Here is a 144179-nt window from a genome sequence, read left to right on the forward strand (position 1 = left end):
TATGCAAATAATTATTCTGCTTAATCAAATATTTACAATGCTCCAGTTTCCTAAATGTACATCCATCCGGATGGCATTTCATACCTGCCTATGTCACTCATCTGCCCCCACTTCTAATGCCCACCCCCCCCATTTTCAGCAAGCTTTCACTTCTTTCACAACCTATCCCAAAATGTAATGGCTTAAAATGACTACCATTTATTTTGGTCACAGTTCTATGCGTTACAGTTTGAACAGGGCTCAGCTGGGCTATTCTACTGGTCTTGACTGGGCTTGCATGTGAATCTATGGGCAGCTACAGAGAGCTGGATTGCCATGTCTCTGGCAGTGCCGGCTGTTGACTGGGATGTTGGAGAGGACTGGGCCACATGTTTCTCAGCATCACCTGGCTAGAGCAGGCTTGTTCACATGGTGACAGAAATGTGCCAAGTACCGTCAGCCCTCCGTATCCATGCGTTCCACATCTCTGGTTTCAACCAACTGCAGATAGAAAATACTCAGGAAAAAAACTGAGTCTGTACTGAACCCGTATACATTTTTTTCTTATCATTATTCCCAAACAATTTTATATAACAACTATTTACATAGCATTTACATTGCATTAGGTAACATAACCAATCTAGAAATGATTTAAAGGATGCAAAAGGATGTGCATAGGTTATATGGAAACACTGCAGCATTTTATATAAGAGAACAGAGAGTCCACTGACTTTGGGAGGTCCTGGAACCAATCGCCCATGGATACGGAGGGATGACTGCACACCCTTGGAGTCAGCCCAGATGTGCAAGCCCTTTGGATGCTTCTACCTGAATCACAGTTGCTACTCTGGCCATCCCACTGGTCACAGAGAGTTGCATAACCAAGTCCAGAGTCAGAGTGAGACAGGATTGCCTAAGGGCATGGATGCTGGGAGCAGGAAGCATTTGTGGCTGCTTTTGCAATCAGACTATTTGAGTTGAAATTGGCCTTAAAGGCCTATCAGGCTTCTTTTTATCGCCACCCTATTCCTCCTACACTTTCCTCATCCTGGAACCCCTTTTCTACCTCTCTCTGGACAGAGCCCTGGTCTACTTTTTTTTTTTTTTTTTTTTTTTTGAGACAGGGTCCTTCTTTTGCCCAGGCTCTGGAGTGCAGCGGCGCGATCATGGCTCACTGCAGCCTTGAACTCCTGGGCTAGTGATCCTCCCACCTCAGCCTCCAGAGTAGCTGGGACTACAGGGATGTGCCACCACGCTTGGCTAATCTTTTATTTTTTGTAGAGATGGTCTTTCACTATGTTGCCCAGGCTGATCTTGAACTCCTGGTGATTCTCCTGCCTCAGCCTCGCAAAGTGGTGGGATTACAAGTGTGAGCCGCCACGCCTGGCCACTATTATTTATTTATTTATGCTAGTTACTTTATATATTTTTAATTCCATGTCAGGTGGGTTTTCTTACTGACTCCTTACAGATGAGGAAAATGAAGCACAGAAAGGTGAAGTAACTTGTCCAAGATCACACAGCTAGGAAGCTGCATAGCCAAGATTTGAACTCATATTTCTTGAACTCAACAGGCCGGCCTTTTCAAGTAGTCTTATAATTGAAAACAAATGGTTACAAATGACCCACATGCAGACAATGAAGAATTGGCCAGAGAGTGTGTGCTTGCCCACTTGTTGGGACAGCAAATCAGGCTTTAGGGGTAGAAGAAGATCTCAGGGTTCATGGGTTTCTGGGTCTACGACTAGATTTGGACTCAGATCTTTAGGGTCACAAATTTTTCTCAGTTCTCTTAGAGATAATCAGGCTCTGTTGAACGGAATCATTGTAATCAGTCTCACAAGAGGCTAAAAAAAGAGAGACTAGAATGCTAATTTATTACCGTCTATGGATTTAGAGAAGTAACAACCACAGCAGCACAGATGTCAGATGGTCAGAATGACCAACAGGGAAACTAAGTTGAGATGAGAAGGTTGCAGAGTGAGTTTATTTCCTGCCTCCTTGCAAAAAGGATTTAAGTCCAATGCAACGGGAGCTGCTATTTTTAAGGAATACAGTCACCACTGAGGCATGGTGAGTCACTCTCAATTAAAAGGCTGTATCTGCCAAACTGGCAGGAAGACTCATTGAGTCATCAATGCCCTATCTCTCTTGGACAATGCTGGAGAAAGTATTTTCTCTCAACTCTTCATTTTCAATATTCCATTAAAACATCAGTATCAGGTTTCACTTTATTGGCTTGAGATGGTGAAGTTGCTCTATTGACTCTAATTATTCCCTGCCCAGCATTACAGTTGCAGTTGGTGCAGCTATCACCAGGGAATGGCAATGCCTCAGGTTTAATTATGTAGGAATGGGGTAATTGGTCAGTCTTTCCGTTGATGTAAATAATTCAGGAAAAGTAACACAACCAAGTGAAGTGAATGATGCTTTTTCTAGAAAAAAATATTCTCACTTATAAAAAAAAATGTGGTATACAGTGGATTGTGAAGGAAAAAAATGCGAAAATCTGGAGTAAGAGTCAAGATTGAGGGCAGGAGAAAGAAATGCCTCAAGATGTCTTAACTTCCAAGGGATTTAATTCAGGGAATGGGCTGTTTACAAAATCACTGGAAGGTCTAAGGGTATGGGCTTTAGACTAGGTTTCTAGAAATGACTCCCAGAAAAAAGCAGAACTGACCCACCAGAAGAGCTACTACCTCTGAGGCCACCACTAGGGCTACTGATTTCAACTGTGAGACTGTGTTCCTGTATCAGGAAGCCACACTAAACAAGCAGCCTGGCTTCAAAATGGGTTTCAAGATGTAACCTTGAAGCAAACCGTAGAAGCCTTTTCCCTTAGCCTTCAAAAAAATAAACTCCACATCCTTCTCTTTCTCACTGCATACACTCCCTCCACATTTCGATAACGGTAGGCTAGTATCTAATTATGTGCCTTCTTAGAAGTTCCTCGGGCTAATCTTGAGATGGGCAGGCCAAGCCTGGAGACCCAGCTGCAAAATTCCAGAGATTATCTCAAGGTGGCTAGTGAACCACCCAGCCATTGTGGAGATGATGTCAGCCCACGCTCCAGGTAGAATGAGACCCAAGATGGCCGCTGGAATGAGACACGCGGACACCGTATTCAGCACAATTCTTGCATGCCTTCCATATCAAGTTTCCCCTTTTTAATCCCTTGTCTTTCCCCACACATTCGAATTGGTCGCTTTGGATGGGAATCCAGCCACTTCCCCATTACTAGTTTTGGTTAATAAAGTCACTTTCTTTCCACTAGACCTCACTCTTGTTGAACTCTGCAGGCAACAAGCAACCGGATCTGCATTTGGTTACAGCGCTGCTCCTCATGCTTCCTCTAGACATGCAGATGACTGGAGAATGGATGCAGAACGGTTGAAAAGCCTCATGTTCCTACTACCTCGTTTGCCAATGACAACAAAGGCTTGTCATGGAACAGGAAGTTGGCCTCCACCAGATCCACCTTCCAAATCTCAGTTAAGTATAATCTTTTTTTTTTTTTTTTTGAGACGGAGTCTCGCTCTGTCGCCCAGGCTGGAGTGCAGTGGCCGGATCTCAGCTCACTGCAAGCTCCGCCTCCAGGGTTTACGCCATTCTCCTGCCTCAGCCTCCCGAGTAGCTGGGACTACAGGCGCCCACCACCTTGCCCGGCTAGTTTTTTGTATTTTTTAGTAGAGATGGGGTTTCACCATGTTAGCCAGAATGGTCTCGATCTCCTAACCTCGTGATCCGCCCGTCTCGGCCTCCCAAAGTGCTGGGATTACAGGCTTGAGCCACCGCGCCCGGCCTCAGTTGAGTATAATCTAATGGTCAAACTTGATTTGTTTCTGGAATGCTAGTTGGGAGGGAGCCTGGATAATATAATTTGTCGTTTTGTAGCCCCTGGTATAGTCGGTTGGAATGAGTTGGAGGGAGCCAGTCCACACTCTCCACACATCTAGGATCAAGTGGCTTATTCGCCACCATGGCTACGACTAGCTGTCTCAGTTGTGATCACGAGCCCTCACATTTGACCCTCCCTACCACGTGGTCATTGCCTTCCCTCTTTATTATTAACCCCTTTCATAGAAGAATCAGCTGAAGGCTAGAGGCGTGGGATATTTTGCACAAACCTATGCTGGAGGAAGAAGGGGAGCCAGGCTTGGAACTCCATCTGTCTGATTCCAGAGACTGCACTCCCCACCAGTACTTGATCCTCCCCACAGCTGCTATCTCTCCAAGTCAAAGGCCCATGAAGCTCTCCCTCACTCTGTTTCAAGTGGCAGCAAGCTCCAGGCTCCAGCCCTGTTCACGGACTCCCAACGGATCTCCTGCAGCTTTTCTCTTGCTCCTGCTTTTACTGGAAATTATAACTATTTCAGCAGTTTTAGTGCTTGGAGGAAGCTTTCTCTACCTACCTCTCCTCCCTCTGGGGACAGGATGCTTTACTCATCCCAGGGAAGGCCTTAAATTACCTTCTGCTACATCCACAGATTTTATTTCATCTCTCTCCATTAGAAATAAAGACGAAGGCAAGACCATGGTTTCTGAGTTCTCTTAGTCTCCACAGAATATAATTACTACATTTTTTTTTCTTTTTCTAATCACAGGAGACTTCTCTCAGCAACCTAGTTACTGATTCTATTACTCCCTCACTCTCCACTTCCAACTGCTCTTTGAAGCGGCTTTGGTAGGGAAGTTATTTCGCTTCAAGTTGTTTAAGAGGCCTCATTAATGAGGTTGATGACAGTCAGATCCTGCCATGCCTCTTAAGAGACTTGTCATTTCCTCTACCCTAAACATTGTAAAACAAACGCAGGTGGAATGGTAAAGCAATGTGGTCATTATTTGTCTATTTGCATCCACCATTGGAAAACATCTCCTTTTCAATTTAAAATACTCTCAAAATACGAGATGTTGCCTATTTGTTGCTGGTCCCTGCTCTCTCTCTCTCCTGTCTCCACATCTGAGTTCATTTAGTAACCATCAAAAGAAAAGCAACCCTTGGGATCCATTATTATCATTTATCCATCCAAATCTGTGAATGCTTACTATGTGCCAGGCACTGTGCTAAGTGCTCAGAAGAGTAGGTGAATAGGGTTCCTGTCTTCCAGACGCTTCCAATCCAGACATTACACAAGCGATCAACTCATAAAATAATTTAAAGTGGGTGCCGGGTGCGGTGGCTCACGCTTGTAATCCCAGCATTCTGGGAGGTCGAAGCGGGAGGATCGCCAGAAGTAGGAGTTCAAAACCAGCCTGACCAACATGGTGAAACCCCTCTACTAAGTACACAAAAATTAGCCTGGCGTGGTGGAGGGCACCTATAATCCCAGCTACTCGGGAGGCCGAGGCAGAAGAATCGCTTAAACCCAGGAGACAGAGGTTGCAGTGAGCTGAGATTGCACCACTGCAGTCCAGCCTGGGTGCCAGGGTGAGACTATGTCTCAAAAAAAACAAAACAAAACAAAACAAAAAAACAAAAAATTAAAGTGAATATATAGGGCATTTCCTCAAAACTTGGTTCCTACTTAGACGAAGTAGAAAGGGAAGGCTTCTCAGAGAAGGTGACGTTTACACTGAAGGAAAAGGAGAAAGCTGCCATGCAAAATGAAGAGAACATTTGGGACAGAAGGCACAGCATATATGAAGGTGGGAAAAGAAAACATTGGTGTATTGCAGGTCTGCAAGGAGGCGCTCAGGATGGAAGCCCATTGGCCAGAGGGAGGCTGATCCTCGAGATCAGTGGGGCCAGACCTTGCAGGGCTTTATAGGTCAAGGAAAGGAGTTACGATCGTATGCTTAGTGTGATGGGAACCGTTGGAGAAGGGAGGAAGATGTCTACTCAAGGAATTCTCACGACTGAGTGAGGAGTGGACTGGAATGAGGGGATGATGGCAAAGAGGATGCAGAGGGCATTGCACTTGTCCAAGAGGAGCAGACAGAAGCCTGGACTAGGTGGTGGGGAGTGGAGAGGGGGAGGTGGGGGACATGAGATTTGCTGATAGCTGAGATGTGAGTGGTAGTGAAGCGGAGGAGTTAATGACGCCCTCTGCTTTTTCAGATGCTGTTTGGGGCTCAGCAGTGAGGAATCCTAGCACCAAGAAGGCAGGGGTGGGGGTTAACCACCATAGGGGGGTTAATGGGCCTTATGACTTAATAATATGCCTCTTGGCAACCTACCTTTTCTCCCCTGTGGCTATATTCTTGTAATGCCATCCACTCCTAGTAGATAGAGGCTGCATATTTACCTGCCTCAAGTCTAGAACATGAAATGCCTCTTGAATCTGACAGTATCGAGGAGTGGTTAAGCACAGTCTCTGGAGCCAGGCAGCCTCATCCGAATCCTATTTCTCTTGACTATAGGTATAAATCTCACCTGGCTTCTCTGAGGCTTGGCTTCTTCAGTTGTAAATTAGTGTGATGATAATAGTACCTACCTTGTGGGATTGCTGGGAGGATTGTATGAACTCCTGCAAGGGAAGTCCTCGTAGCAGTGCCTGGCACACGAGCTCAGTGTTAGCTCATATTAGAGTAAATCACAGGGGACCAGGTACTTTTGAGCTGCCTTTATTTCACTCTACACCCACCCTTATAACAGGATTTAATGCTTTAAGGCCTGCTCCAAATAGATCCAACCCCAGACTGGATTCACAAGACAAGTCTGCCGTACTAAGTATTTCTTTTTTTTTTGAGATGGAGTCTTGCTCTGTCCCCCAGGCTTGGAGTGCAGTGGCGTGATCTCCACTCACTGCAAGCTCCGCTTCCCAGGTTCACGCCATTCTCCTGCCTCAGTCTCCCGTGTAGCTGGGACTACAGGTGCCCGCCACCGCGCCCGGCTCATTTTTTTTAATGTATTTTCAGTAGAGACGGGGTTTCACCGTGTTAGCCAGGATGGTCTGGATCTCCTGACCTCGTGATCTGCCCGTCTTGGCCTCCCAAAGTGCTGGTATTACAGGTGTGAGCCACCGCGCCCGGCCTTACTAAGTATTTCATAGGGAGCTGGAAGTGGGGGTTTCCTCTAGCTGCAAAGTGTTTCATTTCAAAATCCCTAATGAAAATCTGGCAGCCAGGCATGGTGGCTCATGCCTGTAAACCTAGAACTTTGGGAGGCTGAGGTGGGAGGAACGCTTGAGGCCAGGAGTTCAAGAAGAGCCTAGGCAACATGGTGAAACCCCATCTCTACAAAAAAATGCAAAAATTAGCCGGGCATGGTGGTGCATGCTGGTAGTCCTAGCTACTGGAGAGGTTGAGGTGGGAGGATCACCTGAGCCTGGGAGGCAGAGGTTGCATTGAACCAAAGATCTTACCACTGCACTCCAGCCTAGGTGACAGTGCCAGAAAATCTGGCCCCTTCTCCCTCTCTATTCACTTGCAACTGTATGCAACTCTCCCCACATTTTCCTCTTCCAGTTTTTCTGGCCCCCAGGATTATACCCCGCTTCCCACCTCACCCTTAGTCTCTTCACAGAACCCAGCTTTACTAATTCTCTCCTTGTTTTCTGCTATGGTCTGAATATGTCTCTCCCAAACTCGTATGTGAAATCCTAACCTCCAAAGTGATGGTATTAGGAGGTGGAGTCTTTGAGAAGTGAGCAGGTCAGAGGGGCTGACCTCTCATGAATGGGATTAGTGCCCTTAGAAAAGAGATCCCAGAGAGATTCCTCTCCCTTTCTGCCATGTGAGGATACAGAGAGAAGATGACCCTTTATGAACCAGGAAGTGGCCTTCATCAGACACGGAATCTGCCAGGGACTTGATCTTGGACTTCTGAGCCTCAGTAACAGTGAGAAATACATTTCTGTTATTCATCAGCCACTCAGTTTATGATATATTGCCACAGCAGCCTCTAACAGACTGAGACATTTTCTATTTCCTAATTTCTGATCTTATCTTTATTATTTGTTTTATTTAATTTCCTCTGGGTTTATTTTCCATTCTTTTTAAAACTTCCCAGTGTATATTTTCCATTATTTTACCAACTCTTGAGATGAAAATCTTAACTCATAAATGTTTAGCTTTTTTTTTTTTCTTTTCTGTTACATGCTTTTAAAATTATGTTTCCCACAAGCATGATTTTGGCTGCCTCTCATAAGTCTTGATGTGTGGTATTTTCATTATCATTCAGTTGAAAATACTTTATAATTTTTATTGTAACATTTTCTTTGACCTATGGATTATGTAGAATATTGCTTAATTTCTAAATAAGCCTTGCCTGTGTTACTGATTTCTAGCTTAGGTGCATTGTGTCAGAGGATGTACTTTATGTGATTTCACTGCTTTGAAATTTGTTGTGACTTGTTTTATGTTATGAAACAGCATATAGTTAATTCTGGTACATATTCCCGGTGAGCTTGAAAAGAATATTCACTCTGCAGTTATTGGGTACAATGTTCTAGGAATGTACATTAGGTCAAGTTTGCTAAACATGGTATTTCTATATCTTTACTAATTTTGTCCGTTAACATATTCTATCAGTTTCTAAAAGGTGCCTTATAAAATTCCACTATGATTGCAGATTTGTCTATTCTTCCTTTTAGACTTTTCATTTTTTGCTTTATGTATTTTGGAACTATATTACTAAGTGTATACAAATTTAGAATTATTGTATCTTCTCATACAATAGTTGATAATGGTAAATTAAACCTTTCGTCATTATGTAGTATTATTTTTCATGGTTAGTAATGTCATTTATCTTAAAGTCTACTTTGCCTAAAATTAATAATTTATGTTAGTTTTTTTTTTTTTTTTTTTTTTGAGATAGAGTCTTGCTCTGTTGCCCAGGCTGGAGTGCAGTGGCGCAATCTCGGCTCACTGCAACCTCCACCCCTCCAGGTTTAAGCAGTTCTCTGCCTCAGCCTCCGGAGTAGCTGGGATTACAGGCGCATGCCACCACGCCCGGCTAATTTTTTTTTTTTTTTTTTGTATTTTAGTGGAGACGGGGTTTCACCATCTTGGCCAGGCTCGTCTTGAACTCCTGACCTCGTGATCCACCCGCCTCGGCCTCCCAAAGTGCTGGGATTACAGGCGTAAGCCACCGCGCCTGGCTGTGTTAGCTTTCTTTTTGCTAGTATTTGCATGTTACATCTTTTTCCATTATTTTACTTTCAACTTTCAATATTTCTGTAGCCTTTTGTTTTAGTTACATTCCTGGTTAAACAATATGTAATAAAAATGTTTTTCCCATAGTTTTATTGAAGACTTGTTTTTATTTGTTTGTTTGTTTTTTGAGACGGAGTCTTGCCCTTGTCCCCCAGGCTGGAGTGCAATGGCTTGATCTCGGCTCACTGCAACCTCTGCCTCCCAGGGTTCAAATGATTCTCCTGTCCCAGCCTCCCGAGTAGCTGGGATTATAGGCGCCCACCACCACGCCCAGCTAATTTTTTGTATTTTTGGTAGAGACGGGGTTTCACTATGTTGGCCAGGATGGTCTCGAACTCCGGACCTCAGGTGATCCACCTGCCTCAGCCTCCCAAAGTGCTGGGATTACAGGCGTGAGCCACCACACCGGGACATTTTAAAGAATATAAGTAATTTGCCAGATTGGTAACATCCTGGGATTTCTATGTTACTTTGTAGAAGATCTTAATAGAACAACCCGCTGCTCTTCAGGTTATTAATAACCTAGTCTTAATGTTTCTTAGCCTTAGCATATGTGAAAAACTATAAATTGTAAATTGCTATACACATTTACATCATCTTGTATATGTAATTGTTTTTGTCTTAAAAAATCTAGTTGGATAATCATTGTCTTCTAATATGAATATTTTGCTTACTTATATTTAATTTGGTTTCTATGTATTCAATCTGTTCTGTTTCTTTTTCTTTCTTTCCTTGCTTTATTTTCAGCTGATCATTTTTTACTTTTTCAGTCTCCCCCTGTGTCTGAAAATTATGCAATCTTTTAGCATTCCTTGAGTGGTTACCATAGAGATTACAAAATAAATTCTAGATATGCAAAAATCTAGTATCAATTAGTTCTTTTACTCCCTTTTCAGATAATACACACATTTTGGGAACAATACTTCCCAAACCTTAATATGCATATGAATCACAGAGGATTTTGTTAAAACAGAAATTCTGATTCAGTGATAGTTCTGAGATGCTGCCTTCTAATAAGCTCCATGAGCCACTCTATGATTAGAAAGCCTTTAGAACACTTTACTCTCTTTAGCTCCTCTCTACTTAAATACCAATAATGTCCTTTCTCTATATTTTAAACCCTAAAACACATTACTGTAATTTTTTATATAGGTAATATTAATCTAGATTCGCCCACTTATTTATTTATTTAATGCATATTTTTTGAAATGGAGTCTTGCTCTGTCACCCAGACTGGAGTGCAGTGGCACCATCTCAGCTCACTGCAACCTCCACCTCCCAGGTTCAAGCAATTCTCCTGCCTCAGCCTTCCAAGTAGCTGGGACCACAGGTGCCCAGCACCACACCCAGCTAATTTTTTTATTTTTAGTAGAGATGGAGTTTCACCATGTTGGTCAGGCTGGTCTGGAACTCCTGACCTCAAGTGATCTGCCCACCTTGGCCGCCTAAAGTGCTGGGATTACAGGTATGAGCCACTGCACCCAGCCTCACCCACATACTTACCATTTTTATTGTTCTTCATCCCATCCTGCATTGTTGATATTTTGGGTTTTTGTTGTTGTTGTTGTTGTTGTTTTTTGCTTTTTGGGTTTTTTGTTTGTTTGTTTTGAGACAGGTCTCACTTTGTCATCCAGGCTGGAGTGCAATGGCATGATCATGGCTCACTGCAGCCTCGACCTCCTGGGCTCAAGCAATCCTCCCACCTCAACCTCCCAAGTAGCTGGGACCACAGAAGTGCACCACCATGCCTGACTAATTTTTGTATTTTTGGTAGAGATGGGTTTTTGCCATGTTGCCCAGGCTGGTCTTGAACTCCTGGGCTCAAATGATCCACCCACCTTGGCCTCCCAAAGTGCTGGGATTACAGGCATGGGCCACAGTGGCCAGCCTTTGATATTTTGGTATTTCACATGGAACCATTTTTCTTTTGGCTTAAGAATACCTTTTGGTATTTCTTTAGTGGAGTTCTGCTGGTGAAAATTCTGTTTTTGCCTGAAAATGTTTCTAAACTTTTAATTTTGAAATATTTTTTGATTTACAGAGACAGAGCAGAGGATTCCTATATATCCTTTACTCATTTATTTTCTAATGTTAACATCGTATTTACTGTAATACATTTGTGAAAACTAAGAACTCAACATAGTTACACACTCTTGAACATACTTCAGATTTTATTTGTATTTCTCCACTCATATTTTCTTTCTGCTTCAGGATCCAATCCAGGATACTGCATTACATTTAGTTATTATGTCTCATTAGTTTCCTTTGGTCTGTAATAATTTCTCAGTCTTTTCTTGTTTTCCATGACTATGACAGTTTTGAGACATACTAGTCAGGTATAAATAGCCAGGTATTTTCTAGAGCATTTTTTTTTAAAGGGGCTCTTCGGCATAAACTGGAAAGCCTACTAGACAAATTCTGAAAGAGCTGTAACACCCTATAACATTTTTCAATTGGAGTTTGTCTGTGTATTAATTTGCTAGGGCTGCCTAACAAGACTGGATGGCTTAAACAATAGAAATTCATTTCTTCATAGTTCTAGAGATTAGTCTGAAATCAAGGTATCAGCAGGTTTGACTTCTTCTGAGGCCTCTTTCCTTGGCTTGTATATGGCTGTCTTCTCTTTCTGTCTTCGTGGTCTTTCCTTTGTGTGTGTCTGTGTCTAATCTCCTCTTATAAAGATACCAGTTATATTGGATTAGGAACCCACGCTTAGGACCTCGTTTTACCGTAATTACCTCTTTAAAGGCTGTATCTCTATATACAGTCACATTCTAAGGTACTGATGGTTAAGAGTTCAACATATAAATTTTGGGGTGACACCAACATTCAGACCATATCATACACCTTTCCATGCTTTGAAAGCATGCTTTTTTTTTTTTTTTTCCATTTGTGCAAGATATGTCCCAGCATAGTGAATTCTAAATTGGCAGTTATTTATTTCAGCACTTTTCTTAGTTCATTGCCTTCTGGCTTCCATTGTTTCATCTGTGTTCCATATGTTTTTTATTCTCTTACACTCTCTTCTATATTTCCATCTTCATTTTTAACTGCTATGCTTTATTCTGGATAGTTTCTTCTGGCTATCTTTCGATTCAGATTTGAGGGTACAGTAGAGTATTTGTTGAGACTAAGTAGCCTGAGTGACCGGAGGACATCCACGGGGGGTTGGGAGGATAAGCTCAGGTGAAAATTCAGGGCTTACAGAAAAAATCTAGATTCTTCAGACTGGCAAGGGAAGCCTTTTGACATAAGGCTCTAGTTTTACTTTGTAGCTTTCCCCCCTATGATTTAAGGCCAACCAGTTAGACTCATATCTTTGTGAAATACATCTTTATTTCTGATTCCAAACTGAAGTCATTTCCTCCTTTGAAGTGCTGATTTCCCCTTGTCTCTACTGAGCTAATCCTCAAAGTTTTGGCTTACGTGCCCCTTATTCAATGAAACCACTTTTGATCATTTTAGACCAGTAGCACAGGGACTCCTGCAGGCTACTTAATGTATGTTAGCTTATAGTGTTAGTTATCTTGTAATGTTTATGCCTTGTTTTTCAAATAAATAATAATACTTGAAGGAAAGGTATGTCTTGTACCTTTCAGCACCTAACACCTTAGCCTCAGTACTTAAACCCGTGTTTGGCGCATATTATGTTAATAAATTTATATTGATTGATTTTGTTTTCCTTTGTCACTCTCAATGTACTAGAGAGAGATCCTCTAGCTACATACACAATGCATTTTAGCTTTCGGTCACTTTTTTTTCTTTTGCCCAGGCTGGAGTGTGGTGGCAAGATTTTGGCTCACTGCAACCTCCGCCTCCCAGGTTCAAGTGATCCTCCTGCCCCAGCCTCCCAAGTAGCTGGGACCACAAATACAGGCCATCATGCCCAGCTAATTTTTGTATTTTTGGGAGAGATGGGCTTTCACCATGTTGCCTAGGCTGGTCTTGAACTCCTAAGCTCAAGCGATCTGCCTACCTCGGCCTCCCAAAGTGCTGGAATTTACAGGTGTGAGCCACTGTGGCCACCCTTGGTTACTTTTAATTTTATGGAAGGTGCAGAAATAAATGAAGACCATGCAAATGAGAGCAGCTAGAGGCTATTTATTCAGAACTTGCTATAGCAGGGGATCAGTCATTTTCATTTATATTTGGCAGAAGCTCAAAGACAATGAGGACAAGGGGAGTGGAGAAACTTTATGATAGAAAAAAGGAAAGGGTTAGGTATGTGCCATATGGAGGCTGTCGGCACCAAGAAGCTGGAGGCAGGTTAACTAGAAATGGGGCATCCTATGCAATTGGTTTGGGGAGCACATTTGGCTTTCTTTGGTTGGTGCTGAGTTGGAAGTGGAGGCGAAATAAAGAAAGCTGGTGGTTACAGGCCAAGTCCTAATTGTTTGGGGATGATCACTGCAGAGTATGGTTTGGCTTCCTGCTGGTTGCTGCAGAGGTTATGGGTCAGAGTTTTATTGTCATATCTCCTGGCTATTGTTCACCTGTATATTCAGTCCCTCAGTCTCCGTTTTGGCCACTGTCTTACTTGGAAGAGTGTGACCAGTTGAAGGAAGGCTAGTGATCCAGATCTCCAGATCTTGGGGATTGTTTAGTCGCCTCCACAATCAATCTTATTGTGAGATCTTTTGGACTTTTTTGTGTTTTACCATTATGGTGATAATCTGGTAAGAGGGTGCCTGTGCAGAAGAATTTAAGACTCTGGATAGAATGCAAAGGGTCTCAGGTTGAAGCATCTTTTTAGATTAACATTTCGATTGTATAGAATTCTAAATTGCTTCTTTAGTTGTGAAATGTGAACCCAGGGATTGACTTCCTGGAGTTTAATTGTTGTGTTTGCTATTAACTCTGCTAGATAAGGCTACTTTCGATGAGGTTCAAGAACAGTTTCTTTCTGTTATCACTTCCAAATACATAAAATTTCCTGTTGAAGATCATGAAGAGGCTGTTTAGGAAGATGTTGTGGGGATACTGGCATAATGATCTTGGTGATAGAACTGGGTATGGTACATGAGTTCCTTGAAATATTTTGTCATTTTTGTGTGCAGTAGGACAGAGTCTATTATCTAAAGTGAAATATCTCAATGCATGGGTCTTCTAGTTACCAGTTCTCAGGGGAATATATTCCCAAGGGAATAATGAACCATGTAACCATAAAGGCTAGTGAAAGTGGGAGTAGCTTTGGTGAAGGGAGCTCGAAGATTTCTCAAAGTTCTGCTAATTTAAATTTAAGAATGCCATTGGTTTTTTTTAACCTGTCCAGAAGATTGTGGGTGGCAAGGATAGTGTAGTTTGGAGTAAGGCGTAGTTATTTTATAATAGTTCCCATAAAGTGTTTGCTTTAGTCATTTGATATAAAAGTTGTCATGCCCCAGGTTGGAAACATAAAACCATGCAGCTTTTTTAGAGACTGTAAGGACCGTAGCTTTTTGGCAGAAAAATGCTGCAGTCTACTCTGAAAATAGACATACAATAAAAACATTTTAAAAATCCATTTGAAGGTGTGCAAAAGGGTGTTGAGGCCTTGGTTCTTGGCCATGTCTCACCTTTACAGATTATTCAGGATTATGTGTTGACAGGTGACACATGACTCCAAAATAACCTCAGCTGACTTTTTCAAGTTTCCCAACTAATGTCCATATAAGGGAGTAGGCAATTTGTCTGTGCCATGATGAGCAGTTTTCATGGCGAAATTAAGCTAACTTCCATTTGAAGTCATCTGATGTCACCAAACCACTGTCTTAGGAATTCCAGCGATGACGCAAACAGATATTTTTCATTCTTCCTTTTCAAAGATTTGGCCTAAACATTGATATTTTATTTTATTTTGAGATGGAGTTTTACTCTTTCGCCCAGGCTGGAGTGCAGCGGCGTGATCTCAGCTCACTGCAACCTCCGCCTCCCTGGTTCAAGTGATTCTCCTGCCCCAGTCTCCTGAGTAGCTGGGATTACAGGTGCCTGCCACCACACCTGGCTAATTTTTGTATTTTCAGTAGAGACAGGGTTTCGCCAGGCTGGTCTGGAACTCCTGACCTCAGGTGATCCACCCACTCCCAAAGTGCTAGGATTATAGGCATGAGTCACTGCACCTGCCAACATTGATATTTTATAATTGTCTCTTTGGATACCTCCAGAAATTTATCCTCTGAGGGCTGAGATAGGATCATATACTGGTTAAATCTGCTTGTTTGTCACAATGAGCTGCTAGAGCATTTCCTTTAAGTTTCATATTTTCTCTTTTTGCATGAGCATTTACATTATAATGACCACCACTCAAAGGAACAGGAGTGCATCGAAAAGTACATTACCTTGTTGTCTATTTTTCTGGGAGTTTTGATAGAGATGAGAAACTCCCCACTTTTTTTTTCTCAAAGAATCTCAAAGTCATGTACTATTCCAAAAGCATATTTGCTTTCTGTACATTTGTTTACTCTTTGGTCTTCAACTCATTGACAAAGTGTAATACATGCATTATGTTCTGGCATTTGTGCTGACTTTTACCCAGGTAGAGAACACTATATTCTAAAGAGAAATTAGTCATACCATAACCTGCTTGATAACCTCCAGTATCAGTTTTTGTTTTTGAGATGGGATCTTGCCCTGTCACTCAGGCTGGAGTGCAGTGGCATGATCATGGCTCACTGCAGCCTTGACCTCCTAGAGTCAAGAGATCCTCCTGCCTCAGCCTTGTGAGTAGTTGAAACTATAAACATGTACCACCTTACATGGCTAATTTTTTCTTTTTGTAGAGACAAGATTTCACTCTGTTGCTCAGGCTGGTCTTGAACTTCTGGGCTCAAGCAATCCTCCCACCTCGGCCAGTTTCAGTTTTGAGGTATGATCCATTAACAAATAGTATTAGGTCAGGGTTCTCAGTGGGAGTCCCTGATAAATATGAATACAGAAAATTTCCTAGCTAAGGTGAGACTATTGTGAGGCTCCCTTTCTGGTTAGGGGCAGAAAGAGTGGCAGGATTCAGGGTGCTGCAGTAGTGAATGGTAATGTGAGAGGGAGAGTAGCAATATCCTAGGAAGTTAATCAGCTGGCTGAAAAGTGTTGTGTGTTTTCAGTCAGTAGTAATGTCAGTACTATATGAGGGACCATGAGATCAAGTAGGGAAACTAGAACTATTTCAGCAGAAGTATGGATAAGTAATTTTTGTTTTTTTCTTAATTGCAGCTTTCAACACAGATGAGAGGAAAGCCTTTACAACCAGATCAAAGGTAAGGCTATATATAGTAAGTCATGAGTTTTGATGGTTCCCATCAAGTTGAGTTAAAACTCCAAGGGCTTATCCATATAGCTTATGCATAAATAGACCAAAGGGATTTTTGTAGTTAAAGATACCCAGTGAAAGAAGCTGTTGAAGAACTTTCTTCAGGCTGCAGAAAGCCTATTCCAAGTTTGGGTTTCCAGAAGAAAAAGTCTCTTCCTGAGGTCTGAATCAAGTCATAAAGGGATATTACGATCTCAGAAAATGTGTATGCAATATCTAGTTAAACCTAGAAGTCCTATCAACTGTCATTTAGTGAGAGGTCTAAAATAAGTTTGGATAATCTTTTGCCTAATGAGAGAATGTTTTTCCCTCTTTAGACACACCATGTTCTAAATAATGGATTGTACTTTGGAAAAGTTGAAATGTATCTGTTGAAACTTTGTTCCTTCTCTGTTAATGCTGAGAGCGAGTAAATGGAACCCTTTTACAAGTTTTCTTGTTCTATGAATAAAGTAGATCATCTACATATGATATCAGAACTAAATCACAAGAGAAATTCAGATCTTTTAAGAATTGTTTGAGGAATTGGGAAAAACAGGAGGGGGCTTCAATAAAACCCTAGGACATAATTGTTCAGGTATATTGTTATCTTCTCCAGGTGAAAGCTAAAAGGTATTGACTGCCCTAGAAGTGGTCTAGAGGCACATCCAATAAATAAATAAATAAATAAATAAATAAATAAATAAATAGGTAGAGCAAAAATACACTACAGTGAAACAAGTGGCTTCAGGTAGAATTGATGCCAAGATGGTATCTGAATTAGGTATTACTGGGAAGCAAGGAACAAAAATTTTGTTGATTATCCTGAGGTCTTGAAAAATGGATATTCTCACTTATTTGGTTTCTTTACTGGCAAGACTAGAGTGTTACAATCGCTAGTGCAGGGTATGAAAAGACCATTAGATATAAGGCCTTCAAATACAGCTTTGAAATCTTCCTTTGCTCTGTCTTCAAGGGATATTGGGGATGATTGGGTAACAGTTTGGTACAACCTATCTTCTCTTCGGTTTCTACTACAGTTATTTTTTTCTATGTCCGTAGACTTTTAAGGCCACAGAATGTCAGGTACAGTGTCAAGACCTTCATGCGGGGGTATGCATCAAAGATAATGCAGGAGGCAAAGGTATATCCACAGTAGGCACAACTTGATTATGAATAGAGGAGTCTTCTGGAACTTTAAGAAACAATTCCTCTCTTGCACATTTAATATTATGATTCCATTTGCAAAGAGGAGGCTATTAAATTTGCAGGGGTAGTTTCACAGACCAGGAAGGGATATTTTCACTCAAGGGCCCAGGGGTTACAATTAAGGGCTGGGAGATAGAAAAAATCTGTGAGTTATTTGAGAGACCTACCATTTGTGTGTATGTTTACTCTGAGGAGGAAGCTCAGCAAAGGTGGTGAAGTTTAATGCAGAAAGAGCAGCGCACGTACCTACCAGGAATTGATGAGATTGACCATCTGTCTTCTTTCATTTATGCTACTGTGACAGAATACTGGGTAATTTATATAGAACAGAAATGTATTTCTCATGGTTCTGGAGGCTGGGAAGTCCAAGATCAAGGCGCTGGTAGTTTGTTGGGGGCCTTCTTCCTATGGTACTCACATGGCAGAAGGTGGAAGGGCAAGTGGGGGCAAATGTGTCCTCACATGGCAGAAGAGAAAAAAGAATGAACTTACTCTGTGAGTTCTTTTTATAGTTGCATTCATTCATTCCTGAAGTAGAACCCTCATGACCTAAATATCTCCCATTAGTCCCCATCCCCCAACACATTTGCCTTGGGGATTAAGTTTCTAACATATAGATTCTGGGGAACACATTCAGACTATACCATCATCTATACAGTTAATTCACTTGAGTGTTTAAGAGCAAAGCAGGATACTGGGAGCATTTTTCTTCTTCTGAGAGCACTCTCATTGATTGGAATTGAGGGATTTTTTTTTGTCTTGGTTTTTCTTTTATAAGATAGGACAATATTTTTTTCTGGTTTACAATATCTGTAAGTGTCCTTGTCAAAATGGCTGATGAGAAGAGGGCCACTTACCTGTTTGATCTGTAAGACCATAGTTTATTTTGGGCCTTGTGTCGTTTTTATTCTAAAGCCCTTTCAAAATGTTCTAAGAGGTGTTTAGTTCAGGTAAAGAGCTATTTTCCATTCTAATTTCTACTTTTGAATTAGCCTTCTAGTTTTGGATTTAACTCCATTGACAAAATAAGACGAAAGGGCTGCTGTTACACTGGCACTGTTGTTAACTCCTGAATATTGTCAGGAGGTATGTTATAGTCTATCCTGAAAATCTCCTATAGTTTCATCTTGTCTCTGTTTGCATTACTGAATTATGATACAAAATATTTTTATAGAAAACGTTTGGGATATTGCTTTTAGGAGGCTTTGTTCTACTTTTCAGGGCATTGTTTTGTTTTCTGTTTTTTGTTTTTTTTCATACTCTAAGTTTATTGGGGAAAGAGCGATCCTTGTAGATCCCTTCTCATGTCAGTCCAATCAGCTTTTCTTTAAATCCAAGATTTAACACCTGAGGATCTGGCCCATATATGTATACATTGATATATTTAGGTTAGGTAACCCTGAATCATATGCATTCAAATGAATCCTAAATTCTTTTATAAATAGTTGCTGGTCTTATCCCAGCACTCTGGGAGGCCGAGACGGGCGGATCACGAGGTCAGGAGATCGAGACCATCCTGGCTAACACGGTGAAACCCCGTCTCTACTAAAAAATACAAAAAACTAGCCGGGCGAGGTGGCGGGCTCCTGTAGTCCCAGCTACTCGGGAGGCTAAGGCAGGAGAATGGCGTAAACTCGGGAGGCAGAGCTTGCAGTGAGCTGAGATCCTGCCACTGCACTCCAGCCTGGGCGACAGAGCGAGACTCTGTCTCAAAAAAAAAAAAAAAAAAAAAAAAAAAGTTGCTGATCTTGTTTGGAAGTAGGGAAATCCTTATTATTGCTCTTAATTCATCTTGGGTGCAAAGTTTAAATTCTGCAGTTGCCTGCATACCTGGCTTTTGAGGGGAAATGGATCTTTAGAAGCAATTAACATTTTCGAGTTTTAGGAGAGTTGTTGGGAAAATGCAGGAGGCCTGGACAAGAGGAAGAGAAGGGGTTTGTTGATGGAAGTGAAGAAAGAGAGATATCAGAAGGCTAAGGGATAAAAGGGACATCTGGATATAGGGAGCCAACCCAAAGGGGAAGATTTACTAGGAAATGAGTCTAGTTTGTTGTTGCTTAAGTTGTCAAATTGCTTGTTTGCTTTAGCCAAAGCATCTTTTAGTGGAATAATTCTTGAATCAGAATTTCCTTTGGAGGCCTCTGTGTACCACTCAAAACCTGTTGCCCATCAGACCTAAGAAATCTTAATTTCCTTTCTTTTCTAAGTTGCCCATCAAATAAAAAATTTTGTCAAGTCAAGTGTTTCCCAGAGTGGCCATTGAAGGCCCAACTCCGCATTGACAAAGTTATCCCACTTAGAGAGATAGTCACAGGCATTAGGATTGTAATGAGAGTATGTATAAGCAAGAGCAGTTTTTCCTGGTAGAGAGGATTTAGATTTGGAGCACCCCATGCATGCTGGCTATGGTGTTGAAAGTTATGCTCGTGCTTATCCTGTCTCAGCCCCCGGTCTGATTTTTGCCCCTTTTGAACACAGACCGGATAATCTGTGCCCCCTGGCAGGCAGAATATCAGAATGACCTCTTTCTTTGGATCAAAAGCAAGCCCTCAGAACAAAAAATCAAGATGAAGGGAGAACTTCCTCCAGTTTTATTGGTGACCCACAACAAAATTTGTCCAAACGGATGTAGTCTGGTGAGAACTGCAAACTCATCGGTCTGTGAAACTGGCTTAAACAACAGGGTTGTAGGGCCCATGGCCATGTTCTACCATATGATTCTCCTTCTTATGGAAAACAACACTTTTAGATAGCACAATACAAAATAGAAGTACAAAGGACAGCGCCAAGGATGAAAAGGAATTGCCTGATTCCACTAAGGATGCAAATAGGAACCAGTAACAAAATCTGAGTACCAGACTTCAAATGAATAGCTTAGGAACTCAAGGCAAACAGGGAGGAGTTCCAGGCCAGCACTGACTTACCAAGTTGGCATGGACTTGCCAAGCCATAGGCAACAAGGCACAAGGAGCCCCTGTGGGCATCACAAGTGGCCTAAGGCTGAGGTCCACCGCCAGGGACAGCACAGACCATGTTTCAGTGAAGTCTCCGGGAAAACTGGAAATTCAGAGCTTGCTAGAGAAAGGAGTCAGTCACCATCATTTGCATTTGTCAGTCTCAAAGGCAGGCAGGAGAGTGGGAAAGCTTTATAGTGAAAGATTCAGGTACAGGGAAGAATTCAGGTGTGCCGATTGGAGGTGTTGGCAAGGAGAAGCTAGAGGTTGGCTAAGTAGAAACAGGGCATCTTATGTAATTTGTTTAAGGAGGATATTTGGCTTTCTTTGGTTGGTCTTAAGTTAGAAACGAGTAATAAAAGAGAAGCTGGCAGTCATTGTCCAAGTCTTAACCATTCTTGCCTGATTGCTGCAGAGGTGGTGGTTTGGAAGGTTAGTTGCTACAGAGGTTGTGGGTGAGAGTTCTGTTATCATATATGATCTGGCCATTGTCCATTTGTATAGTCAGTCTATCAAGAGGAAGATGTCATTGAGCAATTACCTCTCATTTAATCATCGTAACTGTCTCTTCCATATCCCTATTTTACAGATGAGGAAAGCAAAGCTCAGGAAGTTTGAGTAATGTATTTAAGGTTATACAATTAGTGACACTAGCAGAATTTAAACCTGTGTGTTCTGGACCTATTTTAAATGATGCTTCATCTTGTAAAGACCATGAGGTTATTTTGATGTTGCCCTATCTATTAAAAATAGTAATCACATACTATTATTAAAAATAGTAATTACATACTATTTGAAAGGGTAGTTACAAACTATTTACTATTTTAAAATAGTAATTACATACTATTATTAAAAATAGTGATTACATACTATTTTAAATAGTAGTTACAAACTATTTACTATTTTAAAATAGTAATTACATACTATTTTTAATAGATAGGCAACATCAGAATAACATGGTCTTTACAAGATGAAGCATCATTTAAAATAGGTCGAGAACACACAGGTTTAAATTCTGCTAGTGTCACTAGTTGTATAACCTTAAATACATTACTCAAACTTCCTGAGCTTTGCTTTCCTCATCTGTAAAATGGGGATATGGATAAATACTTGTTGGATGAGTGAATGGATGAAAGTAATTTTAGAATACTTCTCTTGAAATTGCTTCCAAAGCTGGTATCTTTTGAATACCTTTAATGAATGCATATCTTGACAATGATTAACTTTTGGAAACAGACAAACATTTTCCTGAAGATGGTGAATAAGGTGAGAGAACAAGCTGGCTCAAAAACCTCGTGTGTCCATTCAGTAATGGATTAATTTTGGGATTTTTGCACATTTTGCATGTGATTGACAAAGCAGCTTTGAAGGCTTTTCCAAAGACAAAGTTGCAAAAATAGTTGCATTTTGAGAATAAGAACTCAAGTTTCCAAAAGTTTGAAAGATAATACTCATTTTAGAAAGAAAACTAAATTCTTGTTGTTTTGTGGTTTACCTGTCTGTTTAGTTTTAAGTAGTTAAATAGTCTATGTCATTCAACAAATATTTATCAAACACCTATTATGTATTTAGTGCTGTGCTTTGAACACAGATATCAATATAGCCCTTGTCAACCAGGGGCTCACAGTCTAGTTGAGACAGAAAATTAACAATTGAAATGCAATTCAACAAATACCATAAATACACTGATATATATTAATAGCTGGATGCCCTGGGAACATGCAGTAGAAACAGTGATGAGCTCGTGTATGTTGAACGACTGACTTCTAGGGGAGTGGGTTGGAGGGTAAGGGCCTGATTTGCAGTGTTTACTGATTTCCATGGCGTAAATGCTTCCACCTTGGCCAACGTGACATCATCAAAAGGGGAGTTGGAAGATGTGCAGTAGTATAACATTATATTGAATTTCTACCATATAGATAAAATGCAGGTAAATAACCTGAAGAGCATAGATAATAGTAAAATGTAAAATAATTAGGAAGTGATGAATTTTGAGTATTTTTACTTTGGCTTTTAATACAATATTTGAGTGGCTGTATTTAAAAACTGGCTCACAAAATTCCTGAACATTTAACAAGCAGCTCTTGCAGGTGGGTGTGAATCAGTGCAAGTGGGCATACCACCAGGTGAAAGCAATGTCAGGAGTTACTGTAGGCTCACATAAGATGAAGATTGTAAAGAAACTGAAGGCAGGGATCTCCAGCAGTGAACCTCTAGGTTGTTGAATTGTTACAGGACTGCCAGGTTCCTATGTCAGTCGTGCAGGAACAGACCAATACTCCGACAGCAGGCTTGCAGCAGAGAAAGAGTTTTAATAATCACAAGTTACAAGCCAGGAAACAGGAAGAGTTCTCAAGCTTCAATTCGTTTCATCGAGGGGTTCTAGGCTAAGGTGTTTAAGGGGATTTGTGGAGGGTGAGGGGCTGGAAAATTTGGGGTTATCGATTTGTTGGGGTAAGGGAGATGAAATCATCAGGATGTGACAATTGCATTCCTCCATGAATCAGTTTTTTATTGGGCCTTCCAGACAAGCTGGCATCCTTAGTTTTGTTGGTATGCAGGACCTAAAGAAGCAATGCAAACGAAAGCTTCTCTTCTCACAATGTCTTAGATTTTATCTATAGAGCAGAAAAAGAATGAAATATCTTGTGATAGGCGCCACATTCTCCTGGGGGTAGTAAGTAGCAACCAGATACAATTAAGTCGGCCATACTGCAAACTGGCTTAATAACAGCAGCTGTAAGCCTAGTTGGATTTTTTTCCTCCCTTAATCAATTTTACAAAATGTTCTTGGGGATAGTTTCCGAATGGTCAAACTAATTCATTAATTCAATATCAATTTCTTTTTTTAGGCCCTACTTTATGCTGGGCACTGTTTTAGGTGCCCGGGGGAGGGGGGCACCGCAGCAAAAACCGAGGCCCTGCCGTTAGGTTAGAGAGTTTACATTCATGGGTGCGTGTGTGTGTGTGTGTGTGTGTGTGTGTGTGTGTGAGTATAAACAAACGTCTGGCATGTCATGTGGTGAGTGGTAAGTGCTATGGCTAAACATTCAGTAGTACAAAGGGGAAAAGGAGTAGGGCACTGCTATTTCCTATGGGGTTGTGTGGCAGTAATAAGTGTGGAAATGTATCAAAGTAAAGATTGAAGGTTCTGGCATCTGACAAACAGTTTGAATAAGGCGGAAGCACAGACCCTGCACAGATCTCAACCATCCAACAGGACTGGAACACAGAACTTAGAAAACCCCACGTACCTAGTTTTCACTCTGCTCGCCCGGTCTGCACAAGTGCAAAATCCTTTCCTGAAGTTCCTATTAGGAACACCAGGGTTTAACCAGACCAATCAGCTGCAGCAGGGCGGGGCTCATTTCAGTACCTCCTTTGCCTGAAGTCACCTAAAAGCGCGGACTCCCTCGCGCATGCTCAAACACGCCAACTCCCTCCTGGAGCGCCGAGACGGTCTGCGCATGTGCAGAATCGATAAGTGTTCTTTTTTTTTTTTTTTTTTTTTTTTTTTTTTTTTTTTTTTTTGTCCCAAGGCGTTGCCGTACAGTGCAGGAGGCGAGTTGCATTCTGGTTCCATCGTGAGTCTGGCGTGTGGAGCTGGTGCTCCCGCTTATTCGCCACTGTCGCCACCGCTGTCATGAACCGCGAGAGCTTCGCGGCGGGCGAGCGGCTGGTGTCACCGGCTTACGTGCGGCAGGGCTGTGAGGCCCGCCGCTCGCATGAGCACCTCATACGGCTGCTTCTGGAGAAGGTACCGAGCTGTCGGTCCCCTCCCCAGCCGCCGCGACCCCGGGGCTCTGGCTCCGCCCGCCGTTCCCGCTGGTGCTGCCCCACCGGCAGCTCTTTGCTGCTTGAGACTAGTCCCAAGTCTGTCTTAGCTTGGCTTGCCCTAGCTGACCGACTGCGGTCTGTGCCGTCTCAGCCTTGCCAAAGCCAGTGAAAGCCAAAGGGTGTTCTTAGGAGGGGGCGTTGGGGTCGGGGTTTTGAGTCCCTCTTTCTAACTTCGGGATGCGGAAGTGAGGGAAAGTCCCAGTGTACTTTTTTATTCGCGGAAAGGGCAAAGTTCGCATCTCCATCTTTCACCACGCTCAATGACTCAGAGCATATGTGGCGTTTGTAGACCACTGTATGCTAACTCGAACCACGAGGTTTCTGCCGAACCTCACAGGTCTGCCTCCTGCCAGCGTTCCTGAATTTTAATTTCATTATAAGTTTTGTTGTGTTTTGTTTTTTGAGTCTCGCTCTTTCGCCCAGGCTGGAGTGCAGTGGCGCGATCTCGGCTCACTGCAACCTCCGCCTCCCGGGTTCACGCCATTCTCCTGTCTCAGCCTCCCGAGTAGCTGGGACTACAGGCGCCCGCCACCACGCCTGGCTAATGTTTGCATTTTTAGTAGAGACGGAGTTTCACCATTTTGGCCAGGCTGGTCTCAAAGTCCTGACTTCAAGTGATCCGCCCTTCTCGGCCTTCCAAAGTGCTTACAGGCGTGAGCTACCGAGCCTGGCCAATATTTCATTGAAGTTTGACAACTACCGCCCTTCTCCACGTCCCCCCGCCCCAATCGTAAAGCCCTGGTTTGAAGCATCTTCATTGGGGATGTGGTGTATTGGTGTTCAATTAGTTTAGCTTACGGAAATTTAAGTATCTGAGTAGATCTCATTGTATACATTTATCATCACTTCTCGAAATCTATAAATAGTTGTAATCAAATGTATAAACTTTTTGTCTCCTTGCTGTCTCTATATAGTGCTCAATTTATGCCTGAATTTTAGAAAACAAGGAGCATGGCAAAATACACATTAAAAAGTGAAAATGTATTCCTGTAGTGTTCTAGAGAACGATAGTTTTATTAAATATAATCATAAGTTTTTTTTTTTTTTTTTTTTTAAGGGCAAGTGTCCAGAGAATGGCTGGGATGAAAGTACACTTGAACTCTTTTTACATGAACTTGCAATCATGGACAGCAACAATTTCTTAGGCAATTGTGGTGTGGGAGAAAGGGAAGGGAGAGTGGCATCTGCATTAGTTGCTCGTCGTCATTACAGGTATCTTTTTTTAAGTAGTATGGGAGACATCGTTTATTTATTTTTGGTTCAAAATAATGGCAGCAGTTTTCATTGTTAGATTATCAAATGTCTGTAAACCACTTTTTCCCTGCTCAAATGGATATGTAAACCAAATGCAACAGGGAGATGGAAACAATTTTATCTCAGCAGGTGCTTTTCAAAGACAATAGAGTAAAAATATGTGGGGGTTACCCCGTCAGGTTCTGGGTGACTAACACAGGCTATACATTTTCTGAGGAATGGTAACCCTAATAAACATATCTGGTTGTAAGAGTTTAAAAATTCGTTAAGGTTGTTTATAGTTTTCCATGTTTGTTTTCTAACATTGGCAGTGTTTTGTTTTGTTCTGTTTTTTGAGAATGGTTTGCAGTTAGAACTTTAAACTTTGTTTTAAACTGAATCCCATTTTATAAATACCTCTCTGTTGCAATAGATACAGGGAAAGGTGTATTAGATTATTGAGTGATTTTTTTCTTTTGCATTATTGGAGAAAGCTTTTCATCAATTCTGATAATGATTTAATTGGTAGTTCCAAATATGATCACTCATTGCTCTGTCCACCAACCTTTCTGTGAAGTGTAAACTCTTTTAAATAAAACTCCTCTCTTCCATGCTTTTACATTATAATGAAAATTTCCTGGGCATAGTAGAATTTGTATTTCAGTAAAAATCACTGCAGTCAAAACTGATGATAATGCCTAACTTGGATGAAAATTTCAGTTAACAGTTTGCTGATAACATGGTGGATAATATATGTAAGAAATGTTTTGTAAATGAGATTTCAGTGGTGAGGAAGTACAACATTAGTATTCTTCAATAATCTGCCTATACAGAATTTCTGATATATTTGACTGTCAATTAGAAATTACTCAGGTTACAAAAGGGTTTTTTATTTTAAAGAGTATTGAGAAATATCTTTAAACAATGTATAATATCGTCTAATTTAAAATGAGTAAGATTTGCACACTGATTTTCTAGGAGCACATAGTTCTTTTAAAATTAAGGCAATATTTGAACCATCATTGGAACTTAGCCCACTGTGTGATTAGGGGAAAAGGAAAGAAAAAAGATAATTTGGCTGGGCGCTTTGGCTCACGCCTGTAATCCCAGAATTTTGGGAGGCCAAGGCGGGTGCATCACGAGGTCAGGAGATCCAGAGCATCCTAGCTAACAAGGTGAGACCCGTCTCTACTAAAAATACAAAAAAATTAGTCCAGCGTGGTGGCGGGCGCCTGTATTCCCAGCTACTCTGGAGGCTGAGGCAGGAGAGTGGCGGGAACCTGGGAGGCAGAGCTTGCAGTGAGCTGAGGTCGGGCCAATGCACTCCAGCCTGGGCGACAGAGCAAGACTCCGTCTCAAAAAGAAAAAAAAAAAGATAATTTATTGTTTCATATATTTCAGTTTTCTATTGCTACAGAACAAACCACCCTAAAATTAAGTGGCTAAAAACAATTACTTATTATTACCTCTCATAGTTTTTTGGATTAACTGGGCTTAGCAGGGTGAGTATTGCTTTGGGTCTCTCATGTAGTTGCAGTGAGATACTAGCTGAGAGTTTAGTCATCTGAAGGTTTGCCTAGCATGAAAATTTCACACAGTCACTTCTGCTAGATTCTTCCTGGCCAAGCAAGTCACTAAGTTCAGCCCAGATGCAAGTGGAGAGGAAGTAGACTCCATCTCTTGGTGTGGGAGTAGGATGTGGGCACAGGGAGAAAAATAATTGATGGGGGCCGTCATTGAAAACTAGCTATCACAGCATAATTGATGAAGTTGTTTCAGTTTAAGTAGGAGAGTTCCACATCATTAATAGTTTGTGACATATATCTGTAACAGCCAAATATTGCTCCTGTGTTTTTTGGGTTATTATATTTGCATATTTGTACATTGTATTACTTAGAATGCTGAATGTATTTGTCCAGTTTTTGGCCCATTTTTTGCTTAGGTTCATTCATGGCATTGGACGATCGGGTGATATTTCTGCTGTGCAACCAAAAGCTGCAGGCTCTAGCCTTTTGAACAAAATTACCAATTCTTTGGTCCTGGACATTATAAAGCTGGCTGGTATGTACGGTCTTAATCATAATACTTTTGGCTGACTGGACACACACACACCCACCCCATTGACTATTTCCTTTATTATTGCCCCTTTCCAGAAAGAGTATGAGTGGCTTTTGAAAAGACTTTTTCTAAAAATAAAAAGTCTTTAGAACAAGATAGAAAATCAGAGCCATAAGCTCAGAAGTTGAATTTGGCATTGAGCTTCCCAAGAGTGAGTACAGAAACAGAAGCACTAGGGCTACGACTCTTACTATTTTTTAGATGAAATATATTATTTCCTCAAGAAGGATGCTGGGTGCTTAGCGGGATAACAGATTTCTGTTTTGCTGCTTATTTGTAGGTGTCCATACAGTAGCCAACTGCTTTGTAGTTCCTATGGCAACTGGCATGAGTCTAACTCTGTGTTTCTTAACATTACGACACAAAAGACCAAAGGCAAAGTATATTATATGGCCACGAATAGACCAGAAGTCCTGCTTTAAATCCATGATCACTGCAGGTAAGAGAAGAAAAGTGTTGTGTATAATGTTTTAAACATCACAATTAGAAAATTCAAATTTCTTATATAAAGATAAATGAAAAATTAACTCTGTTCCCTATTGCTTTTTTAAAAGAAAAAATTGTGGTAAAATAAATGTGACAAAATTTAATGTTTGTATTGCTTTATACAACTTTTAAGTTTATGGATACCTAAATATATATGGTTCCATAATTATTATTTGTTGCCGGGCCTTTGTTTATATACTAATTAAGTGTGCTGTTTTAATAGAAAAATGTGAAAACACTTTTTATCTTTAAATTATGCAAAATTTACTGTATACATTTTGTTTTCATAGGAGGCTTTTGTAGGCTATGCGATGGATCAGTGATCCTTAGGCTGCTGAAATTTATTACGTTTTTCTTTAGAGGTAAAACATTGAGTAGATGATTGTGATTTGTTTCAGCAAGTGAATTGTATTATTATTAATGTCCATCTCTGAAATAAAGTGAACTTTAAAATAAAACAGAAATATTGCCAGAGAATGAGTGGACTGACTTTTCTGTGGATTGAAATTGAACTGGATTAAAGTGATCCTTTTTGTCATCAGTGTCCATGTTATTACTTCTCTAGATATCCAACATTTGTTTTCCTTACTTTCTAGATTTCATTCTTGTCGTATCCTAGTGTTAAATAGACTTATGGTCCTAAAATTGTGTAGTCGTCCTTCACATTATTTTGACCTGCCTTTGACTAATACCAGTACTGAGCTGTGTATTTATTACCAGAGGAAGGTTAATCTACCAAAATAAATATTAAGAGTTCTTGGGTAGAATAGCATGCTTCCTAGAGTTTCAGGATCTTCCCTTATTTTAGTTCGCACTAACATTTTTTTTTCTGATTGGTTTGGTTAGGTTTTGAGCCTGTGGTGATAGAAAATGTTCTGGAAGGTGACGAGCTGCGTACAGACCTGAAAGCAGTGGAGGCTAAAGTCCAGGAACTTGGGCCTGATTACATTCTGTGTATTCATTCTACTACATCATGTTTTGCTCCAAGGGTGCCTGATAGGTAAATTATTTGTGAATATTGTCCTTAAGTTATCAGTCTTTTAAATAAAATATGATATACTAATTCTCAAATATGCTTAAATAACACTTCGTAATAAATAAGTGAATGATCTGTTCTAAGAGAATAGATTGACCTTGTGAAGAAATAGCGTAATGGCTTGGGAAAACAACCATTTGAAATAGAACAAGGGAAAACAACCAGTACAGGGCGGGGAGCTCCCTTTATCAATTGAGTAGATACAGACTGTCTCTGTTTTCTTGCTCTTTGTCCTGTTTCTGATCTCTTAGCATGTTTTTTCTTATTATTTAATAGAAGTTTCTCTTCTAAGCTAAATGTTGAATTTACTTCTTTTCATTGCTATCCGTATTAATAAATTAAAAATTTAGGATTGTTTATTTTCAAATTGCTGTAGTTGGAAGATTAACTCAGATGTATACTTATGTGTGCTTAGTGGTTGTCATTGTCTGCATTTTGAGAATAATACAAATATTTAAGAAAATAAAAGCAAAAAGGAAAGAAAAAGCAAAGGTTTACTCTTCTAAAGGATAGCCACACATTTTTCTTCTGAAAATGTAATAGGCTCAGGTCTAGTAATATAGATTTCTGTTTTTGACTACAATTTTTTTTTGTTTGTTTCATTTTAACATTTTGAATGGAAGAGGTAATAATTCATAGGAACTATATTGACTTTGGGCTTTTCTTGTAGCATCGAGTTATACCTTGGTTTTAATTCATGGAAGTACATTATTTGGCAGTAATGAATGCCATGTTGGCTTTTGTTATCTTACAGGCAAATTGTAAGAGACAATTTTTTAACTATGCTCTTAAAAATTTACCTTACTACATTCATGAGCCTGTGAACTCTATTTTAAGATTACTTTGCATATGCTGCTGTGGTTTATTCATTACTTACCAGATTTCAAATTTATATTGAAATATTAAATAAACATCATTCTTTATTGGTGGTTTTGATATATATATATTTTTTAATGTGATAGAAATCACATTTTGAAAAACAGCTAATGGATATTTGTATTAATTGGATTATTTATCCTTGTGAATACTTTGCTTTTGTTTCATTTTGACTAATGTCTTTCGGATGTTTACAGTATGCCTGGCACAGTGTTAAGTGTTTTACCCGTATTATCTCCTTTAGAAAAAATTTAATAAAGCTTTTTATCAGTCAGAAAAATTCTTGTTTGTCACTGTTGTGTAATGAATATTTCTGAATAAGAGTGAAGTTTAGGAAGAGGGTGGTGCACAGTAATGTTTGAATTTCTGACTTTATTAAATTTTAAAACTACATTTTGATTTTTTTTACATCAAGCTTCATTCCTTTATAGTCTTAATTTTTTGGGTACAGTATACATTTTGTTTTTGTTGGTTAATTAGACAAAAAGTAGAGGAAATTCATTTAAGGGAAATGTTGCAAAAAAGAAGGGTATTATTTCTTCTAAGTGATAAACACATTAAATTGGCTTCTAAGTTAGAAAACAATTTGATATATATGAAAAATATTTTTTCTGCTTCTCCTTTCATTTAATACGTTTGTTTTTTAAACACACCCTAACCATTAACAGATTTAGGTAATTCAGATTATTTAAAAGTACTCTCAAGTTTTTTTTTTTTTTTTCTTTTAAAAATAGAGCTTAATGTTATGGAGCTTTATTTTCAAAGTTTTTTATTAAGGAATATTTTCATTAGAACACACACATATGAAAGTACCTTTTATTTTATGAAGAAAATACTTGTGTGTATCCTGGAAGGTCTATTTTGTTAAAAACGTCATCTGATTAGTTTGAAGTAACAAAAAGAATTTCTATATCAATTTGTAGGGTTTGTGAAAATGAATGATAAAATGAGTTTTTAATTCATGAGACTTCAAGCAAGCAAATTGATAACTTGTTTTTGGTCTGAGGCAAACTGGATTAAAAAAAGAAAACTTGTAACAGATGAACATAATGGTATTCCTGCTTACAGTTAAAAATATATTAATGACATCTACTAGAAATAGTACATGTATTATGCATAAATCGGTAATTCAAACTGTATATTTGAAATATATCCTGTCAAAAAGGACTTTACTTGTATAAAAATGCTTTCAAATTCTTTATACTTTAGAAAGAAAACTTTATAGTTTTACTAAAACATAGGATTTAGTTTTAGTTTCATAGCATGAAGACATTTCTATTAAAGATGAGCTCAGTCACAAGAAGTATTTGGCTTTGTGAAAGAACATCTATTTATTATGCTGCCACTGAAATTTGTTACCTTACTTTGCATAAAGTTAGACTCTCAGATTAATATGAGAGGTGTAAAATGAAAAAGTAAGAGTAGATAAGGGTGGATTAAAAACCAGGAGCTATTTAAAAGATTCCTCAGTATCCAAGTTGTTGGAAAATGTTAGTTATTTTGGTAATGACACATTTTAATGTTCTGTATTTTTTAATACATTAAAGTCTATTTGAGTATGCATTTTTTATTTTATGAGATGTTTAATGTAAGATTTCTTAAGATTCCATTATGCTAATTATTTTGCAGATACTAGCTTCAGTATGGTAAGCAAACAAAAGTGAAAAAAAAGAGCATACCACCTTGTGAGGGGTCATTATACATAAATCTTCTGGCTTTCTATTTAGGGAATTTTTAATTTTAAAATGATTTACCATCTACATAAATTTTTGTTTTTTTTTCATATATTGATAACATTAATTTAAAAGCCTTTTAAGGTTTATTCAAAAGCGCTTGCTCTGTATTTCCAAGCTGCTGTATTACATGTCAAAATACTGCAATAGAAATTTCAGTATTTGTCGTTTTTTTCCCTTGATGTACATTAAGGATAACTAGTAAATTTTTTAAAAAGTTTCTGCACTAGCATTTATAAAGCACAGTGTGAGTATGTCTTTCTATTGAATATTTACGTTTATAGATTAGAAGAACTGGCTGTGATTTGTGCTAATTATGGCATTCCACATATAGTCAATAATGCTTATGGAGTGCAGTCTTCAAAGTGTATGCACCTCATTCAGCAGGTAAGAGAGTTTAAAATATATATGTCAAGGAAAAATTCAGTTTAACATATTATAGGATTATTACTTTTTCTTACAATCTGATATCGTAAAAACAGTTATTTATGACCATCTGCTTCAGGTTGTGTTAGGAACTTGCATCTGATAATCTCAATAAAAGTAATTATTCTTTGGTACTATGGTGGTAATTGGACTGAAAGCTTTGGTAGGCTAGAATCAACATGGAAATACTTTAGTAGTTTAGCTTTTAACTTTCTGAGACTGTTTCATTACCAGGATTCTCATTTTTCTAATATACTGGATTATATCATTTAAAAAAATATGTGATTTATTCTATATTTAAGGAATTATTGTACCTTATTATCTTAGACTAGAAGTGACTTCATTTATAAACATTCTAGTATATACCTGTGGAACTGGCAGGTTTTTGTTTTTTTTTTTTTAAGCATCAGCTAGATCCTGGTCATTTATTTGAGGTTCTACTTTTGAAAATATGTCTTTGTTTCCCATGTCACTTGTAAGAACTATGGCCTACAGGCTTTGTGTATTCAGGCCTTTGCTGATTTGCTGATTTCATTTTCTGCTTTCCTTTTGCTTGCTGTGCTCCAACCACCCTTGCTGCCTTACTTTTTTTCCATTTTGTCACATGCCTGCACTTCCAGGCCTTTGCTCTTGCTCATCACACTCACTGGATTGCTCTTCTAGAGAGTCGCGTAGTTTTCTTTTCATCAGTGAGACTTCTTCAGAAACTCTATCAATTTTTGTCATTATTGACAATCAATAACCGGTTACTGGACAAAGTGAATGAATAAATGAAATATTGTATTTATTTATGCATGTATGATACAGGCTATATAGTTTGTGTGCATAATTATGTTAATATACATACTCAGTTTTGGCAAACATGTCAAATCCTATCTAACATCTCCCCCTTCCTCACTAGCGTTTTCTACTTTTTTATTTTTTTGAGATAGGGGTTCACTCTCTTGTCCAGGTTGGAGTGCAGTGGTGCAGCCACAGTTCACTGCAGCCTCAACCTCCCATGCTCAAGTCATCCTCCTACATTAGCCTCCCGGGTAGCTGGGACCACAGGTGTGCGCTATCACGCTCAGCCAACTTGTTGTATTTTTTTCTAGAAACGGGATTTTGTCATGCAGCCCAGGCTGGTCTCAAACTCCTGGGCTCAAGCCAGCCTCCCACCTCTGCCCCCCAAAGTACTGGGAATACAGGTGTGAGCCACTGTGCCCAGCCCTTGCTAGCATTTTCTATCCCTCTTTTTGCTTTTTTACCATGTTCATTGATTTTAAGATGCAGTGTTCTATATTTTGACATCTGAAATTGTGATGTCTTATAATCAGTGGTGTCTTACAATGTTAATAGGCAATTTTTTTTAATGTAGTGATATATAAAATAATGATGTTTCTTATAATTAATGGCTCCTTGCTATTTTTCTCCAGAACACTTATCACCGTTTGATATAATGTTTGTTATTGACAGTAATTATAATTAAGGTTCTGTTGGGGTAGAACTTTATTTTGTTCACTGCTGTGCCCTCAATACTTAAGACAGTATCTGGTACATAATGGACAATCAATAACTGGTTACTGAACAAAGTCAGTGAATAAATGAATTATTGTATTTATGCATGTATGATATGGACTACATAGTTTGTGTGCATAATGATGTTAATATACGCATTCAGTTTTGATATACATGTGATTTGTGTTATGTGGGCATAAGTTATTTGCAGATTGCCTGTGGCCTGCTCCGATATGGTAAATGCTCTGAAGCACAACAGATACTATCTAGTACATTTTTTTGTCTTCTATATTATTTTTCGTATACTAGTATCATCTTTTACATAAATGTGGTTTATATGAAATAGTAATTGCAGATTTGCTTAATTTCTTTACTCACCTTTGTATCAGTTAGGATGTCATTGGCAGCAAGTAACAGAAACCCAACTCAAGTTGGCTTAAACCAATAAGGAAATGGATTAATTTATGTAGCAAGTCCAGAGGTGGAGTGGGTTGTAGGCATGGTGTGTCGGGATTTCTTAAAACCTTTAGAGAAAGACTGTTTGCCACTTCCTTGGTATTTCTTTTCGTTATTCTTTAACTTTTTAAGGCTTCTTCACTTATTCTGGACTAGGTTATATCTAATTTGTATGGTCATAGAGGAAGGGTGTACTATTTTCTACACTGGAAATCTTGAAAAACATTTTATTTCAGTGATTGATTTTTATTCCTCCTTTCCCTTTCCCCCTTGCTCCTCTTCTCTGTAATTTTTAGCAGCTTCTCTTCTTTTAAAAGTCAAATACCATCAGCATTACTAAAAGTTTAGGAAAATGAGGAAGGAGTAGAAGATCACTCATAACGCTATTACCCTAACAAATATCCTTAACAATTTATGTATTTACTTTTTCTCTTTTTGTATGCATATTGTTTTTACATAGTTATATTCATTGTGTACATTTAATTTTTTTAGTGTTATATTTCTGTACCCTTCAGATGCCTATAAAGTTTTCGTAATGATCATTTTAATGATACAACATATTTTTAAATACTAGAAAATTTGGTGGTGCACTTGAAGAGGTTAAAACTAAAAGAGGCTGGGTGTGGTGGCTCATCTCTGTAATTCCAGCACTTTGGAAGGTTGAAGCTTGTGGATCACTTGAAGCCAGAAGTTTGAGACCTCCCTGGGCAACAAAGCGAGACTCCATCTCTACAAAACTAAAATTAAAAAAAACATTGGGTGATGTGGTGGTTTGTACTTGTAGTCCCAGCTATTTGGGAGGCTGAGGCAGGCGAATGGGATGAACCCAGGAGGCAGAGCTTGCAGTGAGCCGAGATAGCGCCACTGCACCCAGCCTGTGTGACAGAGCGAGACTCCGCCTGAAAAAAAAAAGAGCTCCAGAATACAATAAGAAAGGTGCCCTTGGAGTTGCACATCCCTAATACTCTGCTTTGTCATTACCTCTCTGCATTTGGGAGGTGGTTTTACTAAAATTTTAACCAAAAAATAAAACTATAAGATGGGTGAATAAACTTTTAAATGCAGATACTGTTGCAGATAATGTATTACCTTCTAAAGTTGACATTTCTTTAAAAAAATTTCTTTGATACATAATATTTAGATATATTTATGGAGTGCATATGGTATTTTGATACATGTACAGATTGTGGGATGATTAAGTCAGAGTATTTAGGCTATCCATTACCTGGCATTTATTACATCCTTTTGTGTTGGGAACATTTCACATCCTCTCTTCTAGGTATTTTGAAATATACAATACATTGTTGTTAACTATAGTCACTGTACTGTGCTATTGAGCATTAGAACTTACTAAAATGGATATTTCTTTAAAACCAAAAAGCAAATATATAAAGATTCTATTTTTCCCAAATTGGCCTTCACCAAAAGATGTTGTGGCACTATTGATTTAAATCAAATGAATACTTGAGTCTTGTTAAGTGCAGGTTGCTGTTTCATGACATTCTAAAAAATTAAAGTTAGCTTTAATTCATCTCAATAGTCCTTATTGTTGATATATACCATTTACTACACACTTTCATGTGTCAGCCATCCTACTAGGCTTTTAAAGTTATTAACTGAATCCTGACAATTTAAGTGTACTTCTTATTCCCATTCTGCACATGGAGAAATAAAATAAGTGAGATTAAGTGACTTACCCAAGGTCCTATAGCTACAAAATAGCCCATCTAGTTCAGTGTGACTCCAAAGTCCCATTTTTCTGTTAAAAAACAAAATACTAAAGTACTAATACTCTAAGTCTCTTCTTGAGAAAATAATATTGCAATAATCAATCAATGAAGGAAAACTATAAATGTTTTTAAATTTTTATTGTTTTAACATTATGTTTTTAACTTTTTTATTTTTAAGGTGAGACCCTAGAATGCCTTAATGCTGAGCCTGTAGAGTATTCTGTATGCTCATGTAGCCCCCCTAGGGAAATTAGTTTTGAATAACCTATATTTCTGTTTATATTTACTAAAATGAATTTAAGAGATTCATGGATTATGGATGTTAGGATAGATTAATGGAGAGGGATATAGTAGAGTCCCAAAAACATGTGTATAAGACTAATTATTTTGAGTCAGAATAGATTGTAAAGCTCCAAAAGTGTGGGAAGCGGCAACTTTGCCTATTAAGAATTTGGGAGAAGTAGGTGTTACTACTGTTTATTCACAAACCTAATTTCCTCTTCATTCAACAAATACTTTCTGGGTTCCTACTTGTGTACCAGGCACCAGGGTAGGAACTAGAGATGAAATAGTGAATGCGACAAAGTATTTAACCCTCATGGAGCTTTCTATTTTTTGTGGGAAAGCAGAGAGTAAACCTTGAGTATGACAAGTCTTGGATAAATGCTCTGGTATTTGGGGAGGACGGATGTCATTAGATGGAGTGATCTAGGAATGGAGCTCTGAATGACATGAAGGAGGAGGCTTTGCAGCTCTCTAGAGAGATTCTAGACAGAAGCTAATAGCCAAGACTCTGAGGGAGGAGTGTGCTTGGAATGTGTGAGAAATAGCAAGGAGGCCAGTATGGCTGAACCATAATGAACAAGGTGAACAGTGGTTGTAGAGCTTTGAGGTGTGTTAAGGGTTTGGGATTTTATTCTTGGTATGATCATTGGCCATGGAAGGATTTCAAGCAGGAAAGAGTGACATGCTATGTGGGAAATAGACTAGGGAGACAAGAGTGGAAGGCTGTTGCAGCAACCCATATGAGATTTGTTTGTGGCTTTGGCCAGGGTGGTAGTTGTGAAGGTGGTAATAAATGCTTTTATTCAGATGTATTTTGAGAGTGGATTTTAGAGCATGTACTGGTGACTTAGATGTAGCTGAAAAAAGGGGGCTCTGTACCATTTCTGAGATTGGGTCTGGCCTGTTTGTTTTCTTGCCATAGAATGTGCTGCTTTTTAAATGCTTTCTGTGTTTTAGTGATGGAAGGGTTCTAACAAAGTCTGATGCACTGATTCCTCTAGTATTTCTGCTTCCAATTTAGGTTCCTGTTTCTCTCAGGAGGCCTTGGACAGTACTATAATATTAATACAAAGGCAGCTGTCACTGTTCCACTTATTTTTATGTGCTGCTACTTCCCATGTTTTCCAGTTTTTTTTTTTTTTTTATTCTGTTAGTCTTATATGCGTCTCTCTGTTTTCCTGTGATATGGTGAGATTTTCTCTGATCATGGTTTATTAGGAAATTAGAAGAGGAAGAGGAAGGTTAAGATTTGAACAGTTGTATAATGGCCTCCAGAGCAGCCGCTCCTCTTCCCTGCTTCAGCTGCTTCCACCTGTTGCCTGGATCTGGACTCTTAGATTAGGCCAGCTATCTGCTCCTTCTATTCTCCCTCAGATAGCAAGATGTGAAAATGAAGGTCAAATATGGTTATAATAATAGGAATGCAGATTGTGAATACAGATTGAAAATCTGTGGCTACAGATAAAGAAAAAGGCTATCTTAGTTGTAATTTAGATAGTATCTGTATTTTTAAGAGGAGAAAATTGAAGCACATTAGACAGAAGGTCATAGACTGTGTTGGACGAGGACCGAACTTACTTTTACATTTCTAGTAGGTAAGTATTCAATTTTTCACCAGAATATTAGATTTTCACTGGAAGTTCATTTGCAATGGAATGAAGTCATCTAAGTTTACAATATTAGGGAGCAGGAGTTATGTAGAAACGTTGCTTCTAAACTTGCCAAGAGTATACAAATAAAATTTCCATTAAGTGATGTTAAAAGTAAAACTTTGCATTTCTTTTTTGTTATCTGAGTGCTTAAAATGGTCATACAGGTAGTAGATTGTGCAAGCATTAAAGAGAGGCACACGTATAATTAACTGTTTGGCAACTCGGATGGCTATAGTCCCTTAGGTTATGGTGGCCACCCTCGAACTTACAGAGGGTGTTTAAAACCACTTAATAGTTACAGAACCCATTGTAGACATTTGTTGTCAAAAAGGAGCACAGATGAGACGCATGGGATGAATCCATTCTCTTTTTTTTTTGAGATGGAGTCTCGCTCTGTCGCCCAGGCTGGAGTGCAGTGGTGAGATCTCGGCTCAGTGCAAGCTCTGCCTCCTGGGTTCATGCCATTCCCTTGCCTCAGCCTCCCGAGTAGCTGGGACTACAGGCGCATGCCACCACGTCTGGCTAATTTTTTGTTTTTTTAGTAGAGATGGGGTTTCACCGTGTTAGCCAGGATGGTGTCGATCTCCTGACCTCATGATCCACCCGCCTTGGCCTCCCAAAGTGCTGGGATAACAGGCGTGAGCCACTGCGCCTGGCCAAATCCATTCTTTCTTATCAAATTTTAAGGTGTAAAATTTTGTTTCATTAAAGTTCCCACCTGAGCTGATACTGAAACCATGCTTACCTCACAGAGTTGTTATGAAGATTAAATGATTTATGTGTGAAAGCACGTTGTAAGCTTAAAGTTCCACATATAAGCAGCACCATTAAAAATTTTGTTTTAATACTTAAAAACGTTTTCTTGGCACTATTACAAAGAAAATAAAAATAAACATTTTCAATCGGTTTTTCTGTGCATTGTTTTAATGGTGTTTATTTTTATTCTAAGAGAGTTGACAAAAATTGTGTATTTTTATGGTGTACAATTTGATGTTTTGATGCATATATATATCGTGAAATGGTTAAATCAGGCTAATATATTAATTAACTCAAATAGTTATAATTTTTCATTGTGGTATGTATTTGTTAATAGCAATTGTCTGTTTTCCTAGCAACTAATATGTAATATTGATTCTAGGGGGCTCGAGTTGGTAGAATAGATGCTTTTGTTCAGAGCTTGGACAAAAATTTTATGGTTCCAGTAGGTGGCGCTATAATTGCTGGCTTTAATGATTCCTTCATTCAGGAAATCAGCAAGATGTATCCAGGTAAATAAATAAGTTGCTTTTCAGAAAAAGTAACTAACAAAAATCCATTTGTACATAGGCTACTGTAATAAATCTTAATTTCTACAGCTACTCCCCCCATCTTCTTAATGTAACTTATCCTTCTTATTTCAGGAAGAGCTTCAGCTTCACCTTCTTTAGATGTGCTTATTACTTTATTGTCACTTGGATCAAATGGCTATAAAAAGCTACTAAAAGAAAGAAAGGTAAGCTTTCCCTTTATATATCGAATAACATTCTCGACTAGAACCATGCTCCAAATCTTTGGTGTTTCTGCTTATTGGTTTCTTGCATTGGGAGGGAGACATCTAGTATGGTCCGACACTATTTATTCAGATCGATTTATTCAGATCTGTTATTCAGTTTCCTATTAGTTTTTGTCAGCCTGTCTATCCAGATATTACGAGGAATCTTGGTTAGGTGATTTTACTTTTATTTATTTACTTTTTAGAAACTCCTGCATTAGGGACTCCTATTCAGTAAAATTCAGTTCATTTATCACTTAAAGGTAGAAGCTCTTAAAAGACAAATGGACAATTCATCTTTTTAGTTTTTGGAAATGTGAAAATTGTTTAGGGGTGAGATGTCAGTCACAGGTCAGAAGTTAGCTCTATCTTTTTATACTAAAATAGTAAATTTATCTTTGTCTTTTTTTTTTTTTTTGAGAGGAGTCTTGGGCTGGAGTGCAATGGCACAATCTTGGCTCACTGCAATTTCCGCCTCCTGGGTTCAATCAATTCTCCTGCCTCAGTCTCCCGAGTAGCTGGGATTACAGGCGTGTAATTTTTTGTATTTTTAGTAGAGATTAAAATTGGCCAGGCTGGTCTCCAGCTCCTGACCTCATGATCCACCCGCATCAGCCTCCCAGAGTGCTGGGATTACAGGCATGAGGCACCGCTCCCGGCCTATTTCTTGTCACTATCGAATGCTGAACTCATTGGTTATATTGGTTGTGAAAAGAAGTTACATTTATGCTTGAAAACAGAACTTTATCTCCAACACAACTAGCTTAATTCAGGACACCTCCAAAAGACAGAGATCGTATAGCTAGGGCAGGCAGTGTTTTATTCATCTTCTATCTAGGAGAGAGTGAATCCTCTGGTGCAGTTTTTAAATCTGATAACTTTCTAGCACTTAATAACAATTGTAGTCCCTTATATTTATAATAGTACTTTATATATTCTAAAGCATTTTCATATGTATTATCTCATAGATCTTCTCACAGCCTTAGGATGAATACATAACAAGTTTAAAAATCTTGTGCTCTGTTTTACCCCGGTCCTCCTTCCCCTACTAATTCATTCCATGGGAAAGTAATTGTTTAATTGTGAGGACATTTCTTAAGATCTATGTGATATAGGAAAAGATGCTCAATGTTATTAGTAATTAGGGAAATGCAAATTTAAAACCACAGTGAAATACCACTACACACCTTTTAGAATGGCTAATGTACCAAAATATGCAATAAGATAATGACTTTCAAATGCATTATGCTAAGTGAAAGAAGCCAGACTCAAAAGGCTACGTATTGTACAGTTTCATTTATATGCCATCCTGGAAAAGGTAAAAAATATAAGGAAAGAAGAAAGATTAATGGTTGCTAAAGGCTAGGGATTGGGGAGGGAACTTTTTAGGGTGATGAAACGTTTTATGTCATGATAGTGGTAGTGGTTTCCTGACTGTATACATTTGTCAAAATTCATAGAAGTGGGCACCAAAAAAAGAGACACTCCGAATTTTACTATATGTGAATGAATTATACTTCAGGAAGTCTGACAATGAATTTTTATACAATAAGAATAAAACTCTGGTTTTATGAACTCCAAATTGTAATCATTCATGGTCGTAGATTGTTGTAGCCAAGAGAAGACTGTGGCAAATCTTTCAAGGAACCAGATCCATATGTCAGATGACAACTCTCTATAGATGAGGAAAATCTGTCATCTGCTTATATGTGAGTTTAGTTGTTTCAGATGCCAGTGGTTCTTAGCTCTCCTATAACTAGTCATTTCGTCCTGGAAAAGTTTTAAAGATTTTATTTCCCCATTTCATTTGTGAAAGACACAATTGACATCTCAGGCCACTTTTAGTTTTAAAAGACTCTGGAATATTTCTTAAAAGAGTTACTTTCTGGACTTTGGACATAGTAATCATGAGAACTGGCCTGTAATTTAGTAATCCACTATAAGGCATATTGGTAATATAAATTGGACATTTTGGAAATTTGAGTTTCTCTTTTTAACACAATGGTCTCTTCAGTTTCATGTTACCTCATACCCGTTTTTACCCTCATCAAGCTGTCTTGGCTTTCCTCCCTGCATCTGAATAAGCCAATTTTAAATAGCGGAGTCTAAAGTATGGAAATGCAAAGGTAAAGTTGAATGTGGGATAAGATTCATTGAGTAAATATTTAACTTACTGTGTATATTGACCACACGTAATGTGTCAGGCATATAGCTATAGATAGATACAGCAGTCAATACAGTAGATAAAGATACTTGCTCTTGGGGAGCACACATTGCCTATGGGGGAAACCAGCAATAAACAGGCAACATAATACAGAAATTACAAAGTTTGCTTGAAGGTGATAAATGCTATGGAAAAAAAGCAAGATTAAGGAGAATTTGGGATGATGAGGTGGTGGTGGGAACTGATTTTTAAATATAGTGGTTAGGGCAGGCCTCGTTGAGAAGGTGACTTTTTTTTTTTTTTTTGAAGACAGAGTCTCACTCTCTCCACCAGGCTGGAGTACAGTGGCGTGATCTTGGCTCACTGCAACCTCTGCCTCCTGTGTTCAAAAGATCCTCCCACCTCAGACTCCTGAGTAGCTGGGATTACAGGCATGTGCCACCACGCCCGGCTAATTTTTATATTTTTAGTAGAGACAGGGTTTTGCCATGTTGGCCAGGCTGGTCTTGAACTCCTGACCTCACGTGATCCACCTGCCTTGGCCTCACAGAGTGCTGAGATTACAGACGTGAGCCTCCATGCCTAGCCCAATACCCTGACATTCAGTGAACTTGAAGTTTGAGGGGAATATAAACATATGATGGTGAAGTGCGTTTCAGGCAGAAAGCCAGTATCAGGACTCTAGGCCAGATGTGGACCTTGTGTATCTGAGAAGCAGCAAGGAGGCCATTGTGGCTGCAGCAAAAAGAGCAAGGAGGAGAACTGTGGGAGTTGAGGTCAGGGTGGTAATGAGGGTGGGGCTGATCATGTGGGGCCTTTTAGGTCACAGTAAGGTCCATGACTGAAATAGGAAACCATTGGAGGTTTGAATTGAGTAGAATGATCTGACACATGCTTTGAATGCTCACATTGATTGCTGTTTTGATAATAGATTGGGGGGCAAGGGCAAAAGCTGGATGGATACCTGTTAGGAGCCTTTTATAGTGGTTAAGAAGTGATATTGGCTGGGAGCTAGATGGTGGCAATGGAGGTAGTAAGAAGTGGTTAGAGTCTAGGTTTGTGTTGAAGATTGAGCGAATAGGAGTTCCTGATGGATGGTAGAGAAAAGTAAAGAGTAACTCTGAGATTTTTGACCTTAGCAGTTGGAAGGATGGAACAGCCATTAGCTATGATGGGGAAGCTATAGGTTTTGGGGGAAGACTAGGAGTTCAGTTTTGGACAAAATTGAATTTGAATTGATCTTAAGATAGAGTTGCAAAGTGGAGAGTAGGATATACAAGTCTAGGATTGAGAGAGAACTGGGCTGGAAATAAAAATCTGGGAGTTAATTGGCCAAGAGACTAGATGAGATTGCAAGAGAGTAAGTCTAAACAGAAAAGAGGTATAAGGACTGAGCTCTGGGCACTACAGCATTAAGAGGTCTGAGAAAAGCAACCAGCAAAGGAGACTTAGAAGGAACATTCAGTTACGAGGAAGACTAAGAATGGTATCCTAAATCATCCCTTGGTATCACTCAGATACCAAAATCTGTAGATGCTGAAGTCCCATATATAAAATGACATAGTATTTTCATATAAATTATGCACATCCTCCTGTATTCCTTAAATCAACTCTAGATTGCTTGTAATATTGAATACAATGTAAATGTTATATAAGTAGTTTTTATACTGTATTGTTTGGGAAATAATGACGAGAAAAACTGCATATTCAGCACAGATGTAATTTTTTTTTTTTCAAATATTTTCAAACTGTGTATTAAGGAGGAGGGAGCGATTAGCATAGCTAATGGCACTGATAGGTCAAGTAGGGTGAGCATTAAGATTTGACCATTGGTTAGAAAGGTTTCATGTAAAATTCGTTCTTAACATAGTCTTTCCATGCAAGGTTTGTGTTTATACAAATACCATATACGTCCTTATACATTTATATACATATGAAATAATTACACGTAATACTGAGCACTATGTGGAAGGCACTCTTCTAAGTACCTTTTTATGTATACATTTAATCCTCAAAATATTCTTACGAGGTGTTGTTATTCTCATTTTCATAGGAAATGGAGATTTGTATGAGGTGAATTGTGGAATATGGACTGAAATCTAGGCAATTGGGTCTCCTGTTCTCTGTCTTAACTTATAAATTCTACTTGCCTTTTTAAATATAGATGATAATCTAGCCTGGTGGCTATGGAGCTGTTTATATGTCCGTAAAGCTCAAGATATGGGTCTACTGATATCTAAAGGAGACGAAAACAGTGAATAAATCTAGCTACTCTGGCCAAAAAACTCAGTTATATTTTAGAGAGGATAATATGTTGTTTGCTTGTGCAGAATCGCTGTCATTGGAGAACTGCTCCTCCGTGACTCCAGGTGGTCCTGTTGAGTCTGTCAATCAGTGTCCCTTCTTCTTCTTTCATAGGTTGGGCAGATGATCTGGCTAGTCTGGTTCACAGGCATGTGGAGATAGTATCCTTCCAGTAGATTTGATTGATCTTTTAGAGACGGGACCTCTTGCTTTGCAGATAGTAAGCTGTAAGGATATAATCTTACAATTGTCAGCTGCCATATTTCTAGCCATGCCAAGAGAGACTTCTCAACACTAGGGACTATAAGAAGGAAAACAGAATTAAGTCATTTGAGACTCTCTCCAGCCATGCCTGCTTGTGGACTGGGCTCTGAGATGAAGCAGTAAATTCCCTTCTCTGTTATAAACTTTCTAATGCTGATACTTTTGATTCCTTTTATACCTTAAGCCCTTATATCATTAAGTCCTTCACAGTGTTTCCAACATTCATTTCTTTCCATTTCCACTGCTACCCCTCCCTAATTTAAGTCCTTAACACATCACACCTGATGGTTACAATAATTTACTCACATTTCAACTGTTCCCCCACCTTGGTCTACTCTGTCACATTGTAGAGCAATGCCAGGTTAATATTCTAAAGACACAACTTTCGGAGGCCGAGGCGGGCAGATCACAAGGTCAAGAGATCAAAACCATCCTGGCCAACATGGTGAAACCCCGTCTTTACTAAAAATACAAAAATTAGCTGGGTGTGGTGGCATACATCTGTAGTCCCAGCTTCTCAGGAGGCTGAGTCATGAGAATCACTTGAACCTGGGAGGCGGAGGTTGCATTGAGCCGAGGTTAGGTTGCATTGAGCCGAGATCGCGCCACTGCGCTCCAGCCTGACAACAGAGGGAGACTCTATCTCAAAAAAAAAAAAAAAAAAAAAAAAAAAGACACAACTTTCTTCAAGTTCTTTTGCTTTGGTTCTGGTTGCCTACAAAACAAAGTTCAAACTCCTTAGCCTACCATAATCTGATCCTTTATAATCTGATTCCTTTTTTAAAAACAGTATTGGCCCCTGTTCGTTCGTTTATTCATTAAAACAAATATTTATGTGTAGGCCCTAAAGCTAAATCCACAAACAAGATTGACTTAGTCTTTACCTCCATGGAAATTATAGTTTGGGGAGGAAATCTAGATATTAAATAGTTACAAATCTGATGAGAATTGTGAAAGGAAAGCAGAGTGTATGAGAGCATCTATTACCAAACCCAACTGGGACACCTACCCCAGCTCTGGAAGGATCAGGTAAAATCTCCCTGGAAAAAAGACAGTGCATTTATACATTGACATTCGTGGTGTGGTCCTATGGTAGTACTGATGGCTAATACAACTATAGAACTATGAAAGGGTGTTTTAAACTGAGTCTAGAAAGCCAAGTACTGTGCAGTTATTTGAGAGTTTATGTTTTGAGTCACTTTATAAAATTAGCTTTCCTTTAGGATAGATTCAGATTCATTAGGTCAGAAGGAGGGCTTAGACAACTGTATTTTTAACAAAATTTTCCTAGTGAATTTTGGTGCAGATTCATGTTTGATACCCCTTGTTTTGGGGCACATAGGTCACTTGTATATATAACAGAAACTTGGAGAGGAAACATACAGTGTCATAGCATTTTAACACTTATACATAGGTGGATAATATTTCATGGCATTTGAGATGGAATGCATAAATATCCCAAATATCAAAACTTGGAAATATAGCATTAGTTATCTGTATTTATTTCTGATCTTTTATAGTCTTTTTTTCTTAGATTTTTTTTTTTCTTTTTTCTTAGCTGCTTTTTGTTTTATATTGAGCACTCCTCAGATTTGGCTAAAATCATAAATTTATTTATTTATTTATTTATTTATTTATTTAATTTTTAAGTAGAGATAGGGTCTTGCTATGTTGCCTAGGCTGGTCACGAACTCCTGGACTCAAGCCATTCTCCTGCCTTGGCCTCCCAAAGTGTTGGGATTACAGGCCTAAGTTTATTTTTAAACTAAATAAATGGAATATATTATAACTCTAACAATAAGACCATTATACAGAGTTATAAGTCATTTTAAAAGTATACTTTATTATATAGATGGTAACTTTTAAGATTTAAAAAAAAATTTATTTTAGGTTCTGGGGTACATGTACAGGACGTGCAGGTTTGTTACATAGGTAAACATGTGCCATGGTGGTTTGCTGCCCCTGTCAACCCATCACGTAAGTATTAAGCCCAGCATGCATTAGCTATTTTTTCTGATGCTCTCCCTCTCCCTGCATCCGTCTGACAGGCCCCAGTGTGTAGTGTTCCACTCCTTGTGTTCGTGTGTTCTCATTGTTCAGCTCCCACTTAGGGTGAGACCACGCAGAATTTGGTTTTCTGTTCCTGCTTTAGTTTTCTAAGGATAGTCTTCCAGCTGCATCCATGTCCCTGCAAAGGACATGATGTCATTTCTTTTTAAGGCTGCATAGTATTCCATGGTGTAGATATGCCACATTTTCTTTATCCAGTCTATCATTGATGATGACTTTATCCAGTCTATCATTGATGAGCATTTGGATTGATTCCATGTCTTTGCTATTGTGAATAGTGCTGCATTGAACATATGTGTGCATATATCTTTATAATAGAATAATTTATATTCCTTTGGATATATATCCAGTAATGGGATTGCTGGATCGAATGGCGTTTCTGGTTCTAGATCTTTGAGGAATACCCACGCTGTTTTCCACAATGGTTGAACTAATTTACATTTCCACCAACAGTGTAAAAGTGTTCCTATTTCTCTGCAACCTTGCCAGCATCTGTTGTTTCTTGACTTTTTAATAATCACCATTCTGTCTGGCATGAGATGGTATCTTGTGGTTTTGATTTGCATTTCTCTCATGATCAGTGATGGTGAGTTTTTTTTCATATGTTTGTTGGTTGTATGGATACCTTCTTTTGAGGAGTGTCTGTTCATGTCCTTTACCCACTTTTTAATGGGGTCGTTCGATTTTTTTCTTGTAAATTTGTTTAAGTTCATTGTAGACTCTGGATATCAGACCTTTGTCAGATGGAAAGTTGCAAAATTTTTTTCCCATTCTGTGGGTTGTTAGTTCACTCTGATGATAGTTTCTTTTGCTGTGCAGTAGCTGTTTAGTTTAATTAAATCACATTTGTCAATGTTTGCTTTTGTTGCAATTGCTTTTGACATTTTCGTCTTGAAATTTTTGCCTGTGCCAATGTCCTGTATGGTATTACCTAGATTTTCTTCTACGGTTTTTATAATTTGGGGGTTTACATTTAAGTCCTTAATCCATCTTGAGTTAATTTTTGTGTAAGGTGAAAGGAAGGGTTTCAGTTTCAAGTTTCTGCATATGGCTAGCCAGTTTTCCCAGCACCATTTATTAAATAGGGAATCCTTTCCCCATTGCTTGTTTTTGTCAGGTTTGCCAAAGATCAGATGGTTTTAGATGCGTGGTCTTATTTCTGAGTTATCTATTCTGTTTCATTGGCCTATGTGTCTGTTTTTGTACCAGTACCATGCTGTTTTGGTTACTGTAGCCTTGTAGTATAGTTTGAAGTTGGGTAGCATGATATATCCAGCTTTGTTCTTTTTGCTTAGGATTGTCTTGGCTATTTGGACTCTTTTTTGGTTCCATATGAATTTTTAAATAGTTTCTTTCTAATTCTGTGAAGAATGCCAATGGTAGTTTGATGGAAATAACGTTGACTCTATAAATACTTTGGACAGTGTGGCCGTTTTCATGATAATGGTTCTTCCTATCCGTAGTATGGAATGTTTTTACATTTGTTTGTGTCCTCTCTAATTTCCTTGAGCAGTGGTTTGTAGTTTCCCTTGAAGAGTTCCTTCACTTCCCTAGTTAGCTGTATTCCTAGGTATTTTATTTTCTTTGCAGTAATTGTGAATGGGAGTTCATTCATGATTTGGCTCTCTCTTTGTTTGTTGTTGTATAGAAATGCTTGTGATTTTTGCACATTGATTTTGTATCCTGAGACTTTGCTAAAGTTGCTTATCAGCTTACGAAACTTTTGGGCCGAGACAATGGGGTTTTCTAGATATAGTATCATGTCATCTGCAAACAGAGACAGGTTGACTTCCTCTCTTCCTATTTAAATACTATTTATTTCTTTCCCTTGCCTGATTGCCCTGACCAGATATTCCAATGCTATGTTGAATAGGAGTGGTGAGAGAGGGCATCCTTGTCTTGAGCTGGTTTTCAAGGGGAATGCTTGCAGCTTTTGCCTGTTCAGTATGATACTGGCTGTGGGTTTGTCATAAATGGTTGTTATTATTTTGAGATATGTTCCTTCAATACCTAATTTATTGAGGGTTTTTAACATGAAGAGATGTTGAATTTTATCAAAGGTATTTTCTGCATCTATTGAGTTAATCATGTGGTTTTTGTCTTTAGTTCTGTTTATTTGATGAATTACATTTATTGATTTGCATATGTTGAACCAGCCTTGCATCCTGGGGATGAAGCCTACTGAGTTGTGGTGGATAAGCGTTTTGATATGCTGCTGGATGTGCTCCCGGTTTGCCAGGAATTTATTGAGGATTTTTGCATTGATGTTCATCAGGGATACTGGCATGAAGATTGTTTTTTTTTTTTTTTTTTTTTTTTTTAATTTCTGCCAGGTTTTGATATCAGGATGATGCTGGCCTCATAAAATGAGTTAAGGAGTCCCTCCTTTTCAATTGTTTGGAAGAGTTTCAGAAGAAATGGTACCAGCTTCTCTTTGTACTTCTGGTGGAATTCAGCTGTAAATCCTTCTGGCCCTGGGCTTTCTTTGGTTGGTAGGCTATTAATTACCACCTCAATTTCAGAACTTGTTGGTCTATTCAGGGACTCAGCTTCTTCCTGGTCAGTTCTGGGAGGATGTATATATGCAGGAATTTATCCATTTCTTCTTCATTTTCTAGTTTATTTTCATAGCGGTGTTTATAGTATTCTCTGATGGTTGGTTGTTTTTCTGTGGGTCAGTGGTGATACCCCATTTATCATTTTTTATTGTGTCTATTTGATTCTTCTTTCTTTTCTTATTAGTCTAGCTAACAATCTACCTATTTTTTATTAATTGTTTTTAAAAAACCAGCTCCTGGATTTGTTGATTTTTTTTTTTTTTTTTTAATGGTTTTTCGTGTCTGTCTCCTTCAGTTCCACTGTGATCTTGGTTGTTTCTTGTCTTCTGCTAGCTTTGGGATTTGTTTCCTCTTGGTTCTCTACTTCTTTTAGTTGATGTTAGAATGTCAATTTGGGGTCTTTCTGGCTTTTTGATGTGAGCATTTAGTGCTATAAATTTCCCTCTTAACACTGCTTTAGCTGTATCCCAGAGATTCCAGTATGTTACCTCTTTTTCCTCACTAGTTTCAAAGAACTTATTTATTTCTGCCTTAATTTCATTATTTACCCAGGAGTCATTCAAGGCAGGTTGTTCAGTTTCAGTAGCATGGTTTTGAGTGAGTTTCTTAACGTTGAGTTATAATTTAGTTGTGCTGTGGTCTGAGAGACTGTTATGATTTCAGTTTTTTTGCATTTGCATAAGGTTGAAACTTTTAAGATTTCTATATGCTATCATTATAATTCCAAATAAGCATGTTATTTAGTATTTCTTGCTTTTGTTCTTGAATTCGAAACCATAAATAAAAATAATAATATGCAATATTTACTACAATAAACTAATATAAGTCTTGAGTAATTTTGTAGTTAAACTTATTTAATCAGCAAATTAAACTAAGAGTTTGAGTGTATTCTTCTAAAAAATTACTATTATGTGTCTGAAATGAAACTTGGTCCTTAATTATGAGTACTTTGGTAGACTAATGCCCCCCTTGGAATTTGCCATCCATCCCTCTATTCTTAGCATCCCTTACTCGATATATAGTAGATGCTCATCATATGTTTGTTGAATGTATGAACACAGGGTATTTAAGAACACCTGGATCAAATGTTGTATAATCTCATATTTTATATAGAATAAGTATCTTTCTGGAAAATTAATTTTACACACACACACACACACACACATATTTTTAAAGATATGGGGTGTTCCTATGCTGCCCAGGCTGGACTTGAACTCCTGAGCTCAAGCAGTCCTCCCACCTCAGCCTCCCAAGTAGCTAAGACTATAGGTATGTACCTCTGTGTCCAGTTGCAAATAATATTTTGATACCGATTTCCATTGTGAATTATATGTTCTTTTTTTTTTTGAGATGGGGTCTCATTCTGTCACCCAGGCTGGAGTGTATTGGCATGATCATGGCTCACTGCAACCTTGTCCTCCCTGGGGTCAGATGATCTTCCCACCTCAGCCTCCTGAGTAACTGGTTTCCACAGGTGCACACCACCTTGCCCATCTAAATTTTTTTTTTTTTTTTTTTACTTTTTGTAGAGACACAAGATTTTGCCATGTTGCCCAGTTTGGTCTCGAACTCCTGAGCTCAAGCAATCCTCTTGCCTCAGCCTCCCAGAGTGCTGGGATACAGGCGTAAGCTACTGCACCCAGCCTTTTTTTTTTTTTTTTTTTAAAGGGAATAATCTACTGTATATTTCTATGTTCTTATAGAAACATTTCTCTAAATATTCAACTATATGGATATAGTCGAAAACTTGTGAAAAGGAATGGTGATTACCTGTTGTATATAACAGGCATTGTACTTCCTGCTTAGCAGAAGCACTTTTCTAACCTTAAGATTTTGGAATTGTTGATTTTAGGGATTTTGTCATCTTTTTGAAATTTCTGTTATGTCTTCATTGTTCTGTCTTGTGACATTTAGGTTTTTGACTTTAAGATTTTTGACAACTTGTAGATGATTGATTCCAAAGGCCCATGCCTGTGTACATTTTGCTTAGCGTGAGTGAAAATCCACCTCCTTTGAGGATGACCTGCAGGAATTGTAGCTCAGCTAGTGAATGAATCCAGCAGGCAGCTCACTTTCATTGGGATTTTGTTCTTTATTATCACTGGGTAAACACTTTATGGGAGAAATTTTATGTTGGAGTAGTATTCATGAATTGGATGCCTTCATCTCAGATGTCAGGAGGTAATTCTCTTTGTAACATTCAGAACTTTGTTCTTTTCCTTTTATCTAGATATATAGAGTAGAGTAGAATAAACAGGAACAGGACAAGAACAGGATTATAGCTACAGTGTATTATCATGTGTCTGTAGGAGTCCTGCTAGCTAACTGTAGTTTTTTTTATCCTGAAAACTCTTGTAGACTAGGGGAAAAATAGGTGGGTGGGGAGCTAACGTTTTTATGAATGTCTCTGCTGTATGCGAGGAACTGTGCTAGATTCATTGTATTTATTATTTCCTGTAATACCCAGAGCAAGTGTGTGAGGTAGGAATTATCCCCATTTTGCAGATAAAATTGAGACCCAGGGGAGTTAAGTATTCGCCCAAGTACCACATATAAGTACCAGAATTGCCATTGAAAGCCAGGTCTGTGTGATGCTAAAGTCTCTCGCGCTTTCCGTCTTACTACTCTCTTCTCACTACTTCTAGTCACTCATCCATTGTTGAGGGAGTGATCACTTGCTCTGTGCTAGGCATTTGAGCCATAAAGATGGTGATCTTGTGACCCTCCCACTCTATCTAGTGGAGGTATGTAAAACCCCAAAGGCTCTGTAATGTACTAATTGGTTTTATTTAAAATTCTATGTATATAATTTATAAGAGAGAATATCTCTAGGAGTAATTTTCAAAGTATTAAGATGCCCATTTGAGAACTCTGTCACTGTAAGTTAAAGTTTGCTTTTTTAATAACTTCATTCAGTAGGCAGGTTTTTCTGTTGAAAAATGTGGATGTCTTCCATAAACCATAATTGCATATGTGTAGCATAAATATTGTTTTTTTATTGGATTTGTTGCAGAAATAAGGGCCTCTTTTGTTTAAATGGACTTGCTTTTGAACTGTGAAAATTTAATCATGATAGTTTATTGGTTCAGCTCTGGAGAAGCTGAGGCAAAGCTATTTTGCTCCAGCCAGAGCTATTTATATACCATCACTGAGAGTTCCTTTTTATATTATTGGTGTTATTGTGTACTAAAAAAAGGGATGTTAGTAGAAAACTTAGGATTTTTTTCATTCTATGTCCTTATTCACCACAATGATATTTTTAGAGGTTATTTCATCTAGCTTTATCTCTTCCGAAAAAGCTTTTTCTTTTTCACAGTAGTGGCAGACAAGAACTCAGCTTGAAGCCATTCCTCCTTAAGCTTTCTTTTTTGAAGGGTGAAAGGATCAGAGAGAGTGGAGCTCTGTGTGTGAATTGAGCCTCTTTGCCCTTATCCCCTTCCTGATCAACACATTTGCTTCACTGAGGGGAGAAATAACCATGAATTTAACCCCTTTTAAAAAAGGGGTTAAAACGTAAGGCTGTATCTTTTAGTTTGTCTATGCAGAAAGAAAGTCTATGGTCTTAGAAGTTTATCCTCACTTTTGTTTCGCTTCTGGAGAAGATCATTATTCCGTTTAGCTTTCCTTTTAGAAGAGTGCTTTGCTGAACAGGGAAGGCAGGTAATCGTTTATTGTTGCAAATATCTGCCAAATTGGATAAGTGGAAGAAGAATAACAGCACTATGGCTGCTCAGTGGCTAGAATTTGTGAGCTAAAAACTGGGGGACAAACTAAGTTTTAAAAGAACATTATACACTTCAATGTCCTTATAGCAGAGCTAAGTTTGGAAACACTACTAGATCTGCTGCCCTGTAAGTGGAGTGGTTCAATCTCTGCAGAAGCATCTGATTTCAGGCCTACATATGGGGCCTTAACAACTTGAATGCAAATGGGTGTAGCCTCTGAAGCAAGATTTGCCAAGTGTGCCTGGATCCTTTTAGCTGACCACAGTCAGGGACAGCAGCATGTCATATTTAGTACTGTTTTCCTCCAATATGGACATCTGTCTGCTTCAGTATTTACCTACTGTCAGTCATCCATCCATCCATTCATTCATGTTATCTTTGAAATAGTAGACTAGTGGGTATGTTTCTTTTGGTTTGTTACCTGCCTTGTGAAACATATTGTAATAATATGTGAGGTTCCATCTTTATTTTATCCTATAACTTGAAACAGTTTTCAAAGACATGATTACATAAGACCGTTTCACTTAAAATTTAGTGAATTATGCACATCTTTGGATTCTGGGAGAGACAGGCTAAATGTCGAATTTCATGACTGCAAATCAATTTGCAAAAGGCCATATGAAAGATAATGCTTAATATCATTCAGCTTCTCTTCCATTAACATCTTGAACTATGGTGTAAAGTTTTGTATTTTTATTCTAGAAATATAGCTGACATTAGCATTCAGGTATACAGTTCAGTTTATCTCTAGTGAAAAGTCTCTTAAAATTAAGTTAAATACAGTACAGAGAACACGGAAAATCAATAATATTTCATTTCTTTTAAGTAAGATCTTTCTATATACATTTGCTTGGGTTGCTTATAAATTTCTTTCTTTACAGAAGTATTTTATAATAAATGTCAGTTATAGATTTAACTGTAGCAAAAAATAGTACAGGTTCTGTAGTAGCTTTAATATATCAGGTAAAAAACTGCTTAGCTAAGTATTAGTGTAGAGTAGTGGAATAGTCTCCTAAATGATATTTTTAAAATGTAGTAATATTAATAGGAGAGCATTTAGGAGCTTAACATGTAGAATATTATAGAATTTAGCATATTGTGCTTTAAGATATTTAAAACATTTGCTTATTGGTTTACTTATAACCCTTTACACAGAGTAAATATATTATAAATATTTGTTGATGGATGTGAACTTGCTTCAAATTTTTTTATATCTAATTACTCCCATACTAGTGATATAAGATTTAATTACTTTAGTGTTATCTTCATAGTCTAAAAATAGTATCCTAATATTACCTACGGTTCAAACGGAATTCTAGTGGCATTAGCAAGTGATTGATAGAACTGGTAAAAACTAATTTGTTAAAGTATTAGAAGTTGAACATTGGGCAAATTCACTTTTTAATAGCCATGTATGCATCAGTAAGTTTAAAAGCACCCCCTCTAGGGGTGTTGCTTAGGAAACATTTTCTCTTTTTTCAGAAATAGCTAACCTGAGTATAAATTAAGTACTCATCGGGTTCAGCTTATTCACAGATGTGACCATTTTGGTATTTAATGTGGCTGCCAAAGTAGATAGAATAATATTTTAAATTGTTTTCACCACTGAAATATGTAAACTGGAAAAAATTTTGCTTCATGAATATATGCTTGAGGATAAATGAAGGATGGGTGTGGGTTATGTTGTTGTTGGGAGTTTGATGAATTTCAGAGTAAATTGGAAAGACGGAGGCCATTTAAGACTTTGGTGAATAATATAAGTGAAGAAAAATCAGCATTTAATATCTAAATGAAAATATGTGACTGCTTTAAAAAAATAGCATTTAAATTAGTAACCTAATTACTTTATAGGAGACGAAAATGTATGGATGAAACCCAGGAATTCTCCTCTTTATTAACCCTGGTGTGTTACTAAAAAATTATGAATTGTTCTGATTGCTGGAAAAACTGTTGATTGGTTCCATTTGATTATCTTCTTGTTTCACCTTTTGTAGTATGGGAATATTGGGTTAAGAAGGAGGGACGAGGGCCGGATGTAATCCTAGCACTTTGGGAGGCTAAGGCAGGTGGATCACCTGAGGTCAGGAGTTCGAGACCAGCCTGACCAACATTGGGAAGCTGGCGCAATCTTGGCTCACTGCAACCTCCGCCTCCCAGGCTCAAGTGAATCTCATGCCTCAGCCTCCTGAGTAGCTGGGATTACAGGCTGACACCACCATGCCTGGCTAATTTTGTATTTTCAGTAGATAAGGGGTTTCACCATGTTGGCCAGGCTGGTCTTGAACTCCTAACCTCAAGTGATCCACCGGCCTCAGCCTCCCAAAAATGCTGGGATTACAGGCGTGAGCCACCACATTCAGCCCAGGATATTTTTATATGTCTAAGGAAAGATGCTTTTTTGTTTGTTTCTGGAAATAATGCCATTTGTCTCCTTAAATATTTCTCTATACTTTAAATAACAAAAGAGAAAGGCTTATCTCATGTAACAGTAACATTTATTAATAGCTTCATTAAGTATGGCCACTGTAGATGTTAACTTTTTGAATATAAAAGGAATGAATTTATTTTAGTGATCTAAGATTTTTGTAATTCCAACATTCTGAGAATTAATATTACAAAGTATCCTAAAATTTAAAAATGATTATTCAAAAATTTTAGGTGAGAATATAAAATATATGTACTGGGTTGACAGAAGTGAAACTGTTTGTGGTCTTAAGTAGTCTCATTAATAATTCATAAACCTGATAGGAGTTTTCCTCTTAATCTTTACCTAACAAAAGATGGAGTTAATCATCTGTGTGCTTCAGACATGAAAAAATTCCTCTGGGACTCAGTGTGGGATCAGGGTATCTTGGCCTTTGAGGTTGGAGAAGTGTCATTTCTTGCTGTCTCTGCTTGGGCACTCTGTTAGCCCCTGGCTGTTTGGTGTATTCTTAGAGTTTATATGTTTTGTCTGTGATTAGAGGAGCTCAGTGCAAATGGGTTTGTTTAGCTGCAGTTGTAGTTGGGCAGATACTGATTTCAACACTTTTTAAAGGTCTTGTGAGGAGAAGAAAGTAAAATTTTAGGTCAAGTAGTTGCCAACTTAATATTTACTTGTAACTCTTAAACTGCCACTTATATACATGTGACATTTGATACTTGTAAAATATATTTTTATTATATTTTCTACTATTGAATATATTTTATTTTTCAGAGTGGGACAATTTTTAGTTTTAGTTGCCTTTTTTTTGTTTTTGTTTTTGTTTTGTTACCCAGGCTGGTGTTGACCTCCTGGGCTCAAGCTTGGACTGTAGGAGTTGCTGTATTCTTTTAATTGAAGTAAGGGAATTGTTCACTTTAATGTTGTGTGATTTAAAGGAAATACATTTGTAAACTACCTTTTCCTAAATAACTTGTGTACTAAAGTCTGGCACATTTTTCTTGGTGTTGGGGCAACGGTGGTGAAGAAGACAAAGTCCTTGTGGTCAAGGAGTTTTTCCCCTGTAATATATAGTAATAGGCAATACTGATTTAAGCAAATACATGAGATAATTTCAGATTGTGGCACGTATAGTGAAGGAACCAAAATAGGTAATATGTTGGAAGGAGATTGGGATTGGGAAGAAGATTGGCAGAGTTGGAAAGCTGCTTTAATAGGGAAGTTAACAAAGGCGGGTGTCTTTAGCATTTGACAAGAGGGACCACTTGGGGAATGATCTAGGAAATTCAGGGAAAGCAAGCACAAAGATTTGAACACTAGAATGATTGGAAAGGAGGCTAATGTGACTGGTGTGTAGTGACTAGGGGAAATGATAGTCACTAGGTTGAGTATATTGGCTGGGTCACATTATGTGGGGCCTTAGAAATGAAGAGTGTGGTTTTCTAATAGTTACTGGAGGAAGTCGTCAGGGGAGAGGCATGAACTGGTATGCTTTTGAAAGACCTCTCTAGTCTCTGAGTGTAGAACCGATTATAGAACGGTGGAGAACAGGCAGAAAAATCATTTAGGATCTATTGCTGTGTCCAGGGAAGAGGTTGATAGCTACGAGTTCCAGAGTGGTAGATCTGGAAGTTCTGAGAAGAAGATGGATTTGTGATAGATACATACTAGTGAAGGGAGAAAGTGTGCTGGTTCTTTGCCTTTACTAAAATCCTGTGGCTTCTGATAGTTGTGGCAGCTTTGAATTTCACTGTGTTGTGGCAAAGGAGAGAATTGGTGTTAAGGCACATGGGTGGGTTCATTTACAATGTAGACTTCATACCAATCAGATTTTTGTCTTATTAAATCTGGCAGTAGGTATTTGATTTGTTTTAAATGTGACATTTTATTGTTGCAGGAAATGTTTTCATATTTGTCCAACCAAATAAAGAAGTTGTCAGAAGCCTACAATGAAAGACTGTTGCATACACCTCACAATCCCATATCTTTAGGTAATTTCTTTTTTCCTAAAGAAAAACAAATACTTATGATCCATCTCTAGGAGGAAGCTGGTACTTCTAGAAAGAGAGAAAACTCTTTCTAGTTATAATGATATTTCTAAATTCATCACAGTATTTTAATTTGTAAATTGAAAAAGTTTAGTTAGGCTTTTGAAATATTTTAATATATTTCTAAGATAAAGCCTATACACTGAGAGAATCAGAGTCAATATTAAGTATTATAATGAAAATGCAGAAAATAATACTTAAAGTCCTGTTTCTAACCAGAACTCTATTTATAAATAATTAAAGCTTTCTCCAGGTCGGGTGCGGTGGCCCGTGCCTGTAATCTTAGCACTTTGGGAGGCTGAGGCGGGAGATCACTTAAGCTCAGGAGCTCAGAACCAGCCTGGGCGACATAGTGAGACCTTGTCTCTATTATTTAAACCAAACAAATAAACAAAACTTTCTCCAGTTAACAGAACCCCAACATACCAGAAATTAAATCTTATGTTGTTTTTAATGTCATTATTGCTTGTTTTCTTTAGCCTATGGATGTTAAAGAAATTTGTATTTATGGTATTTTCATTTGCGTATATAAGGACTATGTTTTTGTCATGTAATATAGGGGTTACTAAAAACAATAATGTGAATATTGACTTTTATGAACTTAATTATCTTTTAAGCTTCGTAATTACCCCCTTTTAAATTGTGAATATATGTAATATAATGTTTCATATTTCACAGATATCTGAAGAAAAGAAAGTGAATCATTTGTAGCCGAAGCCTTTTTTAGGAATGGGCTTCTGTGGAATACCATTTGAACACCAATATATAATAAAAACCACCCCAATTAGTCCTTTGCTGATTTATGATCTATGTAGATGTTATAGAAGGTGATATTGTGTAGCTTGAATTCCGAATCTTCCATGTCCTAGCCTCTGACCTCCTTTTCCCTCACATGCAAAATTGTTTAATGATTGGTTGAGATTGTTTGTGAAGCATGTAGTATGGTGAGTCCTTAGTAAATGGTAGCTACGAGTGGTGCTATGTATGCAATCCAGTTTACCCACACAGCCTTAGAACGATCAGTTCCATTTCTATATGCAGAATTTGATCTTACTTAGTTTTGTATATGTACTGAAATATATCCCACATTTTTTAAAAACTTTACAAGTTTTTAAAACTTGGTTGAATTTGAATAAACAGCCATACTGATCGTGTTATTGTTCCATCTCTTTAGTTGGAAAAATTTACTCTCCTGAAGGATGATATGGAAATTCTGTTTCGTATTCTGAGATGTTAATTTACATTAAAATATTTTTGTCTGATATATAAAGAAATCCCTATGATTTATTAAGTACGTTACAGTGAAATTGTGCCACTTGACAATGAATCAAAAGTAATGTCTTCATCATTATTATTGTTATTATTTGAATTATTTTTATGCCAGTAAACCAGCGCTTATTAGGGTACTTTTTTCTTTTTCAGCTATGACACTTAAAACACTAGACGAACACCATGACGAAGGTGTCACTCAGCTCGGCTCGATGCTTTTTACTAGACAGGTTTCTGGAGCCAGGTAAGTATGTTTAAAATAGATGTGGGTTTCTTTGGCTTTTCAAAGTTAACTCCAATAAAATACCTTTCCTCAACAATAGTCCCCCAGGTATATGCTGAACTATACCTGCGAATTTATCATGGAGTAAAGAATGATGAGTTAGAGGATCTGTAAGGCTACTGTATGCCCACCTGTTGACTGCTTATGCCTGAAATAGTCACAAAAAGACATGAATCTTGTTTGTTTTCATAGATGTACAGAAACAAAGTTTTATTACCTCTCTATATAGATATTTTGTCTTTATATCCTTTGTTAGATGATCTTCGGCGTGTCACATTATGGTATTAGAAATAAACCATCTTCATCACTAAATTGAAGTGAAAGTGTTGTTAAGGAAAAGCCTTCTTCCTAAACTAAAAAAAAAAAAGAGTGTGCAATCCTTGCCTATGTCAGAGAAAATTGTACTTTTTCCTCTTCTGTATACATGGCCTGAAAAATGAATCTCGTTTTTCATTTTAGATTTGATGAGGTCAGAGAAAAATGACTTGAAAATATCTTGCTGTAAATACTTTACATGCTTCTATTAAAGAATTTTTCTGTAGCTACCAGAGGATAGAGATTTTATATCACAGTACAACTTTTTAAAAGTAAAATCTTAGATTAATTTACTTTTTACCTTGATGAACTCTTACCTATATACAATATAGTTTTGACACTTCTAAAATGGATTTCTTGACATTGCTTTTAGTATTGCCACTATTTGTCTTTATGTTTAAGTTGAGCCTCATTGACTTCTTTAAAACATAGCTAAATGATTAGAGTATTAGAAATCTGCTTATATCTAACATGCCAGTGAAATCAAGCTTTAAAAATGCAGGTGCCTTTGCTGAATATTACTGTTTGCTGACCACCACCCCACTATAAACAGTTACATAACTTCTTCTGTATCTTGGCTTTAAAACTATCCATTGCATAGCACTGATCAGATAGTTAGACTTTTAGTTTGTTGATTATTTGAGGTAACATGACAATTACAGTGGTTTGACTTGCAAATTTCAATATTTCAGTGAAGGGTGTATATATGAAGTCATATTCCAGATTTGACACAAAACCAAATCATTTTCTTTTTACTTCTTTAAAGAAGATGTAGAGGTGTTTAAGATTCCTAGAGCTTCAGGTAAAGAGAAAAATATACTGGCAAAAGTAAAATAAAAAGAGATTCCTAGAGCTTATAGGTCTTTAATAGGAGATAAGTAAACGATAATCAGATAAGTAAACGGTAGGCAGGACTTTTCTATGTAAAAAAGCAGTGTGTTATAGAATTTCATTTTAAAGTTGATACAGTCTATTTTCGTAGGCCATGATTTATTCCTGTTTTAAACTTCTTAATAAGTGGATGTAAGACTTTGTAACACATATCTTTTGTTTATGGGTGACATTGTGTTACCATTACCAGACATATTAAATTGGTAAATCTTTCTTCTTTCAGGGTTGTGCCTCTTGGGTCTGTGCAAACTGTGAGTGGCTATACTTTCAGAGGCTTTATGTCACATACAAATAATTACCCTTGTGCTTACCTAAATGCTGCATCAGCCATCGGAATGAAGATGCAGGATGTGGACCTGTTCATAAAGAGACTTGACAAGTGTTTAAAGGCAGTAAGAAAAGAACAAAGCAAAGAGAGTGATGACAATTATGACAAAACTGAAGATGTGGATATTGAAGAAATGGCTTTAAAACCAGATAATGTCCTTCTTGACACATACCAGGATGCTTCTTCATGACATGCGAAGGGTTTCTTCTTGATCTTTGCAAATACATGTGCAAAGGTGTATTTGAAAGAAATGATAAAGGCTGTAGTACAAGCAAGCAGTTTAAAGATAAGACTTGAGATTTTTGAATTGAGAATTTCATGGAGAATATTCAGTCAAGGAGTAGACTGTGGTCTGAACTAACCATTGATGATTGTTAAGTTTCCCATTCTTAGACTGCATCAATCCTTGTGATCCTTAACAGGTTATAATATACAGCTAGCATTTTTCTAATTGTTAAAATATCTGTTAATTAAGCATCATGACTCAGATAATTTTTACTAGTGTAACGACAGTAAAATTACCTTCAATTCTCTTTGAAATGTAGAGTGCTTCCTCCTAACCATTCTTTACCTTTTCTGATCACACAGAATTGAGAAAGATTCCTTATGCCACTAGTTACTAGTTGTTTGTTGAGATGTGTAAGTCACAGTGTGCCTGTAAAATGGACATTCCCCAGGGAAGCAGAGTCAAGGTATAAACTTCCATTTTGACCCAAAAGCAATGGCTCTCAACTGGGGTTGATTCGCTTATCTGAACAGCATCTGCAGCCATTTTTGGTTGTCACAACTGGTGGGATGCTGTTAATATCTAGAGGATAGAGGCCAGGGTGCTGCTCAACATTCTACAATGCACCGGACAACTCTCCACAACAAAGAATTATCCAGCCCAAAATGTCATTAGTGCTGAGGCTGAGAAATACACCTCTAAAGTTAGATAAACTCCTTGAGTAAAGAGGTTACCATAGCAACTTTCAGTAGTACTTCAAAGAAGATAGCTTTATAAATGTCATCAAACTATACTATATGGAGAATCTTAAGTGATAACCAGGGTCACAGGTTCCAAGCATGTCATTATAAATTGTTTTATATGGCACTGGTGCATTTTTCCTTTTGGGTAAGGGAAAACATTATTCCACTTACTGTTTTTGCTTTAAGCAGCCTGCATATATTGGTTAGTTTGTTCAGATGTTGTGCACAGACATCATCAAAATTAGCTAACATGAGTATTTTTGAACATATGTTTGCTAGGAAGGTAAAAATCACATAGTATAATAAACAGGTGTGTTCCCCCCTCCTTGCCCATGTGCTCATTTTTCTGAGTCTGAAATTCCAGACATACTGGCTTTAACAATAATTTTGTTGTTAATTTAAGAAATAGACTGATATGTCATAGCCTGAAGATTTACTGAAGCTTCTAAACATGCCACCATGCCAAAGCTATGTTTCTCAAAACCAGCTCTGTGGCTTCTGTTCCTAGAAGATGCTCATGGGGAGAAAGTGTTTACAAATAATTCTGGGAGCCGCCTTTGCAAACCTGCCTGTTGGCGTATAGAAGGCTCTAAGAATTCCCTCACTAAATAACCAGTTTCAATATATCCTTATCCAACGAGAAACTCATTTTTTTAAAGTGAAATATTTGTTAACAGCCCATTGAGCATACTTTTAAAAACACTATGGTAGAGAATGCTGTGTTGCCTTCTGGGCTGCATTTTTCTTATTGATTTGGCATTGTAACCTATGTATGAGAAAGAGATTTTCTGGTATTTTGGTGACATTGTACATTGTTCTGGACTGTAAACATGAGCTCAGACAGACACCGCTTCCTTTAATGTGTAAGGTAGACTCCTGTGGTCACTGGCTTGACCACCTTGGAAGTCAGTGACTATTTTGAGATGAAGTATTTAACTATGAATATCATAAAGGTTATTTTAAAATGTATTTATTTTATCTTTGGGGTTCAAACATTAAAAAAAATTTACATAGCTATAGTAACTCATTTCAAGGGAATAAATGCTGGATTAAAAAGTGTAAATTTTTAATGAGAATTTAGGACTAAATTGCAGGACCCGTAAAACTGAAGAGTTGCAACCTCTAGATTCAAAAAGAGGGATGAAATGTTGTCGCAAATGTAAATTCTGGCAGCACGGCTTGCTGTACATGTAAGCCAAAATTGTTTTATAGAACAAGTGATCTATATTATTGTGATCATCACTTAGCTTAAGAAAGGCCGGAGCTGGGAGAGTAGCAAATGTTTTCTCATCTGCAGTGTATCAGCAGTTCTTGGGCTTCAGCTGCTGAATAGATAATAATTCTAATTGAAGATAAATTACATGAACTCACATGTGAATGATAGATATGTTACAACATTTCATTCCTGATGCAGAAAATCAGCTGTGGTTTTTATTATTAACCCTTTCTTTCTCAGTGGTTTTGGAATTCTAGCTCTATTCCTCCTGGCTTAAAATTTGACTCTGAGGGCATAAAATTCACAAGTTTTTGAAGAGTTCTGTCTATTCAGGCTTTCCTTTGTCCCCATCCTAGTGTCATTTTCACTCACTCCTATTTCCACACATAAGTATTAAAAAGGATGTGTTTATTATAATTTGCTAGTACTGATTGGTAAGCCTCATAATTGGCCTTTGTTATCTTTGTTCTGTGACGAAGGCAGTGGATGATACATTACCAGTCATTGCTGAAGATAACCTCTTCTATCTTTGTGACCCAACAATCCTTATTAAAACTATCAGGTAAAATATTGGAGTTAGGTTTGTAAAGTCATTGGGCTGTGGCAGCCTGCTTAGAAAAGAAAATTGTGTAACAGAATATTGTTTTGGTCACTACACAATGTGTTACTTATACATGGCAGGGAAAGGAATTTTAAATCAAACTCGCAGTTTGGTTCTTAGGTCCTCTGTTGATGAATTCTCGCTCTATCAGGGAATGATATGTGACACCAGCCTTAGGAACCTGGTGTTCAACTGTAAATCTTTCTATTTAGCTTTTTGTATTAGTTGAATAAAGTTACAGATATGAATTATTGAATACAGTTCTGTTCAGCCAATAGGCACTTGATATACAGAATGGTAAATTTAAATATGAATTAAATTTTTCTATTATTATGATCACCACTTCACTGTGGTTCTGTGTCTTTAACCACTTCATAATAAGAACTGTTATTGAGGACTGGGCTACAGAATGTGCTTGTATTTTTAGACTACGTCTATGGCTTCCATAGATTTTAGTAAAATTTAAACAAAGATAATTTGTGTTTACTGCTGATGTTACTTTAATGTTGAATTAGTAGTTCATCCTGAGAGTTATATTTCACAGAGGAAAATAACCAACAGCTGAAAACAACAACAGGAAAACTCTTGTGAGTCTGAGTCATACTCGGAGAAAGTTTTTGGAATACATACACATTTGGTGCATGTAAGAGTTGGGTTTCCTTTTCCCACTTTCTGAGATGTACTAACTTCTGCCAAACCCTTAAATGATTTTGTTATGTTTTACATTTTTGAGGCCAACCTTATTTTGTAACTGAAAAAAAGTCCAGTTTTGCATACACAGAAATTTGGTCATTTTAGAAGCTTCATAACCTGAATAGTTTGATAATAATTGAATATGCTATTAACAGCTTTTAAAAATAAGGTTCTATTAGTCAGTTTTTTCCTTGTCTGTCATATTATGTTGGTTAATGTCTCTTATGGCCAATCTTGGGAGACAGACCTAACACTCACTGCATCCTTTTGTGCCTTACTTTTTACTTTCCTTTTGCCTTTTTGGTATGTGCACATGTAAGATGGTAAGTTTAAGGCTAATGAATATATGTTTGTAATTTCCTACTCACTACTCTGCAGTTAAAGCTAAGGCCTTAGGCAAAATCTAGAAATGTTTATATTGTTTTGTTTTTTATCAAGTGGTGTCAACTTGAGAAATACAAAGAAAAGCTATGCTTAACTGTATAATTGTGGGGGATTTTAGCCATGAGAATACGAAGCTGATGTCAGCCTGCTAACCTGTTTTACCAAAAGGAAAAGATGTTTCCAAAAATGTTTTCGGTGTAGACTGTTTAAAGATAAAAATAAATTATATAATTTGTTACATGAAATAAATTTTTAATAAGTCACTGACAGTACATTATTTTACCTAATCATTACGATAGATAAAATCTGAAAGTACAAATAACTGACACTAAATTACTTGCCCATTTTTGATTCAGTCATCAGTATCAGCTTGTCTAGAAATCAGCAAGAAAAGTCATACCTTAATGAGAAGCATGAGTCATGGCTGGGGGTTAAATCAAAAAAAAAAAAAAAAAGAGACGATATTCCTGCAACCATTTTGCAAAGGATCTATTGACTGTAGAAAGTACTTAGAAGCATTTAATCTTTTCTAAAAGAAATACTGTCCTTTATTTGAAAGTAGATTAATACCACTTTCTCCTTTAGATTTCACATCTAAATTGTGCTATTTGAATTTTGCAGATAGTGGCCTTTGATTTGGAATTTGATCTCTGCACTAGCACTTATTAACCATGTGAGGTCACATATTCAGCCTCTTTGAGTCTCAGTCTCATCAAATATAAAATAGATACAACCTTATAGGAGTGAAGATTAAATGAGATAATATATGGCAACGTGATTAACTCAGTATCTATGCATAAAGTACTTACTGTTAATAACTGCTATTATGCTCCATAAAAAGCTATACTGTCCTAAGTTGTACTATATTTAAATTTAAATGTATTCATTATTGTGTAGTTTATTCAGTAGAACTTTTTTCGAAGGGAATCATCAATGAATTTTGTCCATTTGCCAGTGGAAATTAAGTTAAAAGTATTCAGTTGATTTTAGATGACCGTTATTTTTTATTTTCAGGGTTTTTCTATTTTGGCTTTTATAGATTTCCTTTTGTTTTGCATTTTTGAGAAGTTTTTTAAACCCGTATTTAAAGTGCATTGACTAATTACCTGAAATTTCAGATCACAACCCAGGAAAGATATACCGAAGAAGTTCACATCACAATCCTTCCATAATGATTATATTATCTGACCAAAATGTATGGTATAATAGGCAGATCTACAGGCACGGCAAATGTTCAGTATATATAGCCCTATTCTTACGTGACTTTATAGTAGAATGACTGATCATGGCTCCCAAATGGATATCTTTAGCAGACTTCTTTCCTGAGCCCCGCCCTTGTATGCAACTGCCTAGTCAACATCTTTTGCGTGTCTGATGGACATCTCAACCTCCATATGCCACAGGTTATTCCTTGATCTTCTCCCCTAAAAATCTGTTCACCCACAGCCTTCCTCACCTCAGATCACACTTCTCTTCAGTTGATTAGGCCAGAAACCTTGGAGTTATCCTCCACTTTTCTCTCTCACATCCTACGCCAAATCCATCAAGAGATCATGTTATATCTATTTACTGATTTACCCAGAATCAAGCCATTTCCCACCTACTCTGTAACCAACCAGTTCTGAACTCCCAGTCTGGATTATGACAGTACCGTTGGTTCCCCTGGTTCTTCCCATGTCCCTTTACCATCTGTTCTCACAGCCAGAGTGATCCTCTGGAAACATAGGTCCTGTCACTTGTCTGTTCAAACTCCTGCAGTAGCTCCCATGTCACTCAGAGAATAAGCCCAAGGCCTTGCTGTGTCCCGTAAGGCCCCACAGCACTGGCCATAGTAACCAGTCCCCCTTTATCTTTCTGAACCGACTCTTCATCCTTGCCCACTCCATTCCAACCAAACTGGCCATCTTGCTGTTCCTCAGACACTCCAGGCATGCTTTGCCTTAGAGCCTTGGCTCAAGCTAGTTCCTCTGCCTGAAACGTCTCTTAACCCAGATGCTTGGCTAACTCAATTCCTTCATACTGTTTACCAGAGTTCTCCCTTTTCAATGAGCTCTACTTCGACTACCCTTTTTAATACTGTAGCTGTCTCCCCCTCCCCCTACTCCCACTTACCATTGTGTAAAAATGGTCTTAAAATTGAGGGTGGGGCCCGTAAGAATCATCTGGAGTTGTTAAAATGCAGATTCAAATTCACTAGGTCTAGGGTGGGGCAGCATCTCTAGCAAATCCCTAGGGCCTGCCCACACTGCTGGCCCATGAGCACACTGAGGAGCAGAGGTCCGACATAGCGTGTCATCTCCGTACTTACTATGTTGTACTGTTTGTCTCCCTCTCTGGCTATAGCATAAACGCCACTGAAGCAGAATCTTTGTTTTGTTCACTCATGTATCCCAAGCACCTAAACAGCACCTGGAACGTGACAGACCCTCAAATATTTATTGCATGAATGATTCAATAGGTATTATTAAATATTCATGTAACTATGTATGAAATCTCATCGTGTCTGATTGAAACTACTCAGTGGTTTTCCATCTCTCCTAGAATAGAGCTCTACAAATTTTACTTGGGTGGTAGACACAAAGAGGTTCTGTTCAGATCTTGCACAGAAAGACTCCTACCCAGTTGCAAGGAGTGTGCTTAGCTGACAGCCTCCCTGCTATCAGCACCTTCAAGGTTAGCTCAAGCCTGTGTTTGAGCCAAAGTCATGGCCTTCAGCCAGTTTCTGAGCAAGGCCCAGATACAAAGACCGAGCCATTTCCACCGAGTGCAGCTCTGGAACTCCCTGCTGGACTGGCAGACACTTGGTTGGGTCTGCTTCACAGTCCGAGGGCTCCCCCTGCCCTGGCCTGCTTCCCCTCTTTTCTTTTTCAGGTGTTACTCCCCAACAAACCTTTTGCGGTCCTAACTTCGCCTCAGTATGTACCTCCCAGAGAATCCAGCCTTCGATACCCGTGGCCAACAGAATGACCTACACTCTTCTGCACACCTTTCTACTCATTCTTCTCTCCCTTGCTCTAAACGTGTCTGCTAAACCCGATTGCACCCACTTGGTACTATTCCAGTGACACCAATCCTCAGTAAGGTTCATTAGCCTCATGAATCTTTTCTGTGTTGGCTATCACAGATTATGCCATTGTTTTCATCTGGCATTTTTTTTTTTTTTTTTTTTTTTTTTTTTTTTTTTAGCTATTTTATGATTTTAAACACTACTATTTTGAGGAATGGTTCATGACTTAATGATTTAGCACACCTTTGGTAAGTGGTCATATGCCGTGAGAAGGTGAATCCGTTGTTCAGTGACCACCCTTCAGGAAGAGGTTTCTCCTGGGCACTACAGTGATCACCAAGTGAGAGGCCAGACTTCAACCCTGGCTCTGCCACTTAGTGTCCGAGTGATCTTGCATAAGTTACTTTTGACTCATCAGTAAAATGGGGATAATATCTCACAGGATTGAAATAAAGATCAAATGGAAGAATCTATCATATATAAAGTACTTAGCAAAAAGTCTCGTATATAGCAAGTGGTCTGATAGTAGCTGTTATTAAATGAATCTTACTTAAAATTATTAAATGGTTGTTAAAAAAAAAAACAAAACAAAACTGGGAAAGATCTTCAATAAAATAGCACCAGAAACAGTCTTTGGAAAATGTAGTTGTGTTTGTTGGCCTGATCTTTATTAAATTCTGTTCTGATAAAGAAAGAAAATTGAGGCTGGAACTCTCTTCAGAGCGCTTGGCTTCAGTGGCGTTTTTGGAGGTTCCCTCCTCTTTGCTCCTGCCTGACTTGCACTGTTGGATTCATTTCTTTGTCTTAAGGCTTTTTCTCCTGTTAAATGCAGATGCCTCTGGAAATAGATAACTGCTATTTATCCTTATTAGTTGGTGACATCTTACTTTGGATGTATTTATCAGATGTTTCCTTAAGAGTGGGCTTTTTGTTAAAAAACAAACACTTTTTATTATAGAAACTTTCAAGCATATGCCAAAAAATGTGATGACGCCTAGTAGCCATTAATCAGCTTGGGCACATACCAAGTCCAATTTTGTTTCACCTACAGCACCAGCCAGTCCTCCCCTCTATCGCTTCAAGCAAGTCTCATCATTTCTGGGTGTAGCTCACATTTCAATACATGTCACCAAAGGAAAGGACTAATTTTTGTTTTTTAAGTCACAATACCATTATCACACCTGAAAAATTTAACAATAATGTCTTGATGTCATAAAATACGCTGTCAGTTTCATTTCTGTAACGACCTTTCTTTTACCCTTTAGTCAGGATCCAAATAAGATCACCTAAGGGTAGATTTTAGTGGAAAAAGGGTAAGAGGAGGGAATCAGGAAGCATTAGGAACCAGTGGCAATTAGAGAAGTGCAGAGAGGGGAGATTGAAAGTACTTGAGACAGTGTTTGTTTTTAAACAGCTTTCCCCTGGGTTAATACTGGATTTACAGGAGATGTTTATACCTGCACGCAGGCTCCCAAAGATCTTTCGGGATGCTGGAGAAATTACAGTTTGACATGCTTCAAGTTTCGCTGGTTAGCATGAGAAATGGACTTGAGTCCACACTGGTGTGTAATAATTCACTTTTAATGCCAACTTTCCCAACGTGAGGCTTTAAGTTAGAACCCCAAATAGGATTAGGTCTGTAATATGCTGGTGGTGGGGTGGTAATCGTTGTAGCTATATAGAGCTAACTTTTATTCTAAAATGGATTGAAGACAAAGCAAGCTATGCTGGGCTCCCACCAGCTAGGCTCAATGAGCCGAGAAGGCAGAGCGCCATCTCAAAACCAGCGTTCAGAGCAAACGGGGGCAGAGAGGCACCCCCGGGGTGGAGCAGAGGAGCTGACTGTGGTGCTCCTGGTGGAAGAGTCCATCTGATGCGCTTCATGGATCACATGAGAGAGACGAAGGAGCTTTCTGGGAGAACTTGGAGCTTCTGACCAGATCCGAAGCTGAGAGAGTTCTATTCCCACCCTCCCTCCAAAAAACTTGGTCATGAGCAATAAGTGGGTCCTTTACACCACAGTGGCAGAAGATACTTTTAGTTAGAAACCAAACCAAACCTCACTTTGGAGACGTTAACCTGGAAATGTAAGATCCAGAGTCCCTAGGAATCCATTGGTCTAATGAAATTCCCCATTTTAGCTTTCCCAGGTAATAAAACATTCTAAGAAAGACAACCCAAAGCCACATAGCCCCTTCACGACAGCACTGAGGCAGGTTTCAGGCTGCAGCCAACCACAGGCCGATGACGGCCAAGGGCAGGTCTAAAGGAGGTAGAGAAACCTTTTGCAAGACAAAAAGTTGATCCAGAAAACGTTTTCACCATTTTCGGATCAACTTTTCTTTTGTTTCCTTAGAAAATTCATCGATTTCTTCAGTTTCCAGTGCCTCTCTCACCACATCCAGTTGATGTGCTGTTCTGTCCTTGCCTGGTGACTCAGACGTTCCTGGAGTGGGAGAGGTGAGGGTGGTGGCCGGCAGGAGCTTTTGAACAGTAATCCCTGCTAACTTTTCTTGAAGGTCAGTAAAAACACTCATCAGTTTTTATCTTCTAATGAAAAGCAAATGGACCTTTTAACATTAGGAAATTCAGCATTTTTTGGGTTTGCATTTATGATCATTGTCTATTTTCCATTTATTACTATTTGCAATAAGTGTATTTTAGGGCCAACTTGGTTTATGCTGTTCCCAGGGAAAAAAAAAGTAAAACCCACAACCAACCAAACTGCTTTATAGATCCATCCCCATGGAGCACAGAGCTTCCTAGGCATGAAATTGACTGACACACACGGAGGCAGCAGGTGCGGGGCCACATGCCACTTGCCGCCTTTTTTTTAGTGTGTGTTTATAATCAGTAAATGGCTGTAGATGTTTAAATGGTTGCCTAATACTGATGGAGAGCGGATGCCATTATAACTTGAACTTGTATTGCCACGCAGATGGTGGAAATAAACATCCAATTCTGCACACAGTTTTGTTTGTTTCTCACTTTTAAAAGATCAGCTGAGTGTCAGGCATCCATGGTGCCAGCAGGGGGGCTGCGGCTGGGGGTGGGGAGCGATAGGAGAGCTGGGCTGCTGTCGAGTTCAGATTGGCTTTTGTGCTGACAGTCAAAAACAGCAGGCTCCGCTGTAAATGGGAGGGGGTTCATGGCAGCAGTGGACTCCACCCCGGAGTTACCAGGCAGCAGCTCCAAATATCCCTTCACACACAGTCAAAATGTGCCTCCACAAAACTTAGCTCTGGGGCTCTGCTGCCTCTCACCCTTCTCCATCGTAGGATTCCAGCCCTAACCGTGCCTGTGGGAACTCTTGCTACACCTTCTTTTCTTTCTCTCTTCTCTTTCTTAAACACCTCGAAAAATGGAGCTGGTTGGACACAGGGGTGACAACACCTGATTCGGTTTCACCCTCCTAGCTTCCCCGTCTGTCCCTCGAATGCCCATTGGTCTCCTACATTTTGTGGGACCTTAGCAAATATTTCTTGAACAAATGATCAACCGATTTGTTCACACTCTAGAAATAACCAACAGGGTTTAATGATAGCCTAGTCCAGAAATATTTGTTTTAACAGATTTGGAATAATCAGAGAAATGAATCTCTGTGAAATTTTGCAAATCAGTGAGCAGAAAAGAGCAGAGTGAATCTGGGGACAGGGAAGTCTTCTTAGTACCTTAAAATTGCCTTGTGGGGGAAGCCCACACCTTGGGAAGAAGCCCAAACCTGTGAATGCCCTGCAAGCCATTTCTCTGGGACAGTGACACTGGCTCCAAATGTAAATGTTTAAGAGATGAATCCATGCTTCAGGGTCAAAGAATATGCTCCATCGGGGAGCAAGGGCACAGGGTTTATGACAAAGGCCATTCCCAACAGGCTTGGTCTGTTTTATTAATGAATCCTGCAAAAGCAAGGCAAACCCGCCCCCACCTCCTCCAGTTGGCTTCTTTCCTTCATACCAGCCCTCTTTCTCTCAATCAAATAATGCAGTGATCCTTCCCATTTCTGTAGAGTGCTTTCTGGATTACAAAATGCTTTCATGTACATTATTTTGTTTTCATCTTCTGACAGTTTTAGGAGCCAGGCAGGGCGTGATGATTATCCTTATTTTGCACTTAAGCCCCAGAGAAGTTTGGTGACTTCCATGGCTTGTCTTGTCTGGCGTCATTCCGAGGGTAAGGTCTGGAACCCTGACGCTCACAGCTCTGATGCCAGCCTTGGCGCTTTCTTGGAACATTAAAACATGGGGTAGGAGCCTTTGCTTTAGAGCAGGAGTGGTCAGCAAACTTTCTCTGTAAAGGGCCAGGCAGTAAATATTTTAGGCTTTGCTGGCCATACCATTTCCGTTGCAACTACTCGAAAGCAGCCACAATCTGTAAATGAATGGCCATAGCAGTGTCCCAATAAAACTTTATTTATGGACACTGACATTTGAAATTCATATAATTTTCATGAGTCGTGAAATATTCTTCTTTGGTTGCTTTTTTTCACCCCCAATCCCCTAAAAGTGTAAGAACTATTCTCAGCTCACGGGCCATGCAAAAATAGGCGGCTGGTTGGATCTCACTTGTGGGCTGTGGTTTGCCAACCCTCCTTTAGAGCTGGTTCTGCTGTTTATCAAGTGTGTAATCTTGGATAGGTTCCCTGCATAAACCTCAGTGTCCTCAGCTACAAGATGGGAAAAGGAAGGAGGAGTTCCTCCGTCAGGGACTGGGGGATGCCATGGAATAACTGTGAAGTGTTTAGCATGATACTTACGTAGGTCGCTCTTGGGAGTGGGAGGTGTCATGATAAGATGATGCTGAGTCCCTTCAAGTTGTTTGTCCTCCCGAAATATACTGATGGGGGGCTTGTCACTGTATAACAACCTCAGCCTTTTTTGCACTTACTGCTAGTGAGAAGTTGAGGGAAAATCCAACCATGCCAACAGGACAGAAATACTTTTTTTTTTTTTTAACTAAAGAAAAGCCTTTTTTAAAAATAGCAACTTATCAAGGACAAGAAATGCCCAGACTAAATGAGAGCAGGCTGCACACTGGAACTGCTGACATGAAGCCAGGGCAAGGTGCTTCCCTACTCTGGCCTCAGTTTCCTCCTCTGTGGAGGAGGAAAAAATGAGAATTTTGGATTCGGTCCTCCCCCAGGTCAGTCCCCCTCTAACACTGTGTCATGCCAGATGATAACCAAAATATCTAGATCCAGAATTCATGTCTGCAATGCTCTTGCTATTGCTAACAAGGCCCCTGCCACCAAGGGGAGATCACACGTTTTCTAGATGTCCTTTTTTACCTCCCCGCAGGGTCAGTGAGGCTTCCCTGTAGGTGAGGTCCTTGGGCAAGTCTACCTCTCTACACCTCAGTTTCCTCATCTGTGAAATGGGGATAATAACAATGGTCTCGACAGCACAGGGTTGAGGGGAAAACGAAATAGGATGCTAGGTGCAAAGCACATAGCATATGGGACAAGCACTCTGCCAAGGCCGATGAAGAACTCAGTGTTCTGCATGTCCTTGGTGCCCGCCTCCATGCTCAGGTCCTCAAGAGACCCGTGATGGTCTTCCCTTGATCTTGGCTTTTGTGTTGGTGATGGCGGTGAGGAATCATCTAGTAGCCAAGTAGAACCTTCTATTCCTGAGGACTAATGAGACTGTGAACTTTGTGCATCCTCCACTCCTAGCAGCCAGAAGATGCAGCCCAGGCCAGAGGTCATGGTCTGTGGGGCTCTGGTGGTCAGCAGAAGAGGCCAGGATAGAGCGAGGTGGACAATGACTGCGAGCACAGCAAGCTGCAGAGGAGCAGGATCCAGGTAGGAGCCAGAGTCTGTCCACTCAGCATGTGTGAACCTGGCCTAGATTTGCCCAAATCCGGCTCCCTGCTCTCTCCTTTCAGAAGCAGAAGCTTGTGACTTGGCACCTGTTTCTGGAACCCACTATGGCCCAACCTTCTCAGAAGATTTTGCACCTTGAGCCAAATAGGATGCAGGGCTCTTGGAACCCAAGAGGCTGAGTAGGGCTCCTGCCCTCCCTCTCCAGCCTGAAGTTTCCCATTCATCAGCTGGAACCTTCACACGTGCCCAGAGGACTGCTGACTCCCACTGACGGTGGCCACAAGGTGACAGCTTGTGTCCTGTGGGGGTAGATGGTGATAACCATCTGGTAACCAAGCAGATGAAGTCCTGGGGTGATGAAGTCCTGGGGTGACGAAGTCCTAGGAAATAAAGAAGATTGGTCTTGTCCTTAGCCATCCTCACTCCCTTGGAGCAAGCCTCCAAAGTCCCTGCCCCAGCAGGCCCTGGGCATGGAAGGGATGACTGATGACTGTCATTGTCAAGGACAGGTAGGTCAAGGATGGAAGAGTGGCTCCTTCTGCCTTGCACTATCCCCCTCTCCTGAGCCAGCCTCCTTCCTGCCTTTTGACTCCCTCTCAGGCAGTAGTCACAGCCTTCTGGAGACGAAGCTGACACAAATCACAGGTCAGCTGGCCTGCAGGGCAGTGGGAACCCCCAGGGCATGGGTGGAAAGGGTGGAGGCTGGCTGGACCATTTATCTGTCTGTCTGAGATTTACTGAGCACTGGCCAGAGACTGCTCATTTCTTCTTAATATTTCCTTCTGTCCCTTAGAACCCTAACTTTAACTGGGAATAACGCTGCCCTTCCCAGGGGGAATAACACTGGCCTTCCCAGTAGGGTAAGCTTCCTAGCTGATGTAACCGTGCATTAAGGTTAGGCCAATGAGATGTAAACTGAATTATTGTATAGAACTGCTGGAAATTTTCCCTAAAAGAAACGTGGTATGCCTTTTTGCGCCTTTTTGTTCCTGACACAGAATTCAAATGTGATGGCTGGAGCTTAAGCAGCCATCATGGGCCATGAAGTAGACACACTAAACCTGCTGCAGGAGCAAGGTGGAAGGAGCCCGGACCTCTGACGACGACAGTTTCACAAAACTTTTCCTGGGGTGTACACCTCCAGACACCTCTGGTTCCTGAGAGGCAGATAAACTGCTCCCTTTTAAAGCCACTGTTGTTTCGAGTTGATCCGTTACACATAGTCAGACCTGATCCAAACCCGAAAATAAAAGAAAAAGCAAAAAAACCTGATTCAAACTGATTCAAGTCCGTGCTGTGTGACAGACACTCTTTGAGGTTGTGGTGACCCAGCAGTGAGGATAGGATGGTCCCCAGCACAGTGGCCATGGTGACTGCCCTGTACAGCCACATTCTAGTGGAGAGAAAGCTATATATGAGGAAACAGTAATTCTATGAAATAATCGGTGGCATGGAATAAAGAAAACAGGTGATACTGAGTGAGACACAGTTCTGAGACTGTCTCATGTATTAACTAATCTAATTTTCATATCAATTCTGTGAGGTGATATCATACCCGTTTTACAGAGGAAAAAGGAAGCCCGGTGGGGGGGTAACATTGTGTGCATAAGGACACACGCCAATGAGCAGAGGAAGCAGCATGTGACTCCCAGCACTCAACCTTCAGAGCTCACACTCCTAGCAGCTCCCCCAACTGCTTCCATAGCAGGGTGGAACCACTTCTCAGGAACTATGGCCTGACCAGCGCTGGGCCCATTGACTCTGACCCAGTAGTCATTTTTTTTTTTTTTTTGAGACAGAGTCTGGCTCTGTTGCCCAGGCTGGAGAGAAGTGGCACAATCTCAGCTCACTGTAACCTCTGCCTCCCAGGTTCACGTGATTCTCCTGCCTCAGCCTCCCTAGTAGCTGGGACTACAGATGCATGACACCACGCCTGGCTAATTTTTGTATTTTTAGTAGAGACGGGGTTCACCACGTTGGCCAGGCTGGTCTCAAACTCCTGACCTCAAGTGATCTGCCCGCCTTGGCCTCCCAAAGTGCTGGGATTACAAGCGTGAGCCACTGTGCCTGACCCTATCCAGTAGTCTTTATAACAACACTATTCCCTTCAGGTGTGACCTTTCGACCATGATGATCCTGGGACATGAGACTTAGTGGTAGCTGTCCCCAAGAGCACGCCTGGCAAGAGTACCAGCTGGAAACTGCATGACCTTTCTGGGATGAGACACGCGGCCTTTCTTCCATTGCCTTTTATTGGTAACAAGTAAGTCACAAAGGCTGACCCAGTCTCAGGAGGAGGGGACACAGACTCCCGCCTTTCTCAAAGAATGTATAGGTTTGTTTAGAACCATCACATGAATCAGACATGTTCTCAGTGATGGTCACTGGGTAGGGAGGCCCCTAGGAAGCAACTGGAACACAGACATGGTAGCTGGAGCTCAAGCAACCATCTTGGACCACGAGGACTCCACGGACAGACACCAGGAGCCAACAGCACTGCACAGACAGTAGTGACCATGCACGGTGAGTGGAATCTCAACCTGATGTGGGTGAGTCCTAGGGGCTGGGAGCTGAGGAGGCCTTGTGTTTCTCTGGGCATCAATAGCAGTGGTCAGTGCTGGCTGGGTCTCCTCCCTGTCTATGAGGGCTCTGTGGGCTGCCGACCACTGCAGCAGCTGACTTGGGAAGCACCAAGGGGCTGGTCCAGGGCAGATACGCCCAGGCAGGTGGAGGTGTCTGCGTGGGGCAGGGCCGGCCCTGGAGCTGCACTGGCCCCTAGGTAGGCCAGGTCGAGTGAGCTGGTGGGATCCTCAGTGGATTGCTTCTAACCATTGACATCTTAGAGAGGGAGGTTTTGAAGTCAACTTCCCTTTATAGGAACCGGCCCAATTGTGGAACAGCTTTCTGGAGGGTCCCAAAAGTTGTGGAATTGCCTGAGGTCTGGGGAATATGGACCAGGGCAGGAGAAACTCAGGGACTTGCTCCAAAAGTCTTCCGATCTGTCCCACAGCCATCACCCCAACCACCACCTAGGAAACAGGAAACCACTCCCCCAAGAAGGGTCAACAGATGGCTCATGGAACAGCAAACATAGGAACACTTGCTGTTCAGTAAGGGCCTAGGCTTTTCCTGTAGTATCCTACGTTATCTCCTTTCACCTTCACAACAGCTCTGCAAGAGAATATCACTATTCACCTTCTACAGAGGAGGAGACTGAAATTCAGAAAGATGAAGTCATGTGCCTAAGATCACATGACAAGTGGCAGGGACAAGCCTGAAAGCCAAACCTGCCTGGCCGTGAATCTTACTTTCTTTTCTCTGCCCTATCCTAACTCTCACCTCTAGATACAGCACTGGGAGTTGGGCTTGGACACGCTCCGGGATCCTTGAGTGACAGCAGAAATATGTCTGCGGCTGCCTCAGGCCATTCAGGAGTAAGCTCAGCTGGTTCCAGGACAAATCCTGTAGGAGGGGAGCACTCTCAATGCTTGGAGGCCCCATGGGGGTTCCACCAGACGCTGCCCAGACCATCTGCAGCTGGGACAGCTGGGGGGCCCAGCCGCTGGGAAAATGACTGTGGAACCATTTCCCAGAGAAGAACAATGGAAAATGGGGCTTATTAGTGGGGAAAAGGGAGGAGTATGGAAATAAAAGAAGGACTGGATTTTCCATACGAAGGCTTCTCTCCCTCTCATTCTTCATCTTGCTCTGATTGTGAACAAAGCCCTGTCTTTTTCTAGGTTGAACAAATGGTTTGTCCTCAATGCTTTCTTGGGGACCCATGGCCCAAAACTCACCTTGGATGAGACCTGAGAACACAACAGCAGGGGAAAGGCTCTCCGCCCTGGGCATTTTGCCTTCTTAGAAACGAGAAGTGTGAGCAGACTCCATGTTAGCCTGGCTTGGACTGCAGAGGCGCCATAACAGAGCCACGCTCCATGAACATCCTCCTAAGTCCAAAATCCTCTGCAAACCTAAAGCTTAAGAAAATCTGACCCTACTCCAACTATGCGAGGCTCTTTCTAGTCTTTGTTTATCTCACAATTGTGTGAATGTACATACATTTTTGCTGCAGAAATGCCAATGTGTGTTTGTGTACAGGAGGCTGCCCCCAGGTGGGTACTGTGCCCCACAGTACCCTCCTTAAAAATCCCCAGATTCTGAATATGGAAAACACCTGATCCCAAGAAGATCAGACCAGGAATTGTGAATCCACATCAGAAAAATGCATATTCTTCTTGTCCTTCTCTCATTCTTTGTCCTTTTTCTCTCTTTTCTCTCCCTTTTCACTCCTCCTCTTATTTTTTAAAACATTCTGCTTCTTTACCTTCCCTCTCTGCTTTTCATCTTCGTAGTTTTTGTGGTTGCTGTTGTTTGTTTTTTGAGACAGAGTCTTGCTGTGTCACTCAGGCTGGGGTGCAGTGATGCAATCATAGCTCACTGTAACCTTGAACTCCTGGGCTCAAGCAATCCTCCCTTCTCAGCCTCCCAAGTAGCTGAGACTGTAGATGCATGCCACTACAACTGGCTTATTTTTTTACTTTTTGCACAGACGGGGTCTTGCTTTGTTGCACAGGCTGGTCTTGAACACCTGGTCTCAAGATAGCCCTCCACCTTGGCCTCCCAAAATGTTGGAATTACAGGCATGAGCCACCACACCTGGCTTCATCTTCATAGCTCTTTGGCTCTTGTTTTCTTCCTATACACACATGATCCATCCATCCACCTAACAGATGTGTACGGTGGCCCCGGCATGTCACTTGGCCATGCAGATACAATGGGGGGCCAGTGGGCATGTCCTGACTTCAGTCTGGTCCTGAGGGTGAGTCTAGTGGGGGAGCCAAGAAAGAGACGATCTTCAGGCCACGCGATGGGAGGGAGGACGGAGGAAGCCTAAGGAGCTAAGGCAGGAAACATGTGGAAGGAGTAGCTTACCCGGACCTGGGGCAGGATGGAGTCTAATGGGGGCCTCGGAGGTGCCTTTATTTCCTCCTAGCCTCACAAGCTTTCCACCAAAGGCACCACAAATAAACATACTAGCATGTTATCCCTGCAACACCATATCAACGCCACATCCTGGTCTTCTCTTCTGCCAGCAAGTTCCGCCAGTCCCCTCTTCTGTAGGGCCACGGTCAATGGCTCTGGAAAGGTTTCCCAAAAGAAGGGAATCTAAGAGGAGAGCTGGAGGATTTTGTTAACTGGCATTTTCTTTTTTCCTCTTTATCATGTGATATTCAGTGTATTCCTGCCCTAGGGTTGTGTAACTAAGTACCACAAACTGGGTGGTATAATCAACAGAAGTGTATTACCTCCTAATTCTGGAGGCTGGAAGCCCAGGTCAACGTGTCAGCTGAGCTGGTTCCTTCTGAGGCTGTGAGGCAGCATCTGTTCCATGCCCCTCCCTAGCTCCTGGTGGTTTACTGGCAGTCTTTGGTGTTCCTTGGCTTGTAGAAGCATCACCCCATCTCTGCCTTCATCTTCCCATGGCGTTCTCTGTGTGTAGATCTGTGTTCAAATTTCCCCTTTCTCTAAGGACACCAGTCTCATTGGACTGGGCCCACTCAACTCCACTATGACCTCATCTTAATTAATTACATCTGCAATGACCCTATTTCTAAGTAAGGTCACATTCTAAGGAGCTGGGAGTTAGGGCTTCAACATATGAATTTGAGGGGACAGAATTCAACTCATAATATCAAGTCTTTTCTTGGAGTCACCATGTTTCCAGGGGAGAGTCTTTGGTCCTTACCATCCAGCTCCATTGGGCCTGTGGCTCCCGAAAGGACTGATGGGGGATGAGTCAGGAGGCAGACAAGGAGCCGGATGGGCTTTGCCACTGCAGAGTGAAGAAGGCAGTAGTCCCGTGACTGATGCTCTCAACCAGGGAGAGCCTGAAAGAGGCAGGGAGGCCAGGGGCTGGTAGAGGAAGGCTCGGGCTCCATGAAGGCTGGGGCCAGTTGGGGTGCTAGAGCTATCTCAAAGGGCTTTAAAAACAACCATTTGGTGCAAAACACTTGAACAGAAAAGAGAAAATCATTTCCCATAATTCTGCCTGCCAATCATGAAGGACTTTTCAAGCTAAGCTCAAAAAAAGTGACAAGGAACAGATCAGTGTAGCATGGTGGTTCAGGATGGGGTTGCATGCCAGCTCTGCCACTTAGGAGCTGTGTGACCTTGGCAAAGTTACCCTCTTTGTGCCTCAGTTTTCTCATCTGCACAAAAGGGTAAACAGCTGTATCTACTGCATAGAGTTGTTGCAAGGATTCCTTGTGAGTCCTATGAGCAGAGCTCTCAGCACAGCGCCTGACGCACTCTGCTCTGTTAGCATTTAGAGTGTAAGTGTTGAAGCCCAGAACAGACTAGAACCACACTAAGTCTGCTTTTAGATGTTTCAGAGAAGCTTACCTTTAAAGCAACTATTTAGGGAACAAGCAAACTGATCCTTTGGACCGGGAGGATAGTGAAAAAATGTCTAGCTCCTTTAAATTAGTGCCATCCACGTCCAAAGCTCAGCTAAATTGCACCCCAGGACACTGAAAAACTTACTGATATGGCCACAGAACTGCTGTGAGTATTCCCTGGGGAATCATGAGGTATGGGAGTGGCATGAGAGAGCCGGGGATGGAAAGAGCTTTTTTAGTTCCTTTTCAAGGAAAAAAGGGTAAATTCCAGAAACTCCAGACGGGAGGGTGTTAATCCCTTATAAAATTATTAGGCAGTTTGGCACACTGGTAGAAGAAAAGAGTAAAAATCACCCAGGACTTTCATGGGCTCACTGTCTCTTTTGGGATGTGGTTAATATGGATTTGCGAAATGCTCCAGACCTGGTGGACCCTGATCTTGTGAGATGTTATCAGAGATCCTCACAATATCCTTTTGGACAGGAAGGAGAAGCGTGATCTGGCACAGGTAGGTCGATTTGTTCTTGGTTGTAGGCAAAGGATGTTGAGTAACAGTTTGAAAGGAAGATCTTGAGAGTTGAGTCCTGGGTTCAAAGGTCTCCCTGTTGCCTTTTAGAAATAGATAACATCCTTCCCAGCACTGGATCGAATCTCCTCTCCCTCCCCACCCCTCTGAATATAGTTTTGACGTTTTCTTGTTTGTTTGTAGAAACACATTAAAATACTAACAACAAACATAGGATAATTTTGTCTTTGCATTTTTTTCCTTAAATTTCACTCCAATGGTGAAATGTATCATCAAAATTCAAACCATTTGGTAATCATTTCACATTTCAGGGGATACTGAAGTCCTGAGTCTTGGTGATGAAGAAGGAAGCTAGTTGGTCAATAGGCGTTCTTTTCTGCTCATGTTTTCACACACACACACACACACACACACACACACACACACACAGGCACACACCCCACCCCCCCACCATTTTCCTGCTTAATATCAACTATGTGCCCAGCACTGTGTTAGAACCAAAAGACTCAGAATCATAAAATCAGAAGGAACCTGGATATTTTTGAGAACAAGTGCAAAAGCCGTTTTCCTGATAATATAGGACTTGCAGAAGCATTTTAATGAAAGCTCTTGCTATACAGCCATCCTCAAAAGGTTTGCAAGCTTCCTTACCCTTTGTGCTGGGGTTTTACTTTTGAAATAAAAGCCGATCTCCTGGGAAAGGCCATAAAGACAAAATTGCAGTCCAGGCTTTTTTTTTTTTTATTATTATTATTTTTTTAAAGCAAGGAAGAATGTTCAGAGAGGAACTCCTGAATGATTATATTCAGCCAACCTCTGGGAAAAAAAACCAAATAACTCCCATCCCCTCCTCCAACAACTACAAAACCAGCTGGCCCCAGGATGTGGAAGGCTGGCTCATGCCCTATCTCAGCCAGGCCCTTTCCTGGCCCTTGCCGTGCTGTGTGGTGGGCCCAGCTGTGTACACTGTACCCGGCGTTTCACGGGGAAATTTGTTCTTGTAAGTGGAGTGGAACAGAACATGGATCATAGCCGTGACAAGCCAGGAGCCGATGTTCCCCAGTGTTTCCCAAAGCAGCTGCTTTCTGTTCTTTCATAGTACTATAAAGTGTGTTTTCTAAAAATGGCAGGCCGAATAAAAAAGAGCTTCTCTTCTTCTCACCTAGTCCATTCCTCACCCCTCACTCACTTCCTTTAAATCAGATCTCAGTTCCATCCATCAGGAGCCGGCCGAGATTGTGTAGGTAATCTAAAGGGAAGTGTCTACTGAAACGTGGGGTTGCCCCGAGCTGCTGGGAGTTTGGGAGGTTGGTGTCACATGGTTTTTGTGCAAATGCCTGAAACTGCTTTACAGAAATACGAGCTTCATCCCACATGCCCTGACGAGTGGCTGTTGATCCTGGCTGCCTGTTTGCAGTACTTTGGGAGCACTGAAAAAATTCTGGTGTCTGGGCCCCTACCCCAGACCTAGGGAACCCAGATCTCTAGGGGTTGGCCTGGATCTCTGTAATTAAAAAAATCCAGTATTTCTTTCTTTCTTTTTCCTTTTCTTTTTCTTTCTTTCTTTTTTTTTTTTTTTGAGGCAGAGTCTGTCTCTCTGTCACCCAGGTTGGCGTGGAGTGGCGCAATCTCAGCTCACTGCAACCTCCGCCTCCCGGATTCAAGCGATTCTGCCTCCTCAGCCTCCCCAGTAGCTGGGGCTATAGATGTGCGCCACCACACCTGGCTAATTTTTGTGTTTTTAGTAGAGATGGGATTTCACTATGTTGCCCAGGCTGGTCTTGAACTCCTGACCTCAGGTGATCCACCTGCCTCGGCCTCCCAAAATGCTGCGATTTACAGGCATAAGTCACCACACCCGGCCTCTTTCCAGGTATTTCTGAACCACTTAGGCAGCAAGAGCTCAGAGTTCAACATCTGAGAGACCTGGGTTTGAAACTTGATTTCACTGCTGACTTGTGAGGGGGCCCTTGATTCTTGTTTCTTGAATTTTTTTTTTTTTTTTGAGGCAGTTTTCTCAGCTGTAAAATGAGAGATCATAGTAACTACCTTTGAAGGTTGAAAGGATTAAATACAATATTAGTGCTTGATACATGGTAAGTGCTTAATAAACATTGGATGTTAAGATGATTATCATGGTTTTGAATCACTGACAGGTGCTTGTGGATTTGGACTCATGCTTTCTGTGTCACAGCCTCCTCCATGTGCTGTGGGCTGGATTTGAAGTAACCAGGACCCATCTTCCCTCTGTTTCTCTGCTCTGCCCATGAATGTATTTGGCTTCAGTCTCAAACTGAACATGGGACATTGGCTCCACTCCTACCACCTCTAGTATTCAGGATGAGAGCAGAAGAGTGAAAATACAGCAATAGCCTTGCAGTGTATAATTGGTTCCAGTGATGTCATTGTTCTTGACCAATCTCCCTGGCAGTGAGGGTGTGAGGCTGTGATTGGCTTAGGACTGCATCACATGGCCCATCTAGAGCCAGTGATGAAGTACAAACTGAAGAGTATGAGCTGGAGATTGGAGAGGGAAACCATGGTTGGGTTTAGTGGATGCTGGGGCAAACACTGTAATGCTTGCCTCTTACAATCTGGCTCATCCATTGTTAGCTATAACTGTGCAAAGAAACAAGACCACTTATTACAGGAATGGGACAGGAAAGAAGATCAAAACCCTGTGCTACCGCTGAGGCTGCTATCTAGCCGGTATGCACCAACAGGGTGCAATGGCCTGTGTCTGCTCTGTTGGCTGCCATATTGCTTGTTAATTCTTTCAGTATTTCCTCTGCCTGTAAGTACAATGACCTCCTGGATGCTCCCTGTACAGATTCTAATCTCTCTTTGTTCATGCTCGTCCATCTAACTGGTGTCATGTTCCTCCCTCTATGTGCATGTGCACCCATCCAAATCCTACCTACTCTTCAAGATCCCACTCAAATCCTCCTTTTCCAGAAAGCCCCTTGCTCCTTCACTTCCTCCCATGACTAAAGGAAATGCATTCAGGTTTCTAGCACTTTCATCTATGTCTATTTTATAGCATGCATCACTTTCAATCTTGTACAATTATTCTAGCACATACCATTGCTTCCACTACTAGCCTAGGACCTTCTAGAGGGCTAGGTTTATTCAGCTCAGTGCCTTCATTACTGTGATGGTTAATTTTATCCATCGGATGAAGGTTGGAAGGCTCGGAAGGGTGAGGAGGTGGAAGTGGGGAGAATGAAGAGAAATTGATCAATGATTACAATATACATTATTTGGGTGACGGATACCCTAACATCCCTGACTCGACCACTATGCAATGTATGTATGTAACAAAATGGCACATGTACCCCATCAATTTGTACAAATAAAAAGGATAATGGGCAAATAAAAAGGATTATCCATTAGCTTAGCGGGGCCATGATGCCCCACTATTTGGCCAAATATTTTTCTGGATGTTTCTGCGAGGGTGTTTTTAGATGAGATGAACATTTAAATCAGTGAACTTTGAATAAAGCAAACTGCCCTCCGTAATGCGGGTGTGCCTCATTCAATTAGTTGAAGGTCTGAGTAAAACAGAGACTGACCTCCTATGAGCAAGAAGGGACTCTGACAGCAAATGACCTTTGAATTAACTGCAAATTGGCTCTTCCTGCATCTCCAGCCTCCTGGCCCACCCTCCAAACTGTGGCCTTGCCAGCCTCCGTAATTTTGTGAGTGAATTCTTCAAATAAACCTCCCCATTTATATACGCACATCTTATTGGTTCTGTTTCTCTGTAGAATGTTGGTGAATATAGTTACCTAGCGGAGTGCCTGGCAAAAAGTAAGTCTTTGTGCATAAGTGAATGAATGAATGAATGAATAAATGAATAAACGGATCCTGCATGGCCCTCGGGTGCTCTGGATCTAAGGGAAAGCCTGTTTGTTTTAATTACAGTTGATGGGATTATGTATGGAAACAGGCTTTATAAAGGGTAGAGCTTCACACAGATGTTTGTGGTTCCAATTGTTACTTCTCCCACCACTACTGGTTCTAGAACTTTGGCCACTGCTGGCCTTCAAGTGGTTGGCAGCTCTTGCCCGCATCACCTGACACCTTATTCCAAGTAACCTCCACCTCATCCTCTTTCTCCAGCTGCCTAATACTGACTTGGTCAACTGGTGTGTAATTTCGTGTCTCCCTCCCCTATCTGGGCCACACCCTTTGAAGTCGTGCCTCAGTTTGTTGGAAGAAAGCCATGAGGAAGGGGCCTTCACTGTTTTCTTTTTCATGGGCAAATCATGCATCCATTGAAGAACTGAATGAATTAGCAGCTAGAGGGGGGCTTTTTGCTAGTGCGTCTGGTGGTAGGAGGAAACCAGTTCTTCAAACTCAGTGTTTTTGCCAAGACATGTTACTGTTGCCACTGAAAAGCCTGTGCTGAATGAGAACAGTTTCTGAAACCAGTGACAAGCCCCAGATGAGAAATTGCCCCAATTTACTGCAAGTCCAAACAGCTTGGCTCCGAGGAGTGGGCTGGCACCACGTTTGAAGAACAGCTGTGAGATCAATTTGGGTATGGGTTTATTAGTCATGAACTGGGTTTGGAAGGGTGTCTGTGGGGAGAAGGATCTTGGACAGGGGACCCAAACTGCTGTGAATAATCCTGACAGCCACATGTATCGCTCAGGAAGATTTCACTGCCTCAGCTGTGCCTCGTCAGTTGGCCAGTTCAACGAAGCCTCAGTAGATAAGAAAGAACAACCCAGGCCCGGGGCCAGCCGGCCAAATCCCAGCCTGGCGTTGGGCCCGGGTTGATTGTACATGTTGTCAGATGGCAGTCCTGGCCTCTGAGATTCTCAAGTTGGAAGACAGAAGCCCAGGAAGGTCATGGAGCACTTGTCAGGTTATAGGAGACCCATGAGTCTTTCTGGGGTACAAGTGTTTCATCTCAGAACACAGCAGGAGGACAGCAGCCACAACAAAGGGACAAACGGTTATCAGATCCCCACCATGTGCCAGCCCCACTCCTACCCTCCATGAACTGAAATCCTGCAGGGCAAATAGCACGCGAGGCAGTGTGAGGAGTACCAGGCTTATCGAGAGGCTGCTTCACCCTCTGAGGCTGTTAGCACCTTGGTTGGGTTTTGGTGCTGTTTTCCTTCCCTCCCTCCCTTCCTTCCTTCCTTCCTTCCTTCCTTCCTTCCTTCCTTCCTTCCTTCCTTCCTTCCTTCCTTCCTTCCTTCCTTCCTTCCTTCCCTCCCTCCCTCCCTCCCTCCCTCCCTCCCTCCTTCCTTCCTTCTTTCCTCTCACTTTCTCTTTTCTTTCTTTCTTTCTTTCTTTCTTTCTTTCTTTCTTTCTTTCTTTCTTTCTTTCTTTCTTTCTTTCTTTCTTTCTTTCTCTTTCCTTTTTCTTTTTCTTTCTTTTGTTCATTAATTCATTCTGCTTGCAAAGATAATATTTGCATTCTGGCTCCATTCTGTTGTAGAAAATTCAAAAACAGAAAGGTAGAAAGAGGAATGTGCTGGAAACAAATTATTTGAACAGCTGACAGATGATATCTTCCACACCTTTCTCCTATGTATATACTCATGTCGACATTTATATGTAATTTTACATAATGAGAATTTTTGGTTTCCTAATTTGCTTTTTTTACTCAACGATGTCATAGAGAGCCTCCTCCAACAATAACTGTAGATATACACATCAACATTTTATTATTATTATTATTAATTATTATTATTTTGAGACAGCATCTTGCTCTGTCTCCCAGGCTGGAGTGCAGTGGTATGATCTTGGCTCACTGCAACCTCTGCCTCTTGGGATCAAGCAATTCTCTTGCCTCAGCCTCCCGAGTAGCTGGGATTACAGGCATGTGCCAACACACTCAGCTAAATTTTGTCTTTTTAGTAGAGATGGGGTTTCACCATGTTGGCCAGGTTGGTCTTGAACTCCTGACCTCAAGTGATCCACCTGCCTCAGCCTCCCAAAGTGCTAGGATTACAGGCATGAGCCACCATGCCCGGCCCACCTCAAGATGGAAAAAATTATTATTATTATTATTATATATTTTTTGAGACGGAGTCTTACTCTGTTGCCCAGGCTAGAGTGCAGTGGCACGATCTCGGGTTCAAGTGATTCTCCTGCCTCAGCCTCCCGAGTAGCTGGGATTACAGGAGCCTGCCACCGTGCCCAGCTAATTTTTGTATTTTTAGTAGAGACAGGGTTTCACCATCGTGGCCAGGCTGGTCTCGAGCTCCTGACCTCGTGCTCCACCCACCTCGGCCTCCCAAAGTGCTGGGATTACAGGCGTGAGCCACCATGCCTGGCCTATTTATTACTTTTATAGAGACAGGGTCTTACTATGTTGCCCAGGCTGGTCTTGAACTCCTGGCCTCAAGAGATCCTCTCACCTCAGCCTCCCAAAGTGTTGGGATTATAGGCGTGAACTTCCAAGCCTGGCTCACATCAACATTTTAAATGATGGCTTAATATTCTGTTACATGGCTGTATCAAAATGAATGGACTCAGACACCCATGCATGGACTCTTAGGTTGTTGCCACTTTTTTGCTCTCAGAGACCCCACCAAAGTGATCCTCTCTGCACCCATCCACTCTCGGACATCCTCTTGCTTGTTTCATTTCTACTCTGTGCCTAGTACCTAGCACCTGCCTTGTGTCTGGTAGGTTCTCCGTAGACGTTTGAGGAATAACTCGAGCAAACAGCTTCATGTCCTTGTTCTGTTATCTCCTTAGGAAAAGCATCTAGAATTAGAATTGTGGAAACAAAGGGAACAGACATTTTAATTTTGGTCACACATTGCCCACTTGCCTTCCAGAACAGTCCTGCCCACTTATGGTCCTCCATACGTTGTGGGAGTTTCCTCCTTGCTGCACCGCGCCTGGGTCTTCTTTTTTTCAATCTTTGCCGATCAAATAGGTTTGATGCTTTATACTTAAAGCTCCATTTATCAATCTGAGTTAAAATTATTCGTCTCCCTTCTTTCTTTTCTTTACCAGCAGCTAGCACAGAGCCTGAAGCAAGGGCAGTACTTAATAAATATGTAACGCAGTTGCTTCAGAATGACTGTAAAACTCGTCACCGTCCTAGACACCCAAGAACATGCAGAGAAACATGTCATTGATTCTGCTGCTGGCCACATGGAGACCTGATGTGTTATCTTACATGGTTGGCATCCACCTTTGGAAAGAAACAAGCAGTGCTGTGGGAGGGAGAACACAGGAAAATGAAGGTCCCCCACGGGATAGGTTACAGAGGGCGTGTCCTGGGAGCCGACACAATGTCTAAGGTGGAAAGTAGGAAGCGCAGGGCAGTGAGACGTCCCTCAACGAGGCAGGCACTCACTCACTGCATTGGCGGTTGGCATCCTAGCCTCACCCCTCAGGGAGAGAGTCCATGAAGGAGGAAGGGACTCTGGGCAGTGGCTGCGGTTTCTTAACCTACAGCTGAGAACTACCCGCAAGAGAACCCTGAACGAATATTTATTAAAAGTGCATTTTCCTGTCTTCACCACAAAGCAATCTCGGAGCTCCTGAGATTGGGCAGGTCCTGACACCTCCAACAGGAAATTCCTTGACGTGGCGAAACTTGGGAGCCATGGCTCGGGACAACACCCACCTAGTAGATGTTGGAGTGAAATAGAGAAGGGGGATTTAGGGTTTGCCTCAAAACAAATAACCCGTTCATCTAGCACCCTCCCTGCCCTTTACACCCTCACATCAGCCCCTTTGTTCTGGTGTCAGGAGGCGAAATCACTCTCCCTGGTTCTTGTGTGACCTCGCTGTGGGAGAACATTCTTTGGTCTGCGGGATTTAGAGAACTGGCTAAGCGTGGCAGCTGACGTGTCCGTCCGCCAGCCGCCATGGGAATCTTTGTGGCTAAGTTGTCCATGAAATGCGAAATTCTCTTGGGATTTTTCAGTATTCTCAGGGGAGGACTTCCATTTGCCTACTCGGTGGCCGCAGAGGAGAGCACGCTCTTGCTGCTCTCTATCCGAGTGACCGTCCCCTTGCCTGGGTCGGGCAACTCCCCCCCTGCCCGGGGGAGTTCGCCAGGGCAGGGCATTGGAAGCAGTGGCAGCTGCTGGAACCTTCCCAGGTCGTTGCCTCTAGACCTGAAGAATGGGCCTCCCCAAAACGTGCACTGTGGAAAATGCAGTTTCTGCTTCTTGCCTCCTGCGGCTTCAACGGCTGCAGAGTTAAAGCCCGGAAGAGCTATGGACATGTCAGAAAGCAATCGAGGCGGCTAAATCCTGGCTATCACCATACAGGCGCGCCTAAGTCCCGATCTTGCTTTACCCACGGTCTTGGCTCAGGCCCCCGCTCCTGATGGAGCACGGGGTGGGGGGGTGCAGAGGGAGCTGTGATTTCCAAGAGGCTGCCAGATGGTGGCGAGAGGCCCGGCGCACACATGTCACGCGGACTGACAGCCTCGGAAATGATGCAGATGGAGCAGGAGCCCTTTAGCCACAGTGGATGGCATTTAGGCCATTCACTGAATGCTTAGGCGGGAAGTAATGCGTCCTGATAACCCGCCGGAACCGCTCACTAGAGCTCTGATAGGCTGAGACCGGCGCATTTCCAGCGGCGCAGGGCTGGTGCAGTCAGCGTATGGGTGTAATGTGCGTCGGAACCATCATTCCCCGGAACCAGATAAAGCAGTTGCTCTTGATGTTGCTGACTTAAGGCCAGATGAGTGGAGGACAGGCGAAGAGCAAGCGGCTGTGCCCAGGACCACTCACTCCTCCGGATTATTCTCTGCCACCTCCCACCAAGAAAACACTCTTCCTCTCCCTTAACCAGCGAACCCACCCCCACCTTTAAGAAGCCTTCCCGGATTTACCAAGGGCAAAAGGCCACCCGCCCTTTCCTTAGGATGCACTTTTCAAACCAGGAAGCTTCCAATACCAGAATCTCTGTTGTTTCACCCACTGACTGCGTGGCCTTAGGCAACTCTCCGGGCTGCTGGGGAGATGAAGCCAGGTAATATGCAAAGAATGTAGACCTGGCTGGGCACTGTGGCTCACGCCTGTAATCCTAGCACTTTGGGAGGCCGAGGCGGGCGGATCAAGATGTCAGGAGTTCCAGACCAGTCTGGCCAACATGGTGAAACCCCCTCTCTACTAAAAATACAAAAATTAGCCAGGCATGATGGCGCAGGCCTGTAATCCCAGCTACTCAGGAGGCTGAGGCAGGAGAATTGCTTGAACCCGGGAGGCAGAGGTTGCGGTGAACCGAGATCGCGCCATTGCACTCCAGCTTGGGTGACGCAGCGAGACTCTGTCTCAAAAAAAAGAAAAAGGAATGTAGACCTGTGCCTGGAACAAAGGAAGGCTCATTATCAGAATTATTATACATAATATATAATCCATATGTTATTACACATATTACATATACACATTATAATATATAATATACATATACATAAAATATGTACATTGTATATATAATTTATCTATATATATGCAATTTAGTATATCTGCATGTGTGCAATTATATATTGTAATATATAATCCATATGTTATATACACATGTTACATATACACGTTAAAATATACATATACATAAAATATGTACATGGTATATATAGTATATCTGTGTATATGTATTTAGTATATCTGTATGTTTGCAATATATAATAGGTATTATATACAGGTATACTACATATACAATTTACAATACATAATATTAATAATTATGATTAGATTAACAAATACTAACCACCTACTATGTGCCAAGCATGGTTCTCCCATTCCTGTCAATGTGTGACAAACACCCAGAAAGGGAGTGGGCCATGTGTGCAACTTGCTCTAACATAAAGTCAAATAAAATACTTTCTAAGCAGAGCCGTCAGGGGATGAGGCTCAGGGAGAGGCCCACCAAGAAAGAAGGAGCTCCCCAAGTCCTGACTGCCAGAAAGGAAGAGAGGGCTTACTGGAAAACAGGAGTGTGTGCTGGACCCAGAAGGACAAGTAAGGTTTGCCAGGAAGAATGAGCATCCTAGGGTATGGGGGCAGAGCGAGAGGAGGGGGCAGAGGCCTTCGCTTATCTAGAGAGCAGCTGGTGAGTGCCCACTGTTTGCCCAGGACCCTGCCAGGCCCTGGGAATGGAGCAGTGACCAATACAAACCACCGTGGCTTAGCTAGGGTTAAGAAAAAGAAAATATAACATAAAGGGGATGGGAATCCCTTGTCTGTATTGGGTCATTTTCACATTTTTATAAAGAAATACCTGAGACTGGGTACTTTCTAAAGAAATTTCTAAAGAAAGGGATTTAATTGGGTCACAGTTCTGCAGGCTGTACAGGAAGCATGATGCTAGCATCTGCTTGGCTTCTGGGAGGCCTCAGGAAACTTAAAATCATGGTGGAAGGAGAAGACGGAGTGGGCATCTCACATGGTGAAAGCAAGAGTAAGCAGGTGGAGGTGCCACACACTTTTAAATGACCAGATCTCGAGAGAGCTCACGATCATGAGGACAGCATCAAGAAAATGGTGCTAAACCATTCATAAGAAATCCACCTCTGTTATCCAATCACCTCCTACCAGGCCCCACCTTCAACAATGGGGATTCCATTTTAGCATGAGATTTGGGCAGGGACACACGTCAACACTGTATCACCTTCCGTCTGTCCCTGGGGGGTGGGAGACAGTGGTTGTGGGAGAGAAATGGCAATAGAGAGAGATTGAAAAGGTCATGTACTGGGGTCTTTGTTTTTCCATTCCCAAAAGCCATGGCTGGAGTGGGTAGCTCTAGGAATATCCAGACAGGCATGAGTGTGATAGAGCACGCAGAGCTTGCACCTTTTCCACTGGGTAGTCAGGGCTCAGGAGAGGCTACAGGCCCCCAAGGGAACCCAACCCACAGCCTGTTCACAACTCGGCTCTGGAGCGATGATGAAGCAGAGGAGGGAGGGGGAGCCGGCCACCACACAAGCCTGAGGTGGTGCTTTCCAGCTTCTTGCCCTCTTTTGTTTTGAAAAAACCAAGCCCTGAAGGGAGAGAAATTGCTCTTTTTTCTAAATTCCTTCATTTCACTATTTAACATAGGCCGGAAAATGGGCAGTCACAGGAAGAAAGGGACACAGGCTGCTGGTTAGACTGTGAATTTTCTAAAGACCTATGTTTTTCTTCTGCCTCACAACCCAGGGTACATTTGGAGAGACAAAGCTTGGAGGAAGAGAAGGTGAGCCTTCAACCAGCAGTGTGGAAGCCAAGCCCAGCTGCAGAGGCCCAGAAGCTCTGGAGCTTAGGCCTGTCCAGTGGCCTGCATGTGGAAGTACAGGAGTGTCAGGGTTTGTTTCTCAGTCTGCTTTCCTGAGCTGTGTGGGTTGGACCCAGAGGTTCCAGCAAACCATGGATAAGGAAACTTGGAAGCAAGCTAAGTGCCAGTGCATCTATCTTCCAGGGTGAAGGAAGGCAGTCAAGGCCAGCAGGTGGATGCAGAAATGTTTTCTCAGCTGCAATCCCACTCCTGATACCCCTTTCCCACTCTCCACTGAGGAGAGAGCCCTGATTTTTCTTTCAGGTAGTAGTAGGTAGAGCTCCAGGGGTAGAACGATGACTGACCTCAGCCCATCATGGTAATCCCATCCTCCTTTGCTAAGTATTAAATTTACCAGCCTCTCTTGCAGCTAGGTGTGACCATTTTTTTTAGCTGGGCCAATGAGATGTAAAGGAAAGTCTGTTGGGGAAATTTTGAGAAAGAGAGGAAGAGCAAGCCAAGGAAGAAGTTCTGAGAGCCAAGGAAGAAGAGATTCTGGCTTTCTTTTGAATGTAGTCATGATATCTGGAACAATAGTAGTCATCTTGCTACCATGAGGTAACAAGCATGAGGATGAAAAGACAACCACCCATAGATGGCAGAGTAGGAAGATAGAACTTGGATCTTTTGTTGAGAAACTAAACCGAACTTCAGACTGTTAACCTCCAGGCCTTTTCTTGAGTAAATTGTAAATTACCTTACGGTTTAATTCACCAATAGTTGGGTATCTGATACTTGCAGCAGAGTGTATTTTTGTTGATATACTAAATATTAGGGTTCAGTCAGGAAAACAGAAACTACATCTATTTTTTCTTTTTTTGAGACAGAGTTTTGCTCTGTTGCCCAGGCTGGAATGCTGTAGTGTGATCTTGGCTCACTGCAGCCTGCACCTCCAAGGTTCAAGTGATTCTTCTGCCTCAGCCTCCTGAGTAGCTGGGATTAGAGACTTATGCCACCATGCCTGGCTAAATTTTGTATTTTTAGTAGTGATGGGGTTTCTCCATATTGGCCAGGCTGGTCTCCAACTCCTGACCTCAAATGATCCACGCACCTCAGCCTCCCAAAGTGCTGGGATTACGTGCATGAGCTACTGTGCCTGGCCACATCTATTATTTTAACAGAGATAGTTTAATACAAGGAAGTAGTTGAACCGAGTATTGAAAAGGCAAAGTGGGACCACTGAGATCTCAAAGGGGTAGTAACTAAAGGAAGCAGCTTCCATCCTTAAGACTGGAGAATCAGAAGAGGTCGGGGTTATGAGGACTTAGAGGCATGGAGGAGGTGCCCTGTAAAGCTGGTATCCAGGCTGGCTCTGGAAGGGTAGGAGAAAGCTGGAACCAACCACTGCTGCAAGGCTGAAGACTGCGGCTGAGGCTGTGCAGATGGAAACAGGAAGAAAACAGGAGGAAACAAGCTCCTTTTCTCTGCTCCTCTGCCTTGCGGGTTTCCCCTGAGAAAAAGAAAAGAACTTCTATCTGAGGAATGCAAGTCCTTTTAAATGATCAAGCCCAGAGAGACAAGACAATGAGACAGCACTCACATCTTACACTTCACTTTGAGCTATGCATTCATCTCTTGAAACTGCTTGCTATTACCACAAGGAACTGTAAATTAACCTAGTAATGCCACACCAGACACTATAACCCATACCCTATAGCTTCACAATGTATAGCCAATCCCTAATCAATGTTATTTCTGTAAACCAGTGAGGATTCCTGACAGTGTTGTAGCAGCCCTCTCCCTCACTGTCCCCCTTCTTTGCCTTTAAAAACCTGCTTTTAAGAAAGGCAGAATGAAGCGCATAGCCTAGGTTACTTGGGTCTGAGTCTTCTGGGCAGCTGTCCTCACTTTGGCTTAAGCAAACTTTTAAAATTATATTTCATGCTTCAACCTCTTCCTTTAAGGCCAACACTGTCAACCAATAGAATGTGGCAGAAGTGACAAGTAGGTAGGTTCCGGAGCCTGGACCTTGGAAGGCCTTGTGCTTCTGTCCTGCCCATCTTGGAATATTGCCCTGACATGGCCATGCCATGAAGAATGAGCAGTGAAAGACCATATGGAGAGAGATGCTCAGCCCAGACAGCCAGAGCCCAGCTGCCTCACCAGCTGCTAGCTGACTGCAGCTGCATGAGTGAGCCCAGGTGAGTCCAGCAGCCAAACCACCCAGCCAACCCCACGAACTGGGAGAACTAAATGTTAGAGTTTGTTATGCAGTGATAATAGATAACTGAAACAATGTACAATGAAGACAAGAGTCAACTAAAGCAGGGCACCCAGCAACAGGTCTTGATGGTGCTAGGGCAGATAGGAGGGGAGACAGGGGAGGAGGAAGGGGCAGGGATAGGTGAGAAGGAAGGGCCTGGGTCTCTCTTCTGACCTTTTATAATTATGACTATTACTTTTGAGACAGGTCTTCTCTGTTGCCCAGGCTGGAGTGCAGTGCTTCGATCACAGCTCACTGCAGCCTCAAACTCCCAGGCTCAAGTGATCCTCACACCTCAGCCTCCTGATAGCTGGGACCATAGGTATGCACCATCACACCTGGCTTATTTTTAAATTTTTTTTGTAGAAATGAGATCTCAGTATGTTGCCCAGCCTGGCCTCAAACTCCTGGACTCAAGTGATCCTCCCACCTCAGCCTCTCAAAATGCTGAGATTATAGGCATCACCCATGGCACCTGGCCCTGACCTCTTATTATTGAGGCTCAATGAAACCACAGCTGTTAGTTTGTTTCTTTGAGCAACAAACCCATGACAATGTGGCTCCAAACATAGTCCAGTCCTGCTCCCTGGAATGCTGTTCCCTGGCTCCTCATCTAACTAATGTTATGCACCCTAATCCTCAGCTTCTATTGTCGTGTCTTTAAAGCGGTCCTTCCTGACCCTCAATCAGGACCCGCTGTGTGCTCTCTGAAGGCACACTGAGTTTCCCTACAGAACACTCATCTACATTTATAATTATTTATTGTTGTATTTCAGAGGATCCAGGCCCACAAAACCAAAAGAACTGATGCATCAAGACCCTATGAGACATGATGAGTAATTGCAGAACTTCCCAGTCCCTCATCCTATGTATGAATTTCTTTAGACCAGCGGTTCTCCAAATGTGGTCTGGAAATCAACATCACTTGGCATCATCTGGGAACTTGTTAGGAATGTAAATTCCTGGGCCCTAATCCCAGTGATACTGAATTAAACTCCACGGGTGGAGCTCAAGCAGTCTGGGATCCATCCTGGTGATATTGATGGTACTAAAATTTGAGAACGACTAAGCTAGACATCAGGGAGAAAGGTGAGTTGGGGAGAAGCAAGGAATGAGATGAGATCCTGAGACAAGATAGCCCTATGCCAGGTCCCTCCCTGCCTAGTGTGCCCAAAGGAGGAGGGTGGTGTCAGAAATGCGCAGGAGGTTTGGAGGGGATTGGTCTGAATACACAAGGATCTATGCCCAGTTTCCCAAAGAGATCTCAGATGAGGCATGACCGCATGCTGGACCCAGAAAGCCACCCACTGGCCCACTGTCAACAGGGCTTTGGGACATGTTGGGAAGACCTCTTAAGTTCCTCCTGAGGATCACTCAGACTGCAAAGCCAGAAAGGCCCAGATCTCTGCCCTCATATTTTGCCTGTTATTATTATTATTATTATTATTATTATTTGAGACAAGTCCTCACTCTGTCATCCAGGCTGGAGTGCAATGGTGCAATCATAGCTCACTACAGCCTCTAACTCCAGGGCTCAAGCGATCCTCCAGCCTTAGCCTCCCAAATAGTTGGGACTACAGGCACAAGCTGCCACACCCGGCTAATTTTTTTAAGTTTTTGTAGAAATGAGGTCTCACTATGCAGTCCAGTCTGGTCTCTAACTCTTGGGCTCAAGTGATCCTCCCACCTCAGTCTCCCAAAGTGCTGGGATTACAGGTGTGAGCCCCAGCGCCTGGCTGCCTGTTATATTTAACACAACTGGATTATGGGGGAACCCCAGTGATGTTTTTCCTGGTCAAACTTCAGGCGAATTGGGAGCTGCTCAGCAAATCTTGAAGACCTATGGTCTAGGGAGATAGCCACTGATACCCTGAATTCATCTTCCAATTCCTGGGCACAATAATAAAATCTACTATTGACTGGCCTGCCAGGGACTTTTCCCGCATTTTATCATTTAGTCCTCACTGTGTCCCAATGAGGGAGGAACTACCATATCCCCATTTAACAGACGAGAAAACTGATCTTTAGCGGCATTAGGTAACTTCCCCAGACCCATTCAGCCAGGATGCGGCAGGGCCAGGACTTGACCCCATGCCTATCTCTCTCCAGGGTCTGCGCTGACAGCCAGCCTGTTCGGCTGCCAGCCTCATCATTTTTTGGAAACACATTTCACACTTTTCTTAAAGAAGTAGCAAAATGAGCATCTCGGCAGAGAAATACACAGTGTGCTGCGCTGGCTCACGAGGTGGAGGGGGTCAGAGGCTTCCCCTGCAGCTGGTAGGCTCAGCTGTGGACTCCGAAGATGATATTCATTCTCATTCTCTCTCTCTCTCTCTGTCTCTGTCTCTCTCTCTGTCTCTCTCTCTCTCGTCATCCTTTGCTCCAAGCACCAAAGCTGAAGAGAATAAACAGAGGGCAATGCATCTCCCCGAGTTTATTTACTAAAACAACATTTTTTATTACCAGGACATGTTCAGAGCGAAAATATGACAGCCCACATTTTATGTCGCCATTGATCTTTAATCCGAGCCTGCCTCGAGGTTTCCTATAAAATCAGGGCTTCCTGGTCCCAAATGTGATTCCGGCACCCGAATGAAGGACGGCCGGGGCTGCTCTTTTCTCATCTGAAAAGGCTGAAATTGCTTTGTGTAAATGGGTAGAAAATGCTGATATTTGGATTCTATAAATATCTCGCCTCCCGAGCGAGCAGCGCTGGGCTTCATCTGCGCGGTCTCCTTGGAGTGTTTGGGGCCTTATCGCTTGTATCCAGGGTGCGGCATACAAATGAGCCTCCGCCCCGCGCGGGTTTGGAACATTTGGGCGCATCTGCAGTTCCTGAGCGGGGATGCTGCGGAGCGAAGCAGGACGTGGCCCACGGGAGCGGCGGGGGGCTGGAGATGAGCACGAACCTCGCTTTAGGGGAGAGAGTCGCACACAACCCCTGCTCCCCACTTCCATTTGCAGCCGGCGCCTGCTTGCGTGGGAGAAGCTTCTATCTATAGCGCGCTATTTTTAGCTCCATCATCTGAGGAACCTGACAGCCAGTTAATGACTGGGACCCATCGCGGCGTGTCTGCCGCGCTGTGGCATTCGCACGCCAGGAGCAGATGTGCTGAGGCTCAAGGTTGTTGCTTCTGAAAGTGCCCTTCCTTCCCTGGGAGGTGGGGCTGTTTGAGCAGGCCTGTATCAGGGGGCGTCGCCCCCCACTTTCTGACAATCCTCATAGAGCAAGGAGGGGGCATCTTATTCATTTCTGCTGCAGTGAATGTCTTCTTCCCGATGCACGCCCTGGCCCCCGTTTCTAGACAGCGCAGCCTGGAGAGATGGACAGGACAGGGAGGGCTGAGTGGCAGCTCTGAGCGATGACAGAGGACTCCTATTGCACCCTGGGGAGATCGGAAACCTGGGAAGATCAGGGCACAGGCACCCTAGTTAAGAAGCTGTAATTTTTCCCCAAGGAAGGAAAATTCTGTGTTTCAGTGATTTAATGCCTGTCAGAGAGGCTGTACTCTGTGTTGGACTGAACCCCTGAGTTTATAGATCAGGGATTCTCAGAGAGGCCCAGCGACTTGTCCAGGCCCACACAGACTGACTCCCTGCTCCACGCCCTCTGCACCTGCTGAACCAGGGCCAAGTTACAAGTCGAGCGGCTGGTTCTACTCAGTGAATGACTCCAGGGCTGTGTTCGGTGTTTGTGCACTCATTCGTTCTTTCCCTTCTACATACTTGGACCTGGGGTGGGCTGACTGGCTGAGTACCAGGAAATCAGACCCAGAGCAAGGGGTGACATGGAAAAGCCGGTGTCAGGGTCCCAGTTGGGAAGCCTGGGAGAAAGTCTTGGGTTGAGAGTTAATACCACAGATGTGCCCAGGAAGAAGCCCTCTATCAGGCCTCCTGGATAACATCAACAGCCGACATAGGCAGCAGGTAGCATGTGCCAGGGCACTGTCCTGAGCATGTTACAAGGATCAGCTTAGAGTCCTCACTGCAACCCCTAAAGCTGGTATGCTGTTATCACCCACATTCTGCAGGTGGAGAAAGAGAGGCCAGAGAAGATAGCGACTTGTTTGAAGTTGCCCAGCTGGTAAGTGGAGGGTCTGCAATTGAAACTGGGGCCACCTGGCTCCCTGTTCACGCCCTTAACCATTCTCCTGTACTACATTCGGGTCAGAGCTATCTGACTTGCCTCACTCAGCCCAGCCCCGCTTGAACTTCCAAACAGGCTCTGTCACTCTCAGGTTCCCCTAGAACAGCACTGTCCAGTCACAGCACTCTCTATGATGGTGGAAATGTTTTGCATCTTCTGTACAAAGGGTAGCCACTAGACACATGCAGCTACTGACTGTTTGAAATGTGGCCACTATGACAGAGAAACTATTTAACTTAATTTCAGTGTCAATAACCACATGTGGCTAGGGGCTAGCACTTGAACAGTGCAGCTTTAGAAGGCCGCCTGCACACTTTAGGCAACGAGGGAGATTTGAAAGATAATTATGCTAGGACCTATTCTCAGAGATTCTGATTTCATTTGTCTGGGGTAGACCAGGGCATCATTATTTTCAAAGGGCTCCGGTTGATACAATGTACAATGAAGTGTTGAGAATCACGGGGCTCCATGAGATCCCAAGTCCCGCTAGCCTTGTCTGCTCTGTAGTAAGCAGCCGTCTGTTCATCCTGTAAGTGACTCATTCAACACTGTTCCTATTCCTTTTATTCCTCACCTTCCTCTACTACAGAAGCTAGAAAGCTAAACCCTTCATTTCTCTAATGGCCATGCAGCTGGAAATACCCCTGTAACACTGCTCTGGCCAAAGAAACCTAAGCAGAATTCTGCTGGCTGTGTTCCACCAGCCGCCTTCTTCCTCCCTAGGATGAAACCAGGTATCTAGTGCTGTGGCAGCCATGAGGGAAGACTGGAAGAGTTGGAGTCAACTTGCCTTGATATTGTGCTAAGGACACAAACCCAGCAACTGCCTACTTCTAGACTTTTTGTTTTGGAAAACAATAACAACCTATTTGTTTAAGTCATTCTAGTTATATTTTCTGTCTGTTACATTCTGAAGCATTTCTAGTACAGCCATCTGTATTATCCTTGGCCTTGAGATTGTTCTGAAGACCAAACATGTTAATGTATGGGAAACCACTTTGCAAACTGTAAAGCACTCAGTGAATGGACAGTGTTTGGAATTGGTTTGGAAATATTGCCAATCTCTGCTTTACGTAAGGAATCTAAAAGAAAGGGCACGAAAGCCATGCTATTTCAGGGTGAGCTGGGGAGCATTTCCAGGAGGATTTTGGTGAAGGGAGGCACAGAGTCCTGGGAATAAGGTGACCAACTTGTCCTAGTTTGGCCAAGACATTCCCAGTTTTAGCACTGAAAGTTCTGTGTCCCAGGAAACCCCTGCATCCTCGGAAAACCGGGATAGTTGGCCACCCTGTCTGGAGCATGCAGCACAGAGACCTACCAGTCACTGCAAAACATCTGCTTTTGGAGCAGGTTGCTAACTCACCCCAAAGCGCCTGGCCACTTCTTACTGGGAAATCTATCAACTGATGCACTGCGAGTCAGAACTTACTCTACTCAGCATTTCAGCTGTGGTTGCTGGTAATGAATTAGTGGCTCTTTGAAATTTTCACATACTTCCTTCATGGCCTCCATTTCTTTTTTTCTCTAAGAAGGAGGAAGTGTGTGGGAATCTGCCACTCCTGGGGAGCAGGGCTGGCCCATGGGCTAAGTGTTCAACTGCCTCGCGCAGTGCCCTGACCAGAGCCAGCCTCCAAAACACACACTGCTTGGTGGAAATGCACCAGGCTGGTCTTTGGCTCCGGTCCTGTTCCCCATCTCCAAGGTGCTGCATCTGCATCTGGGTCACCCCCCACCCCTGCCTCTCCTCAATTTCATTCCAGCCGGAATGACTCTTTGCCAGTAATTTTGCTCACCCCTTTCATCTGAATGGCATGTTTCCATTTGCAAAAAATCTCATGCCTGTTATCTCTTTCAGTTCTTCCAGTAGTCCTGAGAAGTGCTTATTAGTCACCTTATCCCCACTTTCTAGATGGGAAAACAGGCTCAGAAAATTAACTCCACGGAGTCCCTTTAATTTCTGTCTGCCATTGCTGAGGTGTGGTTCTGGACAGGGCTTTGGAATCTGACAGATTTGGGTTGAATTCTGTCTCTTCTCCTCCCCAACAGTGTAACGCTGAGCATTTAAGCCTCCTGAGCTTCACCTCTTGATTACTGGGAGGAGTAGATCAGATAGTGCCTCTGCAGTTCCCAAGAAGGTGCCTGATACCCATAGAGGTTCAGTAAGTGATTACTCCCTTGTCCCTTTCTCCTTTTCCCAGGTGCCACCCCTTCCACTGTGCTTCAGTGTTAACAAGCTTCTAAAAGACTAAAAGTTCAGGTTGGGTGCAGTGGCTCACGCCTGTAATCCCAGCACTTTGTGGGGCTGAGGTGGGTGGATCACTTGAGCCCAGGAGTTTGAGACCAGCCGGGGCAACATAGTGAAACCCCATCTCTATAAAAGAGTACCAAAACTAGCCAGGCAAGGTGGCACGTGCCTGTAGTCCCTGCTGCTCAGGGGGTTGAGGTGGGAGGATTGCTTGAGCTCAGGAGGCGGAGGCTGCAGTGAGCCCAGATCGCACCACTGCCCTCCAGCCTGGGCGACAGAGCAAGACGCTGTATCAAAAACAAACAAACAAACAAAACACTAAAAGGCCTTTAAGCCCTTTAGTAATAATAATAACTAACAGCCGTGTGCCCAGCACTATCCTAAGCATCTATTAATTCTTCTGGTCCTTGAAGTCTGTGCTATTTTCACTTCCTTCCATAGATGAGGAAACCAAGGCACAGGGAGGTTAAATAACTTGTTCATAGTCTCAGCTAGTGGGCTGGGGTGATAAACCCAGGCTGCCAGCTCCAGAAGCTGTGTTTCCAGCCATGCACTGTCCTGCCTCCGTGGACGTCCTGCTGAAGAATTCCAGGAGCTGGCAGCACAGGGTAGCTGGAGGGCCTTTATGGATCCTGCATGCCTTCTGTGCTGTTCCCATCGAGTATGAATTTATTTTAAAATACCATGCTTCCTGAAATGACCATGATGCCCTGGCAGGTTTTGGGGGGTGTGTTAATTTCCTGATGCTGCTGTAACAAATTGCCACAAACTTGGTAGCTTAAAACAGATTTAGCTTCCAGTACAGGAGGTCAGAAGTCCTAACTGGGTCTAATTAGGCTAACATCAAGGTATTGGCGGGGCTGTATTCCTTCTGGAGGCACTAGAGGAGACACATCCTTTGCCTTTCCAGCTTCCAGTGGCTGGCTGCTTTCCTTGGCTGTAGCCTCTTCATTGTCAAAGCTGGCAGCATCTTCTAGTCTATGACTCTGACCTCTTCTTGGTAAGGATCCTTGTGATTAGGCTCACGTGGATAATTCAGGATCATCTTCCCCTCTCAAGATGCTTGACTTGGGTTGGTCGCGATGGCTCGTGCCTGTAATCCCAGCACTTTGGGAGGCTGAGGCAGGCAGATCACAAGGTCAGGAGTTCGAGACCTGTCTGGCCAACATGGTGACACCCCATCTCTACTGAAAAATACAAAAATTAGCCAGGCATGGTGCCATGTGCCTGTAATCCCAGCTACTTGGGAGGCTGAGGCAGGAGAATCGCTTGAACCCAGGAGGTGGAGGTTGCAGTGAGCTGAGATCGAGCTGTTGTACTCCAGCCTGGGCAACAGAGTGAGACTCCATCTGAAAAAAAAAAAAAAGATGCTTGACTTCATCACATCTGCAGAGTTCCTTTTGTCATGTAAGGTAACATATTCATAAGTTTTGGGGATTAGGACATGGGTATCTTTGGGAATGCCTTACTCTACTTACTATAAGGTTGAGGCAGAGTTTGAATCCCAGCTCTATCATGTGTAGCCTCTGTGCCTCAGTTTCCTCCTCTCTAAAATGGGGGATGATGAAGCTGCTATACCTACCTCCCTCTGAAGATTGTGAAGGCCAAAGGGGATGATACATGTTCAAGTGCTTTGCAAAGTTCTATGAATGTATAACTTCTTATTGTTGAATAAAATAGTACTCAAAGAGAAAGACTGCTTCAGGCCAGCCCAGGACCAGTTAGAAATACTTGCCTTCTGCAGCCCAGAAAACTCAGCTCCAAGGTTACCCACTATAACTCTTGTTTCCATTGCCAGAAATGTGAAGTAACTGCTCTCCAGCCATTTCACTCAGCGAGTCTCTTCTTTTTGACCAGAATCAAAGTCAAAGTCATGGAAAAGTCCTTTCTCATGTAGGACTGCATCAACTGAACACTGCTCCTAAGGGAGGAGACCACCCCTCATATTGTCTTATGCCCAGTTTCTGCCTCCAAAGAAAGAAGAAGTAAAAAGTAAAAGGCAGAAATGGAATGCACAGGCAGATCGCCCAGCACCGTGCCCTAGGCCTGGTAGTTAAAAATCAACCCCGATCTAACTGCTTGTGTTATGTATAGATTTCAGACATTGTATGGAAAAGCATCGTGAAAATCCCTGTTTTGTTCTGTTCTGTTCTGATTATTGCTGCATGCAGCCCCCAGTCACGTACCCTCTTCTTGCTCAATCGATCATGACCCTGTCATGTGGACCCCCTTAGAGTTGTAAGCCTTTAAAAGGGACAGGAATTGCTCACTCGGGGAGCTCGGTTTTTGAGACGTGAGTCTTGCCGATGCTCCCGGCTGAATAAAGCCCTTCCTTCTTTAACTCGGTGTCTGAGGGGTTTTGTCTGCTCCTCGTTCTGCTACACTCCCACTTCTGTGAAAGATTTAACTTCATCTGGGAACATCTGTTCAACGTGCTCCTCATACCCTTCCCCTCCTCCTAGTCCTGTGTTCTGGGGCAGAGTGAGGAACTGCAGTGGATGCAGAATGAAGTCCATGCATCTTGTCTTTCAAGGGGCTGGCACTCCAACAGGGTGAGGCACTCTGGAGGGGTCTCCAGGGAATGCATCCAGCATGGCATGGCATGATGCACCACAAATAACCAAAAGCAGTTTTCTCAGTCCTTTCCACAAAATATCTCACTGAATCCTCAGAATAACCCTAGGAGGTAGGTATGGTCATTTTCCCCATTGTGCAGATGAGAAAACTAAGGCTCAGAGAGGTTTAACTGCTTGCCTAAGGTTACACAGCTAATAAGTAGCAATATAGGTGTCTAGAGGCTGTCACCATTGCCCTTTACCACCGCTGTGGTCTCATCTTTCTTTCTTTTCCCAACTCAGGGACATTTACATTTTAACAAGACTCATAGGCCTTAACAACTACATAATAATTATGAAAAAAAGAATATAATGATGGAAATATTAATAATGCATGAGGCCAAAGAGGACAGCTATAAAAGTTCAGAGATTCATGGGTAGAAGGAAACTGAGAGAAGATACCACAGTGGACTTTGCAGGGGGTGAACTGTGTGGTGCAGTAGAGGTAGGCCACTTATGGTCAAGGTTTCTGCAGGCCAAAGCCGTGAAGTTAGGCAGGTTTGGGGGCAGTTAAGAATCCTGTTTGATTGGAGTGGAGAGTTTGTGGCCTATGTTGGAAATTGAGGTTAGTCCCACTCATTCATTCAACAAACATTTACTGAATGCCTTCTGCAGGCCTGTTGTTCTCCTTGGTGCTGGGGAAATAACAATGAAAGGACAGATGACCCCAAGCTCCTCGAACTTCCACTGCATTGAAAGAGACAGATAAGGACATACTAATGAGAAAATATCAGGAAGTTAAGTGCTGAGAAGAATGTAAAACAAAGTCAACGGGTGTTGAAAGAAGCAATCCACTGTGAGTTCTGAGCCTTCCTGCTCTTGATTGCTGGGTATGCCAGGAATGCCAAACCATCCTGCTTTTACCTGGGCTGTTTCTCAGGGTTGTGTTTGCAACAGACAATCTTGTTTTCCACCAGACAAAGAGCAGGTTTGTTTACTGCTCACTTTCCCAGGATCAATGTTCTTTGGGTGTGACTGAAATCATCTGTAATGTGTGGCATCTACCTGGGCCTGCCTCTCTCACCCCCGTAGGACTAGGGAGACATGGAGACCCAAGCTAACATCATGCTCTCTACTTGCTCTGCTGTGACTAATAAAAATTCCTTTGTCTCTGACCCAAGAGTCTCATATCTTCTGCCAGCATCCAAGAAACTGTAGCAGGCTAACTTTTTCTTTTTTTTTTTAGATGGAGTCTCACTCTATAACCCAGGCTGCAGTGCAGTGGCGTGATCTTGGCTCATTGCAATCTCTGCCTCCCAGGTTCAAGTGATTCTTCTGCCTCAGCCTCCTGAGTAGCTGGGACTACAGGCGTGTGCCACCACACCCAGCTAATTTTTGTATTTTTTGGTAGAAACAGGGGTTCACCATGTTGGCCAGGCTGGTCCCAAACTCCTGACCTCAAGTGATCCACTTGCCTCAGCCTCCCAAAGTGCTAGGATTATAGGTGTGAGTCACTGGACTTGGCCAGGCAAACTTATTACCTTGCAACTAGGGAATGTTTCCGACTCTTCCCAGACCCTGACAGAATGATGGTGGTAGAGTATGGACAGGGAACAGGTGTCTTAAGGTGATCTAACTTTGATCTCAAGGGGGAAGGAAACACCACCTGACCTCAAAGTCACATGTCGAAGATCTAGGAGGTGAAAAAGAACTGTAACATTATCATGTTAGTTTGTTTTTGTGTCACTATAAAGGAATATCCAGGACTGAGAAATTTGTAAATAAAAGAGGCTTAATTGGCTCAGGTTCTGCAAGCTGTACAGGAAGCATGGTGCTGGCATCTGTTCCTGGTGAGGCCTCAGGGAGCTTACAGTCATGGCAGAAGGTGAAGGGGGAGCAGGCACATCACATAGTTGTGGTGGGAGCAAGAGAGAGAGGGAGGAGGTGCCACACTCTTAACTAGATCTCAAGTGAACTAACTGAGCGAGAATTCACTCATTACCAAGAGGAGGGCACCAATCTATTCATGAGGGGCCCACCTCCATGGCCCATACACCTCCCACCAGGCTCCACCTCCAATATTAGGAATCACATTTTAACATGCAACTTGGAGGAGACAAATATCCAAACCATATCAATTACTAATTAGGTGATTTAGGCAACTTCATCTGGTGACTGCAGGGCAGGTGGGAGCATTGTTAGGCTTTTCAACATAAGAAGAAAGTTAATGTGATGGCAATGTGTTATGCTGTCTGTAATTTCACTTAAAATGTTTTAACAGAAATAGTGTAATATCTAGTGTGTGTGGGTTTGCTTTAATCTATTCTCTAGAGACAGTTAACATTTTAAGTGTTCTAATCAGAACACTGCAAGGGTGGTTGGTTAGCATTTAATAACTTCAAGCCAGACGTCTAACCTGAGGTGGCTACCACAAGATTGCAGTTACTATTTTTAAATTTCAGATCAATATCAGAGGCTTTGTTAGCTTACATAATAGGTGCTAGAAGTTATTTTTGTTATTGGTGAAATAAGAAGCATTCAAGATTGGCTTAACATATTGTAGCAGGACCCCTGCTCTTGATGAACTGAATTTAAGAATCCAAGGAGCCCAATCTTGGCTGCATATTGTAATCACCTAGTGGGAAGTTTTAAAACATATCAATATAGTGTCTGGACTCTGCTTCTAGAGACTGACTTAATTGGCAGACTTGGCAAGGGCCAATGTAATGGTGTATTGCTGGTGTGCACGCTGGGAATTGGGATTTTTTTTTTTTTTTTGAGACAGGGTCTCGCTGTATTGCCCAGGCTGGAGTGCAGTGGTGTGATCTCGGCTCACTGCAAGCTCCGCCTCCCAGGTTAACACTATTCTCCTGCCTCAGCCTCCCAAGTAGCTGGGACTACGGGCACCTGCCACCATGCCCAGCTAATTTTTTTTATTTTTTATTTTTAGTAGAGACGGGGTTTCACCATGTTAGCCAGGATGGTCTCGATCTACTGACCTCGTGATCCACCTGCCTCGGCCTCCCAAAGTGCTAGGATTACAGGCATGAGCACCGTGCCCGGCCGGGAATTGGGATTTTTAAAGCTTCACAGTCATTCTAATGCATGGCAAAGTTTGAGAAGCATTGCAACAGCTCACACTTAAGTCTGTCTCTGAGGAGCTATGTGACCTTGAGTAAGTTCTTTAACCTCTCTGGGCCTGTCTCCTCATCTGTAAGATGGGTATGATAATATGCCAACCCCATCTGCTGATCATGAGGATTTCATGAATTATTCCATGATGAGTGCTTAGAATAGTGTCTGGCAAGCAGGAAGTTCTCAATTAAGTGTTAGCCATTATTATATTATTCTTATTCAAAGTACTTTCACTTTGATCTTTGGAACATTTCCCAAGGCATGATTATGGTGTCTAGCTGCTATCTTGGAGAATTCATGTTCCTAGTCCGCTGTAACTAATTGGCTGAAACCTGCCACTGGAATATTTGCCCTGAATGAACCTTTCATATGAGATGCTGTTGGAACTCCTAAAAAGAGAGAGGGTGCCAGAACTTGATTTTGCTTCCAGAACAAGTTGTAGGCTGGAACTGTTTTAGTGTCAGTTTGCTAATAAATGTCTGTGTGGGTGGCAGGAGTCTCTATAAAACTTGCTTTCAATAAAATGGAGTGAGAGGTTTGTGGAGTAGTGACCTTTGACCCATCTCTGCCTCTGGTTCAGATGTTCTTATTCCTTTTTAGGGCCTTTGACCCTTTAAGAGTCTGGTAATGCCTCTGGATCCCTTTGCAAAATAATGGTTCCAAATGCATAAAATAAAATACTTATTACTACAGAGGAAACCAATTTTATTATAGTTATCAAATTATTAAAAACAAATTTATTATATAATTATATATGTACTTCCTTGTTAGTATCTTAAACAACGAAGTCAATTGTAATGTGATATGAAAAAAATCTATGATTTCTATTAGTGACAATAGAAATCACTTGTGACAAAGCCACAAGTATTTTTATACTGCTGTGGTTTCTTGTCTCATTTGTAATGAAAGACAATGCTAAATTTCAGTTAAACATTAATGAAAATAAAGATGTTATCTTTTTCCCCATCTGTGTTCACAACTCTCTTGAATTTCATGATTCTTGGAATAAAAACCTTTGATTGGAGGCTACCAATAGCTGTCCAGCTAATTATTGGATGTGACCAAATGGGTTTAGGCCACACTGCAATACAATGGAAATACAATGAAAATATAATGCAATGCCATAATTGGACCAATTGAACTTACAGTCCAATTACAGAACCATAACAGGAAACTTTTCAATTATTATTGCTGTAATAAAACTCCAAAACCTAGTGGCTTAGAATAATGGTTTACATTTCCTTGTGATTCTGTAGGTCAGGACTCTGGCCAGGTGATATAATTTGGCTGTGTCCCCACCCAAATCTCATCTTGAATTCCCACATGTCTTGGGAGGGACCAGGTGGAAAATCACTGAATCATGGGGGAGGTTTCTCCCATGACTTTCTCGTGGTAGTACGTCTCACAAGATCTGATGGTTTGATAAGGGGAATCGCTTCTCTTTAGTGCTCATTCTCTCTTTGCCTGCTGCCATTCAAATAAGATGTGACTTGCTCCTCCTTGCCTTCCGCCATGATTGTGAAGCTTCCCCAGTCATGTGGAATTGTAAGTCCAATTAATCCTCTTTCTTTTCTAAATTGCCTAGCCTATGGTATGTCTTTATAAGCAGCATGAAAACGGGCTAATACACAGGGCTCAGCAGGGTGATTTTCTGTTGATCTTCCTTGGGTTTCTCATGTGTCTGAATTCACGTAGGAGCTTGGCTAGATCTGAAACTGCTCTTCCTCCAAGGCCTCTCTTCACATAACCTCTGACCTCGGAGTCATCTAGCCTGGACTTCCTTAAAGCGTGGCACCTGTGCTCCAGAGAGATAGTAGCATCTGCCCGTCCTCTTCAGGCCCAGGCTTGGAAGTCCTACAGAGTAGCCTCCACAACCTTCTACTGGTGAAAAACAAGCCATAGGCTGGTCAGATCCCAGGGGAAGGCACACAGACTCCATTTCTTGAACTGAGGAAGGGCACAAAAGCCCAGGGAGGGGAGAAATTATTGGAAGCTATCTCTGGATTCTTTCCACCGTAGGGACCTATCAGGATTGCAGACTGCTCAGACATGGGGGTGAGTCAAAGCTGCCACTGAGATGTTCTGCTTCGGGACTTGCTGTTTTTGCTACACATCAGACTTCCTCTCCCAGAGTTCCTAATCGGTTCTCACAGAACCATCAAAAACTATTCCTGAGGCTTGCGAAGTGTTCATCTCAATGAAAAAAAAGTGCCAATTTTATTAATACTCATTAACAGACTTAATTATGCAGTGTGTCCTATACTGTCAATACCATAGGTGGCTGTTGCTTTAGCAATGAGAATTAAATGCACACTTTCCCTTTCATTATCTCAGCATGTCTGACTACTGTTGATATCTAAGCAGAGAGAATACTCTCCTCCTTTTGGGGAGCCTTGGCTGAGTGCAACCCCAGCTGCAGCCTGAATCAGGTTCCCCTCCCTGGGTTTCTGTAACCCCTACCCTTGTCCGTGCATTTTCAACACCTTCATTTTTTTCCTTTTTTTTCTAATTTCTTTCCTTTTCTTTTCTTGTTTTCCTTCCTTCCTTCCTTCCTCCCTCCCTCCCTCCCTCCCTCCCTCCCTGCCTCCCTTCCTTCCTTCCTTCCTTCCTTCCTTCCTTCCTTCCTTCCTTCCTTCCTTCTCTCTCTCTTTTTCTTCAGCTTTATTGTGATATATACATACCATACATCACCTGTCATTTCTAGCAGCACTGGCTTGGAATCTTATATATGCCATTCCTACTGCTTCTCACCATGCCACACTTTGGATTCATCTGGGGAACTTTAAAAAAATTGTCACCTGGGCTGGGCATGGTGGCTCACGCCTGTAATCCTAGCACTTTGGGAGGCTGAGGCAGGAGAATCACTTGAACCCGGGAGGCGGAGGTTGCATTGAGCTGCAACCGACCACTGCACTCCAGCCCAGGCAACAGAGCGAGGCTCCATCTCAACAAAACAAACAAACAAACAAACAAACAAAATTGCTACCTGGCTTCCACCCTTAGAGATTCTGATTTAATGTGCCTGGATGCACAGATGGTTTTTAGAGCTTCCAGGTAATCCTAATAGGCAGCCAGACTTGAGAACCCCATCCTAGGCTGTGGTGTACTTGAGGGCAGGGGGCTGCCTTACTGGTACACAGTTGGTGCTTAATAAAAGATGAACAAGTGAATGAATGATGAATGGCTCTGCTTTCCTTCTTAGGGAACTGAACCTTATGCTCCCAGCTGCTGGAAAAGGTATTGAGCCATAGTTTGTGTTTGTCCTTGCAGCTGCCAGAAGGCGTTTTTTTGTCTTTTCCTCCTCAACAGGCTAGCAGAACTTGGAAACTTGGAGTCTTCAGAATATGTATTTTGTTACCTTTGGGGCAGAAGGAAGAGGTCCCTGTTCCTGAAAGCTTACTTAGGAGCCTAAGGGCTGGAACGAGGCTGGGGGAGACTGGGAGGGATTGGGAGGGGCTGGAAGGAGGTTGGGGGACACTGAGAGGGGTTGGGAGGGGCTGGAAGGTTGGGGGAGACTAGGAGGGGTTGGGAGAGGCTGGGAAGTGGTTGGGGACACTCTGAGGGTTCACAATATCCACAGAGTATCACACTTACTCAGCACTTCCTTTGTGCTGAGCCTTGTGCCAAGGATTTGATATGAACTCATTTGTTTTTCATGACCCTATAAGGAGGACACAATTGTTTTCATTTTATAGATAAGAAAATGGAAGCACTGAGTGGTTAAGTGGGTGACCTCAAATTTTCAAGAACTGCAAGGGAGGTTTCCAAAGGCTGGAAGTCTACGGGTTTGGGAGAGTGGCAGGAGGTGGCACGGCCTGCACCTCAGTTCTAAGGCTCCTTTGGCCCGGGAGCTCCCAGGAGGGGATGCACTGAGCATGGACTCTGGGAGCCTCCCACATGTGGCACGGCGCAGGAGGTCCCCAGGCTCCTCCTGGCAGAAGGCTCGGACAGTGAGCTCATCGGCCCTGTCCAGTGAGAGCCAGGCACCAAAGGACCCTTTGGACATGCTCTGTGTTACCTATAAACTCCTGCCTCCCTCCACTCAACCCTGAAAAAGATTATTCCCAAGCAAAGGACTCTGGTGGGTGGTGACTTGACCCGCATTTAATTTTACATATAATAAATAAAGCAAAATGTTGTGCCAGAATAAAACTCACACAATGTCTGGGGCCACAGGATACTGGCAATTTTGCTTCTGGGCCTTTCCTCCAACTCTGACCAAGTTCTAGGTCATGCCATCCCTGGGCGGGCCCTTGGAGCTCCATCCCAGCCTCCACCAGCTGCTGCTCCAGCAGCCTTGATGCCCCCAACAGTTCAAGTGGCCTCTTGCCTCAGCCTGTCTGAATTGGGTTTGTTTAAGGAGATTAAGAACCAGACTTGGCTTAACTCAGACTGGCTCCAACTCGTTATTACCCCACAGTCTTAAGCTTCAAGCCAGCCTGAACAAATTCCTACAATCCGCCGTGGGGAGAGAGCCACTTCCTCCTGTAAAAACAACCCTGTCACACTTCATGGCAGGTGCATGCTAGGCAGAGATCTGTATTTGATTATTTATATTCAGTTTTGGTTTTGCTTGATAGGATTTAGAATGATCTGAGGGAAGGAAAGGAGTGAGTCAAGAGAAGAGAGGTGACGGGCAGATGCGGGGTAAGGGAACACTTCAACAGAGGGGAAAGAGCCCCTTCCTCACTTTGCCCTTCCTCACTTTGGACAGAGTTAGGGATCTCAGTGGAGCAGGCTACAAAATACAAATCATACCATTCCTGTGGGAAAATGGCAAATTGGTCCTCACATTAGGAAGTCAGAGTAACAAGAAAACTTCACAATAACAAGTATTGAGTACTAAGTACTTAATCTGCATGCCAGGAACTGCACCATTTCCCACGAATTATCCGCTCTCATTGCCCTCATCGTACAGATGAGAAGACAGAGAGGTTCTGCAGTGTGCACAAGACCACTCAGTGACGGGGCGGCTCAGGTGGGTCTTCAGTCTGCATCTGTCTGAAGCTCCCGGCTCTTAGCAGCTAGCTCTGCAGAGATGCAGCTGGGAAGAAGCCCGAACAGACTGCAGTCAGCGCTTCTCAGCCCTGGATGCGCATTCACATCAGCTGGGGAGCCTTTAAAACAAGCACTGGGCCCAGGCGCCTCCCGGAGAGCCTGACTGAATTGAACTGGGCTGCGGCCTGGGCATCAGTTTGCTTCTAAAGCTCCCCAGGTGAATCTGATGTGCAGTCAGGGCTGTGAACCACGGCTGGATAGGTCGGAGCTGAAAGTAAGTCCTGAGGTGACCTGGGCAGAAGTAAGACTCCGACACTAGGGAGCCTGGGAGAAGGAAGACAAGAATCATAATTTCTCTCTTCGTCCTTCTTTTAAGTGATAAGTGACTCTGCATTCAAGATAAAATTGAAGAACTTTAAATACCACGTTTCCCTGTATAAAGCACAGAGAGCAAACCATCTGAAACTTCTTTAATTTCATCAGTAGCTCAGGCCCAGAACCAGCCAGACTGCCGTCTGACACAAACACCACTAGAAAGCCGTCATCCTGTCCCTGGGCCAGGTTAACCCCGACCTGGAGTTAATCCAGAACTGATTTAACATATATATATATATTTTAATTTTTAAAATCCTGGTAAAATGTACATAACATAAAATTTACCACTTTAATCGTTTTACCTATACAGCTTGGTGGCATTAACTCTATTCGCATCGTTGTGCAGCCATCCCAATTGATACGGTTTGACTCTGTGTCCCCACCCAAATCGCTTCTTAAATTGTAATCCACATAATCCCCACATAGATAAGAAAATGGTCCCTCGAGGGAGGGACCTGGTGGGAGGTGATTGGATCATGAGGCGGTTTCCCCCATGCTGTTCTCGTGACAGTGAGTTCTCGCGAGATCTGATGGTTTTCTAAGGCAGTTTTTCCTGCTCTTGCTCACTCTTCTGTCTCCTGCCACCATGTGAGAAGGCCCAAGCTTGCATGCCGTTCGCCTTCCGCCATGATTGTAAGTTTCCTGAGGCCTCCCCAGCCATGCGGAACTGTGAGTCAATTAAACCTCTTTCCTTTATAAATTACCTGGTCTTGGGTATTTCTTTATAGCAGGGTGAAAATGAACTAATACACTCACTATTCATTTTGTGAACCTTTTCATCTTGCAAAACTGAGACTCTGTGCCCATTCAACAATAACTCCCCATTCCTCCCTCCTCTAGCCCCTGGCAATCAGCATTCTACTTTCTGTCTCTGAATCTGACTGCAACCCAGACCTAATTTTATGACAGATTGTTTATTCCTATAACAGCTCAAATAAAATCAAATAACTAAACTACCCTTGATTAAGCAGTTCATTACAGAGCAACTATCTCAGTATGTGCTATTGCAACCTGCATTGAACAGATGACCACGCAGTGTGGCAGAGACAATTCTATGTGCTCACTCTGGAAGATCACCTTTTCTAGCCTCTATGCAGGGTAGGAGGGGCCATACTACTAGGTTCTAGCCAATAGAAAATAGGCAGAAGTGCTGAATATCATTTCCAGGCCTGGCCATAACCCCCTCTGCTATCTCCCACACTCTTTCACCCTTCCACAGGAAACTACATATTTAAGGTGGCAGTGTTAAAAGATGAGAAGAGTCTGAATCTTGAGTCCCTGCTTGGACAGAGCCCTCAAGAATTGGTGTCCAACCTGCATTAAACTTGGGTATGAACAAGAAATCAAATTGAGATATTGTGCATATGTATTACTGCAGCAAAGCCTATCCTACCCTAATATAGAGAGACCCAGTGACTTACTGTATTAGTTCATTTTCACACTGCTGATAAAGACATACCTGAGACTGGGTAATTTATAAAGAAAAACAGGTTTAATGGACTCACAGTTCCACGTGGCTGGGGAAGACTCAATCATGGCAGAAGGTGAAAGGCACGTCTTACATGGTAACAAACAAGAGAAGAGAACTTGTTCAGGGAAACTGCTTTCTAAAACCATCAGCTGTTTTGAGACTTATTCACTATCATGAGAATAGCATGGGAAAGACCCACCCCCATGATTCAATTACCTCCCACTGGGTCCTTCCCACATATATGGGAATTGTGGGAGTTACAATTCAAGATGAGATTTGGGTGGGGACACAGCCAAACCATATCACTTGTTATAGCTAATAGCCACTGGAGTCAGTATTCAACCCCAGTTCTCTCTGATACCCAATTTGGTAGCCTTGGCATTACACTCTGCTACTATTGTGTTGTCCACATTGCTCTCAAACTATCTATTTGAGGTTAAATATATGGCCTTAAAAAACTGCTTATTTCTGTACAAAAAGCTAAGCATTTTAATATGTCCCTCTCTCCACACCAAACTATCCTCTGTACACCTTGCTATCCCCAAAAGAAAAATAAAACAAGCTTCTTTTGCTGAGCTCCATTCCTCCAGTTGATAAAAATCCCAGGAGCCTCTAGTCCTCAAGTCAGGCAGACGTTTAAACCTATTCTTCTTCAAGAGATGCTTCACCAGCAATTTATTTCCTGTCACAGCCTGTGTTTTCTGCCTATGAAGGATGATATTTTGTTCACCTTTGGTGCCTTTACCCCATCGTATTCTGCAGTAAATGTCCCCAAACAATGCTTGCACTATCCATTAAGAAAGGCTGTCTCGACTGGCTGTCACCCAGCAAGGCTGCTTCTCCCAGTCTTTGGTCTAAACATAATGTCATTTCTTCTTAGCACATCACCCACTACTATCTCCTGTTTTTAAAAAAGGGTTTCAACAGAAGTTTCTTCTCTATTCTATATCAATATCCATTTCATCACAACAAGCCAAGAGCTTGATAACCTTTTTAAAATTTTGAAGAGGAAAGTGTAGAAAAATGACCCAGAGATAGAACATACATCCGGGAACTTAGAAAAGTAAAGTTGGATGTAGAGTAGCAATGATAGTGAAAAGAAAATGTCAGAAAACTTTCTATATTATGAACCTCACAGAACAGAGAGGTAAATATTTTTTACTCAAGCATTGAAATAGAGTAGGGTGGACAGATTTAGCAACTAAAATACCAGATGCCTAGTTATGTTTGAATTTCAGATCAGCAGTGAATTGTTTTTTTGTATGTCTCATGCAATATTGGGGTATGTTTGTACAAAAAAGGTATTTGTTATTTATCTGAAATGTACATGTAACTGGGCACCATGAATTTTGGCTGGCAGTGCTAAGAGAGGGCACAGGCTCAGGCTCAAACTCTGATTCTGTCCCTTATCAGCTGGGCCACCTTGGATAGAATACTTAACCTCTCTGTGCCTCAGTTTCCTCATCTCCACAATGGGGATAGTGAAAGAGCTATTGGGAGACTCATCTGGGAGATGCAAGTAAAGACCGTGCACTGTACCTGGTACATAGTGTTCGATAAACATACAAGAGCTGGTGGACGGCCAGAGGGAACCAAGCCTGTCAGCATTCGCCTAGGGCCTCTTCCATGTTTGGTGCCATGTTGTGTCTGTTTCGTACCTGAGTCCCTCTGTGACTCTGGGCAAGGTGTTAATCTCTCTGAGCTTTACTCTCCTTATGTGTAAAAAAGGAGCTGATACCATCTACTCTTGGAATTTCTGGAAGCATTAGTGAATGCACGCAATAGGATGACTTAATTCAAATCACCGTTCCTATGGGTTAAGCATTGCCGCTCTGCAGTCTGTCCTTCTGGAGCCCTAAAGCAACCCAAGGTGCCTGGAGCCTCACTGAGGAGAGGGAGTAGAAGGAAGGCCTGGAAGAGCCAGAGGAGAACATGGCACCCTAAAGAAAAGCAAGGGAAACAGAAGAAACCTTCTCTTTTCCTTGCACTTCACCTGTGTGGGAGGAGCTGAATTTCTGTTTTAGTGAGAGGTCCCCGCTGAGAAGCTCCCTTCTATGTTCTCGCCACACCTCCTCCCTTCTGATTTGCCAGTGTCATTTTTTGTTTGTTTGTTTTTTTGAGACGGAGTCTGGCTCTGTCGCCCAGGTCAAAGTGCAGTGATGCGATCTCGGCTCACTGCAACCTCGGCTGCCTGGGTTCAAGCGATTCTCCTGCCTCAGCCTCCCAAGTAGCTGGGATTACAGGCACCCACCACCACACCAGGCTAATTTTTGTATTTTTAGTAGAGACAGGGGTTCACCATGTTGCCGAGGCTGGTCTCGAACTCCTGACCTCAGGTGATCCTCCCACCTCAGCGTCTCAAAGTCCTGGCATTTCAGGTGTGAGCCACTGCTCCCAGCGGATTTGCTGTGTCTGAAATTCCTTTTCTATAAGACCCTGCTTCTAACCCGATTTGATCCTTTAAATATTTGTTGAGCACGTACCACATACGATGGGACAGCAGGTGGTGGGAGAGACATATCTAAAATTTAAACAGCATCAGAGTCTTAGGCTAGAGGGAAAGGCTTTCATGATAGAATTTTAGGAACTTGGAGAGGCATTTCTGAAAGCAAGAGATTTCCAAGGACTCCTGAAATTATACTATCTTAATTCTTCTATGCAGCAGACAAGTTTTGAGCACCTATTACATGCCTGTCACTGTACTGGAGACTGGATAGGTAGATGAGTGAGATCCAGTTCTAGCCTTGCAGTTGCTCTGGTCCACTGAGAAATGTGTTAAGTACAATGTGGCAGGTGCTATGATGAGTATCGGAACAGGGCACCGTGGGGACACAGAGTAGGGATGGCCAACCAGGACCTGTGGGGGCAGGGAAGGCTTCCTGGAGGAGGTGATATTTGACTACAGTCTTGAAGGAGGAATGGGTGTTAAAGAAGGGGAAGAAACAAAGGAGAGAAGTATTTCAGGCAGAAAATACAGTACCTGCAAAGCCATGCATCACCTATATAAGACCCACCTAATAATAAAATACCACCTGCCGGATGCAGTGGCTCACGCCTGTAATCCCAGCAGTTTGGGAGGCCGAGGCGGGCAGATCACGAGATCGAGACCGTCCTGGCTAACACGGTGAAACCCCGTCTCTACTAAAAATACAAAAAATTAGCTGGCCATGGTGGCACACGCCTGTAGTCCCAGCTACTCAGGAGGCTGAGGCAGGAGGATTGCTGGAACCCGGGAGGCAGAGGTTGCAGTGAGCTGAGATCGCACCACTGCACACCAGCCTGAGTGACAGAGCAAGATTCTGTCTCAAAAAACAAACAAACAAACAAACAAAACCACCAAAAATACCAGTAGCCAGTGTTTCCTGAGTGCTTACTGTAAGGTAAGGCATGGTATTAGGTCATTTAACCCTCACAATAGGTGGTAATTTTCCTGTTCTCCCAGTGAGGAAACTGAGTAATAGGTTGGGTAATTCGCCCAAATTCATACAGCCAGTTAGCAACAGCTCAGCATTGTACTTGGCCTTTCCAATTCCCGAAGCTAAACTCCCAAAGCCTCTTCCCTAAGTCCTCTGCATTGTTATTTGGAGCCGTGAAGTGAGAGCTCAGCATTCCTTGGTCATCTTTCTACGTATTTGCTATTTTCTCTTTAATGAGAAAATTGGGCTCCGTCTGAGGATCCTGATAAAAACCACTTAGCCTGTGTGTGCATCAGAGTCCCTGGGCTTCCTTTCTGCCCTCTCTCTGCCCAGTATTCCAGCCATCTATCTTCACAAAGCACCGAATCAGAGAAAAGTAATGTGAAAAACAAAATCGATGGCTGGATGTCACCCCCAGGTCTTTAATGAAATTGCAGTGATGCTTGACTTGTCGTGGCCTCCCTGCTTCCCAGCCTGGCTCCCGAAGCCCTTAGTGTCCCTATTGATTCCTGGGCCGCTGCAGATGGGAGCCCGTTGCAAGGAGTTGCTGAAGTCCTGTTAATCCACCTTCCATTGTGGGTTGATTTTTTATTTGTTGAATTTCCTTATCTAATTTCCCTAGTTCCTCCATTTAGAAATAAATAATATAGTCAAGTTAAAAAAGAAAAGGATCCTATGGGTCTTGAATTCATTTCCTGTCTAGCTGTGTGCCAGATTGGAGGTAGCTGACCCTGTAGGCTGTATTTACCAGGCTCCAGTGTGGTTGACCCGGCTGGGTTTGGCCAGTGGGAGACCAAGGTGGGAGCCAGAAGGGTAGAAAGAAGGCAGAAGCCAGGATATGTCTGACCCCTTTCAGGCCCCAGCGTGCCCAGCAGTGGCTGCATGTTCTCTGTGGCATCTTCTTCTAAGGGTCTACCTTGGCCCTGTTGGGGAGACCCTGGCCCTGGGCTTTGGTAACACCACCTCCTCCTCTGTCCCTCCAGCCTAAGAGCTGACTCACCGTCTCCCATTTGGCTTCTTAGCTCTTTCATCAACTGGGCAAACAAGGCCCTTTGTTACATTCCTTCTGTTTTAAATACTTAGAGTGGTTTCTGTTTACCTGGTTGGAGTTTAACGGATACAGAAAGGGAAGCTAATTTGCTAAGGGTAAGCAAAGACATGTGGGATGCAGCCCAGTCTATAAAACTATCAGCAATCCTATCCAGTATGATTTGGCTTAATTCAACTCAACAACTCAGTTTAACTCAATTCAAATTAATAGATGCTCACGGAGCACCTACTTTGAGAAACGCACTCTACTAGATAACAGGGATACAAAATAAAGAAGTAAAAGAAATCCCCTCAAGGAGTTGACTAGGCGTCTAGTGGCATAGTCAAGAGAATGAAGAGTGAAGGTATTCTGCACAGTGGATCGTAATAAAGGGCATTGTTAGACAATCTCTGGTGTGGGACCCTCATTAGACTGGAGGTTAAGGAGCTTCTAAGGAGGCAACTCTCAATGGGAAGGTGTGGAGTAAAGACTGCCAGCTAAGGAGAACAACCCCATCACGCAGGGAGTGGATGGATAATTACGAGGCTTGAGAAACTTAATTCCAGAAAGTATAACACTTACACCCCAGTCTCTAAAATCCATCCAAGCAGATGGATAGATGGAGCAGAAGAATTAGCCTAGGAATTAGAATTCGCTTAGGATAAGATTTTTATTTAATAAAAATAATAAAAGGTAAAGCAAATATTACAAATAAATGGTATTATGACAACTATTGAATTATTGGGGAAAATATAGATTTTGCCAAAATTATTGATTGAAGAGTTCATTCCTCTCCCCCAATAAATTATAAACTCTAGAAAACACTGTAGATTAAAGTTTATTGGATTTGGGGATGGAGAAGGACATGCTAAAGCATGGAATATATTATAAAGAGAAAAAATAGAGTTTTATATATTAAACTCCATAAGCAACATTAAAATAGAATGGAAACAAACTAGGATTAAAAGTTTGCAAAAAATATGACAAAGGATTTATATACTTAATATAGAAAGAATTTTTATAAACAAATATAAGTCTAATGGAAAATATAAGCTAATGACAAAAATATGCAATTCATATAAAATATATACATAAAAATTTTAACCAACTAGTAATTAGAGATATGCAAATTTTTAAAAGTAAAACTTTTTGCCAATCAAATTGGCAAAGTGTATTTTGTTTTCTAAATAATACTCCACACTGGGGAGCGTGGTGTGAGAAGAGAGCCCTTATCATTGCTGGTGGGAGTATCAATTATTACATTTCTGGAAAACAATTTTGTGATGTGTATCAATAACCTTAAAAATGTTTATGACTTTTATCAGCTCTATAATATCACTTTTAAGGATCTATCCAAAGTAAATAAGCAGAGATGCAACCATCTCAGTATTCCTCATAATGGAAGACTGAACACAATCTTCTTAGGCAGCTCTGTTGTGTAACAGACAATCTCAATATCTCGTGTCATAGAATATTATAATGTGATAATTATAATGCAACAAATGCAAAGGAATGTGAACAACCAGATGAGAAAGGAATCATTCTGCCTGGAGGTAGCAGGGAAGTCCTAGCAGAGAGGGTGACATTTAAATTGGGTCCTGAAAGATGAATAGGAGTTTACCAGGCAGGGTAAACAAAGGGGCAGGCAGAAAGAAGAACATATGTTCATATGAACAGGGCTGAAAGGTAGATTTAAGGAGCAATAAGAAGTTTAGTGTGGCATGAGCTGACTTAGATCATACTGTTGGGAGAGAGAGGGAAAGTAAAAGAGGAAAGTCAATGGGTTTCAGAAGGATTTTGATGCCATCCTGAGAATTAGACAAGAGCTAGTGTATTAGTCCATTTTCATGCTGCTGATAAAGACATACCTGAAACTGGGTGGTTTATAAGGAAAAAGAGGTCTAATGGAGTCACAGTTCCATGTGGCTGGGGAGTCCTCACAATCATGGTGGAAGGCAGAAGGCACGTCTTACACGGTGACAGACAAAACAGAATGAGAACCAAGTGAAAGGGGTTTTGTAAGAGGTTTCCTATCAGATCTCGTGAGACTTATTCACTGCCATGAGAACAGTATGGGGGAAACCACCCCCATCATTAAATTATCTCCCACTGGGTCCCTCACACAACATATGGGAGCTACGGGTGGGGACACAGCCAAACCATATCAGGCAGTCAACTTGAGCTTGCAAGCAGAATTGTGGGAAGGTTCATTTTGCTTTGGGAGGTACATGAGGCATCCTGGAGGCAGGGGGACACGTAAGAGGGTCTGGTGAGAGACCAGCCAAGACTTGCTGAGATTTGGCCCAAGGCACAGGTTGGGGAGGAATTACAGAGGTATGACTGGCAGGACTGCCACAATGAGAATAAAGACATAATTCCTGGATTTGCAAGTTTTTGAGACAAATGGGAACAAATAATTACAATAGAGTTGCCACATGCAATCAAGAATGCAAGCGGTACCAAGGAGAAAAGTGGTAAATATAGGATTAGGGAAGTTATTACCTCAAACAGTAGGAATCCAGAAGAATACCTTCACATCTCCCGTCAGCCTTATCCAGTGAAAACAAAACTCATTTTCCCTGGGAGGTATCTGGGAAGCACAGTCTACTCCTGAGGACCTGGAGGTAGGTTAGCACATAGTTCACATCAGTTTCTAGCATCTCCTGGTTCCAACTTTTTCTCAGTCAGTTTCCTCCCCCAACCCACCCCATAGTGGAAGTGGGGGAAATGAAAGTTCATGAAATGCTGCTATTGAATTTGCTACAGATGATAGAGGCCAGCTGGTGGTGGGTATGGTTTGGCTGTGTCTCCACCTAAATCTCATCTTGAATTACAGCTCCCATAATTCCTACATATTGTAGGAGGGACCCAGTGGGAGATAACTGAATCATGGGGGTGGTTCTCCCATACTGTTCTCAAGTAGTGAGTAAGTCTCATGAGATCTGATGATTTTGTAAGTGGTTTCTCCTTTCACTTAGCTCTCATTCTCTTTGCCTGCTGCCATGCAAGACATGCCTTTCGCCTTCCATCATGACTGTGAGTCCTCCCCAGCCACGTGGAACTGTGAGTCCATTAAACCTCTTTTTTTTTTTTTTTTTTTGAGACAGAGTATCCCTCTACCGCCCAGGCTGGAGTGCAGTGGCCAGATCTCAGCTCACTGCAAGCTCCTCCTCCCGGGTTCACGCCATTCTCCTGCCTCAGCCTCCCGAGTAGCTGGGACTACAGGCACCCGCCACCTCGCCCGGCTAGTTTTTTATATTTTTTAGTACAGACAGGGTTTCACCGTGTTAGCCAGAATGGTCTCGATCTCCTGACCTCGTGATCCACCTGCCTCGGCCTCCCAAAGTGCTGGGATTACAGGTTTGAGCCACCGCGCCCGGCCTTAAACCTCTTTTGCTTTATAAATCACCCAGTCTCGGGTATATCTTTATCAGCAGCATGAAAATGGGCTAATACAGTGGCCAAACTCAAAGTATGGGTTTTCTGCGAGTACCTACAATAGCCCCTCCCCTAAATTGATGGACAATTGCAGACACTAACAATTGGCTGTGCAGGCACACACATGGCACTCTATCCTACCCACCCTGCATACATTTTTGCCTTTCTTTAATGGGTGACCATTTGCCAAAACTGATGTGAATGCCCATGGAGATTCCATATTTTACTGTGACATTGTTATTTAAATAACAAGTAAAAAGGAGAGGGTTGGGGGTTGGCTCGTAGGGCTGCAAGCTGTGTCCAGTAATAAGGCCCTCGGTTTATAGGTTAATTCTCCCATCGGCTGAAGAGGCTGCCTTCTCAAGCATGTCGGAGAGGAGAATTTATTACCCATGGCACTGCTGTCATTGGGAATGCAGGTAAATAACTGCATTGCAAATGTGGTGTGAAGGGGACACTTCTGAAGTTGGCAGGCAGCAGCAGGGTGTGGAGGGGAGCTCAATGCCTAGGAGACAGGGAAGGGAAAGACCACCCAGTTTATGTGTTTGGACATTTCCATTTGGGGACACTGTCCCGGTCGCCTGGGGAGTCCAGTTATTCAGTCTCTGTTAAGCCTGGGAAAGAGAGCTGGTTGCACATTTTGGAGCCTGTTTCCAAACAGCACTGTCATTATTACTGAAGGCTTTAAATGAATGATAGCCTGGTGACAATGGGGTTTAAAATGCCAAGCATGTGACCATTTAGCAAAAGCTGGCAATTAACCTTCATGCCCCCTATTATCACTTGGTGTTTTTCAAAATTAGGTGCCAACCCCAGATGAAGTTTTAACCCTACATTATAGACTCGTGGTCTGTGGTGACAATTCACATTCCAGGCAATGCTTGGGAAACGTCTTTCCCCCACTGTACTCCACTGTCTCACCTTAAATACTCGATCTTTGGGTCCACTCACTACAGCTTCCTCCTGTGGGCTCCCCGTAATTTTTTAGAGTAAATACTAAATGATTGTAATGATACAAGAAAATGCAGAGCCTCAAACAAGATTTAAATTTATTTCTCTCTCACAGAACACTTCAGATGTAGGTGGATGCTCCAGGTTGGGTGGTCTGGTCTATTGAGACCTGGGGACTGGATCACTTCTACCCCGATGTCGACCCTCTTCTAGCAAACATGTTCTGTAAAGGGCCAGAGAGCAAATATTTTCAGCTCTGTGGGCCCCTTTGATTCTATTGTGATTATTCAGCTCTACCTTTGTAGCCTAAAGCAGTCAGGGACTATACAGAAGCCAATAGACACAGCTACGTGCCAATAAAACTTTATTTACAAAAGCAGTTGGTGGTGGTCAGTGGGGTGCAGTGGCTCATTTCTATAATCCCAGCACTTCGGGAGGCTAAGGTGGGTGTACCACTTGAGCCCAGGAGTTCGAGACCAGCCTGGGCAATGTGGTGAAACCCTGTCTCTACAAAATATATGAAAATTAGCCTAGTGTGGTGGTGCACACCTGTAGTTTCAGCTACTTGGGAGGCTGAGGTGGGAGGATGGCTTAAGCCCGGGAGGTAGAGGCTACAGTGAGCTGTGATTGCACCATTGCACTCTAGCCTGGGCGACAGAGTAAGACCTTGCCTCAAACAAACAAAACGCTTTGCATCATGGGGTCCTAAAAAAAAAAATCAAAAAGTAGCAGATAGTGGACAGGATCTGATCTGCGAGCTGTAGTTTGCTGAGCCCTGCTCTAGAGTCACACTCTTCAATGGACATAAAATGCAAACCACACATATAATTTAAAATTTTCTACTAGCCACATTTAAAAAGTCTAATGAAGCATGTGAGATTAACTTTAATATGACATTTTTATCATTTTGACACATAATCAATATAAAAATGTTTTACTTTTTTTTTTTTTTTTTTGGTACTGAGTTTCTGAAATCCATTGTGTATTACACACTTACAGCACACCTCAATTTGGGAGGACCACATTTTAAGTGCTTGGGAGCCACATGTTCCAATTGTGGCCAGTGGTGACCATATTAGGCAGCACAGTCCTAGAGGGTTGCTCTTCTTTTGCATGGTTAAAACTGGCTCATTAAAGTCAAGACTCCAAATTAATGTACATCACTTTTCCTGACTTAATACTGGTGAGAATCCAGTCATATAGGCACAACCTTCTGTAAAGGACATTGGGAAATGTATTCTCTGGCTGGGTAGCCCTGTGCTTTGCTAAAATTTGGTGGGCGCAGTTCTGTCACTAAGGAATCAGGGGAGGAAAGGTGTTGGTAGACAGAAAGTTTTGCCATACCATCTAAATTGTATTAATTTCCCACAGAGTCTTATCTCTGATTCTAAAGTCACACTCTGGCCTGAGGCTGGTCCTGAAAGTCAGTCTGTTGGAATGGAAGGCATGAGAGGTTCCTGTCTGTCTTTCTTGACATCTCCCATCCCTCTACCATTCTTCTGCTCCATTCCCTGCATCTGTGTTAGTTACCAGGGCTGCCGTGACATTACCTCAAACATGGTGACTTAAAGCAACAGAAATTTATTCTCTCACAGTTCTGGAGGCCAGAAGTCCAAAATCAAAGTGCCAACAATGCCACACTTCCTCCAAAGATCTCGGGGAAATTGCTTCCTTGACACTTCTGGCTTGTAGTGACTCATGGTGTTTGCTGGCTTATAGACCCATTACTCCAATCTCTGCATCTGTCTTCACATCATCTTCTCCTCTGTGTCTCTCTGTGTACTCTTCTCTTCTTTTAAGGATGCTGTCATTGGCTTTAGGACCCATCTTAAATCCAGAATAATTTCAGCTCAAGATTCTTAAGTAATTACACCTGCAAATACCCTATTTCTAAACAAGGTCATGTTGAGGGGGACATGAATTTGTGCACTACTGAACCCACTGCACTATCTTTTCAAGACTTTGAACCACAGCCAGCCGTTTTTCAACTGCCCTCCCACCACAGCCCTGAATTTCTGCTGCATAAAATGCCTTACATTTAGGATACCGAGAGCCAGGAAAGAGTTCAGGGAGCTCCCCAAGGACCTCCCCTGTGGTTGGAAGACCCAGAAAAGGTTGAAGAAGGATACCACAGTAGAGGGCCCGTGAGCACTGGAGGAGGAAGATGGGGCTGGTGGGCAGAGGGAGTGTGGAAGCAAGCTTTGCACACTTCCACTATGAATCCATGTGTACCCAGCATGCCCCAAAGTTGGAACCCATATGAAGCACTTTGCATCCTGAGATAACACAACAACAAAATAAAAAAAATGGGATCACTCTGTTTCTAGTACCCCAAATAAATGAATCCTTGAGCATTTCCTGACAGTTGCTGATTACCTAGCAAAACACCTTTATCCTCGACTCCTGCAAGATTGGTTTCTGAAGATGCTGAGAGGATAATCTTGTCCGAAAATGGCCGTCATTCGCCAATGAACAGACTAAGGGAAAGTTGGCAACCCTGGTAATTTTGCAGGGTTTGTCGAATTGGTTTTTTTCCTTTTAAATACCTGTCATGTTTTTTACTTTCTGGCTTCCTTCCAATTATTTGCCAATGAACTTCTTGCTTTTGCCTTGACTCTTTTCACAGTTTCTTTAGCTGTCAAGGGGTAAGACTGGCAAAGTTGACCTTCTCCATCTTCAAGTCCTGTTGATTCTGTCTTCTGTCTCTTCATTTTGTCCAGCTCTGTCTACCTCCACTCTGCCATCCTTGTTCCTATCTCGCTTGGACTATTGCAGCAGTTCTAACTGGCCAACCTACAGCTTCTTGCCTCCCTACCATCCATTTTCTACACAGAGCTTAGAGTGATCTTTTCGAAATTCAAGCTTGATGATGTGGCCTTCTTGCTACTAAGCTGCACTGTCTCCCTATTGATCTTAAAATCATAGCAACTATATATGGCACTGTGTGCCAAACACCGTTAGAAAAATTTTACACACATCAGTATTAATTAATGTAATCCTCCCATGAATATCCTAATATTTCATATAAGCAAAATTAAGTAACCTAGCTATTAAGTGATGGAGCTGGGACTTGAACCCAGAGAGAGAGGCTTCAGTGTCTGCATTCTTACCTGACATTCTGTAATTGGCCAGTGGCCTCTGAAACCTGCCATGCTCCCCCACCACCTTGCCAGCTTCCTTCCTTCTGCACTGAGGACCTTGCCTGCTTGTACTTGCTTGTACCCTTCTTGCTCCTACCCACCACAGGGCCTTTGCACACACACTGTCCTCTACCGAGCATGCTCTTCCTTCCTTTCTAAGCAACAGTAACTTCTCACTTTCAGACACTGGTTCAGGGATGCCGTCCATGAGCTCCTCAAGTAAGTCAAAGCCCTGAGAGAGGCTTTCAGAGCACTAAGAACTTCTGTGCAACACAGGCCTCAGCTCTACCTCCCATTGGTTTGGATGATGATTTGATAATGTCCCTGCCTCCCCTCTGTCTACTTCCTCCAACTCAAGTGTAAACTCCATGAGGACGCTGTGTTTTGCCCTCTGCTGTCCCTCCAGGACCTGACATAGGCTCTGACTCACAATATTTGCAGAATAAGGAAATGGATGAAGGGGATGTTGATGAATCGATACTTTGATTTTCAAAACAGTCCTTACTGATGCAGTTACAGAAAAGCTAACAAGGGGAGAACAGAACTAAAACTGTGGTTTTGTTGCACAGAGTTCTGGTTGTCATTCTCAGCGTGACCTGCCATCGTTGGCACCTGGCGCATGCAGCAGAGAACAGGCAGGCTCTGCGGAAGACAGAGTCTAGATCCTGGCATCAGAAGACCTTGACATGCACAGTCCATTCTCAGGGCTGATGTCTGTCATATTTCTATGAATTTCAGATGCTCTTTTGTCTCCTTCAAATTTTAATGTATTTGAAAGAAAAATTCATCTTATAACAGAGCCGTACACTTAATGAAGTGCATTTTTTGTTGGTCCCTGTGAAGCAGTTATGAAATCAATGGTGAGTACCACAATCAATGGCATTTGGGAATCAAGGAAACTATTTGTGGCCCCGGGTAAATGCTTCGCCTTTCTAAGTCCTAATTCCCTTATCTATAAAAGAGCAGGGTTGTTGTAAATATTGGAGACGTATGTAATGGCCTTAGTACAGTGACTTGTAGCTTTAATTCATCGATAGAAAGTCTATTATGCGTTTCATAAAATATGTGTCAGATTAGTGTTTTGCTGGAATAATCCATATACTTGCATGTCAGTCATATATTTGGCTACTCAATTTTAGAGAAGAAATGAGAGAGAAGATTTTGAGGGCTCTGTCTTCTTTACATTTTAATTAATTCTGTCTGAAACCTCTTGCTCATATCTGTGAGCCACCAGCACAGCCAGGGAGGGAGGCACCATCTAACCCGTCACAAGGGTGCGCTCTTAAAGCTCAATTTCGTTCACTCCTCCATTTTCTAAAGAATCTGCAAACATTCTACGTAGACCTTTGCTTCACCCTTACATTGCAAATGATGTGGAATTTGACTCATCTACAAAGCACGTCACTTTTTATTTTATTTTTTTTAACTCAGGGCAATTACTTGTTCTATTTCTGCATCTAATGCTCTTCCCAGTTTATTCTTGGTGAGTGTTAGTCAGCGCAGTTATATTTCAGTGAAAGATTCTATTTGCTCCCAAGCAGTAACGGGAGTATGGGGTATAATCTCAGTAAAGTCATCTGGAGTCTTCATTTACGTCACTGTTTGCTCTTCATCGACTTAAGCCAGGACATGAGCAATGATATAAATTAAGCCTTCAGATGATTTTGTGGAAAATTATGGCTCTATGAAGGACCTCCCTTTACCCTTAAAAATATCACAGGCCCAAGAGCTGTCTTAATCACATTTAACTTGGCAGACTAATGTGTACTAAGAATAAACTAGAAAACATACATTCCGATTAAAAACAGAAGTAGCAATTGCTGAGTTAGGGCAGAGAAAGAGTATAGAATGGATTGATGCCACCTTCCAAGTAAAGGCATCCGAATCCCTTTTCTGATGTTGGGGGAGTCCACCATGGTGAGAGAGTTCAAAGCAGACCTTTCCCACTGACTAACTTTTGTGTATGTTGGCAAATATTTTTCCTCTTTATTTATGCTACTATGATAAGGTTTTCTATTATTGGCTGTGGAACATATTTCTTGTCTTTTAACAGTTGATTTAACATTTGGAAAAAGGAAAAAACATCGAGAGCTAAGCCGGGTGAATGAAGTTGGTGATGAAGTAGAGTAGTGGAGCGTATGTGTGTGTGTGTGTGCGCGCGTGTGTGTGTGCGCGCGCGTGCGTGTGTGTGTGTGCATGTGCGTGTGTGTGTATGAGAAAGAGAATTTTCCCAATTGATTATAGTGGGTTGAATGATACCCTCTCCCCTCACTCAAAAAAGATATATCTATGTCTTCATCTGTGGAATCTGTGAATGTAGCTTTGTGGCAGGCCAGGTCTCACTAACGCAGGCCTCCATAACAACTGTTTCAGCACTGACTGAGTGGTTAAGTCAAATGTTAAAGCTGAGAGAGCCAGTGCCCTTATACAAAGACTGGAAGGTAACAAAAGCCCACCAAGAGTTTTGCCCAGGCCTTTCCTGAGACTTGAAGCATGACAAGATAATAAAGAAATTCTTAACAGGAGTTCTTAATCTGTTTAGAATTAAACAAGTTTTATTGGGGGCCTGAAGAAGCTCCCCTGGCCTCCACAAATAAGTTTATTGGGGGTCTGAAGGAACTCCCCAAACCTCCATGATTTAGCAGGAGACAAGATAAGGGGATCACCCCAGCATCTGGACCCATTTAGATGAAGTAAATTTACTGAGTCTCCAGAGGAAGGTCTTCAGAACTCAGATCTCAGTTATAGATTAAGAGAAGTTAATCACTTACATCTTTAGATGAATGCACACTTACACGTAGACATATAGCTTAGAAGGTATATAAGCTCTGGAAAACTTTGTAATTTTGAGTTGGTCTGGTGATATTTTCCAGGCCTTCTCCTTGTAACCTGTTACAGAAATAAAAACTCCCTCCTTTCCCAGCTCATCTGCATCTCATTATTGGGTCACAAGAATAAGCCGCCGGACCCTCCGTTTGGTCCAGGAACAACCTTATTTGGAAAAAGAGTCTTTGCAGATGTACTTAAGTTAAAGAGCCTGAGAAGAGATTATCCTGGGTTAGCCTGGTGAGCCTTAAATCCAACGACAAGGGTCTTTACAAGAGAAAGGCAGAGGGAGATTTGAGACAGCAAAGAGGAAAAGGTCGTGTGAAGACAGAAGAAGAGATCGTGAAGTGGCTATGTTGTTGTCTACGGTATATACCCTGGGGTTCGTTGTTGCACGCCAGGAAAATTTCGGACACGGACACACAAGGAGTTTTGGAGCGGAGGTTTAATAGGCAGGAGAGAAGAGAAAGAAATTGCTCTCTATAGAGAAAGTGGTCTTGGAGCAGAAAAAGAGTGGCTGGGCGGTGAATGCACCAGATTTTATAGTTAGGTTTGGAGAGGCAGTGTTTGATTTACATAGGGTTCACAGATTGGTTTGATCTGGCATGATGTTTAGCCCGAGGGGAAGGCTGATCGCCCCACCCTAATCTTATCATGCAAATAGGCTTTCCAGTTCATCAGTGCCATCTTGTCTGCTCCCTACAGTACAGGTGGCTGGCAGAGAAGGGAAGATGAAGCCGCCATCTTGAAGATGTCTGGTCCCTAGTTCCTGCCTGCATTCACCTGCGCAGGATCCCAACTTGCTTGTCTATGTCTGCAGTTGGACTTTACAGGCTGCTCTTTGTTAGAAAATGATTTGGGGCTGCTTTTCATTAAAAAGAAAAGCCTTACCAAGGACTCCCATACCCTTACTATCTGCCTAAGTGATTTCTTCTTAACGCCTATATCAATTGGAGTGATGCAGCCACAAGCCAAGGAATGTGTAGAACCACCAGAAGCTGGAAGAGGCAGCCAAAGGTTCTCTCTCAGAGCCTTCAGAGGGGGCATGGCCTTGTGGACACCTTGATTTTGGACTTTTGGCCTCCAGAACTGAGAGAGTAAATTTCTGTCATTTTAAGCCACCATGTTTCTATATTTTGGGGTATAGAAAAATATTGCTCTTCTATAAACAGAATATAGAGAACACAGAAAATTTTTCTTCTATAAATAAAAATTTTCTATAAAGTTAATACATTGGTTTTCTCTTCTGGCTTGAAAACTTGGTTTTGGGGGCGGAGCAAGATGGCCGAATAGGAACAGCTCCAGTCTCCAACTCCCAGCGCGAGCGACACAGAAGACCGGTGATTTCTGCATTTTCAACTGAGGTACTGGGTTCATCTCACTGGGGAGTGCCGGACGATCGGTGCTGGTCAGCTGCTGCAGCCCGACCAGCGAGAGCTGAAGCAGGGCAAGGCATTGCCTCACCTGGGAAGCGCAAGGGGGAAGGGAATCCCTTTTCCTAGCCAGGGGAACTGAGACACACAACACCTGGAAAATCGGGTAACTCCCACCCCAATACTGCGCTTTAAGCCAACAGGCACACCAGGAGATCATATCCCACACCTGGCCGGGAGGGTCCCACACCCACGGAGCCTCCCTCATTGCTAGCACAGCAGTCTGTGATCTACCGGCAAGGCAGCAGCGAGGCTGGGGGAGGGGCGCCCGCCATTGCTGAGGCTTAAGTAGGTAAACAAAGCTGCTGAGAAGCTCGAAGTGGGTGGAGCTCACAGCAGCTCAAGGAAACCTGCCTGTCTCTGTAGACTCCACCTCTGGGGACAGGGCAATAACAAACATAGCAGAAACCTCTGCAGACGCAAACGACTCTGTCTGACAGCTTTGAAGAGAGCAGTGGATCTCCCAACACGGAGGTTGAGATCTGAGAAGGGACAGACTCCCTGCTCAAGTGGGTCCCTGACCCCTGAGTAGCCTAACTGGGAGACATCCCCCACTAGGGGCAGTCTGACACCCCACACCTCACAGGGTGGAGTACACCCCTGAGAGGAAGCTTCCAAAGCAAGAATCAGACAGGTACACTCGCTGTTCAGAAATATTCTATCTTCTGCAGCCTCTGCTGCTGATACCCAGGCAAACAGGGTCTGGAGTGGACCTCAAGTAATCTCCAACAGACCTACAGCTGAGGGTCCTGACTGTTAGAAGGAAAACTATCAAACAGGAAGGACACCTACACCAAAACCCCATCAGTACATCACCATCATCAAAGACCAGAGGCAGATAAAACCACAAAGATGGGGAAAAAGCAGGGCAGAAAAGCTGGAAATTCCAAAAATAAGAGTGCATCTCCCCCGGCAAAGGAGCGCAGCTCATCGCCAGCAACGGATCAAAGCTGGACGGAGAATGACTTTGACGAGATGAGAGAAGAAGGCTTCAGTCCATCAAATTTCTCAGAGCTAAAGGAGGAATTACGTACCCAGCGCAAAGAAACTAAAAATCTTGAAAAAAAAGTGGAAGAATTGATGGCTAGAGTAATTAATGCAGAGAAGGTCATAAACGAAATGAAAGAGATGAAAACCATGACACGAGAAATACATGACAAATGCACAAGCTTCAGTAACCGACTCGATCAACTGGAAGAAAGAGTATCTGCGATTGAGGATCAAATGAATGAAATGAAGCGAGAAGAGAAACCAAAAGAAAAAAGAAGAAAAAGAAATGAACAAAGCCTGCAAGAAGTATGGGATTATGTAAAAAGACCAAATCTACGTCTGATTGGGGTGCCTGAAAGTGAGGGGGAAAATGGAACCAAGTTGGAAAACACTCTTCAGGATATCATCCAGGAGAACTTCCCCAACCTAGTAGGGCAGGCCAACATTCAAATCCAGGAAATACAGAGAACGCCACAAAGATACTCCTCGAGAAGAGCAACTCCAAGACACATAATTGCCAGATTCACCAAAGTTGAAATGAAGGAAAAAATCTTAAGGGCAGCCAGAGAGAAAGGTCGGGTTACCCACAAAGGGAAGCCCATCAGACTAACAGCAGATCTCTCAGCAGAAACTCTCCAAGCCAGAAGAGAGTGGGGGCCAATATTCAACATTCTTAAAGAAAAGAATTTTCAACCCAGAATTTCATATCCAGCCAAACTAAGTTTCATAAGTGAAGGAGAAATAAAATCCTTTACAGATAAGCAAATGCTTAGAGATTTTGTCACCACTAGGCCTGCCTTACAAGAGACCCTGAAGGAAGCACTAAACATGGAAAGGAACAACCAGTACCAGCCATTGCAAAAACATGCCAAAATGTAAAGACCATCGAGGCTAGGAAGAAACTGCATCAACTAACGAGCAAAATAACCAGTTAATATCATAATGGCAGGATCAAGTTCACACATAACAATCTTAACCTTAAATGTAAATGGACTAAATGCTCCAATTAAAAGACACAGACTGGCAAACTGGATAAACAGTCAAGACCCATCAGTCTGCTGTATTCAGGAGACCCATCTCACACGCAGAGACATACATAGGCTCAAAATAAAGGGATGGAGGAAGATCTACCAAGCAAATGGAGAACAAAAAAAAGCAGGGGTTGCAATACTAGTCTCTGATAAAACAGACTTTAAACCATCAAAGATCAAAAGAGACAAAGAAGGCCATTACATAATGGTAAAGGAAAACTTGGTTTTAAGATAATTCCCAAAGAGAAAAAAATTTCAGAACTAATTTTAGTGATAGTGTTATTGAAATGTGTCTATTTCCCTCCAAAGTCTACTTAAAGTAATTTGTCACCCGCGTAGTCCATGAGGGTCCAACTAGGAAAATAGAAACCACTTCAGGTATTTATAGGGAAAGAGTTGAATGCAGGAATTTATCATACCAGTGATAGAGGAGCTGAGAAGTGTGAACCCCAAAAATCTTAGACAGGTCTCAGTTAATTTAGAAAGTTTATTTTGCCAAGGTTGAGGACATGCACCACTGATACCACCTTGGGAGGTCCTGATAACATGTGGCCAAAGTGGTTGGAGCACAGCTTGGCTTTATACATTTTAGGGAGACATGAGACATCAATCAATACGTGTAAGATGTACATGTTGGTTCAGTCAGGAGAGGTGGGATAACCTGAGGTGAAGGTGGGGCAGCTCGAAGTGGAAAGGGGGCTTCCAGGTCGCAGGTAGATAAGAGACACAAGGTTGCATTCTTTTGAGTTTCTGATTAGCCTTTCCAAAGGAGGCAATCAGATGTGCATTTATCTCAGTGAGCAGAGGGATGACTGAAAAGAACGGGAGGCAGGTTTGACCTAAGCAGTTCCCAGCTGGACTTTTTGAGGCCCCAAGATCTATTTTCATTTCACAGAAGGCAAAAGGAAACAGAGAGGTAACCCAGAGATTAGCAGCCCCAGGAAGCCATGAGCACCCTAGGGAGGTGCCCAAGGGTCCCTACAGGAAGCTGGGACCTTGGTGGGCTTCTGTGGGAAGCAGCAGGAGCCAAGGGTACACTATCTGAGGCAGAGAGGGAAGAGCAATACTCCAGCCCCTCCCTTCCTCACCCTCTTGTCCCACTCCAGTCCCTCTCATTGGCTGAACCCAGCCAGCAGCTTCCTGAGGAACTGCCTTGAGGAGACAGAGCAAAGGAAGGGCGAGTAGTGGACCAAGGACAGTCTGCCCAGGACCTAGAGCCTCTGCTGAGAACACATGCTGAAAAGGCTGTTCTGGACAGTGGGATGGCATGCTCCTCCTCTCCCAGAAGACTTGGCAGTGTTTCTCTATGTTTTGTATTTCCCTTTCTGTGGCAGACGGGGTAAGGGCTGCCTGAAGATGACCATGTCCTTGTCCATGGAACCTGTGAATGTATTTTCTTGTTGGCAAAAGGGACTTTCCTAATGGGATTAAGTGAAGGATTTTGAGATGGAGGGGTTATCCTGGGTTATCTGGGTGGGTCCAATGGCATCACAAGGGGCCTTACAAGAGGGAGGTAGGAGGGCCAGAGATTGAAAAGGACAGGTGACTCAGAAGCAGTGATTGAGCGAGGCACTCAGAAGATGGAGAATGGGGCCAGAAGTGCAGGAATGTGGGGAGTCTCTAGAAGCTGGGAAAGGCAAGGACTTGGAAGCTCCTCTAGAGCCCCTAGAAAGGGACACAACCCTGCTGACACTGTAGCCCAGTGACACTGATTGCAGGCTTCTGGCCTCCAGAACTATAAGAGAATACATTTATGTTGGTTTGAGCCAGTAAATTTGTGGTAATTTCTTATAGCAGCAATTAAAAAAAAAAAAAGAAAAATGAATATAGCTCCCACTTCAAATAGTAAGAGAAAACATCCAATGTTATTATCCCTCCAGCTGACACACTGTGCACACGCACTGACCTTTCCTGTTCATTCATTCCCCAGTGCACCTCTTTACCAGTAGAGTGCCCGGTAAAGTCATATGGCCAAGAAAGCAATGGCTGTGATTTCATGTACTCGGAAGAATTACAAGCCATACTATTTTGTAGTAAATGACGTTACAATTATTTTGTGTAAAAGTTTGATTTACACCTATAAAATGGTGTTTAATCCAATCTATGCATTCAACAGGTAATCACACTGGGCTCTGACAAACGACCTTTTTCAACATTTAGGCGTAATCGCTTTACTTTGGAGAGTATTACTTTGGTGATATTTATTAAAGCTATAAAATGTCTTACGCTATTACTTGAGTGTCTTCGTTAAATGAAGCAGGCTTGATTCAGATAAATTAAGTAGGAAAGGATATTTTCTAAAATAATAGCTCATGCTTTTGCAATGGTTTTTACAATCTAATTAATGGCACAGCCCCATGGCAGCGACATTATTTTCTTCTTTCTCCATTCTAGGGGCAGAGAAAGAGAAGACAAAAAAAAAAAAAAAAAAAAGAGGAGCCAGATTCCTTTCACACCAAATGATAAAAGACTAATAATAACAATCTAATAATGTAATTTAATGACATAGAATCTATGTTAAGAGAGTGAGTTTGCATACGCTTTTCATTTAGTTCTCACGACCTAATGAAAGAGGCAAGATTAGCAATATTTTGCAGATAACACAGTTTAGTCTTGGCAGGTGAAGTTTACCCAGGTGCTAAGCATTCGAGCTGGCACTCTTAAAGCTAATATTTTAAATGCCACATTCAGTTGTTGTTGTGGTTGCCTTTATTTCCAGCTTAGCTTTCTGTCATTTGGATACCAAAGAACACCTCAAATCAATCCTAATTTATACATGGTATGCATTTGTTAAATATTTATCACACTCATGTCTGAATAAATGAATGAAAATTGTTCACTCATCCGCTGCACACCTCCAGGCAAGTTCCCTGCTAATTCTTTGCCTAAGCAATGTGTTGCAAAGAGGCAAAACAGTTTCTAGTTTGGAAAGGAATGAATGGCTTGAGCTCATTCATTCATTCATTCATTCAGTCCTCATTAAACAACCATCACTGAGGACTTACCATGAGCCGAATACTGTGCTGGTCAGTGGGAGTCACAGGTATACAAAACACAGTACTTCTCTTAGGGATGTCTGATGGCCTCTCTATAGTGCCAGGAACCTCTGCCCACTGTGATAACCTAAAGAATACCCTAGACTCACAAAGCCTAGTCCTGAAAGGAACCTTGGAGTGAATCCTCATGTGAAAGAGGCTACAGCTGACCAGTTGAACTTACGAGTCCCATAAGCCTGGGAGCAAATCCTGGGTCTGTTACTTACTAGCTAGACCTCATTTACTATACATGCTCACTTGGGGACAGTATCAGTACGTATTCTGGAGGGTTAGGGTAAAGTTTAAATGAGGTGACTTAAAGTGATTAACTCAGGATCTGTCCAGAATAAGCACCTGATAAATATTTAAACTGTATTTCACTATCGTTACCATGCTTTTGGTCTGAATGCATTCCCTTCTGTGATTACTGTCTTGCATGTTTAATGTTTGTGCATCGTATCTACTTGTCTATATTGTAGGTGCCTTCAAAACTGGTGAATATAATATGATGATGAGACTGGATACTTTTTGAAACTATTTAATATACAGATTCTAGCTTACAAACCTCCTAGTACCGTGGCGAGTCCAACCCCCCTCACGTCTTATCAGGCTCCTTCTGTAGCCTCACCTTCTTGCTCCCCCTCTTGCTTGCTAGAGTCTGTCTTCTATGCCAGCATGTCCTTTGGAAACAGCGTAGCCAATCTTGCCTTTCAGTGGCTTTCCATTGCAGTGAAAATGAAACTCGAACTTCTCACCGTGCTCTGTGAGGCCCCTGCTGACTTCTCTGATGTCCAGCCTGTCAATTTCCTCTTAGATCTCTCTGATCTGGCCACCTCAGCCTCCTTTCTGCTCCTTGAACACACCAAGCCCTTTCCTGCCCCAGGGCCTTTCTGCCTTCTGTTTCCTCTCTGCAGAGTGACCTTCCCAACCTTCCCGTGATGTGCCACCTCATCTCGTCAAAGGCAGCGCTCCCTGCCTCCTCTCTAAACCCTTATCCCGTGGCATCTCCTTCATGACACTCCTCCCCATGTATTTACTTGTTTAATGTCACCTTCCACACTGGAAGGGAAACTTTAAGAACATCAGGGTCAGGCAAAGTGGCTCATGCCTGTAATCCCACCACTTTGGGAGGCCAAGATGGGAGGATCGCTTGAGGCCAGGATTTTGAGACCAGCCTGGGCAACAAAGCGTAACCCCATCTCTACAAAAGGATAGAAAAATTAGCTGGGCATGGTGGTGTGCACCTGTAGTCCTGGCTACTCAGGAGGCTGAAGCAGGAGGATCACTTGAGCCTAGAAGTTCAGGGCTTCAGTGAACTATAATGGCACCACTGCACTCCAGCCTGGATGACAGAGCAAGACCCTACCTCAAGAAAATTAAAAAACCATTAAGAATTTTTTCAAAAAGAACATTGGCTGCATCATTCACTTCTGCATCCCTGGGGCCCAGAGTAGAGCCTGGCACATATTAGGTGCTCAATAAATATCTACTGAATGAATCCTACACAACAGTGGTTTTTCCAATTTGAGGTCTGAGGAAACATATTCTTATGGTTCAGTAACATTATTCATTTCTAATTGTTTAATCGTACATGCGTGAGCTATGACTGTTTATCAACAACAACGAAAAGCTAAAAGTTAATGACTGTTCCCCCCTCCCACAGACCAGTGGACCTGTGAACTGCACTGGACAGGGCAGCGAGAAGACATCTGTTTATGCCCCATATTCCCAGCATGCCAGTGGGGAGAATCTGTTTATGCCCCATATTCCCAGCATGCCAGTGGGGAGAAAACATCCTTGAGTCCTGGGATTACCTGTGGAGAGTCTAGGCAGTTAGACGAAACCAGGAAGAATGTCAGGGAGATGAAATCTTCACCCAGAAAGGGCAGGGTCTGTAATTTTATAAAAAGGTACAGTGTGTGTCACATTCAACAGGCATGAAGATGTGGCTTCAAATCTGCCCTTGTGTTTATGGGACACCTGGAGATGACTTGGGGGAAAATGAAGCTCTGCAGTAGGTTCTTAGCACTGATTGTCGGGTTTGGAAACAGGTGCATCTGGAACTTTGACTCAGTGGCTGATATAGAAACATTAGGCTTGGTGGCTCACACCTGCAATACCAGCATTTTGGAAGGCTGAGGCGAGAGGATTGCTTGAGTCCGGGAGTTCAAGGCCATCCTAGGCAACATAGTGAGATCTCATCTTTACAAAATAAAAAAAATTAGCTGAGCATGGTGGTGTGCGTCTCTACTCCCAGCTACTTGGGAGGCTTAGGCGGGAAGATCACTTGGGCCCAGGAGTTGGAAGCTGCAGTGAGCCATAATCGTACCACTGCACTTCAGCCTGGGCAACAGAATGAGACCCTGTCTCCAATAAATAAATAAATAAATAAATAAATAAATAAATGAAATAAAATACAAGATGAGGTAGCTCATGCATTTCCCATGTGAAAGCTGGTTTTGGGGTGGCAAAAAATCATATTGTTTTATGTCTAAAGCACATATATCCATATGCATTTCATGGGAGGGGGTGATTAGGAAAAAAATATCTAAGTGATACCTGTAATTCACCTAACAACAACACCTAAGAGGTTAAGACTATTTTGATCACTTTATAGATGAGGAAACTGATTCTTGGATAGACGAAAAGCATGCGCTCAAGTTCACCCATCTGTAAGTCCGGGAGCAGGGACTGTAAGCTCCAAAGTACCATGTGGTTCCAAAAGGTTTTTTTCATAAAAACCTTAGTAGGTGCTTAGGTTCACTCATTGCTGCTGGAATACCTTGCTCACAGAGTGTTAAGCAAAACTGGGAGCTGAGTGTCCTTCCAACTTCCTGTCAGGAGGCTTTCCAACATCCCAAGGGTCCCAGATCCCCCCAGTGGAAACACATCTGAGACCTCGCATTATGTCATTAGTGTTCAAGTGTCCTCCTATGAAGACATGAGGTGATGAGGCCCAGAGGAACTAGACCGATATAACAAAACACCGAGGGGAAATTGAAAGGAAAACAAGACAGAAATGAAAGAATGCAACCATCAGCCTTCCTAACACAGGTGTCTGGGCCCATGAAGGATAATGAATCCCAGATCTGTCCTGATGCACTGCATGACCTGGACAAGTTACTTGACCTCTCTGAGCCTCAGTTTCCTCGTGTGGGAGAAGGGTATGAAAACTATAGTCTATAAGATAGTCTATAAGTCTATAGATAGTCTGTAAGAATGTCCCCACCAGCCGCTGCTAGAGAAGATGCTAATATCTAGTTGTATTAGTCTGTTTTCATGCTGCTGATAAAGACATGCCTGAGACTGGGAAGAAAAAGAGGCTTAATTGGACTTACAGTTCCACAAGGCTGGGGAGGCCTCAGAATCATGGCGGAAGATGAAGGGCTCTTCTTACGTCGTGGCAGCAAGAGACAATGAGGAAGAAGCAAAAGCAGAAACCCCTGATAAACCCAGCAGATCTCATAAGACTTATTCACTATCATGAGAATAGCATGGGAATGACCGGCCCTCATTATTCAATTACCTCGCCCTGGGTCACTCCCATAACACATGGGATTTCTGGAATATACAATTCAAGTTGAGATTGGGGTGGGGACACAGCCAAACTATATCACCAGTCTATAAGAATGCGCCAACAGCCTCTGCTAGGGCAGAAGCTAATATCTAGTCTATAAGAATGACTCCCCCAGCCTCCGTTAGAGAAGATGCTAATATCTAGTCTATAAGAATGGCTGCCCCCAGCCTCTGCTAGAGAAGATGCTAATATGTAGTCTATAAGAATGTCCCCACCAGCCTCTACTAGAGAAGATACTAATATCTAGTCTATAAGAATGCCCCAACAGCCTCTGCTAGGGCAGATGCCAATATAAGAATGAATCCCCCAGCCTCTGCTAGAGAAGATGCTAATATGTAGTCTATAAGAATGTCCCCACCAGCCTCTGCTAGAGAAGATGCTAATATCTAGTCTATAAGAATGAATCCCCCAGCCTCCGTTAGAGAAGATGCTAATATCTAGTCTATAAGAATGGCTGCCTCCAGCCTCTACTAGAGAAGATGCTAATATCTAGTTTATAAGAATGTCCCCACCAGCCTCTGCTAGAGAAGATGCTAATATCTGGTCTATAAGAATGGACCCCCCAGCCTCTGCTAGAGAAGATGCTAATATCTGGTCTATAAGAATGGACCCCCCAGCCTCTGCTAGAGAAGATGCTAATATGTAGTCTATAAGAATGGACCCCCCAGCCTCTGCTAGAGAAGATGCTCATATTTATTCTCTAAGAATGCCCCCACCCGCCTCTGCTAGAAAATATGCTAATATGTAGTCTATAAGAATGGACCCCCCACTGCCTCTGCTAGAGAAGATGCTGATATTTATTCTCTAAGAATGCCCCCACCCGCCTCTGCTAGAAAATATGCTAATATGTAGTCTATAAGAATGGACCCCCCACTGCCTCTGCTAGAGAAGATGCTGATATCACCATGCCTGTTCTGCCATACTTTGAAATAAATGTGTGTGTGTGTTTTTTTTTTTTTCACCACAAGAGTTATTCTACTTCATTCCAATGTTTGGTATATCCCCAATGACTCACTGAGTGAGGGGACAAAACCCACTGAGCCCCAGTGTAAACACAAAGGGCCATTGGTGACCACAAAACCACTAGTTGAGTAAAGAACAAATCCAGGGAGAATGATAAAATCATGCAAACATTACACTGTTTCCAACACTCATAAGTACTTTAAGAGCCTCTATTTACATACAATTGGCACAATAATTTCTAATTATCCTTCCCCACTCATTAAAACACTCCTCTTAAGAGCCTTTCTTCAGCTACCCTTTTTAGCCTAGTTATTTATACCCCATACACTTGAACATAATTAAGTTCTACTTTTTAATATACAGGAAATAAACTCTCTGTTCCTCACGTTGAGTGTTTTTGATGATGTCATTCACCAACTGGATTTACTGTTTTCTCACCTCTCCCTTTGCTTGGTTCTCACGTCCCCTATGCTTAGGAAGCAATGGGGATGGGTAGAAATGCCCACTCCTGGTGGAGTCAGAAGGAAATGGAGGTGAATCCTACTGTTGCCCCTTCTTGGCTGGGTGAACTTGAAACTTAAACTCTTTGAGCCTCGGTTTTCTTATCTGTGGAACAGAAGCAGTGATTCCCGATGTGAGAATTAAATAAGATCTTGGTTGCTGTAATAGTTGGCATTCTTGATAGCATGTAGCAGAAAGCTCAGCTTAAATTGACACAAAAAAATAGTATTAGCTTACAAAGCACAAATAATTCAGGGGTATATGATGCCAGTCACTCTGTTAGAGTAGGCAGATAGATAGACATGAGCAGGAAAGGCAGCCCTGGAAACCTCGCTCCACTATCAGCCAAAAACACAACAGCCACATCTGGACTTACTGTTAGGCTTATCTGGCCCTCACCAGGACTTATCTGACCCTAACAGGAAATAGTTTAGTAGGGACTTTCCCTAGTAGCAAGCATGTGCTATTTGATTTTGCTTACCCCTAAAGTAACCTTTCCTTATTGCAATAGTAAAAAACATGCCCCTGGGTGGAGATTTAATATACTCACGAGACACATGGGGTATATACTAGTATGTACACCACAGAGCACGCACACCCAGAAGACCACTCTAAACATGCTTACTAGTAACACCCCTTCACACCCCTTTCATGAATAATCATGTAAGATCCACATAAAGAAAGCCTTCTCCATGCCCACTGGGGCTGTCTCATTCTCTTGTGCAGACTGCTCTGACCCAGCTTTCAGAGTACTGTCCCTTTAAATAAACTCTGTTACTGTGTAACTCTTGCTGCATGTGTGTCTTGGCTGAATTCATTCCTCCAAGAGGACAAAAACAGAGAACCCGCACTTCCCAGTAACAACTCCGCTGATAATGTTAGCAAAGGACGCCCCTCACAAATGAGGTGGGACAGAAAGGAGGGCCATGACAGGCCTGGGTTATGTGAGGCTTTCCCACTTATTACATATTCCTTTGGGCCTGAAGACTCACTATGTGTCCACACTCTGTGAATATCAAGGAAAAATAGTTCTTTTAGTACTTAATTCAGTTATTGGAAAAATTTGAAGTGTGTTTTGAAAAATGTGGATATGCGATTCTACTTTTTCAACTGGAATTTTTTTTTAACTTTTATTTTAGATTCAGGTACATGTGCAGGTTTGTTACCTGAGTATATTATGTGATGCTGAGGTTTGGGATATGAGTGATCCCATCACCCAGGTACTGAGCATAGTATACCCAATAAGTAATTTTTCAACCCTTGCTCCTCTGCCTCCCTCCCCAATCTAGTTGTCCCCAGTGTCTGTTGTTTCCATTTTTATGTCCATGATTACCCAGTGTTTAGTTCTCCCTTATGAGTGAGAACATGCGGTATTTGGTTTTGTGTTCTTGCATTAATTCACTTCGGATGAGGGCCTCCGGTTGCATCCATGTTGTGGCAAAGGACATGATTTTATTCTTTTCTATGGCTGCATAGTTTTCCATGGTGTGTATGTACCATATTTTCTGTACACAGTCCACTGTTGATGGGCACATAGGCTGATTCCACGTCTTTGCTATTGTGAATAGTGCTGCAATGAACATGCAAGTACACGTGTCTTTTTGGTACAATTATACTTTTTTTCTTTTAGCTATATCCCCATTAATGTGATTGCTGGGTCAAATGGTAGTTCTGTTTTAAGTTCTTTGATGAATCTCGAAACTGCTTTCCACAGTGGCTGAACTAATTTACATTCCCAGCAATAGTGTCACAAAAATCCTCAACAAAATATTAGCAAACTGAATCCAACAGCACATCAAAAAGTTACCACAATCAAGTAGGCTTCATTCCTAGGATGCAAGTTTGGTTCAACGTATGCAAATCAATAAATGTAATTCACTACATAAACAGAATTAAAAGCTATATGGTCATATCAACAGACATGGAAATCTTTCAATAAAATCCAACATCCCTTCATGATAAAAACCCTTAAGAAACTAGGCATCAAAGGAACGTAATTCAAAATAATAGGAGCCATCTATGATGAAACCACAGCCAACATCATACTGAACAAGCAAAAACTGAAAGCATTCCCCTTTAGAACTGTAACAAGACAAGGATGCCCACTCTCACCACTCCAACAGAGTATTGGAAGTGATAGCCAGAGAAATTGGGCAAGATAAAGAAATGAAAGCCATCCAAATAGGAAAAGAAGAAGTCAAACTATCTTTCTTCATGGATGATATAATTCTATACCTAGAAAACCCTAAAGATCCTGCCAAAAGGCTCCTGGAACTGATAAATGGCTTTAGTAAAGTTTTTGGGTACAAAAATAAATGTACAAACCAGTAGCATTTCTATACACCAATAATATTTAAGCTGAGAACTAAATCAAGAATGCAATTCCATTTACAATGGCCACAAAACATAAAATACCTGGGAATACATTTAACCAAAGAGGTGAAAGATCTTTACGAGGAAAACTACAAAACACTGTTAAAAGAAATCACAGGTGACAAAAACAAATGGAAAAATATTCCATGCTCATGGATTTGGAAGAGTCAATACTGTTAAAATGGCCATACTGCTCAAAGCAATCTACAGATTCAAGGCTATTCCTATCAAACTACCAATGTTATTATTTACAGAACTAGAAAAATCTATTCTAAAATTCATGTGAAACCAAAAGAGAGCCCAAAGGGTCAAAGCAATCCTAAACAAAAAGAACAAAGCGGAGGGCATCATGCTACTTGACTTCAAGATATACTCTAAGGGTACAGTAACCAAAATAGCATGGTACTGGTACAAAAACAGACATGTAGACCGATGGAACAAAACAGAGAACTCAGAAATAAAGCTATACACCTACAGCCATCTGATCCTCAAAAAAGTTGACAAAAATAAGCAATGGAAAATGACTCCCTATTCAATAAATTGTGTGGGATAGCAGGTTAGCCATATGCAGAAGAATGAAACTGCACCCCTACCTTTCACCATATACAAAAATTAATTCAAGATGAGATGCAAATGCATAAGAATGATATAATGGACTCTGGGAACTCAGGGGAAAAAGTGGGAGGGCAGTCAGGGATAAAAGACTACATATTGAGAACAGTGTATACTGTTCGCGTTATGGATGCACAAAAATCTCAGAAATCACCACTAATGAACTTATTCATGTAACCAAAACCACCTATACTCTAAAAACTATTGAAATAAAAAAATTAACTCAAGGTGGATTAAAGAGTTAAATGTAAAACCCCAAACTGTAACAATACTAGAAGAAAACATAGGAAACTTCATTCTAGACATTGGCCTTGGGAAAGAATGACTAAGTCCTCACAAGCAATTGCAACAAAACCAAAAATTAACAAGTGGGACCTAATTAAACTAAAGAGCTTCTGCGCAGCAAAAGAAACTATCAACACAGTAAATAGACAACCTATAGAATGGGAGAAAATATTTGCAAAGTATCTGACAAAGGTCCAACATCCAGAATTTATAAGGAACTGAAACAACTGAATAAACACAAAATAAATAATCCCCCATTAAAAATGCGCAAAAGGCATGAACAGACACTCCTCAAAAGAAGAAATACAAGCAGTTAACAAACATAAAAAAAAACTTCACATCGCTAATTATTAGAGAAATATAATGAGATACTATGTCACATAAGTCAGAATGTTTATTATTAAAAAGTCAGCAGGGTATGGTGGTTCATGCCTATAATCCCAGCACTTTGGTAAGCTGAGGCTGGAGGATCACTTGAACCCAGGAGTTTGAGACCAACCTGGGAAAGATGGCAAGACCTCATTTCTACAAAAAAACCAAATTTTTTAACTAGCTGGGTGCAGTGGCACACAACTGTAGTCTCAGCTACCTGGGAGGCTGAGATGGAAGGATCTCTTGAACGCAGGAATTCAAGGTAGCCGTGAGCTATGATTGCACTACTGCACTCCAGATTGGGCTGGGTGGCAAAGAAGACCCTGTTTTTTTTTAAAAAAAAAAGAAAGTCAAAAACCAACAGATGCTAGCAATGCTGCAGAGAAAATGGAAATTTTATGAACTGCAAATACAGATAAAGTATTTTTGATGAAAATTTAGTGTTATAAGTATAAACTATTATAAGTAAGATATGCACCACTATATATTATACTATATGTATAAAATTCACCGTTGTATTTCAAAGTCTTAATACAAAGAAAAGTGAAATATTTCAATAATTTTTATACTGATTACATAATAAAATTTGGAATATTTCGATGATTGTGTCCTCCAAAAATTTATATGTTGAAGTCCTAACCCCCAGTACATCAAAATGTGACTGTATTTGGAAATAGTCTTTGCAGATGTAATTCATTCAGATAAAGTCCTACTGGAGTAGGATGGGTTCTCAATCCAATAGGATTGGTGTGCTTTTTAAAGAATGCCCAGTGAAGAGAAAGAGACACATACAGACAGAGACCATGTGGAGACACAGGGAGAACACTATTTACAAGCCAAAGAATGATGAAGGCTGCCAGCAAGCCGCCAGAAGCTAGGGAGAGGCATGGAACAGATTCTCCCTCATAGCCCTCAGAAGGAAATAACACCACTTGGATCTTGATCTTCCAGCCTCCAGAACTGCAGGAGAATACTTTTTTTTATTGTTTAAGTCACTTAGTTGGTGGTACTCTGTTATATAGCCCTAGTAAACTAATGCACTTGGGTTAAATAAAATGAATTATTAAAGTGAATTTCACCTTTTGTTTTTTTATTTTTAAAAAATATAGTTAATAGGTTTAAAATTTTATATGTAGCTTGCACTTTATTTCTATACAATAGCACTTTTTTAGGGGAAAAGTACAGATACTATAAGCACCGAAGACAAGCAGACCTGGCCTACTTAGGGAATTCGGGAAAATCTTCTCCCAAAGACATGAGGTTTAGATGGAGAATTTTTGTGTGTGTGTGTGAGATGGGGTCTTGCTCTGTTGCCCAGGCTGGAGGGCAGTGGTGCAATCTCAGCTCACTGCAACCTCCACCTCCCTGGTTCAAGCAATTGCCCTGCCTCAGACTCCCCAGTAGCTGGGATTACAGGCGCCCGCCACCACACCCGGATAATTTTGTATTTTTAGTAGAGACGGGGTTTCACCATGTTGGCCAGACTGACCTCGAACTCCTGGCCTCAGGCAATCCACCCTCCTCGGCCTCCCAAAATGCTGGGATTACAGGCATGAGCCACCGCGCCTGGCCTAGATGGAGATCTTGAGATTCATTAGGGTTTAAGTGATGGAATAAGGTGAGTGAGATGTGGAAGGGCAGAGAGCCCCAGGCAGAGGAAAGGGTTTGTACAAACACTCAGGCAGGAAAAAGTGTGGACCTTGCCTGAGCTCCTTTTTGCCCACAACAGCTGGCCAAATGTTGACATTCAACTGCTAGGCGGGGGCTAAGTACTCCCTGCAATCCCACCCCTGACCGCTCAGGGGCGCTGTAGCACAAAACGGCGGCATGCAGTTGTAAAGAAGACTCAAAGACAATCAACAGTTTCTGGGAAACATCGTGTATAATTGAAAGTTTAGCGTAAATAATCTAATTATTTACACCTGTAAACAATTCAGGCACACTTGGAAGATAAGATGAGCCCATTACCAAATTGAACAATTTGAAGTTACGAAAACACTCCCTAGGAATCACTCAAACGACACATCTCCAGTTTACCCCCATTAGCCAGTGGTGGCTGTGACTTTCAGGGTGTCCTTTTCATGCTAGGCAATAGGATCCGTTTTTATTGGGTTATCAGAGACAACAACTCCAACAACCCTGCAAGAATTTACTATAGTACCCGCAGGAT

The 144179-nt window shown here is 41.9% G+C and overlaps 1 protein-coding gene and 1 non-coding gene across 5 annotated transcripts; one reads left to right on the forward strand and one right to left on the reverse strand.

Moving 5' to 3' along the window:
- Positions 1-11451: 11451 nt before the first annotated feature.
- LOC112427747 (U7 small nuclear RNA) lies at positions 11452-11513 on the reverse strand. Its single transcript, XR_003019477.1, has one exon. It is a non-coding gene; the product is annotated as a U7 small nuclear RNA (small nuclear RNA).
- Positions 11514-16288: 4775 nt separating this feature from the next.
- Positions 16289-63164, forward strand: LOC105487834 (Sep (O-phosphoserine) tRNA:Sec (selenocysteine) tRNA synthase). 4 transcript variants are annotated; one of them, XM_071093787.1, is made up of 11 exons: positions 16289-16307; positions 25397-25551; positions 27515-27633; positions 27971-28129; positions 29023-29176; positions 32106-32208; positions 39006-39135; positions 39268-39359; positions 56803-56896; positions 58376-58466; positions 59935-63164. In XM_071093787.1, the coding sequence occupies exons 2-11, from the start codon at positions 25463-25465 to the stop codon at positions 60227-60229; spliced, it is 1326 nt and encodes a 441-aa protein (XP_070949888.1). In that variant the 5' UTR covers positions 16289-16307; positions 25397-25462; the 3' UTR covers positions 60230-63164. The 4 variants fall into 4 exon arrangements, with proteins under 4 accessions (XP_070949888.1, XP_070949886.1, XP_070949889.1 ...); XM_071093785.1 differs by lacking the exon at positions 16289-16307 and adding an exon at positions 24061-24259; XM_071093786.1 differs by lacking the exon at positions 16289-16307 and adding an exon at positions 24310-24676.
- Positions 63165-144179: the final 81015 nt, after the last annotated feature.

Source organism: Macaca nemestrina, chromosome 3 (genome assembly GCF_043159975.1).
Source record: "Macaca nemestrina isolate mMacNem1 chromosome 3, mMacNem.hap1, whole genome shotgun sequence".
NCBI classification, from domain to species: Eukaryota; Metazoa; Chordata; class Mammalia; order Primates; family Cercopithecidae; genus Macaca; species Macaca nemestrina.

Excerpts from the sequence above, each read along its gene's own strand:
- LOC105487834 (XM_071093785.1), top strand. The coding sequence starts at position 24,146 with ATGAACCGCGAGAGCTTCGCGGCGGGCGAGCGGCTGGTGTCACCGGCT. Across the intron at positions 24,260-25,396 it reads TACGGCTGCTTCTGGAGAAG|GGCAAGTGTCCAGAGAATGG; the intron begins GTACCGAGCTGT and ends TTTTTTTTTAAG. Across the intron at positions 27,634-27,970 it reads GGACATTATAAAGCTGGCTG|GTGTCCATACAGTAGCCAAC; the intron begins GTATGTACGGTC and ends GCTTATTTGTAG.